Here is a 109,728-nt window from a genome sequence, read left to right on the forward strand (position 1 = left end):
TGTTGTAATTGATAAAGGGAAGTCAACATCTATGGGTCAGTCCAAACATTGGTCCAGACTGAAATATCTAAACAATTATTGGCTGAAATTTGTTGCAGATATCTATCTATTTATATATATATTTATATATATATATATATATATATATATACACTACTTTCATGGGATGATTTGCTGACTGAATCAGGGCCACATTATGTACCTGTGATATACTGATAATGTCCATATGATCCAAAAACTTTGAACTGAAAGACCACGTCTGCACAAGAACAGCCATTCAGTTTTGAGACAACTCAGCTAACTTCCTCTGTCTATACCAAAATCTCTTTCACAGATGCTTCGATTCCCAACACATAATCACTTAAATGCACATTCTAGTTTATTGTTAAACTGTTAATGTAAATAATGTAAATGTTGAGCAGGTGAGTGCATGCATATGATTCCTTTTCCATAGTTGTTTGGCACCTTTATAGCCTCACAAATATCAGTTGAATCTCAGCAGGCAGGAAAAATATACTAGCTGTCATCCATTAGCTCTGTGGTAACAGTAATGACTCAGTGGTTGTTGGAGATATCTGGCTCCCAACCAGCAGTTAGCATGAAAGACGGGTTACTTCTCCTTCAGCAGTGTTTCTATTTTTTTATCTGTGGTAGATAAAATCCACTGGCAGGTGGTTCGAGGTGTTTTGGGGCCTTTGTTATAGCGTGGCATCATCTGTAAAGAAATAAAAACTGAAAGAAAGAGGAATTAATTAATCAGATTTTGTATAGCTTCCCTTAGTGTGGTTGTTCATTTTCAGCAAAAACTAAATTTTCTTTGAATCAGCAAATGAAGACGTTTACAGTGGCTGCAATACACCATTGCATATTAAGAAAACACATACAAACACACAGAAGACAAGAAAATTCAGAAACCACCTTCATCCATTTTTGCTTATTGTTTTGTTCTTGTAGAGAGCAGAAGCACTTCATCAGGTTTAGTGTGAGAGCTCTGATCTGTCAGCGCACATGAAGCCTACCACAGCTGCTTCCTGCACACACTCAGACAATTTGAGTGTACACCATCCTCCCCAGCATGAAACGGCAGTGAGCCAAAGTGAACAAGTGACTGGTGCAGGAAGTCAAACATCAGGCCTTTTCTAACTGGTACATTAACCACATCCTGGTGTGTTTTAAAGGATGATTCTTTCACAATGGAGATATATTTCTCTTGGTGATATTACTTTTTATTTCACAAGTATTCATTTTAAGTGAGATACTTGTTTCTCATAACAGATTTAAGATTGGGTATAATTTTGAAAACCCACCAGAAAGTGAGCAGTCCAAACATACCCTCTATAATCTGCCTCATCTGAGAGGAACCAGAGATGACCCATTTTCAATTCAGGAACATATCTGTGGTCACGATTTTGGAAAAGATAAGTTTACACATAGATCTTGTCAGGCCGATTTCGCAAGACACTTAATAGATATTTTTTGTTTGTTGAGAATTTGGTGTAGACAAAAACAGGCAAATCATAGTTAATTTTTCCACGTTGACTGAAAACAGGGAAAACCACAGAGTCTGGCTCAGTCTGAAGGTTTTAAAAATCCTACCAGCTCCTCAAACTTTGTGATAACACATCTCTGTATCTCACTTGGCTGATGTCTCAGTGGGATTAGTGGGAGACTTGCCTTCCTTCCTTGTTAATTACTCTTACACCTCCATGGTGTCATTTTTACACTTCTGTTTGTGGATTAAATCAATGAGATGTATAATTTATTCAGTCGTGAATGTTGGAGTTGACGGTTGAAGACAATAAGATTGAAAATGAAAAAGTGTCATGTGTGGATTTAGAAAGTCTCTTTAGCCTTCAGCTTCCTCATATGAGGCTGGCAGCTGAGGACTACATTTAGCTGCTACAGGCATAACATCCTCGTATCTCTGACTGATTAATTGGTAGTTGGTTTATTTCGCATTGTCATGCATTCATGAGCGTGATCAAGAGCGATTTATATAGAAACTCAGATGTTAGAAGAGCATTGTTCCTCCTTTTTCCTTCCCTTATTACAGCTGGTCTGTCTGTTAACCAACACAGACTGTGTTACACAACCATAGCACATACACACACTATCAAAATGGATATGATGCAAGTCTTCCAAGCAGAATGTAAGAACTGCACTGTTCCCTCAGACTCAGAGTGGGATACACATATTGAGGAGAGAACAACAGAAGAGACTTAATGGATTTTGCAACACAAATGACACATTTCTGGTGGCAGTCAGTTGAAAATAAAAATAGAAAGTTTAATCCTTGTTTACCTGGGAAAACTAAAAACAGCATAGTCAATGTTCGTACAGTATAATAACTAACATGGACTAACATTACCTCCAAAACCAATAAGTGCATCGTTAACCATAAGCATTTGTGCTTGGTCTGACAGGTTATAGCCAGATTAAGACTTCAGCAAACCCAGCCACCGCTGCCCAAGATAGCCTGCAATTACAATTACAATCAAATATCCTTTTTCAGGATTCTGTATAAAGGAGTCAAGTGTAACCATTAAGAGTACTGCTGGAGACACTGGAGCTAACATCAGGTTAATCAGATTGTGAGACACAAAGTCTGTCAGTCTGGGTAGAGATGAAAAATCTGCTTGTGTCTATCTCCATATTGAATCAGTACTATTTAAAAAAGGAGGAGGTTTGTTTTTGTCTATTCCTTCATTATAAATGCCGTGTGAGAAAAGAGGGCTTTAATGAATGGCCAGTACTTTTAGTGAAGTAAATTGGAATACTGGAATTTTACCAAAAATCTCTGAACATTTTCTGATAAAAAAAAAAAATGCTGTACTGATCTTCTTTTTAAAGGGTAATAGCACACAGAGGCTGTGGACCAGTTTTGCCAGTGAACAGCAGAATGTGGGAAGAGGCCTCACTTGAGGTGTCAGGGTGTAATTTGCTTTAGAACATATGCAGTTCAAGATGTAAATCACTGGATTTAAAAAAGGACAGAGTGATGTAAAAAACTGACAGAGGAGGTGTGGAATGGAAAAAGGGGGAAATGACGTGGAGCCGTGAGGAGCAAAGAAGAGCTCTCACAGATTATATACATTAACTGCAGTACTGAGTAAATAAACTAGGCGACAAAAGGTGTATCTTCAAAGATGTATCGTCTGGATACATGGATATCAAAACCTCAAACCAAACACCGGAAAGCTGTAAAATATGAAAACGATAACTTCCACGCAGTATGCTATCACATGATGGTGGGCAGCCACAGTATAAAAAACCACCGTTATCAACAAGTTAAAAGTGAATTTCAAAACAATAACTAGCTTTCTTTCTTAGGCAATATCATATCGAGTTGCACATACATTGGTGCAGTTTCTTAAGTCTGTAGAATTTTAGGTGAAAACATTTGTGTCACCATGAACTGTTGCACAATTCCAGCTCGATAAAGTCTCAACACTGATGGGGTCGGAAGAGTGAAGACCTGAATGAATGAAATGCGATGTTGGTACTAGTTCACTGGAAGGCCTCAGGCAGCACGTCCTGATTAAAAAGGGAGTGGAGATGTGTTGCATCAGAGGATGGATGACAAGGCAACAGAGCGAGGAAGAGTTTGACTCTCCTTATTCATCCCTTCATTCATAAAGTCCAGTTGTCTGTACTTGTTTTGAGATTTTGGACCCTGGTGCTTCCAACTATCTGCCTGCTTTCCATCACCTGATCTGCCGATCGTGTCGGATCGCTCCACTCTCTATACTCTATATACTGTATACTGCTGTCTGCCAGATTGTCTGTGGGCCGTCTTTTTTATAGTCCAGCTCTGCTCTTTGTCTGCTCTGACAGTGATTTTGTTTTACATCTTCTTGTGTCTCTTTTTTGGGTATTGCCTTCAGATGACTTTTTCTTACTTGGCCTTACTTTCTTGCGTGGTATAAATGGACTTTGTTTTATTGTTGTTTCAAACTTTTAAGCATAGATTCACAGTAAAGTTTCAGATTCATGAAATGAGTAGCGAGGACAAATCCAGTTTGGTGGTCAACATATGTTTATACGTTTACATTTAAATATGATATTGAGATGATATTCAAATATCCGGGGTTTAGATCTTATTCTTTCTTCTTCTTCCTCTTCTCACACCTTTTTCATCTAAATTATTCCAGTCTACCTGATGTTCTGCAACAAATTTGGCTAGTGTCTGGGTATGTTCGTTGTGGTTAGTTTACTAATTGGACGCCAGCCTGTCTGTTCTGCTATCTGTCATTTAGTGTCACTAGGTTTTTATTCACATTTAAAACTGGGAAGTTTCAGAGGGCAGCTTCAGGCAGTACTGTGCCCAGAAAACAGGAACTTCATCAGTTTATGGATGGAAGGGTTGGTCTGTTCATCTGTCAGTCCACCACTTTGGTCCAGAATAATAAAAGTCTGTTTTGTTGAGGAAGTGGAGATCAATTATTGTTTATTTTATAATCATATTACAGTATTTTGGTCCCCTATTTCAAGTCTCACACATGTGGACTAAGAACAAAAGCTGACAGCTGTTTCAGGGTGTTTCTGGTGTTCAGAGTCTCAGCCATTACACCGGTAAACAATGAAACAAAGCCCTGACTGATCTGAGGGCACAGCACTGTGTGGGCCTTCAAAAACAACACACCTACACTCGCTTCCTGTGTGCAGCCTGGAGTGTTTGGAAAGTTGTGGGGCTATTACAAACATTTCTTTAAATAACACCAAATCTGTTGGGCATCAAGCTGCAATGCCTACCACAGAACAAGCAGCGCTATATAATGATTTTATTCAGGGTTACATAAGAAATACAATAAGGTTGGTTTTGCAATGTTTGATTCTTCTGCAGCTGTTAATGATGTGTATTATACCATGTTATTGTTCATTTTTGTGGGTAATTTGTTTGTGTGGGGGATATTTGTGCGTGGGTTTGGGAATTATTGTTTGCTTTATGTCTAATGTGTGATGTCAAAACATGCCTTGTCAAAACACCCTCTGAGGCACTGAACAAAGCAAGGCAGTTAAGCAGCAACTATTTCACACTGCACAGATTGCATAGACGACTTCAGGCGTAACCTAAAATCCTGCACTGAACCTTATTCTCACGCCAGGGCGGGTGACCTAAGAAGTGTAACCCTAACAGTGATCGTACATGGGCCATCTTTTAATGTGCTGTCTATTAAATGGTGCAGGACAAGATTGTGGCCAGTTAATTACCAAATTGTGTAAACCTTTATTTAACTGTTCATCATCGCTGCGTACTGACCTGCTGCTGGGCGTTTCTTCGATCAACTTAATGTGTAGCAGCTGTAATGTGGCAGCCAGGGAATAACTTAATTTGTGTGATTAGCTTGTGCTGCTGAGGAGTAGTAGGGAGATTTAAAGGAATCTCATCCTGGCTTACTATCTGAGTGATGTTCAAAATTTTGCCCTAAACAAGACAGAAAGGTCATCATATTTCCAGCACAGAGGAAGTACAGGCCAAATCTCTAGCAATCAGTTCCATCTCAGAGAGAGATGACAAACCCTGACCAATGAAGAACAACACTTTGGACTGCAGGGGCAGAGGGGGGAAAAAAAGGAATCAAACACAAAAAACTCTTAAGGTAAGCGAAGATGAAAAAACTGTACACCTGACAAGGACAGGCATGATCATAATAAAATGAGGAAAGCCTCTGTGCTGGCAGGAAACAGTGTATGAGTGAGCTTTGGTCCACACCAAAACCAAGCTTCCATAGTTGTCAACAAAAGCTACGACAAAAAGTTTTCTTTTATCAGTATCACTCAAAATAGACATTTACGTTTTGACCTAACACGGGGACTTGTTGCGCCCATACTGCACCATGTTGGAAATGCTGTGATCTCTGTGATCACATCTGTCAAAGGAAACTTTAAGTCACAAATATAAGTTACCCTGCTAACTTTGGCAATGCAGCAGTAAGAAAAAAAATATGAGTAGATATCATACAGGCATTGTCAGATAAAAGAGATGTGAGAAATGTAGAGGACTAAGCACGGATCCTTGTGGTGCCCCAATAAATGAAAGTGAGGCTTGACTTGTGATAGTTTGTTGATTCTTCCTGTCCAAGTTCTTGAAAACCAGGTGGATTAAACTGATCACTGGAAGCGCTCACATGCTGCTTCAGTTTCAGTGAAGCCCAATTATTCCTGAACTTCTCTTTTGGTTTAGGCTGCTTTGGCAACTCAGTGAGGCTTACTGACAGAATAAAAATTGAGACATCCAAACAATGATTACGTAAGCACAGTTGCTTAACTGTTGTGATCATGATGCCTGTCACATTACTAACAAACATGAAAGACATTTCTTCTGTTAGTAACCAAATGAAACTGCCGTTTGATCTGAGGTTACTGTTTGACAGTGACTGTACGCCTTTCACTGTGAAATTCACTGTGCACTGAAAAGACAAATCTAACAGTTGCTCTGTATGATGTTTGTGAGCAAATTTAAAACAGCCCTTATTCTGCGTCCCGTCCTGTGTCTCGTTTGACGTCAATAGCTGTTTCAGCGGCAGCCAACTTCCATCTCATGAGTACAACTATAAAAAGATATTTTACATGAAAAATGCAGCACAGTTTCAACCCTGATGGCCCAGTCACATCATCACAACCACCGCAAATGCAAAGGCTGACATTTTTTTTCCAGGAACATTCATAGTTTGTGTCTTTCATTTGCTCTCCCACCGGCTCTTCTGCACAGCTGCTGGGCAAAAATTTACAAGGAAAGAAAGGATTGTCGAGGTGTCACAGCAGCAACTTAGAGGAAATGAAACAAATAAGACAACCACCTAAGTGTGCAGACATTCACTTTAAAAATGCAAATGTGTTAGAAAAGGGGCCCCACCATCCTTCAGAAGCACTTTATCAACGTTCAATTTTCTGTACTGGATATTATATATTATATGTCTAAAAGAATGAACAGGGCTTCATTACTGAATCCACAAACATCTTCTCTAATCTTTTTTAATCTTTTACACATTAAAGCTGCTAGACTGTCCTTTGTCCCTGCTTTTTTAAGCGATGCAGGGATCTTTCTTTGTTTTTTTTCCCCAGCAGTGTAGCGTCTTCTCCTTGTTCAGTGTTGTAAGATGAGGTGCCTGCAGCTGAAGTGCTTCAGTTCAGTGCTGCTGGTAGTTATAAATAAAAAAACGTCTGGTTCTGTTGTAGTCTGGTCCTGCATCTGCCTGCATCTGCCTGCATCTGCATGCTTAAGTGATCTCTGAGGACCCTGGCTGGTATTTGGGGGAGGCAAATGTGACACGGTGATTGCAAAACATCCCTGCAGTTGCCTCAGTGTGCAGGAAAATGCCTGAATATGAGGCCTCTGAATTTATGGGTTTGATGGAGTGTGTTTTTGGCCTTATTCATGATTGCTTGTTTGTTTTTATCTTTATCTGATGCAGTCGGGGAGTGGTTAAACTCCAGAGCCATGTTCCATGGAGCGCGATGAGAGGAGAGGTATTCAGGGACAACACAAGCCATTCCAAATAGCACTAGGTCTGAATAATGCAGCAGCATGGAGGAGTGAGGGAGGGAGGATGAGGAGGAGGAGGCAGATAAAGACGAGGAAGGATTACAGGAGAGGCCGTAAGAGAGAGTGTGTCGCAAGTGGTGGGAAAAAATAGTTTCAGAGTGAAATCAGTGCAGTGATAGGTGGAGGAGATAAGACAGGAAATGAGGTGCAGGATGAAGGGAGAAGATGAGATGGAGGAAAAGTGTTGGAATGGAAAGGACAGCTGTGAGACGATGATACTATAGAAGCAGAGGTGGAGAATAAGCGTGAGACGGAGGAGGAGGAGGGTAGAGGGGACAAGAGAAGGAAAAGGGCACAGAAAGCAGCAGAGATGGACGTGGAGGCAAAGAGAATAACAAGAGCAGTCTGAGGGTGACGAGCTGAAGGCATCATATATTTATAATAACTACACTAAAGCAGAGTGTTGGGTGGTAAACACTATACTACACAATGATGACAGATTCCTATCAACATCATCATCGTTATTATTATATGCATGAGCACACGCAGCTCTCCTGCTGAACAGCTGTAAACTGCTGCTGAGCCTGAGTGTTTCCACAGAGTTGGATAATGGCCATCCATAATCAAATGTTTGTTTTCTGTTCATTTCTAAATATCAACACACACATGCAAGAGACAGCACATAAGAAAAGTATCCTTCCACCCGTTAAATTATTCAGTTAATATGATTAAATGACTAAACAGCACATTTAGCCCCCACATGTAATTATCATTGTCTTATTGTGTGTTCTGCAGTGCATAAATAAACAAAGTAGAGAAGCACATAGAGCAACAGAGGAAATTCCCTCAGAGTCAGTGATAATGAGCTGCTGCCGGAAAAAAAGAGGTCAGTAAATGCCAGCGATCGTGACAAAGGTGCTGAGGGAGCAGAGGATGCTGGGGCATCTGTAGATGTATTACATGGCAGCACAGAAACAAGAACAACTGGAAACCCGAGGAGAGAAAGTTGAGAATCAAAGATGAGAGAACATTTCTCTAAATGTTTATTCAAAAAGGAAAAGAAAATCTTGCTCTGACAGAGAAATAAGACCTCTCGAGGAATGGATACGATTGTGTCATTCCTATGATTCAGATTATACTGGTCATCAGAGGAAGGTCTTCCTTTTAAATTGATGCCAAGCTGTCCAACAGGTTTGAGCAGCTTCCAAAGCACTTCAGCGATAATTACGCTCAGAGCCAGGAAACACTGACAAATGCGTAAAAATCTTCCTAACCTTTCCATTCAGCAGGGGACCCTGAAGAATTTCAATTAATTGTAGATGAGATTATTCCCCTCACAGGCCGCAAGTCTCTCAAGAGGTAGAGTCTGTAAAAAAAAAACCTCAAACCCTGGAGACGGAGCGTATTGGTGACATCTGGATGGATGTGCAGGTTTGGGGTGTACTAAAGATCAGCTGGACACCGGAAAAAAAAAAATAAAAAATGTGCTGCATTTTGAACCATTTCACACATAACAGCTCCGCAACAACAAGGCATTTATAGCTGCAGCTCATTCAGAGTAAGCTTTCTGAAAGCATGACTGCCACACGCTGGTTTGACAGTCCAGAGATACACATGGCTTCTTCCTGTTTTGGTCGGCCCCCACCAGATTTGGCCCGGATGTGGAGTAAGAGAGGCAGGAAGTTGCTCAGTATCTCAAAGGTCATTCTCTGTGAACACACGGGAGGGGCAGATCTCATTGATCAGCCGCACTAACAAGCTGTAGGCTCCTGTGACACTGTCGCTGCTGAAGTGTGGAGGAGGGACTAAGGGACCCCTCAGGTCAGGGGTCACCATGGGACGCCCCTCATAAAAACATGAAATGCCAACAGATGGCATGATGCTGCACGCGCCCTCGGGGAGTCGGTGACACTGCAGAGACTCAGACTATAAGCCTTTTTTTCTCGTTGTTCAAGCAGTATAGGATTCACAGTTTATGTCATAACTTAAAAAAAAACGCAAGCCCTTCACGCTCTAGGACTAAAACTCACACAGGATGGCTCTGCTGTCGAGTTGCAAGAAATATGCTCCAAAACTCCCCTTTTCTGTACTGATAGTGACATCTTTCAAGTGTTTTAGAGGAGTATTTTGATTTCATGGATCGGACTAAACCGCCATCCAGGCTACACTTCTAAATTATTCGCAGCACTGCTGCTGAACGCAGTCGAACTCCAAGTGAAGTAGTTCAGTTTGAAATATTTAGGTGGTTGAAAAAAAAAAAAAAAAAAAAATACAAAAGTGGGAGCTATGGCTCTGCATCGTTTGAGGATTAATAATAGGCTGCTAAAAGTAGTAAACACAGACAGCAGAAATAATGACTACTAATGGAGATAACCCTGTGAAATGTTAATTTCACAGGAACATTAACAGCAGCAGAGACCGCAACAGAGAGATGAAAAACACTGAAAATATGACAAATGACAACCTCAAGTTTAAATTTAGACATTCATTGGCACATTTAAGAGTCATCCTGAGAAAATGAAAAAATGACATTTTTAAAGTCATATTCTTCACAACCTTGCTTTGGGAAACAGGTCTTGTCTCCCTGAGCAGAAACAATTTATCCAACATCGTTAGAGTAAGTTTTTTTTTTTATTATTTTGGATTTTCCAAGCAACACTGCTGTTATGGCTGGTTAAAAGGGAGGAAATCTAATTTGGAAGATTCACAGATGTAATATCGGCTACAACTGATGTGTAACTGGAGATGAGTGCAGCTCAACTAGCACGAGACAAGAAGAAGCCAAGTCGGAGAGATGCAAACGTTGGAAAGAGAGTTAATGAAATTTATACCAGCTCTGCTTCCCGTCTGTCTGTGCAGTTCTGAAGTGTGTTGGATTACAGACTGTACATAACAAAGTGAAGCCTACACTGAAGCTCTGTAAACCTGCTGTCTGTCTGATGGCCATCAGGGGGCGGATCCATCAGTTGTAGAATGAAGTCTTTGAGGAAACGGCTCCAATTCTCACTTTAATTTATTTTCCCTAGTTTATTTTTATGGCCTCCGTCTTCAGTTTCAAGCCTTCTTCATCATGATGTTCTTTTTTCCAAATGATGGACCATCAAGCAGGGTATGAATCAGGCTAGTGTACCACACACACAACAATCTGCTGAAGAAAAGCTCCATCCCTCACATATGGTAGTTACAATGCGCACTGCTAAGTGTGAGGAGAAGCCCAAAGATGAACAGAACACACTGAGCTGCTGTTGTCTGAGCCCTGCTCTAGTCTGTCATCAAATACATGCTCAGGAGTCACAGGCCGGGCTCTCCCCGTGTGGGACAACTTGTGGGTGCGATTTGGTCATCAAGTGATAAGAGATCTCTCTCCTGTGCTGCAGCTGCCGCGCTGTGACGTGCTACAGGTGGGCAGCAGACAGTGTCTAGGTAACTCAGGATAGCAGCATAAGTGTTGAAAGGTTGGGAATAGCATTCAGTGACAGCAAGAGAATAAAGTTCATCCAGATGCTACGTAAACGCCTCACTGTGACTCAGCAGCGCGACTTAGACCAGAAGGTGGTTAGTAGGTTGGATAAACAGCAAGAGAGAGATGACAGCAATGTGCACGCCACAGATCATCAGTGTTCAAAGAGAAATCAATATGTTGTGCTTTCTCCCACTTGTATTTATTTAACAACTGAAATATTTCGTACACAGGTGGAATACATGTTCAGTTTCTCTGACTCTGTGTAACAATACACTTTAGTCTTTGCTAAAACCCATTTAAAACAATTCACATGGTCAGCAGGTTGTGGCCCACTTTCAAAAGCATCTAAGCACTAAGATCATCTGTGTGTGCGCTTGGACTTTGCTGTAGAGCGCGAAAGAGTTTCAATGTTGAAGTTCACAGATTGTATATACTGAGATATAGTGTTGACTTTTCATAGTGCAGAGGTGCTTTTGGGAATGCCAGGCTTTGTAACAGCAGAGATCTTTTCACTCAATGAACAAAAATAATTCTTCATCTATATGCAATCTTGACAAGCATAAATGTCATTTGAACACACATCCATTTATTTCCAGTGCAAATGATTAAAATGGAAAAGATAATAAATTATGAACACAACTGAATGTGTGTATTTGTCACTCCTTGAAAAAAATAAAATAAAATCATTAACACTCATATTATCATGAGGAACAAGAATAAATGCTATCTCTAAAATGTACTGTATACTCGCAAATATCTTACAACTGTAATTTTAGTGCAATTTCACTTGTTAAACACCACAGCTTGCTTTTTGTCCCTTCTCCCCGAAGCATGCACACAGAAGGAGGGTCTGCCACCACAGCGTTCATCTGCAGGGGGCAATTTGCATCAACCTTTTAATATCATTATCATTTATTAATAATAATCAAGCTACTGTTGTATTCGTAATTGTATTATTGTCTTGACTTAACAGAGGTATTAAAAAGTCTATTGGAATGAAGTTTGCAGAATCATTGTGTTAAATTTAGATGTAAAGGTATTATTTATTTTTTTCCACTTGTTGGAGCTCACAGCAGATTTGATGGTTGGCTGGTTGGCCTTTTACCAAAAGCTAATGCAAATCACCCCGTGAACTTTAGCCCTGCTAGCAGCAGCTTCACAGCCCTGATGATGCTGTCGCTGCTCAGCTGCTCAGTCACACAGTTTTGATCGAACTTGACGTTAAAGAGCTGAGCTGTTGGTTTCACATAACTATTCAGGGCAAGTAATATTTCCTAATAGGTTTTACTTTGAGCATTTCCATTCCTTATAGTTTAGCATTAAGGGGGGGGTGGTGAACAGTAGCTTGGTCTTAGACTAGTTGAATAACAGTTTGAGGGCTTAGTGAAGCGCTAGCAGGGCTTTTAGGATAACATCATCCTTCTGCAGTGCATCTTAATACACTGTGTCCCAGTCCACCACTCACAGTCATTGTTTCCTACATTCCTATGGTCATCCATGTATTGCAATTTTGTGAGTTCTCACAGTTCTGTACAGTATTGCACAATTCAACTCATCTCCAGGAGGTTTCCCAGAAGGATACTTAGCACTAAGGTAATATTTAAACTGTTGCCTGCAACGAGTGCTGAGGAATAATATTTTACATCCACAACCATTTATAAATGTTAATCACCTTCAGTAATGTAGAGAGTTAAGATGCACTTCGTCAAACAGGTATTGATGGTTTTATAACAGTTTCAATTCTCAAATAACCAACCCACCATATATCGAATGAAACACTGGCTCCTGGACAATAAAGGTTTTTTGTTTTGTTTTTTGTTTTCTTACAGAGTATGAAAACCAGCATCCCATTGGTTCTATGTTCTATGCACACTCATTTCTCATGTCTTGGCTGAACAGGTGGTCTTTGTTTCCAGATGAAAACATTAGTAACATTCAAAGACTTCTGGATGAAGGACAAAATTTTGCCCATGAGTTTTGGTAAAGCCCGCCACTGACACCAGTATACGCACATGTGTAGAGCAACACTGAGTGTCCTTCGCCTACAAACAGAAAATAATTGACCCTGTCTCATAACTATATGTAACTAGTTATACGGATTGTGCAAAAATGCAGTGGTGTTCATGCTTTTGTCATATGAGAAGTCTTTTTAATAGACTAGTTGTAGTTGAAACCTCACATTTAAATGGACAGCAGAGGAGTAACTCTAAGTTTCTGGCTACATGTCAGTGTGCAAAGATACATTAGATGGGTCTTAAAGTGTGAAAAACCTGCATTCATGATATGCTTCAAATGATTACTGGATTTCAGAGCCACTTGACTCTAAAGAACCTTACATGTTATGAAGGTTGACGGACTTCTCATCTGTCCTTTCCTACGTCCTTACACAGACCGAAAAAAACCCCCACATAACTTACAGTATAATATATTGTACTGTGCCCCTCCCCCAGAATACAAATACAGTATTTTGTGTAATAAGGATAAAATAATAAAAATATTAATTTGTATACATCTCTAATAAATCACTTCCACAAGCAGGAACTCCCTCTCACACAAAGACTAAAGTGCTGGAACCAAGAATGCACTGTTCGCATTTAGCTGGCTTAATACTGGAGTCTAGATATAATCAAGTCATAGCACACCTTTTTTTGTTTCTTTTGTTTTTTTGTTTGTGTTGTTTTTGTTTTAATGATTTTTTAGGTAACTAAGACCAATATCCTTGCAATGGATGCAGCGTCACGCCCACTAAGCCAATAAGCTGATGCAGCCGATGGCATTGAGCTAACCAGCAAATGTAAGCTTTGATCAGTTCATTAAAAAAAATCCACATTGTCTCTACAGGACGTCTGATTTTGTAGGTATGTGGATGTGTAAAGAAGAAATATAAAGCTGTGTGTAGGAAAGAGCCTGGCAGGGCCGTGGGATCTAACTCATGTGGAGTAGAATAATGAAGGTAACAGCAGCTTCTGTGGCCTGAGGAGACAAATAAGGCAACAGATTTAGGAATAGTTCACTGAATAATCTGTAAGTCTGGGGTGAAAATTCTCTGGTGACTATTTCCATCACTAAAGATCAGCGTAGACACAGTGTTCTCTCTCACTGAACAGAAATCACCCATTCAAGGCCAACGACATAGTTAAGCATCCTTAATCTAAAGGAGAGACATGTTGTTCATTCATTTTCATAGTTATATATCATAGGTGGTTTTTGGTTATTGTAATCATCCTTTGTTATAGATCAAACATCGGTAACATTAGCCAGGAAACCGGGGCAAGAGCTTTAGATGTTGTCATTTCCTACCAGCCAGTGAAGAGCTAAAATAATGCTGAGTGGACAGTTAGGATCAATGGAATAATTATATGAGTTGCATCTTCAGTGTCATAACTCATATGCGCCTTAAAATTCACTTAATGCTCTAATTGCATTATTTTGACACACAAATGACAGATTTACAATAAAACTGCTAAAATTGCATCTGCATACATGATGACATGACTTGGCTAAAGAGCAGCTTCAGTTGGGCTGATCAAAAGCAAGTTGCTTATTTGTATGTACGATGTATAAAATATATTCTCTGGTGTTTTTGTCCCATAAAAAGATTAAAACCAACAATAAAACAGCCTAATATAGCGTATTCCCCTGTGCCGTGGATTGAAAACACATGAATAAGCCACACAGTTGCACTGGGTGACATTTTCCTTCATTATCATGAACATAGACGGCTCCTGCTGCCATGAATACTCACCAATGCATTAATCAGCATCCACCAACAGACCCCGGCAAGTCCAATATTTACATGTTTATGGCTAACATCAGCTGTGTTTATTGTATTATATATATTAGTTTATACTCTGTTTTTTTCTATTATCAGGAAACAATGGTCTTGTCTTTCAGGTGAGCTCACTGGATTTTTACCTTTTACTTCAAAAAGGGCAGATCAGTCACTGTTCTTCACAGCCGGCAGCTGGAAAAGCCTCCGCTTCCTGATTCTGGAACATGTACTATGAAGGACAAACACACAAACAAGCAAACAAACAATGATGTAACTTAATGAAAGTGTTTGGTCAGCCAATAAGATTCAGGTAGTTTTGTTTATAACAGTCTTTAATGTTGATACTTGGTCTAAAATCTATTTCTAAAATCACCACGATGTGTTCACTGAGTAGTCATCACTGATGAGAAACATGCCAAACGTTTATTGATCCCACCTTAAAGAGCAGAGACTTGGCAGTGTGAGCCAGCCTTACAGTGAGACAAAGTAAATAACTCCCTTACTTGAGTCCAAGTGTACTTCTGTACTTCTAATTTACTAATATAGAGTCCGTATGCGTGTGGTGGCCAGCAGCCATAATTCTAAAAGCTTTGCATGTTTGTTTAGCTAAATGAGCTGAATGCCAACATTTACTGTGCATTTCTCTGGGACATTCAGTTTGTACGTTAACTGTTGGTTGATTTCTGCAGTGCTACATGTGCATGCTCTGCAATCTCATACCACTGGCAATCCTCTACATATGAAGGGCATTGAGGTATGGGATGCAGACATCCCTGCTTTTATTTCTAGGCTCAAAAAGCAGGATGCAATTGTTGGCAACAACAAATCCGTTTTTGCTGAATAATGCATCCACCCATTAGGTTTCTCTCCTGCCACTTGGGATTCAAATGTAGTCATCAGTGCATATTTTTGACCATTTTGGCACAACAATGTGGGCTTCATGCATTAATGATCTAAGATGTGATAACAGGAAATGCATCACCCTGGAGCTACAATTAGTTTTAGCATCCAGCCCTTACAATCACTGAGTACACTTCAGATTCAGGGCACACTGTAATGAAATGGTCATCAAATGCTTTATTTGATTATCTTTTACTTGACTCACTCATCACTGAACAACATATTTACAACAACACTCAGTAATAACTATCTGAATTGCTATTCTTCAATAAAAAAAGAAGATTTAATATTACGTCTAAAATCCCATTAAAACGGCATTTTGCCTTTATTTATGACCACCATGAAGTGAAGCCTGCCCTTCAATGTCAGCTGATAATGGTTGGATGGACAAAAGGGAGTCGAAGTCATAAAGACGGCACAAAATGTGATAAATATGAGAATATGAGGCAACCAAGGCACAAAATAGACTGACTGGAAGTAGAAAAACCTGACGTGTTTTTTAATTAGTGGGAGTTGTATTGACTGTCAGCTGCACAAACAAAATCAAAAGGAGGGTAGAGGAGAAATGAGCTCTCTTTAAAATGTGATATTACACCAAGCATCAAGAAATCTGCCTCTTAGACGGAGGAATACAGCTCTGGATAATGGATGATAATGACTTTGTCTGGGTACATAAGAGCTGCTGACATGTTATGATCCATTTCTGCTGGAGCCCTGACAAAACATGAGGTATAGAAAGGACTTTGTCACTATCCTGGCTCAGCTGTTAAGATTATGACTTGAGTTTGACATGATCACACTATCTTTTCTATAAGTTCATCATCATCATCATCATCATCAATGTGTTATCCTTCCTTGTTTTTTTTTTGTGTTTGTTTGCTTGTTTTATTTGCTGATAAGATTTCTTAGACTCCTGCAGCGGACACCCCGGGATGGTTCTACATTTATTAAATAATTAATTCAATTTCTGAAAATGAAAAAATTATTAATCAATGACTGGCCATGATTAAATTATTCCTGCAGGTGAGTTCTTCACAACTCCAGACTTAATGGCAAATTAGAAACCAAGAAACTTGTAAGTGTTCAGTAATGACTTGACATTTAATGATCCATCAGCCAAAGAGTTTTTCCACAACCTGTCAGCCTTAAAGTTGCTCCAATGCCTAGCTATTAATAACTCAGTACTCAATGATTAATTCATTGCCATGTTAAAAATTATTAAGCAGAACTCACAAACATTTTTAAAAAGGGCTTCCTTTGAAAAAACGTCACTAGAAAATCTTTTGGGTGTTGATTTAACTTTGTAGTCCTTGAAGAAACAGTTTGACATTTTGGGGAAAGCACCGACTCACTTTCTGAGCAAAAGTTAGACTAAAAGATAAATGTCTGTGAACCACACAGAGTTAGGACACAATTAGACGAGCAGCTAATGTGGCAACTCATTATAAAACCTGCAACACATCATCTATGTGATAACAGATTGTGATCTGTGCTCTTTTACTTTCATGAAGTCACAGTCTGGGTGTACTGTTGCAACTTAAAGATCTCATCCACAGCCGAAGATCCCAGAATGCATTTTGGATGGAGACAATTTGAGCCAGACCCCAAATCTGTTATAACATCATCAGAAAACTGTTACTGTGTCAAAATATTTGAATTTTTATTTATTTATTTTTTTTTTTTCCAAGCTCAGGAAAAAACAATTCAAGCTCTACAAGATGTTGAGGCAGATTAAACTGCCTCACCATCGTGTCTCGGCCTGAAGATTGAAGTCGAGCATGTGGGAAAAACAGCCCAGAGCTCTCCTGAATGACCCCTGAAAGTGAAGATCTCCCAGCTAAGGTGTGGTGTTGGGATAGGTCCACAGTTACTTATTTGATATAAGCTCATGACTGAGTCACCTCTGCGGAAGAGCTGATGACGTGAGTCACCCCCTTTGGGGTTTCGGCCTGAATGGTAAAGCTTCTATAATTACTATCTTTATTTTAATGGTAGATGAGGTAACTATGTGTGACCATGAACCACAAAGATCACCTGATTCTAGTTTCTCAGCTTTACAAAGTGTTTCAGCATCTTTTAATTTATTGTTCTGGTTATATGATCAGCGATACAGATGTACACAAAGTTTTCTCCGAACTGATAAACATAGTGGAGCATTTAAAGAGTAAAGAACCAGGTCTTGAAGACCAAAAACTAAGATATATTGGAAATTCAAGATGGCCAAAAAGATGACCAAAGAAGAATGTCAATGTTGTTTAGCAACTGCTTTATGTATCAACCTCATGACCTGATAATAATAAATACTTAAGTTTTTGCAGTGGTGTTTTTCTAGAGAACAAAGAAAACAACGACCTGAAACTGCTCTTCCCCGTGCAGTTGCCATAAGAAGAACTTGTGAGGGTGCATCTACACCTTTGCTTGTCATCACGCAGACTGATTAAAGACTAAAGCTCTGTTCACTTGTCATCACAAGATGTGACTTACTGATTTGAGGTTGGACTCCATCTCTGTGAAGTTCCACTCAGTCAGAGGTAGGCTTAGACTGAAGGGCTACAGAGAGAGGGAAAAATACATTCATTCAGTATCAAATGATAGTTCATGTTCATCCGCAGAGCATTAACGTGATGTTCAGTGTTTGTTTAAAGGGCAGATCTACTGACGTCCATAACAGAACTGGTCCCAGTTTCCACAGTACTCTGCTGATGGCTCCTGAGCAGCAGCTGCTGCAGCTCCTCCAGGCTCATTTCTACATTCTCCACTGTGTCGGAAACCTCCACTCTGCACACACACACACACACACACACACACACTCAACCCTCACTTCGCTGTGCAGTTTGGTGTTTCTTCAGACATTTCGATTTAAATTTGTGTTCACCTGTCATCTCATCTCAGCACCTACCTGTCCAGGGTGGGTCTCTTGGTCCTCCTCTCCACCATGGAGGCAGCAGAGCTCCTCCCCTCCAGAACGGACTGGACCATTGCGACAGGCAGGACTGGCGGTTCGGAGGAGCACACCTCACAGGGGGAGGTCAAAGCTACGGCCTCTCCTCCCCCCACACTGCCTCCTTTTCCTCCCCCTCTCACTCCTGGACTCACAGGTTCTTCCTTGATAAGCATCATGCACTTATCCCTGTTAGTAGATTCAAATACTGTCAGTCTGAAATTGTGATGCTGGCCAAGAAAACATTAAATTAGGCCTGTTTTTGTCAGGTGAACTGTTAACATCACTAACCTGGTCTCATCGGGCTGCATCTGGAGGGCCATGCTGGCCTGAGTTATGTCAGTAACGTCTGATATGATTGGCCCCCCTGTCAGACCAGTCGTAGAGCAAGAGGCAGTGTCACTGGATGGCTGAGGATGAAGAGCAGATGCCAGAGATAATGTTTCCTGTCTTGGTTACACTGTGTTGCTCAATGTAACATAACGTCATTTACAGAAGGTTTCTATTCCACAGACTCTGTGTTTACTGACTGTGCTAAAAGTTATCTAGCATGGATCTTTATAAGGTTTCCTGGAAATGGCATCTGCAGCACTTTTGGGGCATAAGACCGTAAGAATCACAAAGCTTAAGTCTGGCTGTATGTTTATCTCAGTCAGGCTGGGGAGTATAACAACTCTGGCTTGCCGATATCTGATAAACTGTGAAATTATAAAACTTACCACTGACACAGAAAAAGCCAAACAATTAATGTAAGACAGCTAAATTGAAGACACAAGACAACCCTTAAAATTTCTCTGTACCAGTTTTAAGAAGATAATTCAGTAACTTAACTAACAGTTAAACCTCACCCGACATATTTAAATCTGGAAAGAGTTGAAAAAACAAAAAACCAAAAACCAGCGTAGGATTATTGGCTAACTAGCTCAGCTTCGTGTCAGCAGTGTAACATCTCATCTCAGCTTCAGACTGTGTGTGCAGTTAAATTATCTTTAATTTCATGTATTAAATTAAATATTGAAATTACATTTTGAATTAAATTAAATAATAAATTAAATAATATTATATTACATGTAAATAGCAGTAACAATTACTCCTTGTGAAATATCAACTAATAATAAATGGTAAGTTAAAAAAAATTGTTCTAATCAACCAAACCCTTTGATTCGTACATCTGTTGATGTGGGTGAAATTGTATAAAAACCTAAATCCAAAGCTTTACTTCGTATCAGGTGTGTAGTCACTCACAGCACTGTAGCCACAAATGTGTCACTACGCACTGCTTCCCTCTAGTGTTGATATAACATTACAGCTATAGAGTCTCAAGGCAGCCATGCATCCAGTGAGATGTATGTCCAGTATATAAGATCACTCTGATTTTGGGGATATGGTTTCTTTAGATGCTGAAAAATTTGACTTTTTCGGTGTTCGCAAAATAAAATGGGTTCAGAGTAAAATCCCAGCATGGCCAAGCACTTAGAAAGCCCGGGCAGTAACTACAAAGTTGGTGCTGTCTGCCTGTGGCTGCCAGGACAATTTGCACTCAGTGTGGAAGGTCAGGAGCGCAGTAGTTTACTAATTATAGTTCCTAACAAAAAACGTTAATGGATGAGGCACTAAAGCCATAATTACTATTCATGTGCTTAATGTTTTACAGCTCTTATAAGTAAAAGAAAGATATTTTCACAAATTTAATACATGCTCCCAAAAAACTTTGAAAGACAGATTTTTTTTTGTCAGTGGTGAATAAAAATAAATTTTTAGTCATTTTCTTACCGACTGGATGTAGAAGGACTCATGCATGGGCTCCATCGGATGACTATGGCTGAACTTGGAGGCAGGAGTGCTGGGAGAGCCATCATCCAACATCAGGGGCCTGGAGGGAAATTAAGTTTTCAATTAGTCATCCATGTCACACCATAACAATAATACAAAGTCATTACAGTGGCATCATCTCCAGGCTACTGACTAGTAAATACATAATAATGAATACAGGCAAGTTTTACTGAACAGTATGAATGTCAGATTTTAAAATAATCTATTATAATGTCTCTGTAGTCACCTTTCACTTCTTCACTGTTTGTCACCATTGTAAAGTAGCATTTGTGTTGAATATTATTTTATTATTATTATTATTATTATTTTATTATTATATATTATGCCTTTTGGAGTTTGCAGTTTGGCTGAATGAATGAAATAACCAGTCTGTTGGCCAGTTTACCACTTTGGTCCATACTGAAAATCAGCAACTATTGGATCCATTAGCCAGAAGATAAATCCCCTCGGCTTTCAACTTTGATTTATTACCAAATATTTGCAAGGCCAACGTTGTTTAGTATACTAACCCTTTTCTGCTGCTGGTGGGGCTGAAAATGTGCTGGGAGAGCGAGGTGAGAGATACTGAACAGATTATAGGCATTCAGTGAAGGCCATTGATAAATATCAGCAAAATGCTGGGCCAAATGACTCCTGACCCTGATTTCAATATAATTTTTGTGTTAGCAGCGTGCCTTTCCTTTCTCATTTCAGCCTTGTTCACACAGCAACAAAGCTGAACCAGCATTTTACACACACAGGCTGTTATCAGGGTCACGCACTCTGCTCTGCCTTCACTGTGTGCGTGTGTGTGTGTGTGTTTCTGACTGACTGATTCAGCACTTGTCTCCATTCACGGCGCTTGTTGAGTGAGATTATTCAGTTTGTCAGCTGAGCCAGCCTTTCCCTCTGCGGCCCTGTTTGTCTCACTTTTGTTGATTGCTCTACTGTTTGTGTGTGTAATTGTGTGCATGTACTCACAGTTTTCTCTTTAGGCCGACCGTGCTGGGTGTGTTGGACTGCATCTGGCTGAAGAGAAACTGAATCAGCTGGCAGAGAGAAAAAAGCACAACATGAATCAGCATCTTCACCTGGTCTCGTACAAACACACTAACATACACAGACTGACCTTGTTCATGACTTTCTGCTGCTGTGTGTGGTTCTGTCTCAGAGAGACCACCTCTCTCCACAGCATTTCATTCTGCCTGCAGACAGGAAGAGGAAGATGACAGAGACACCAAACTTAGTAGGACTCTAGACCACGCTGTCCATTTATTTTTCTTCTAAAATCTGTGGCGATTGGTGAAATTCAAGCCAGTGAGTTGGTCATACCCCACAAATATTTTTTTTCTTTCACAGTTCTGTCTGTCAAGTCTCTGTAATGTCTATGACATTTTTAATGCAGGTGTCACCCACTAACCTGGCACTGAGGATTGTGCTTGTTCAGCACTACATGCACCTCAGCACTTCCCTCGCCACCTCTGAAATATATGAACCTCGTTTACTTGTTCTCTGTGACAGATAGGTTCTTAACAAGAGAAGGTGTGATGCTATTACTCCTCTGCAGTCAGTCTGCGGAGGCAGACCTTTAATTTATCAGTCAGATAGCACCACACACCACCGACCACTGTGTGAGGAAGAGACGGTTCTCTTATAGTGACTATTGGGTTCACTCTTGGGTTTGTCTAATGAAGACTCGAGCTGTTAGCCACAGATGACTGCCATGACCATTTGTCTTTAATTCCACACCCCCAAATATTCTGAGTTTTAACTGATACTCTTTATACAAAAGCAATATAACAATATAACAATCACATGATGAAATTTATCATACTATACACAATTTCCTGTGGAGACACAAACAACTTCATACAACTTTTTACGCACTCCCAAACACCTGGGAACAGACATTGATGTGTAAAATGTGTGCAGTCATAGCCACTAGTTGGAAGGTGAATCCGATGTTAAACGCAGCATATATGTGTTATATGTGACATCTAACAAGCCCTTATAGTTGTTTACCAACAATAGCATGTAATCATCGCTGTCTGCTTTTCAAATTCATCAAACATTAAAAAGTTCAATCTGTCATTACATTCAGACTCTCATCCATTTTTAGTCACTATGACAAAATGCAAAAAGACAGAGTCTGTGGTGGAGCGTTGTGTGTGTGTGTGTGTGTGTGCGTGTGTGTGTGTGTGTTAGTCAGGTGAGCAGGTGAACATTCTCCCCTCTCATTAGCAAACAATACTGAGCACAAAGCAGCTCCATCACACAATGGACACACAGCAGCTATTTTCAGCAACAATGGCCTCTAGAGAAAAACTCAGTTCATCCACTAATATTCCTCGCTCTAATTGCCATTTAGAGAGGTTTAACAGCTCATCTGAAATTTTCCCCCTAAAATATGACTTGTTTGGGGAGCATTTAAACCGCATGATTTTTAAGGCAACACAATTTTCATCACTTTTCAAAACTAACTTGCTTTCTGGTGAGATCACAGGAGAGAAGATGTTAAAGATCTTTACTGTCCAAGATTAAATTTAACTTCAGCAGAGAGTTTTTCTTTTCATTACGTAACGTCTATACTATGTTTATATGGGACTGCAGGGGACCCAGGGGATCCTTCTGACAGGAAATAGCCCTGCATTTAAATAGCGAGGTGTTGTTGTTTCAGGTACTGCTGAGATACCACTGGAATGTCAGTCAATATTCTACGCTAACATCCAACTCAAAGCTAACATGGGTCTTTTACAGTCTCTGGGGATCTGAGCTCCAAGAAATTTCCTTTCTTGCTTGGCTGATCGGTCCAGGAAGTAAATGAACTCTTATTAACTCTGTTAAAATGGCTGCTGGGCCCTTGAACTTGAACAGCTATTAGTTGTGAGTACCATGCTCATGATGACTTGTTTCCCCAATAAACAATAAATTTGGACCAGCCATGCTTTCACTTCAATATCAAACAAGCATTCCTAATTGACTCACAGGGACAGTGTAGATTATTCTTGTTTAGAAAAGTAAAATATTACCGGTGATGAAACTGTATATTAAACGATCGGGATGTCAGTGTCATTCACAAAGAAAACTTGTTGAAGCATTGAATTCGACACTGAATGCACCGCGACACACATGTGGCTCTATTTTTGTGGCAGAGGAACAACCAGTGCAAACATTTCTCTGACTGTTTGGTATTTCCCTGACATTAAAATTTGCTTTGCCCATCTGTGTGGTATTTCGGTGCCCAGGACTGAGAGCATTGTGCACAGATGGGAGGAGAGATTCAAACAGGTGGAAGGGTCATTGAAATGAGGCAGCGCAAGGCGAGTTGGTGATATTTTGGCAACTATTGGGAAGTTGGATAGTTTTTATTTAGGTCAGTATAAACGGGGTGCTGACCTGCCACAGAGGGCTGAATTTGCATAGGTTTATGTGTAAAGTGCTGCAACGTCAAATCTAGCACTGGCCCCTTTTGTTGAGGTCTTTCAAGAAAAAGTCTGTTTGATTTTCTTTTGGCCTCCTGCAGAAAATAAATTGGCTCTAAAGGTCCGGTTCTTTACAACTTGCATTTTTAAAAACTTGTAAAAGCTTTAAAAGTGAAGTATCTACTGACATTTTTATGCTGTCGAATAAAACATGAAAACTTTGAAGTATCTAACCAGACAGTCTGGGGGACCTGAAGAGCAAAAATGTAAAGTTATTTCTGGACTTTCACAGCTCTGTGCTCTCAGCAGAAAGAGCACACAGCTACAGGATCTATTGGCCTGACACTACCTGCACATTTTAAAGCACATCTTAAATTGTGTCACACCGAACTCTGGTGAGTTTTTAATACGACTTTAGGATTGTGGTGCTTTCCTAAGATGGCTGATTTGGTATCTTTTGTCGGCATCAGATTTTAAGTACAGCCAATTGTCCTGGGTCAGCAATAATTTTGGTCTATTAAACCATTTCATTTTGTGTTTTGTCAATCTGCTGCCAACTGATTAGTTTTATCAGCAAGAAAATACAAAAATTAACCACACGGAATGCTGAACATGCAAATAAACTATTTCCAATAAACATTTCCTGGCAACATGAGCGCACAATGTCGTTATACACAAACTTTCCCTGAGTTTACTTTGAAAATAAGCAAAGCCAGTAATAACTAGGCATTCTTCTATTTAAAAGGGACAGTTTATAACAGTGATTCCTGTTTAATGGCAATGAGCCCAATGCGACCTGTGAATCGATAAATCACCAACAACATCTGATTTATATTCCCCCTCTTTTCTTTCCCCTTTAACACTGCTGCTCACACCTTAAATAAGGTGCTTTCTTTGAGACATCCACACAGCCCAAGTGATTAAAGCAGGACCCACTCTCTCTCTCTACTCACTGTTTCATGTCCTGCATCTGACACTCCATGTTGTCCTGCTGTGTTCGGAGGAGCTGGACTTCATACAGCAGTTTACTGAGGTCCTCCTGACGGACTTTGGTCTCCTCACTCTTCACTATGGATACCTGCAGACACAATGTGCAGTTTCCTTCAGTAACTCAGTCTGATTAGCACTTCAAAACATACTGTATATTACCCCTTTAGGGGGTTATGAACAGAGAATCTAGGTCTGCAGATGACTATTTATTTACTATTACAGACAGTAATGGTGCACAGAGGATGGAAACCCATTTATTTCTGACTATCTAAGAAGAGTTGAAGGAGGACTAATTGGACTTGGTGGCTGATTTTGAACATGTTGACCTGACCCCTCAGCCTCAGCTATTAGAGTCCAAGAGTCTAATGGATCACCATGAAGATCCCCTGAGTGTAATAACTGTGTTAACTTTGATAATCTCTTTATTTTTCTTCAGGTCAAAATCCCTTGGTGAAAAAGCAGACTATCACAATCTGTGTTTGGGGCCCATAGAAAGTGTTAGCACGCTAAGATGCTACTGTAAGCTAAGGTGATAAAAATGGGTTACCCATCACCTGCTAGCATGTTTGGATGAGAAGAGAAGCTGCAGCTTATGCAGAGGTGAAGACATGATGTTCCTGGTTCACTAGCTCCTGTTCTAAAGTGCAGCTTGTCCTACAACATTCATCATTTGTCCTTATTGATCCTTGTTATGGTCCCTATTGTCCTCTGTCCTGGCTTCTGTGGTTCACTGTGTCCATTCCTTGGCACATCAGGGACCCATTAAAACCTCCATTCAGTTTAACAACAATGGTCTGAAAAAGCTTCCCCTCCAATGAAAATTTTCAAACCTCTAACGTAATTTTTCCTTCCTCTGTCATTGATGTAGTTGGTAGAGAGTGGTTCTTGTAGGGCCTCTTTGACTGAAGGTATTTTTGAGCTATAAACATGTCTGTAGCAGAATACAATGTATTGTATAATGACAATAAAGCTACGTTCCTTTCCTGTATTTCCTGAGTTATTTTTTATACTTTTACTTAAATAATGTTTTAAACAACTACTTTTGTACTTTTACTTGAGTAATATTTGGCTGAAGCTACTTTTACTTGTATTGGAGTAACATTTGACAAGGAGTATCTGTACTTTTACTCAAGTAGTGAAGTTGTGTACTGTGTCCACCTCATTACTACAATTTTGCATCTGTCTGCACCATCTTAACAAACCATCTGGTCAGTTTCTCTCAGTTTTTCTGGTGATTATGTGTGTCTGTATGTGCCCATACTTTTCTCTTGATGTGTTCCAGCATGTGTTCATGACCCTGGAGGAAGTACAGATGTTGAAACTCTGTGTCGTCTCTTTCAGGCTTCACCAAACCGCTCTGCTCGATGTTCACCACCTTACGGAAACCGTCTTGACACACACATACACAATCACACACATGTATAGTAAATACTGCTGTTGAGGAGGAGAGATGAGAAGAGAAAAGAAGAGAAGTACTCACACATGTTGAGCTGTCGAACGAAGCTTGCCATGTTATTGTGTTTGAAGTACTTTGGCAGCACTTCCTTGGCGAAGCGCCCCTGGTCAAACACATGAAAACTTGTTCCAGTCTGAAATAGGAAACATGGTCAGGAGTGGCGGGTTAGCTGAAAGCATCTCTGATTATATTTTACACCAGTCTGCAAAGACTGAACATGATTATCTTTGTATCGGTGATACTTTTACTTGACTTTTACTTGTCTGCTCCCTTCTTTCTTAAAAGCTAAATAAATTCCAATCCTGACTCCATTAAATTAAAACTGTTGTACTGGTACTTTTCAAAAATAATCAGTCTGGACACAAACCAAACACACAAGAAACCATTGTCTGTTTTCATCACAGCAAACTAAAATGAGAAAGAACAAAGTTTTGTCTTATTTGGGATCTGAAACTGTTTTCATAGAAATGTCAAGATTCTCAGGATGTTTTAGCTCTAAACAGCAAAAGTTCAAAAAAGTCAGAAAGGCTGTAAAATAAATCAATTTGAAAGAGCAGAAGTGAAGAACCAATGACTCAATAACTCATGTCAATCACAATCACTTTCAGACACCTGATTATTTTGGTTTAAAACCCCCATCTGCTTCTGTACCTTAAGTTCATGATAACTTTTATTATTGATTAATTATCAAGGCAACAATCAAAGTCAAAATCTGATAAGTCATGTGGACATATTTACCATATGAACAGGGATATATATTAACCAGGTTACTTTTTCCCAAATATGTCGTATCTAATAAGGGGCAAAATAAGCATCAAAAAATGGGCTCTGGGTGTTGCTAATGCGAATTAACAATAGGTGTAATGTGCAATAATAGATATTTGATTTACTTTTTATGACTGGTGATTGCACACGAGCTGCTCAGAAACATGTGCTCATGCCTTTAAAACTGTGATAATGTGCTGCATCCCTAATATAATCTCACCACCGGTTACTAGATGGAGACCACAGTGGAAACACTATTACCTGAATGTTGACCTCATGTTATAAGAGGGTCATTCATTTTCCCACCAGTTCAACACTTACTCATCAGCAGTCATATTCAGCCTAGTAAGCCAATCAAACTCTCTCTCTTTCTCTTTTTCTCTTTCATGTTGAGTCATGCTCTCTCTCTCAGTCTTAGTCAACAACTGCAGTAACTCTGTTTTTCCCAGTTCTGTGTTGTTAACACTTGACACATTTATTTTATTTTAAAATTAACCACAAAGTACCATTTGCACTACAAATGTGAACTTTAGAAAGTTTGGACAGTTTGTAATAAGATGTGTTTGTACAATTCATGTGGTGATGCCCAATTGTCTACTAATAGTCTGACAATGTAACAGCTGATGCTGCACACTCTAGATGTCATAGCATTGGACAGCATCTGTTTTGTGTTTTTGTGTCCTTTGAAAGAAGAACAGAGTGACTGTCCTCTTACAGTTTATTACCAATGCCTCATTTTTTTGTGTCACACGGGACCACACCACCCCAGTCTCCATCTATTTTCTATTTAACTACATAAAATTCATTTAGATTTTCTATCTTTTGTTATTTCCAGTGTTAAATTTACCAATGAAATATACCAGAATTTAAGCTGTCAATCTATCCGGGGTAAAAACAAAAGCGCAATAGCACAATGTACACGAAGCAGGCACAAAGAATAACAAAGATGTCAGTTTACACGGGCCTGCACTTTCTGAGGCTGAGCATTTATTTGTAAAATTAGACTATAAAGTGGTTGAATTATGAAAACGTTTATAAGCTGCAGGTTTTCCATCAGTGCAGCAAAACCAATTTTCCTCTTGAGTTTTTATGCCACTAATTTATAATATAAAGAGGTTTTCTGATGTGGTACAATATGGTATGTTACATTTACATTAGTCTGTTATCAAAGGTTTTATTTCTCAGGTCATTCGTCATGTAGTGTGTCAAGATATAAGCATGAGGTTGATGAGGAGCAGAGAAACAGAGTCAAAGTGTTACATCCAGTATGTTCTGACTCACAGCGCTCCAGCAGATCAGGTGGTTGGTGTCTGGATCCTCCACCAGGGTCCACAGCTTGGTGAGGAAGGCCGGGACATTGCTGGCGTAGCTGCCGTCTACCCCCATGGCACCTGGAGACTCCTGCATACTGACACCTGTCCACCGCCAAGACCAACTGCAAAAGGAAACCTAGTGTATGGGTGTGTGTGTGTGTATGTCTGGACTCTCAGACTAGTCCATGTTTCAGAAACTCCACTGCTGATGACCTGTTACTGATAATCCCAAGTTTGTCTCAGTCTCTTCTCCATCTCAGTCAGTCAAGCTTTCTTTGTCCGTCCTTGAGAACAAAATCTCACCTTGTCTCTGATTTCTTGCTGATGTTTCTGTCTAATATGTCCTCCAGTAATCTACCTTTGTAGCTCCATTGGTTTCTTTCGCTCTCCTCTCTGTTCTCCCTGCCACACCAGTCATCCAGCTGACTGTCATCACAGAAGGTCCATGTCAGCACACACGCTCACACACACCATTCAAGTCCAACCCCGCTCCACCCTCCCCCTCCCCCACCTCCATCCCTTGCCCCCTGGCCTCCCACTGACAACCAAGAGGCTGCCTGGCTGAACAATATAGCATCAACACAAAAGCTTCAATAATAGACTACTGTCCAACCATCAAAAGGCCACTGGTTATATTGAACTGTGCAGAGTTCAATGTGCTTGTGTGTCAGGAACAAAAGGCAGGCCCTCTTTACTTAACAGTCATAAATGCCTTCACATGGAGACACCATACTATTCATCTATTATCATGAAACAGTTTACTACTTTATAGAGAGTGTAGTGTCACAAAGGTATTTAGGAAAATAATGCGGGGTTGTATCTCTAACTGAATCAAGGTGAATTCTCATTGGGAACACCTTACACATTCCATCCAATTGAACTTGTCAATTTCCCAAGAAATCAAATCTCAAATCAAAACACTATGATTTAGATTAGGTTGGGTTTAGAATGCGTTTAGGGATGATCATGGTTTGCTTTGGGTTAACATGAATACTTTGTTAAGGTTAATATTAATACAAATACAAACAATATTAATAAAAATATTAATATTAATAATAATGTTTAAGATTTGGAAAAATCCTGGAGAGGCTTAAAAGATAAACAACTACCATTGGATTACAACATAAAATAAGACTTGTACATTTTGTTGTTTTCTGTACTTGGTGAGCCAGCTGATGATGTTACAGACAGAAAAATATAAAGAGGTACTTTAACCGGTGTTCAGCCATCTTTGCATCCATTTGGGCCACTTCGCTCTGACTCAGTAGAAAGTCTGCTGACCTCTTCCTGCGATTTCCTTCGTTGGATTTTCATGCAATACGGTTTGGGGGTTAGAGTGGCCCCATAGATTGGAGTGAAGTCTGGCTCTCCTGCATCCTCAGGCCAGATAAACGTAAACCTCCTCAGCAGAGTCACCAAGGCAAAAAAGAGCTCCATATGAGCCAGGCTCTCTCTGAGACACATCTGAGGGCCTAATGGGACAACAGGGAAGTGAAGATATCAGAGTTATCGACAACAGGGTCTGTGTTAGCTACTGAAGGTGTAATATAATGACATCCATACTGCCCTAAGTTTTCTCTGGCTGCCTACCTGCAGCAACAAGCTCTCCCTGGTCATTGAGGAAGTTCATTGTCCTTCCTCATTCAACACTGAGGTAAAGTTGGGGAAATTAAGCAAAAAAAAAAAAAAAGGGCGAGGGGTTAAAGAAGACAACAGAAAAGAGTCAAGAGTTCCTTAACAAGGTCATGTTACGGTTAAGGTTAGGCCATTTCATAACTTCCAATTAACTTAAGACTCTAAGGCTGCTGGGTACAGTGAAGTGGCAGACTTATTTAACTTAACCACTTACCATTTACCTTGGGAATATTATATCCCATGAGCTCTGTGTCTTTAGTTGTTGCGTGGAAGATGCTCAGTGGGACAGCCTTCATGGATGACAGCCTGAATGAACAGAGAATTAAACAACATGTTTTCATCCTTGACTTGGAAAAACAGCCTTGCTCTACGAAGCTGAGCCGCTGAATAGCAGACCTAGACACATCTAATATGGATGAGAAGCAATATGGTTAAAAACAATTGAGAAATACGGTCGTAAATAATATAATATCTGGATGTCCAAAACAGATGATCATTTTATATGGAACAAGCTGCTCTGATAATTCACGAGTTCATCTAATGTAGTACAACAGGGCTGCAAGGATTCTCTCACTAAATGGAAATGAAAGCAAGTCATTCAACTGTTAGGAAAAGTTTTAATAATTTGTTTAGATCAAACATGCACACTCGTGTCTTTTCTTTTAGTAAGTTCACACTCAGACCAAAATGTTACTATTACTATGAAAATATTCATAGTTTGTCAAACAGTGTTTTTCTTATTCTGAGCTTTGCATTTTCCAATGAAGGCACGTGGAGCATTTGTTGGACGTGTATAAAACACGTGTCTTACTTTGGGTTTCACAGCAGTCTGTGATAGATGGCATGGTGCCTTTTTGTGGTCAGCAAAACATGCCTATTTTTAGGTGTATTGAGTTAGATATCAACAATACACCACCTTCAAAACTTCTGTAACCATTGGATCAGAAATTCCTTACAAGTGTGCACCGTCATCCTATTTTAGGCACAATTTAGCACATACATCAGCCCTGTAAATGAGCGCCCTGTTTTGAATTTATTCACTGACATAACTTTCTACCAAATCACCCTTTCCTTTTGAGCTATATTTTCTAATGCACTTAACTACAATATTCCTACATACATATTTGCTGTTTGGTTAAATAAGAAAGTTTGCACCAATGTAAGCATAAATACAAAGGTTTGTGTCATTTTTCTGAAGAGTCTATTTATGTTTTTGCGCAAATTTTAACCGAAGGATATGCTGATTTTCTCTGACCTGAAAGTTTCAGTCATCTTTGCTGTTAAAGGGCTACAGATTGAGCAGATATGTGCCATTGCTAAAACAGTCACATCACAGTAAAGGAGAGGCTTTAAATGTGAAGTACACACTGACTTTGGTGGATTGCAGTGCACGTAGACTCATCATAGCTCATGGTCCATTGGCCGTCTTGGCATTTTCAGTGAAGGCGTGAGCAATCACTTTGAGGAACTCTTCATTATACTTAACCAAACAGAACCTGGCGTATGATGTTGGAGGCCGTGTTATGAACCATAGAGGACTCACAGTTTTGTCTGTAAAAGACATAAAGTAAACTAAACCATTATTGTACAAGAATCCAAGAGAACTATATTCTAGCCTGGTGGCACCGACTTAAAAGAACAATGAGGTAAAAGTCAATCAAGTGCAGTCAGTTAACAATTACTTTTCAGTAATTTAATATCTGTGGTGTTCAGTCGTTAATGCAAAAGGTAATGCTGCCTATCAGAAGAGGATTATTACACAGATGACGCACCAGTGCTCTTTTCCAGCTCTCCATGAATTCTTTCCTCCACTGAATTCTTCCCCAAACCAAAATTCCTCAATGTCATCAGAGCAAAGCGACGGTGCTGCTTCCACTTGGAGTCATTGTCATTGAGAAGCACTCCTACAACAAAAATAGTGAGTTTAGGGCCATTGAATACAAGTTAACAATATCTCACTGTCACTTGAAATCATTGCTCTTCTATTGCAGAAGTCATTATCATCAAGTTTTAATTCTGAGACATTAGAGGGTGCTTCCAAATTTTATAGATTTTAATATTTTTACATAGTTTTATTATTTAAATGAAACTATGCAGCACTGAAATAAGAATCAAACCATCATGTTGGCACTTGATTTGATGGGAGAGCAAAGGAAATAAAGTGCTTCTGGATTATTATTGTGTGGATGTCACAGAGACTTATTTAAGACTATATTTGTTACAAGGACCTCACATAAAAGTCCAACAAATTAAATTTGTCACTTAATGGAGATTTTTCTATTTAGAGGTAACTTTATGAGCAAGGTAATAAACACAGCACATAAAATCTCTTTTAAGAGTTCTCATAGGAATGAAAAGTTGAAGCAGTCAAGGTTTACTAAAGCTCATTTATGTTTCTAAGGCGCCATCTGGTGATTATTTTTAGTAATGGCTGAAAAAGCTACAGATAAACACTCATTGATACCAACCATCAAAGACTGTGGATTGAGAAGTAGTGTAAACTGACAGACAGATGCTTCATTTATTGCTTCAATATCATGACACTAAAAGAAGAGGTGGTCATTTACATCCACAAGCCAAACAATACACCTATTATTGATTTGTTAAAGGGTTATCAGTGTTACTCTGATTCATTGTATTTAATAGGATATACATATTAAACCCATGATGTGTCTGATAACAATCCATTGCGTCACATTTTAGTTCCCTTTTCTGTTGTACCCATGCTGACGGCCGTTGACTTTTGTTGCCTCACAGGTTCTGGGTTCAAACCCAGGCCTGGGGCTTTGTGGAGTTTCTATCTTCCGATGACATTGAGGTCACTGTTAAGATCCATGTGAGGAAATAAAAGAAAAGTGATCATTAGGTAATTTGTTTTATACTGACATTATAGAGTTTCCCATTTTCTTCCCTTCTCAAAAAAAAAAAAAAAAAAAAAAAAAAATCAAGTGATGAATTGAGTAGCTAAAATATTTAGTATTTTAGTATTTTAGTATTTAGACATAGTCATTGCGGTTGTGACTATGTTGTGCACCTGGCTGTGTAGACAATGCTGTTGATGTGTCACACAGTGCATACTATGATTACAGGTCAAAACACACTCTCTTACACATAACTTTCTTAGTGTTATATCTCCATGTAAAGCCGTTTAAAATAATGCTTTTTCTTTTGTCATATCATTTACATTACGTGTGTGTGGTTTTTGGTATTGAGACCAATGAGGCATAATGCATTTTTAGTCCCTTCCCAAGAGTGTATCACTCTACTGACACGTCGGTGTGATCAGGAGGCTGAGGTCACTCAGAGACCTCGTTTTCCCGAAACATGACCATCCAGACGTTTCACAGTTCAGTAACACAAACAGAGTTTTCCAGTCAGACGGATTCACTCTCATAAAGTTGCCTATTTACCGTAAAATGTCAGCTCTTTTGTCAGGGGAACAGGAAGGGAAAATGCATTGACAAGACACAGAAGAAAATTATTCATCTGATTGTAACCAATAATTATTTGGAAAATCATAGTTTAAGACATGGAACTTAACACAAAAAAAAAAAAAAAACAGTATTGAGAACTGCTTTAAGGTCAATGAGGAATAAGTGATCCTGCAAAGCCTGACTTACACCACAAATACTACAAATCATTGTTGGGTCATTTTTTTACTTCTGTTTTAACTATGTTCAATAAGTCCCTCAATTATTCAAATTATTCATTAAAAAATGTAAAATATAAGATATAATACACTCTTGTAGGTTTGAAGATTATCCTGTTTAATATTTGTATCAAAGGAACTGAATGAGATATAGAGCACAACTGAATGTCGTTTTGTGTTCATGCGACATGAACACAAACTGTTCACAACCTTCATGATTATACTGAAGCTTGGACTCTTGCTGCTGCTGCCTACCTTAATGTTTCTTGCTGTTAGGTGTGATGCCTTTTGTGTGCTGGGTTATGTGCAATATGAATAGATGATGTGCATTACTGTACGGTGTCGACATGCGTTTTTATGTTTTTAATGCAATGGGCTATTGTGACTATTGTGAAACTGTGTGCTGTGTGTGCAGACGACAATAAAACATCCACGGTGTTTATGTGTGGATGACGCATCTGTGTTGTATATTGTGCTGGATTCATTGTGTGTGTGTGTGTCACAGACCTCCAGACCTTCCAGTTTCCCACTCTGAGTCAAACAATACAGCCACCCTCACAACTACCTGTGGCCACTGAGATACGTGACACAACAGATTCTGTTTCTCTCCGTCTGCATACAGTCCAGTTTGAACATCTGTTTCAACAGAGGATCTCTGCTCCAAAAAGCAGCACTACAAACCTGAGACAGTCTGAGTGCAGAACCAGTCACTGCTGCAACACTGTTTAAAAATGTTCAAATTCTTCACTTGCTATATATCAAACAGTTGTCTGTTTGGAGTTTAATCAATAATATGGAACTTTTCCACATTTAAGAATAATAATAAAAAAAGCAGTTGAACTTTTCAATTAAAATTTCAAACAAAAATAAATCTTTTAATCTGATTTTAATCATGGCAACTGGCCCTTTAGGTGTTGAAGTTGTGGGCCAATATACAGTTTCAAGCCAAGACTGTAACATGTTCTACATATTGGTAATTTTAACCATGCATTTTCATTAGATAAGGGGTTTTACTCATTTGAAGTTTCCAGAAAAACAGCCCAGCTTTTGCTGTTCCTACTGACATCCTCTATCTGCACTGTGCCACAGAAAGTGATATTTAGAACATGACGATCACAGCCACTCCAGCAAAGCTTGTGTTTGCTGAATGGCATCAATGAAAAACTGGTTTTTAATGTTGAGCTGTTTCAGTGTCTTTTTTTTTCCCCAACCAGAGTTAATCACATGGTCCGTTTAGATTAGAGAAGAGGAACCCTCTGAAGGTAATTTAACTGCCCATAAAAACTCCTGAATGTCAGAAAAACAGGCTGAGGTAACATCACTGATTCACTGACCGGTAAAGTAATGTTAATGTTGTAAAAGATTTGTGCCACCCTATTGCAATGCTAATGACTAAGAGCCTGACTCCACATCTTGGAGATTATCAAGAACTGGGAGGTGAAAGAGATTAAGAGATTAAAGGAGAGAAATGAATGTGCCAACAATAGCATCGTGGTACTTCCTCATGTTGTGTGTTGTCTCATCCTGAGTTACAATCCCACAACTGCTGCTCCTTTTGTGTAGTCATGGGGGGTGACTGTTATAATTCCACTGAAAATGATCTTTCAAGGTATTTTCAAGTGAAATCCACGTTGAATTGTGACACAATCGAGGTGTGACTGTAATCCTGATTTCTAGTCAGAGTTCGCAACAACTTGGGTCAAAAGTCAACTCGTCACTTCTGGCTGTAACATGACAAGAGTTCATTAAGAGTTTATGATGAACTCTTTATGGTTGTACTTTATTTTATTTTACTTTCACTTGGAGAAAAATAGAAATACTGTGTTTTTCAGTAAACATTCACACTCAATCAACCCACTTACATAATTCTAGAATGACAAATAGCATATCCGTTGTTATAAGACACTATTACGACGAATATCCTGATACACTGTTAAGACATTTCATATTTGATCATAGCCTAAATAGAAATCAAATTAATGCCATATCACATCTAAAATATGCTACAGCATGATATAAGTATGGTCCTGTATATCAGACATAGTCTTCATAAAAGAAGACTATGAACACAGACCTATACAAACAACAATTTCATATAAGTGATAAAATTTCTTCATTACTTCCTAATGGGGTCAATTGTTGCACATTAGAAGAAAATTGTGAAGTAAACTTAAATTTAACCACTTAAAGTCACGTTTGGTGCTTTATCTGTGTCTATCTTAGTTTCTTATGTTTTTGAACAGAGCTGAAATGAGTAGGGTGGTCTTTATTTAGAAACAATTACATTGCAATGTTGCAAGGTTTTCACTTTTTCATCACTCTGATGGAACAGCCTTTTCTCTACTAAACTTTTTCTACTTTTCCACTTTATTACTCTAGTTCTCCAAAAGTGTTGACATTACACAACAAAGACACTTTAAACTTACTCATCAGTTGCAAATACAAACATGCAACTACCAGACCTCTAGGTTGAAAGTGAAATCTAGGGTCACAGAGGGAAGTGTGGTGGAGTGAACTCGTATTTCAGGGTCAGTGTGTGTGTCATAGAAGTGGGACGGTCAGTCTTGTGCTGTATAAATAGAGAAGCATGATGGGCACTGAGCATGAAAAGGCGAAGGAAGGAGCAACATCTCAAAGACGATCGAAAGACGATTTGCAATGGCCAGCCACACCAGTAAGTGTCTATCTATCTGTCTGGGTTCATTGTTTCACTCTATGTTTCTCAAATTACAAAACTTTATGGGAGAATATGCTGTGTGTGAAAAATGTGCTTATGTCCTGATGTATGACTTAACACCTGGTTGTGATATGACCCATCATAATTCCTGCAGCAAATACAAGGGGAGCACTTCAGCCTAGCTAGGACATGGATAAGGCTAGTCAAACACACAAGTTAGAAATTTAACTATCTTCTCTAATGCTCACAACTCCTGTAAGATGATAAATGTTTCACTAATATGCTGAATCAATCCTGAAGAGAACTTTGATATTGAAACGACTGTCATCTTGTTTAGTCTGATTTCTGACTACAGTGCTGCTCCTCTGAGTGATGAATCTTTTTTGTAGGGGTGATTACTAATGTGGATCTCAGAAGTCATGAAAACAACTTGGCTCACCGCACCAGGGAGATTGATCGGGAGCGCTTGATTGTCCGTAGAGGTCAGCCCTTCTTCATAACCCTGCAGTGCTCTGACTCTCTGCCACCTGAACACAACCTGGACCTGGTCCTGCACCTTGGTGAGTACAGCAAGTTGGAAGATGGAAGATGGTCAATAAAGTGTTTGTGTTGTGATGAAATATTTCAAAGACAGCCTCATGCTTACACTGACAGGTGGGCAGACTGACTCCAGCATTGGTTTTTTAACTTCATAGTAAAAATCTATTGCAAAACATTCATTAACAATTTATATTGAGTTGTAAGTTACCTAGAACTTGACTAGATTTGACTAGTTTGCTTCTTGCTTGATGGTCAGTGTGGCATGAAAATATCTAGTGCTTTCAGAAAATATAAAAGGAGTTATTTTAATTTTGACCACGGTATCTGTTGTGTGTACAAATAAACTATGGAAAAGGTAAGCTGATATAAATGGTCAGGTTGGTTTGGTTTCTTTACTCTTTTAGACTGGTCTGCTGGTCTCTGTACCTCTAACACCCTCATTACATTAAAATACATTTCACAAATCAATTCATAACACTTCATAACATTTACTTTCATGGCACAAACCTTAAGGGTGCAACTTAGTACTGATTTTGAAAGAGCCAGTACATGGTTCAGATCCAGAAATTTCCCAGCATGCTCAGGGGCTGCATATTGACTGGGAGCTTTATGGGGTTCTTGGGAAAGACAATGTATCTTGTTTTCCTGTGCTGTACCTGATTTTGTGATACTGAGCCACATAGAGAACAAGAACATAAAGTATTGATTCAGCATTATGATAAAATATTTATAATTTATGTTTCTTTAGGTAAAAGAGACGAGGTTGTCATCAAGGTTCAGAAGGAGCGAGCGGCTGCAGACCAGTGGTGGTTTATCCAGCAGAGAGCGCAGGATGAATTACTGCTGACTCTGCACAGTCCTGCAGATGCCATCATTGGCCAGTACCATCTGGCTGCGGTGATAGTGTCACCAGATGGACGCATTTTAGAGGAGACTGACAAAATTGGATTTCACCTGCTCTTTAACCCCTGGTGCAAAGGTAAAAAATACATCAAAGTCTGCTTTCTCCAAGAGGCCAGATTACCTTTACATGGCTTTTACACAGCATTTAAACTTTTTAGGCAGTTTGTTTTTAATTGGTGACTCAGCAGGAGCAAAAACAAACTGGGTGTGTTTTGTCCATGATTTCCTTTTTCAAATTCCTCAAACAAGACTAAGGTGTTTTTTCCCTCGTCATCTCACCTGTTTTGCGAAATCATGACGAAGATATTAGCCGTACAACAGGTCTCCATCACTTCCTATCAACCCAAATGGGAGGATTAAACATTGTCAGTGTGACGCAATATTTTCCACCAGCATCATAACAACACCAGATGATGGAACTTCTCACAGAACGACAAAGAATTAATATTAACTGATTCTGAATCTTTGCTGCTGCCTCCACTTGTCGCCTGCTTCTATTGCTTTATCATGGCATCACATATTGAGATTTTCTTATGCATTCATTTGAGTCTTCGTCTGTGTTGGATGCTATGTGATTTAATTGTTTGTGCACATCTGTAGATGATGTTGTGTACCTCCCTGATGAACAGCAGCTCCAGGAGTATATCATGAATGAAGATGGGATGATTTTTATTGGATCCTGGAATGATATAAAATCCATGTCCTGGAATTATGGACAGGTATCCCTTTTTTCTCTCACTCTCACACGCCCACGCACACACACACACAAAAACGTCCATCATGTGATGTTGTTGTGTATATCTGTGTTTACAAGGCCTGTGCGAACTCTCACAACAGTGTGATAGCACTGTGGCTTTGGCTGGATCAGGAAATCTTTTTGTTGGATGGAAGAAACTTCTAGAAAGGAGGTGTTAGAATGTAGGTCAAACCACACAAGCAAGGGTTTGTCCCTTCACAGCTGACTGAGAAGTCAGAGATGAAGACAAACAGGGAGGCAACGTCTGCCAGACAACCAAACAGATAGATGGCAAAGAGGGAGTGGTCTGTGTGGCACAACAGCAACACAAAGGCAGATAACAACCAATGAGGGGAAAATGTGATTTGAAAAAAATTAACAAATGCCTTTTTTCTTCTGTGAAACTGTCTCTCTCAGTTCGAGGACAATGTGATGGAAATCTGTTTCCAAGTGCTGGACAACTCCAAGGAAGCCCTTAGGAATTCAAGGATGGATATTAAGAAGAGATCTGACCCCATCTATGTCGGCAGGATTATTGCTGCAATGGTGACAATCTTTGATGCTCACTTTAAAACAATGATGACAACATTGTCGCTGCAGTGATTTAAAGATGTCTCCTCTACATGTTGCCTTTTTTTAAATCAAGGTGAACTCAAACGATGACAGGGGTGTGGTGAGTGGCCGCTGGGAAGAACCATATACTGGTGGAGTTGCCCCATACCGATGGACTGGCAGTGTGCCAATCCTCCAGCAGTGGAGCAGGGCTGGAGTCAGGGCGGTCAAATATGGCCAGTGCTGGGTGTTTGCTGGTGTCGCCTGCACAGGTGACATTGTCAAAGATTTCACTACTGCATGTTTCAAAGATCCCAAAGTAAAACAGAATTGAAGATAAGAAGAAAAAAATGTGCTTCAAGGAACATTGTTTTAATGTCAACTACTGTAAAGTGTCGACAAAATGTTTGGTAGCAGAAAGAAAAGAAAGGAAAGGTCTAACGTGTTGCTGTTATCTTCACAGTGCTGCGCTGTTTGGGAATCCCTACACGCCTCATCAGTAACTTCGCCTCGGGCCATGACACAGATGAAAACCTCACCATAGAAATCGTGCTGAATGAACGGCTGGAGCCCGTTGGCGGGAGGGACAGTAGCTGGTGGGAACACTCATGAAATACACAGAAAAACATTCTAAAGTCACATTTAATAAATGATATTATCTTATTAGTTCCTTCTCTTTTTCCTGTGATTGTAGGAACTTCCACTGCTGGGTCGAGTCCTGGATGAGGAGAGATGATCTCCCCAAGGGCAATGATGGCTGGCAGGTTTTGGACTCCACACCGCAAGAGCGCAGTGATGGTACATTCATAATTTCTGACTAACTTATGTTTCCAGGACTGTCACAGATGGCTTCTTTTATGTTATATAAACAGCAGAATGTTAAAGATAAAGTGTCTGGTGTTGTTAGTTTGCTGAAAAACTAAATAAACAAAATTCTTGTCCTTCAGGTGAATTTCGCTGTGGCCCATGTCCAGTGAAAGCCATCAAGGAGGGAAATTTGGGAGTGAAGTATGACGCGCCCTTTGTCTTTGCTGAGGTGAACGCTGACATGGTCTTCTGGAAGATCACGCCAGATGGCGAACGGCAGAAGGTGAGATTTTTGTTTGGATTGATTTTAGAAATACTTTTTTTTTTTTTTTTTTAAGAGAAGGTTTAATGATGGATAGAGTGATGATAATGTTGATGTTCTGTATTGTTGTAGATCAAAGTGGACCAGCAAAGTGTGGGGAGGAACATCAGCACCAAAAGTATTTACGGCAACCACAGAGAAGATGTCACTCTTCAGTACAAATATCCTGAAGGTTAGAGGGTCACTGAGTGCACAAAAGTACAACAGCCATCACAATAAGCGAAACCCCTGAGGGACCATAATCACAATCCAGTTTTTAGTTTAGTTTACAAACAAAATTAAGACTGTTTCTGTTAAATCTTGAAGCTCCAGGGCCCTGGAGTATAATGTCTTACATCATAATGCTTTAAAACTAGTTAGGATTAGCTGTAATTTTCCAACATGTTCTCCACAGGCTCTGAGAAAGAGAGAGAGGTGTACAAGAAAGCTGGACGCCGGGTCACAGAGCCGAGCGACGAGGCCGCAGAACCAGAACTGCAGCTGTCTATCAAGCATGCTAAGCCTGTTTTTGGGACAGACTTTGATGTGATTGTTGAGGTATGGAGTCTGAATGGATGACATGATAAAGGAGCACATCAGGGCTGATGCTCTGTGGATTTAGATGTATTTGTCCCCCAAGTGATGAATCCTGTCTGCCCACAGTTGAAGAATGAAGGAAGAAAGGACACCAAAGCTCAGCTGACCATTCTGGCCACCAGTGTGACTTACAATTCGTTCAATCTGGGGGAGTGCCAGCACAAGATAACCAGTGTGACCGTACCAGCTCAGCAAAGTTAGTAGTTTAAATAAATCCACAAAGGCCTCTGGTGCAGACAAACTGTAAAATAACCATAATTCTTTGTCTTGTATTTTATCTTGGTCTTTGCATTTTTTACTGTCCAACGTTAAGTGTGCAATTGTGTGTGTGTGTGTGTGTTTAGCCCACAGGGAAGTGATGCGCCTGCACTATGATGACTATGTCAAATGTGTTGCTGAGAACCATCTAATCAGAGTGAAAGCATTATTAGAGATTTCAGGGAACCACGAACCCATCATGACCATGGCAAACATCCCACTGAGCACACCTGAGCTCTTCATACAGGTGGGTACATCAGTCAGACTATCAAGATACTGACATGGTGGAACGGATTTGGGGTTTTTCTGAATGAACTGTCTGAGTGCAGAGGGCTCGGCTAACCTCAGATATTCCAGAGCGGACTTGCAGAGACACCTACTGTCTCGAACCCCAGAACACTGAGCTGTCTGTGTCCACTTTCTCCAGGTGCCTGAGAAGGCTTTTGTCAGGGAAAGAGTGACAGCCCACATCTCCTTCATCAATCCTCTGCCTGTCCCACTGAAGGGTGGTGTGTTCACTGTGGAGGGGGCCGGTCTGTTGTCTTCCTCTAAGATCCATGTAAAGTAAGTGCTGGCGGGTTACATGCATTGACTTTACAAACAACGTACAGTGCAAACATATATCACCCATGTGAGAATAAAAGTGGGTGGTTTTGTAAAGTATGCCGTTACTTCACAAAATCGAAATTTCCACTTAATGCTACAACAAAAATTGAGCCATAAGAACTCTCTCTCTATCTCTGTCTCTTTCAGTGAAGATATTTCTCCAGGCCAGAAGGTTTTTGTCAAGATGTCCTTCAATCCTGTGAGGACTGGGGTGCGGAAGTTTCTGGTGGACTTCGACTCTGATAGGCTGAAGGGTGTGAAAGGAGACGCAATTTTGATCATCCGCAAGCGATTTTCTATCGCTGGATTTTAATGTTTCAGCTTATTGAAATGTCCTAAGTATAGTGTGAAAGGAGCAACCTGTTTGAATTTAAGGCCAGGATGTATTGCTTTGCTTTTTGTCCATGTTCCACCTCAGTGCCATTTTGTTCCTTTATTTCTTACTGGAGTGAGGTGTTAGATTTACCACATTGCCCAACACCTGTCCATCTTGATTTTTTAGTTCTTAACTATTAAATGAAATGAAAGCCCTCAGGGGCAGGTGCAGGGTTAAATTGAATTTTATATTTATTACTGTTGAAAAGCATTCACTCAAAGAAAATTATGTTTCATGTTTTGTGTCTGAATTGTGTTTTTGAACTATTTTAAACTGCTCATATATGATTGGAAGAGCTTGCAATACTTTACAATTCATTCATATTTTTAAATGTTTTTAATGATCGGGTGTGTTTATGCTGATATTGCTTTCAATAAAGATTTTTTTCACAGGAATTCCTTTTGTCTGACCTTTCATGAACTTAGGCCACAGGTTTAATACAGCAATATAATTTTTGCAATCAATGCAAGCATGTGTTCAGCCAATAACGTGGAAGCTATGCAGCAACAGTTTATGAGAGAAGAGACATTAATGAGATCTCAGATACTTGACTTAAATAACACAAATTTTCATTTAAAATCATTTAGTGCAAGAAACATTTTTTAACATGTAAGTTCAGAATGGTCACAAACATCCCCCTTTGATTAATTTTAATTTTCTTTACCTTTAAGTCCAGGTATTTATTAGGCTTAGTTGATCACAAAGTCCCAGTTCACAGGGTCAACGTCCTGGTGACATCTATTTTAGCGCCCCAGTGCGACATCTAGTGGAGAAAAAAATATCAATAAAATCTGTAAAGTTAGAAAACGGAAAATAGAGTCTGCATTAATGCATTAAATATACTGTATATGTCTATATATTTAAAGTATTGCTTTTCTGTTAAAAGTACATTTATCTCAGTACATTATTTATTTCTATTACTATTATTATTGGATGGTGAAAGTGGAGACTTAGAGGAAACATGGGAAACAGCTGCCACGTAGTGAACAATCCTTCCGGGAGTCAAACCTGTGACTCGCTGCTCGGCTCATCTGATGAGTAAAAAGAACACATTTCCTCTGAAACTCTGAGCTTTTAAAAGGTACTGTAACACTGATGTTTAACCATACAACAAATAAGGCAAACCTAAATGTTATGTAATAACAGTGTGAACTCGTGTCATTGTATCGAACTGCCGACTTTAAATCTGCCTGAATGTGTTTTTATTGAGTAATCGGTCGATTATATAATTTGCCTAATTTTCTCATTTGTGTGCATTTACAGTTAAGGCTGCGTGTTTCCTTGCATAGCCTTCATGTCGGCTGTAGGGAACAGGAGACCTGGTTCAGTTTGGTTCGGGTCTGAACCGCTTCACCCGATGAGATGAACCCGAAAAGGACAAACTGCAGCACTGTGATATTATATGGTGGATACATATAGATAGGTCCATCATTATGGTTTTCCATGTCAGGATGGCCGAGCGGTCTAAGGCGCTGCGTTCAGGTCGCAGTCTCCCCTGGAGGCGTGGGTTCGAATCCCACTTCTGACAATAACTTTTTTTTTTATGGATTATACATTTAGTAATTTACACTACATGTAAAATATAACACTTTATATTGATTAAAATAAATAAATAAACTTGACTCCTTTTTGAAGAGGGAAGAGTCTCTGCAACACTGGCTGCAGCAGGCTTTTGCTTTATGACAGACATGTTGTGAACTGATATATGTATGAGAGGTTGTGCTAGACTTTTTCATGGTCTGTCAGTGGTTTTAAAAAAAAAATCTATTTTTATCTGTCATTTTAATTTTCGTGTTTTAATTATGATAAAGACATAGTCAATAGCATTTAATTTTCCTTCATTCGTTTTTAATGCAAATTCAATTAGAAGAAACTAAATGATGCACTTATAAAGGCATGACAGAAAACATTCATCATGTCAACACCACATTTCCCCGCAGTGACATCGGTGGCTACTAGACTTTTTTTTAGGTTTCACATATTGACATGTATACACACTTTAAATACTGTAATAACCCTGTAAAAGAAACCCAGAGGTGGCATAAAGGTACCATCCAGGTGAAAACTCAGTGAATCAAAATGTGTAACCCGTTACACAACACAACACGTGTGTAAATACTCCACATTCACTGTATGCTCGGATAACCCGCCAGAAACCCACTTAAGAGCATTTGTGTTACTGATTTCATTCAATTTTGACGTGACTTCATGGAAATTCAAACCACGCGACGGAGCCGTTTTTATGGTCCAATTAGCAAACATGACAACATGGACATCAACGGGGAGAAATTAAACTAACACCTTAAGAGTTAGCACACGGCGCTGTCTTTTATGTGTAAATATGCTCACCATGTCGATGAATCAACGTAAAGTGCTCCCATCGTTTGAATGAGTGAATATCGGACGGTTAAATAAAATAATTATAATAAAAAAAAAAACTTACCTGTCTTGCGCCGACATTTCTCTGCCGTGATTGGTCACATGTTGGAAATGTTCACGCCGATTGGCTGACGAAGGTTGGACTCCGTGAACGTGATTGGCTGTCACCTCCAACATTTCCCCGGACGTTCAGGTCGCTGTCTCCCCCTGGAGGTGTGGGTTCGAATCCCACTTCTGACAGCCACCTTTTCTTTTTTCACGGATTATACATTTAGTCATTTACACTCCTAATTGTAATACCTGTAAAGTATAACGCTTTTAATTGATTAAAAATAAATAAATAAAAGTGAAAAGCCTCAGAGCCATATGGGAGCAGGAGGCCCGGTCCAGGGTGGTTCTGGTCTTAACCGCTCCACCCAACGACATGACTTGAAAAGGACAAACAACATTAGACTATGACATTATAATCATACGATATGACTACAAATATTATATGATATAATACATATATGTAGGTTCATAGCTTCAGTTTTCTATGTCAGGATGGCCGAGCGGTCTAAGGCGCTGCGTTCAGGTCGCAGTCTCCCCTGGAGGCGTGGGTTCGAATCCCACTTCTGACAATAACTTTTTTTTTTATGGATTATACATTTAGTCATTTGCACTCATAATTATAACACCTGTAAAAGGTAACACTTTAAATTGATTAAATAAATACACAAATAAATGAATAAACTCCTTTTTTCCTTCAACTTTTCAGACTTGTTAATGAGTCACTGAGATGAAAAGCCTCAGAGCCATATGGGAGGTGCCAGAGAAGGGAGATAGAGGTGGCAAGAGGGCAAGCAGATAGAGATAAGATGTCGAAACACTCATTCTCAGTGTGTGTGTGTGTGTGTGCGTGCGTGTTTGTGAGAGACAGCAGGCTGTAGGGAGGCTCTCACAGCACCACCATTAGACACCTGTCAGGCAGGTGGAGAATAACTGCTGCGAACCTGAACCTGGAGATTTCTCTGAATGCACCTCTTCAAGATCTTGACTGTTTTAGGATTTTTAACCACTCAGACTGTGTATGCTTATATGTTTTTGAAATTTTTCTTTGTAAAAAACTCTGCCGTTTGCTGCCCTGACCAGCTATCGTGGATGGTGACCTCATCCCAAAATTCAAGAATGCTCTAAGGAGTGAAAACTGGAAAAAAGGAGGAAACATTTGCATCAAAGACTTTCCTGCTGAGACTACAACACAGCTGGAAGGAGTTTGTTGTTTTCAGACACATCTAACTTCAGATTAGCACCAAGATCATGGCAGACTTTCCGTCCAAAGTGACCACAGAGACCAGCTCTCCAAACTCCCAGCAGGGAGGCAACAGTCTCCGCGGGTTGACTGCTAATGTCACCACCATGATCGACATATCTTTTATCAGGAGCATCCCAGCCATCCTCATGATTGCTGAAATAGTATGTAACAGATCCACAAAAGCTCTATTTTACTCTTCTCAGAGCAAATTTGTCTTCAGACTTCAACTTCAAACCTCTCCTCTGTTCTTTCTATTGTGTCTTTCGAGCTCCAGCACATTATGACATTAAGAATCACTGGCTTAATTTAAAGGTGAAATGGTGATATTCAACATCAGAAACATCAGAAATATGTTGATCTGTTTGACATGTCATGAACAAAACCAATGACTCTCTCTGTCTTCCATCACTCTTTCACTTCATTTGGCTCTTGACTATGGGTTATTTCCTCCTAACCGAAGACTTCAAAAGAAAAAGGTCAAAAATGAAAAACATTACAGCAGCATCCGGTAAAGATATTTGTGTGTGCACTCTAAATCACATGCCACAGGAATTTTAAATTGTGCCGTAAAGCTCCAGCCTGTGTATGATGAATGTCACTGGCTGTCAACAAAAACATGCCCATCACTCCTCAGTGCTTCTGCCCTTTTGCTTCGCTGCGTGCCAGCGGTCATGTCTGATCGGTTCAGTAACTGGCATGGGGCTGAGAGCTAAACTTTCTCATGTGACTGTGAGAATCAGCGGGCCTGGTTTGTCATGTTGGCTTTGATATTTGGTTATAGGAATGAATGGAGCACAGAGGACGCCAATGTGACAGGACTAAGCTTCAGCTCAGATCCAACTCCCCCTTCAGTGATGCATTTGTACTGAGAGCATGTGACTATCTGGATGACGGGCCCAGCGGACCTTTGTCCCCTGGAGGCCCAGTCCCTTCCTGACCGTCCCGTTATTGAACTGAACCTACATATTGTCCAAGGACACAGACTATGTGGGACTGTTAAACATTTGCCATCGCTCCATGCTTTATTCCTAACTTTATTGGCTTTTAGTGGTAGTGTAGTAGTAGTACCAACAAGAAGATGCGCACTAATCCACTGAGACTGAAATGGTTCATTAAACCCAGTAAAGCGTTTAGCAGTAAACCAAACCTTTGCCTGTTTTTTTTAAGAATCTACTTCTAAGATTTGCTAATGCTACACAGCTAACATTATAATTGGCGGCTGTTAACTTACCAGTCGTTGGGGGTTCAGCGTTAAACTTTACAGCTTTACTCCCACAGAGAGGAGATGAACGCAACTTCAGCAACTTTTCACAACACCCCCCCCAATGTCAGCATGCTAACCAGCTAGCCGCTTCAGTTAGCGCAGCCTTACATGTTTAAATATGTAAACATATATCTATTACATTATTCCACCATTTGGTGTCAAATGGTGTTTCACGTGTAGAGATAAAAATGTTTATTCCAACAGGAATAAACCTGTTATAAATAAATAAACCAGGAATAAATCCTGGTTTATTCCAACAGGAATAAACCAGGATTAGTTAGTTTCTAGTTAGTTCAGGAGACCATGTAGCTGTAGCCAATGTGAACTGACTTATTGTAAAGGTACAATGATGATTAAATGGCTAGAGATGAAGCTGGTGAACTATGAAGAAAATCGATTGTTTCCTAGCTTTGTGTGTGTGCGTGTGTGTGTGTGTGTGTGTGCGTGTGTGTGTGTGTGTGTGTGTCAGCTTAGCAGCTATAATTTAGAATGTTTTTCAGTGATGAAGTAATTCTAAGTGGGTGACCAGTTTCACTCCTCTCCTGCTTGTGATAAAGTGATAACCCTCAGTGACTCATCCCTGTTGTGACATCAGGAGCATGAAGTGGGTGTGAACTCAAGCTGTGGAGGATATTTCACTGTTTTAATGGGTAAACTGAGGTTATCTCTCAGTGCTCTAGTTCAGGTAGACAGGTGGAGCCAGGTGTGTAAAAAGGAAACATGATGTGTCTTTTTGTGTGAGTTCTGATGAGACAGAGAGGCACCATATAGACACTGTAGGCTTAACTTTACTCAAAAAACAAAAACAAACAAACAAGGTGTTCACTGAGAAGCTGTCAATTTCCTAATTTTACCTGGACCACAGCTTATGTGAGATGCTGTTTTGTTTACAGCTATACATTTTCTAGCCAAACAACTGATGTAGCTTAAATGGCAATGTTGGTTGATGTGTTTCTTGGTCAATCCACCTCAAACTAAAACATCTCAAAGGCAAAAATGGATTGGATAGACTGAATCTGTTTACGTGATTGTGAGTGTGTTCCTCATTTCATTTTTTGTTCATTGTTGGCATTTTCTATCCTCTCTCTCCTCTGTAGATTCTGGGACTGCTCCACTGGGCTCTGATAGCCGGCACCCTTTACACTGCAGTTCCGGCCTACGGCTGGGTGATGTTTGTGGCTGTCACACTCTGGATCCTCACCACCATCCTCTTCCTCATGATCCTATTCAGCGTCCAGCAAAAACTCACTGCAGTCCCGTGGTGTCTGACGGTATGGAAATGAAAGGGCAGGAAATATAAAGCAGTGTTTTGAGACAAATGCAATGTTTGTGTATAAAGGGAGTACATTAGCACTTTCTGGTCTCCAGGTCTCCGAAAACACATTTACCAATTAAGTCTTAAAGTATATGGCAACACTCAAAGCTTGAAAGGTGATTCTTGGCAGTCGTTGTTAATATTAGAGTTTAAAATGTTGACACTGTTAAAGCAGCATTAACAGAAATTTGTGTTGACGTAAGAGCTCATCATAGCAAAAGAAGATTAAGAAAAATGTTCTCAGGACCTGATGCCACAGGACATGATCTCCATCATGTCGTCCTGAGCATTTGATGGTAGATGTATCACGTTGATGAGACATACACTCTGCTGACAGTGTTAATTGTGAACATTCATTTCAGGTTTGATTAAATGAAGGTAAAAAAAAAAAAAGGACAGTGACACAATGCAGACAAACAGCTCATGTTTCTTCTCTTTTGCTAGGTGATGTTGTACAACGCCACAGCCACCGTCCTCTATCTGACTGCCTTCCTGACCAACGCAGCATCTGTCCACCCTTTCTCACACAACTATTACTACGGACATTTTGCAGCTGCTGCTGTAATTCCCCTAACACCTCTCACACCTCTCACACTGACTCACAAACAAAGAACTAGTGAAAGAGCTGAGAAACACTGTGGTGATAAAGTATATGTGTTGTCAGCAGACAAAAATTTAGGCGTGCGTTGTCATCCGCTTGTCATTTTACATGTTTTATTCTCCTCCTCCTCTTACCGCCATCACTGTTTGACTAGGGATATTACTTCATGTTTACTTATCAGGCTGTGGTGACTACTTGCACCTTGACATGGGTGTATATATTTGAAATGGGAAACACGGAGTATGATGGCAGAGGGTGAGGCTCGCTTATCATCTAATTTCTCACATGTCTGGAGAGCATGTCATGTGCTTTTCTTACCTTTGTACTTCGGTTGCAACTCACTCCTCCTCTCTGCTGTTTTAAAGGCATCAGTGTTCAAAACGATTTGAGGTATGAAGTGAATGCACGGCAGTAATGTGTGTCAGTGTGTGCTCAGGAGTTAAAAAGTAACACTCTAAAGATAGTCAGTATCAGGAATAGGCGGTTTAATAGTGTCTTCCTCAGGCTGGTTAGTAGTAACGGTAGCATATGGCACGTGACATCACACAAACACACCCATGTCCCATCCTATTTCACATTCTTATCACCTGCATTTTACTGCCTTCGACACATACAAATCAAAAATACATTTTCCACTGATAATGGCCCACTAGTGCATTGCTAAGGTCATTGCATCAAAAATACCTGCAATCAAAAAGTTATTGATGTGAATCGGGAAATATGCAAGTTTGTCTTTGATTCCTGTCAACTAGAGAAGATATCAGACTTTTTCTGTGCTTCATGAAGTCATTACAGGATTGTAATTGTCTCTCTTCTCCCCTTCTCACCTCCTGTCCTTATCTACGCCTGCCTGTCCAGTTCTTTGGTGCCTTGGTGACTGTAGCATACGGTGTGAGTGCTTTCTTCTCCTATTTGGACTGGAGGGGCGATGGGGGAAACGCTGCCACCAACACTGTGCCGACCTAAGAGTCAAACACGTGACAGTGCTCCTGGGAAAGGTTTGTTTTCCTTCGCTCAAGATGCTGCAGTTCTTTTGGATTATCTGGTCTCGACACATTGACTATCACTGCTGACTGTGGTAACCCAAACCCTGACCACAGCCTAACCCCACGATTAACAATAAGATGAAATCTGATCCAGGCAGAAGATATCCTCATTCAGTTAGCTCCAACAGACTTCCAGCCACGTATTTCCAAAACAAGGCCTTACATTCAGGCTGTCATAAAACTATGTATTTGATAACTAGTAATTGTTATGAATCCAGTTATGAATAGTAATTAATAATAATTAATAATCTGAGTGAATTAGTGTTAGTATTAGTAATACCTAAGACAAATGGGCTATTGGTTCAGATTCTAACACTTTCTAAGATACTTGTTATACCAGAGAATGTTAAATATATAAATGCTTTACACAACAGACACAATGTTGAAACGATACATGGCAAAACTATACAATGTCTACAAGAATAAAATTAACATGAATGCGGTGTTTAAAGTGAAAAGGTCCAACAAGAGCTTACTTAAGACTCAACAGGCTGAACTTGACTTGATTTGGAACTTTTCTAGCATAGAAATTATGTGAAGGGTTGGTTTTCCATCACGGTGAAACGTGAAGAGATATAATTATTGAATGTTTGTTTTTGTTTACAGTGTTACTCCCATAAGCTCACGTGGCAGAGGAGGGGGTGTGTAGAATGTTGATTTCCTCTACTTTATAGCCAGAATACAATCATGTGTTCAGGAGAATAATAGAATAATAATGATTGTTGATGTCAAATATATAGTAGAAATCAAACATCTGAAGACGATCTTTGTGTCTGCAGGACTTTTATTGACTCCTTTAATGTTTCAATTGTTATCCCACTAATGACTCATTAAGCTGTGGTAGAGTGTCAGCCACTCCTCAACTCCTGTTGTAATGCATGTACCTTCATGAAATATGTTGTGTTTTTGTACCAAGATTTTGAATACTAGTGAAATCCTGTTAGGGCGTAACCAAGCACTGACTACAATAAAGAAGCTGGTGATTTCACTGGATGGCTTTTATCTGTTTATTTGGAAATATCATGTTTATATCTAACAAGTGTATCATCAAGAGTATCTCATACTGCAGTGACATAAATATATTTTTACATTTAAAACTGTCAAGACGAGTAGAAAACATTTTGTACTGAAAACTATACAGTAAATCTTTCTGATCATAGACCTGTCCACACACACACATACACATTCACAATCACTATATACATTAAAAATCATTTTCACAGGCACAAAACTCAAACCAAGGAGTTTTCAAAGAAACAAAACTATTTGAACGTCATAAAACATCTTATGCTATATTCTGTCTGTATGAAAAAACTTAACATGCAAAGAGAGCGGAATAACAATCGCCTGGTACAAACACCAGAATTTTGGGTTCCTTCCCTCTAACCAGGCAGAACTCAAGAGGTTCATCTTCATGAAAATACATGTGAATAGGAATGCGATGGTAATGTTAGAATTCTGCCTCAATTGGTTTCAAATTCAGTTCAAGTGATGTGAATATTTCACTGAACATTTATGTCCAGTCATGGATTCATAAAAGAAGTCAAGAGCTTCCATCAGCATTCTTTAACCACAGAGGCTCTTAAGCACAAATATCATCCCACCCACCACCTGAAACACAAGAATGCATTTGACTTTTCTATTACGGGCTATTTTTGTACAGTAGATTTAGATTTTAACAAAAGGTTCAACCTGAAGCTTAACATCAGGGAAAAATCAAGTTACAAACACCCATGACCACAAGATAACTTTCTGAAGGCCCATGGAAAACCCTTTATATGAACACGAGAAAAAAGGGGCAATCCCAGTGTGCATCACTAAGACTCAGTGGAGCTGGTCAGCTTGGAGCCTGCAGGGATCAAAGATGTGACCACCAGTTCTTTACTCAGGTCAAGACCTTTGCCCTCCTTCTCCTTGAAACAAGCAAAAGCATAAGGCATAGATTTAGAATTAAAACATGGTACTTCACCCAAATACATACACAACAGGTACTGGTCTTAAATTTAAATTACAGATTACAATTAGGAATCCTGAAGCACCAGTTTGTTTGGTAAATCGCTTGTTGTTGAAATGCATCGCATTCTTGTTGACATTTTTTCAACAGTCAATGTATGACAAAAGGCACTTGCGTGCTCATGTGGTCCAAAAAACAAAACAAAACAAAAAAAAACAGCAACCCAGCAAAATTTTGTTGAAAGATTTTCTCAACTCACAGCTTTGTATTCCAGAAACATCTCCTTGAAAGCCATGAAGTCAGTGAACGTCAGCAGCATGTCAAAGATGTCACCTGGGACCTCCTCTTTGTGCTGCCTGCAAATGAAACAGAGCCACAGTGTCAACCTTGTAACTTTTCCAATGTACTGGTGTGCCACCTAGTGGTCTGTTGCAAAACAACATTTCTCAAGAACAAGAAGTGCAATAAACAAGTGTGAGCTGACTTGTTCCTATTAGTGACAACATTAATCCCACCAAATTCATTGAAGGGACTGAGTTACTGTAGGATGAAAACATAAAATATAAAACAGCTTCAGCGAACAGTTGTGATTTCACATCTTACATGAGCAGCTCTATGAAAGTGTTCATGTTAAAGCCAGGAATCCTCTCCTTCAGCTGCTGCTCCAGGTGTTTCTCCAACAGATCAACCTACACAAAATACAACAGTTAACATATATAATAAATATTTTATATTTTAGTTAACCATTCCTGCTATTACAGACATTGAGTACATATTCATGGTAAAATTGTGTTAAACAAGGTTAAATAAATCCTATAAACATATATTACAGACACAGGTGTGTTACATTAAACAACATAGATTTGCACGAGCACGCACATATTCATTGAAGATTGATGTGTAGCTGAGTTTGTTCTCATCAGAGTCATCAAACTCAAGGTAGTGTTTCTCCATGAAGCTCTGCTGAAACTGTTGAAACTCTTTCTCTAAATGTAGAAAAGTGGAAGACAGGTACAAAATCACACATTTACACTTCTGATTCATTTCTATGCATTTTTAAATATTCAGTGTAAACAGTTTTATTAATACATCATAATCTACTGCCTTGATATTGGGCAGTAACTATCCTCTTGCAGTGAGGTTGCTGAATAATTAATTTAACAAAGAGTATGACTGAAACTCGATGTGTGCGCAAAGATCATCAAAAACAGTGGTTTTCCCAGTCCTACCCATAATGATGTCTTCGATGCAGCCAATAACAGTATCAAAAGCAGCATCTGCAGCTGAGGAACTGCAGGGAGAAACAAAAGCATTAAAGACCATGTGCCTGAAAAGTAAAATCAATGCATCTGACTCACAGTAGCAGTAAGAACGATCGCACTGAGAGCCAAGATGTCACAAACCTGTCTACTAAAAGTGCATGTTGATGGTGTCTGTCAGCGTTTCTCAGAGATATTTCTGAATGTTGCTGTCAGATGGTTTTAAAGATGTTCAGTGTGTAGCACGTTACTAGTTCGAAGGACTTCGGGCTCAAGAGGAAGGGATTTGAGAATCGACTTGGACTTCAGTGCCTCGACATTTCTCTTGAGCCTGAAGTGTACGAACAAATAAAAGCTCTGGTCCAAAGCCCGAGTTAGTGCCGTACACCCGGACAGATGGACGTCCCACCTGGAAACAGCAAAGTTTTCTTCGTCCACGTCGACCATTTCCACGATGTTGTCTGCACAGCTCCGGACATCTGAAGGAAGAGAAGAGGCAGCATCTGAACACGGATGTTTCAGCAGCCTCGACCGAAACACAAACTCTTATCAGTCAATGTAAGAAAACAGACAGAATGACGGCTGAATGTGACGATAAACGCGATCCGGATCTTTAGCTACATCTTTAGCCGTTCAATCGCTGCTGAACGTTAACGTCAGTTAGCTGGCTGGCTAAGTGAAGGGTAGCTAACATTAGCTAATCAGATGTACGTTGAATTAATTCGGACTCTACTAGAAAAGGTGTATGTCGCATTTGTTTTTACTGTTTAAAACTATTAATTTAGACATTTTAGCAGAATCGTTATTAGTTAACTGAATTTAATTGAATTACTTCGTTCCTGGATGTCCATGTTGTTTAAATGAATCCTTAACGCTGGTGCTGAATCGTGGACGTAAAGTTGTCTCCTAGGAAACGGCGAACAGCGCGTGCTCCTTCCTATCCCGTCCGGTGGGACAAACATTTTTTTTCATTGGTTCCTACCTGACTGAGTCGTTTTATTTTGTTGACCGATTACCCTTTTTTATGATAAAAGTAATTTTTCAGTGTAAACATCGAATCATTTTAGGATTCACGATGATCATAAAAAAAGATATTTGAAATAAGCACAACCGAGTCATTAAAAAAAAAAATTACATGACCATCCATTTATTACAAATATCAGAATCCAAGAAACAACAATTCTTCAATAAATCACATCTTTGGGAACTCTGGGGAAAAATTCCTTTTAGATGTTTTAAATACAACTCACAACTTGTTCATTACAATTGTGAAGTTCCTCTCCAACTGTAGGGACGACCATAAAAGTTCTCTCACCTAAATGTATAAGGTGCTCCAAGAAATGCAAGGTAGCAAACGGGCAACAGAGCAGTCATAGGTCATACGGAGAATGCAAGTCATCTTTAATAAATTATTCCAGTATAGTCTGAATGATTAACAGATCATCTTCATGCAATTTGGTGGTTAAGAACTCTTTCATTAACAATTTGACCAAAATAAATTCTACATAATTCTGTGTTTTATTTTGAAATGTTGATTATTTTGTTTTGTTTTTTTCATTGTACATATAGAAATTCTCTTGAATTGCAATCTCTTGCACCTCAATTTTGCCATCTGTTTCCAAAAGACAAATATCATTCGGTCAACCCAAAGATGCTTCAAGTAAATGATGAACACAAAGAAAGGTAGAAAACACAAGGTTGAAGACGCAGGGAAAAAGATGGTGAAGTTGCAACATGAGAGCAGAGAGATGTGCCATTACATAGAGCACAGAGGGGAATCACATTTCTCAGTCTAAATCACCTCATCATCTGAAAGATACAACATCAATCTGATGATCTGATTTTACTGGAGCAATACTGAATACAATAAATATCATAAAGAATACTGTGATTTATTGCAAATTGAACATAAACCTTTCTCTGAATGAACACCCACAAAATTTAGGTCACTACACTGTGCTGTGTAGTTCCTTTGCTTATTTATGCCCAGCATTTCACTGCCAAATCAGACACAATAGTACAGAATTAAAAGAGCAAACTGAAATTGACAAATCACTTAAAGATTCCACATAATTTTTTTAAGAATTATTTTGATCAATAATGTTGTACTTCTTGGCCAGGTTTTTACATCAGGGTTCCCCCTCACTTAAAATGTAGTTAAATCACACTTTGTGGACTGAAGATAGACATCTTAATACAGACGCATATGCTCGTAATCACAAAAACAAATTAAGACTTCATTATAATATTTTGTCATGAAATCCAAAACAGACTAAAGGTGGTTGGGGGAATTTTTAATGTATACTTCCCCTTCATGTGATCATTAAAAATGAGGACTTTATGTAAATTTGAATCCCTATGTGTTTATTTGTGCCAGCTGGGACATACATGACAGAGTCTGAGGAAAGATCAACATCTGAGAAAAGACAATACAGCACAAAAAGCAGCAGGGTCAGCCATGCTGAAAATCAGTTAGTCCTAATACAGATTCAAGTACGTTGTCTTTCTTTTTCCACTGGTTGTAAAACAAGAATTGTCATCAACTTTCGCTCTTCTACAACTTCTGATTTCGTGTCAAGCATCTTTTGTAAATCAGATCAGAGAACTGAGTGCTGGGAATAATCCTGCAACTCTTAAGTTCACTGACTTTGAGCGCAAATTTCTTCTTATGGCAAACCTAAGACTGGGCCATCAAGTACAGACAATGAAGCCGATCAAAAGACAGGTTTTGTACAACTTTGAAAATAAAGAATAAAATGCTACCTCAAGAACAGCAATTCGCATATCTATACCCGAGAACACAACGATGTGATACATCTCAACTCTATCTGTACCTTGAGTTTAATACTGTTCTACAGGCTGTGTTCTTTTCAGCTATCCAGCCCTTTCCAATGTGCAGACATGTGCATAAATTTGATGGGAATAAATAGTAGAAGCCTCCGGGCCGAAAACACAGTTGGATCCTCATATCTGTAAAGATGTCTTATAACTCTATGCAGGGGCTTGCAGTTAAGAAGCTGGCTCTGTCTGTATTTTGGTGATATTTTTTTCCTCCTCATGTATGTTCTTTCTGTCTGAAAACATTGGTGGTATAGAGTTTCGATCCTTGGCCCAGCTTCTGCAGTGAGTTGTCAGAAGGATAGAAAAGAGGAGATATAAGTAAATGAGGGAATGCTCCTTGGGATCAAGCTGTGGTTTGATTCCCCTCCTTTAATTTCCTATCTTTCTTCGCACCAATCGCCATTGTCGCCTCAGACCAGAACTCACAGCTCTGGCAACATCACAGCATTGTGGCACAACCCTCACAGCCCTGCTGGGTGAGAGGGGGTTAGAGGAGGAGGAGGAAGAGGCTGTCGGGCTTGTGTGTCTCTCCTTCCTGGAGCAGGGGCAGGAAGTGTGTCAAGAGACATGTGCAATCAGTCTGACCCTGGTCTGGATGTCTTGGCGGCAAAGGGGGCACGTCTCTAACTGTAAGGCACACTCCATACACATACCACTGAAAGAAGATAGAGGAAAACACACCATAATTTGCATGCGTTACTGCGTAATACATTTAGTTATAAATAGACATAATAGACATCTTCTACCGCTTTTCCAATAAAATAAAATAAAAAAAAAACAACAACAATTTATTAATTTAGCCCTTCACGCGGTTATATGTAGAAGCCAGAAGCCCAGATTGCAGTTTTTGATTTGTGACCAATTTGGAAACATTTCTAAAAACAGAAATCAGCTGTACACGTACCCATGTCCACAGGGCCGCAGCTCCGTGTCAGCCATGACGTCACAACACAGCGTGCAGCAGTTGTCTCGGATGCTAACTTGCTTTAGTAGGGCCAGACGCCGGTGTCTGGGAAACACATATTTAAAAAAAAAAAACAAACAAACAACACACACACACACAAACACAAATAGTCAAGTACATTTGCATGTACAGACATGCATGTTTTACTCATAGGATGTATGCATTTCCAAGGTCTGTTGCAGTAGAACATTAGACTGCAAGTACATATCCCACTTCATCTAGTTTCCCTACATTTAATTGTTCTAAATTAAAACTTGAAGCTAGTCTTAACATTTGCAAAAAGTGCTGACTGAAGCAACCCCAATGAATCAACATAATGGATATTGTGAAAAAACAAATTATTGACTGAACTAAGGATGATTGTACAAGACACCACTGCACTAAAATGGCACAACCCTTAAAATCACTTCTCACCTGGGTAGAATGATCTTTTCACTGGGCAGCAGCGAAGCAAAGTCATTGAAGGTGCTGAACTTTACAGAAGGTGGGTGGCGGAAAGGCTTGGCCCCAAAGTTAAACTCACACTGCTGGTATGACATGAAGCTGGCTGCAGCAAAGAAACCCGATCTGCCAGGTTCAAAGGTAGAGGGGGGAAAAAATGGGGTTTAGTTGAAAGAAGACAAATGGATAGATAAAATAAGACTGAAAAGCAAAACAACAAAGTAAGGAGGGAAACATTTAAGGGAAAAGGAGAGGAAGGAAATGGTCTTGATACTGAAATCACTGCCATAAAACAAAAACTGTAGAAAAAGGGATTTTTGTGGTGACTTACGTGGCTGATGAAAAGACCTGTTTCTCTGGCGGCAGCTGATGTCCGTTGAGATAAAAGATCATCTGCTTCTTGCTGAGGTCCAACAGGAAGCCAATGGCATCTCCTAAACAAGAGACACACATGAAACAGAATGAAGAGACAACCATTGTAACTATTATCCCTCCCTGTAGGAGGTAAACCTAAATTCTGGCAATGACAGCAGCATGTGGGCATCAAAAAGCACAAAACACTTCAGACACTAAAAACAATACATCTATTTTTAAACAAATGGATTCGTGTGGTGTCCCCTCTCTTGGATTGTTGTGACATTTTTTTTAAACTTCTTCTAAGTATATTATTAATACATTTTTTACACACATTAACACATTTCAAGTAATAACAGTGTGTTCATATGTTTAGCACTTACCCTCTTTCCAGCAGGGGTGAGAGTGAGGTTTACTGCGAGCATTGTACCAGATGAGCTGCCTGCAGCCATCATAGGCACATGAGTATTCATCATCTCCGATTCCATAACCCTCCTGAAAAAGCACAGATGTCCATAATGCTTAAATACAGGTCTGCAGAGGACCACAATGTGCAAAGGTTGAGCAATAAACACAGGGAAGAGGATTACATGGTTGAGGAACTTGCTGTCCTTGGTGGCCCATCCGATTTGCATCACGCCTGATGTAATGACAGTCACCTCATAGTACCAAACGCCTGAATCCACACAGAATGTACAACGCACACTCTCAAAGGACGAGGCATCACATCGTGCCTGGTGACAAGAACAGGAGGAGGATGAAAACATTTATAAGTTATATTGGCCAGTGAGATTGAAGTATAACATCAGTTGTTTACGAAATTGGCGAAACTGCTACTAATCACATGTGTCCTTGAATTCTAAGAAATGCATTTATTCCCATAGACCACACACAGACTAACCTCCAGTCCAGTAGGGGAAATCTTGAGGTACTCGCTCACATCATTGCTGTTGAGCATGGCATTGATATTAATGAGGTTGACCTTCTCGTAGGTAAACTGACGGCCCTCCTGAAGAACTGGGCAGGAGAGGGGTGACAGCAAATGTTATCATGTTTCTTCAGACTTACACACATCTGTCAAATTAATCACACTGACCTCGTCCTTCTGTTTGTGATCCTACAAATACACATGTTGAAAATATAGTGCTACTCACACAGGTTGTCAAGGCTCCACTGTGAACAGAATCCAACCTGCCTCTTCAGGTAGTCAGAATGTTCTGCCCATGACTCCAGCACAGCAAGACGATTGCTGATACAGGATTCGGACACTGTCAGTTTGTTCTCACCTGTGGGCAAGACGTCAGTGTGAGAATGAACGTCTAAACAAACTATCACAACTAAACCGTTTTAAAATAATGCCAAGAAAAAGTTCCAACTAAGCTGACTGAAACCCTTAGCTAGTGGCCTTTCCAAGGATTCAGCTTATTAAATCAGAGGGGTAGTACATCCTGCCTCTATCTCACAGCAGAGTATTTCATGAACAAAACTAATCAGTGCCAGAGCCACCAGAATGGAGACAGACTATTAAAGCTGAGACACTGGACAGGCCTGGCGTCACAGATACACTCATCTCTGGCTAATGCTTTGATGAGGTTACTCCCAGTCCTAACTGCAAACTGCAAATTGTCTCACTATTGATCTTTATTTTGAAAAGAATTCATGACACAGTGAGTGAACCTACTGGTCTGGGAGAACTTCTCCAAAGCAATGAGAGCAAACAGCATGACCGTAGGGTGGGCTTCTGAACTCTGGAGGAAAGAAACGGTCATTAGCATATAACCATTTCATTCATCATCTCTATGCAACGAACACCTACTAAAACGAAAGCTGAGGTTTAGCACTTTGTTGTAGTAATTACAGTAAAAATTGGTTGTGCTGCAGAAAAAAAGACCTTGACTATTGACAGTGTTAAGTGCACATATGTGTTTCCTTACCAGACTCTCTAGAAGATACTCAAGGGTTCCAGGGCTCAATAGTCCAATACTGGCTGGTCCTGAGAGAGAAAGACAAAGGGTTAACAAAAAAGAAAAAGATATCAAAGAACTGAAAACTAAATGTTTTCCTTCCACTTTGAGTCTGTGTTTATGCCCAACCACAATAATGACTTAAGGGATTTTTTTAGCATCAATAAATATTAAAACCCTAACCCTGCCAGTGGAAACATTTTACCCAACTACTTGCTTCCTGGCAACATCAATTTATTAATGTTACCAGGAATGACAAGAACAAAAGAATTTAATCTGTATTGATTTTACATAGCTTTTTTAATGTAATGAAATATAAAAAAGTAGTTCATGAAGACAAAATACTTAAACCTCAATTAAAGTATAGACCAGTAATCCATGAAATATAAATATTTGTGATGTGGATGTTGAGGATGCCGTTGTGCCCAGAAGTCATGTTGCCAAACAATAAAACAGAAAATCAATATAAATACATTTTAAGTATCAAAGAAAAACTGCGTTAATAAAAAGGTCAAAAATAGTAACAACTAGTCTAAACAACATTCCCCTTCCTTCTAACACGGGGTCATAAATTCTGCAAAAAGTGACATTAATCATCTTGGTAAGTTGAACAACACATACTTGTGTTCCTGTAATGAGTTGTGTGTGTGCGCCTCATGCGCAAATCATATGCCAATATTAAGTAGTGGAGCTCAACACTATTTGCTGAGGGATTAAAAATGAGGACTGTACCTGCCAGTTTCTCTGCTAGGCATCCTAGGACAGCTGTGGTGTTTCTGTGTTTAGCAGGATTCAGAGCATCCTGTTGTGCTACAGCCGAACTTAGACTCAACATGTCAGAAAGTTTCTGAAGAGCGTCCTGAAGAGAGAGAGGATAGTGACCAGATACTCCAGTTTATTCACCAGTTAAGATGGAGAGATAACATGTTGATATAATCTATATGAAAAGCCACATGTTGGTAATGGATAAAGCTTAAGTGACTAGAGGACAAACAGCTGGCAAAAGCACATCAGGAGACTAAATTTTAACTGGGGCACCAGATGCACCACAAACTTGGATCAGCCAGCATCTTACTGGTGCCAGATGTTGACCAAACAAGTAAAACCAACAGCACTTTAGATGTGCAGATGTAAATAAACATGTCCATTTTAGCAAAGGCTGAGGAAATTAAGGAAAATGCACCATTTGGAGGAAAGGGGCATCACAAGAGTTTTATTTGTTATATAGCTGCTGTTTATATATGCATATATTTCAGATTTTAAATTTATTTATAACAAAGTTATGCAGCAAGTTTTCTTGCTGCATAACTTTGTTCTGAATACCAAGAAGAGCAGAGTTCATACTGTACAGACTGTCATGGTACGACCTTTGTCCTCAGGTTACTTTGGGCAGAGAAGCAGGGGGGGCAGATTTTATTTGTCCAAAGGCAAAAAACAAACAGAGTGAAATAAAGGGGACAGAAAGCAGATGCCAGAATTTCTATCAGTAGAGATGCACATACACAGACACACACATTTACACAAACACACAACTGCACCAAAATACGGAAACATAAAATTGCCGAAATCAATAATGATGCGTGAATGTTCAGCTTTTATTTCCCCACAGGATCTGGCATCTAGGCAGTTTATTACGTTGTCCAGTTGAAACCCTGATCTTTGTCTCACACACACACAGACAGATAGACAGACAGACAGACAGAGCTTATATTCAAAGGACACAAACCTTGGTGGGTAGGGGACACTCGTCCAATAGAAGGGTGATAACTGCAGGGCCAAGTGGATCGTCCAATGGAATCACTCGAATCAAGGACTGGACAACTTCCAGCCATCCATCATCTAAGAGAGAAAGAAAGATCTGTTTGATCCAAGTAACTGAATACATCCAACTATTCATACAAATCCTGTCATTGTATGAGTGGCCACTGTGGACGGCTGCATAATCAATTAAGAAAAATATACTCATCTGGTGTCTTAATATTCAACATGTTTTAATTAAAATTATACTTGCACAGGAAATACATCTTTCAATGACTTAACTATGTCATAGTTTATATCCTGTTGATGCCTATAAGAAGTACATTTTTTGAAATATTATAAATTTTGATGATATTGTAGTCCTGAGGTAAAAATCTGTTTCTCCATATTCTCCATACAGTTCATTTCTTAACAGTTACAATCCCGTCATCCAGCCATCATTTTTGGCTGCAGCCACTTCCACGCAATGACTTTCTTTCTAACAGCCTGGTATATTTTAAACATGTATATATCCTGAGCCATGTATTCATCTGGTATATTGTGAGAAAAAGCAGTCTCACCAGAGACAGACTGTGGTTACTTGTTATTGGAAAACTATCTCTGGCAGTTTTCAGCTTCCCCTGCTTGAGAAAATAGGATTTTCTACAGGAAGCAACAACCACCGAGCTAGCAACCTACACAACTGGCACATTTCAATGAGGATTTGAATCATGCAGTAGACATATGCCTTCGCTGTTTTTGAGACCTTTTCTTTGCACAGATGTTCGAACAAAACAAGTTCCCCTCAAACTACATTTTGAACTGTGCACCCCAATGTCTCTTTTCTCTCATGCAAAGTATGTTGTCACTGGTAAAATGAATGAAATGTCAGACTGTTTGTGAAAACCCTATTGATAATTTGGCCTTAGCTTTTAATTTTTCTTGCCACAGTTGTTATTGGACACTGAATAATACGTTAACATTAGACTTGTTATGCATCATATCTACATTGTTTTTCCACTTGATTCATTTTCAGACAGATGATTCTGTTATCTGGCAGTTTTGTTCATGATAAAAATTACTTCCTCAAATGGTCAATCTTAATGAAAAACAAATAAATATGATATTGAACTGTGTTAAATTTTCCTTTTGAGACAAACTCCTGGATGATGAATATTGCATGTTTGTACGAATGTGAAAAAAAAAAAAAAAAATCCTCTCAATTAGATGACTCAGTAGCAAACAGTCTGTCTTTAACCCTATCACTGATGAAAGCCAAGTGGCTTATGAATAATGTAACATGATAGCACATGTCAAACAGAAAGTGCCAGACTTGCGGCTTTGCTGCCTTCAGGGTTCAGTATCTGCAAGCTAATACCCAAATTGGCTGTCAAGCCACAAAACACCATGCCATGTGAGCACCAAACACCATATGTGCATGGTGCATGGTGCATGACACAAAGCCCAAACACAAGCTACCATATAAGCAACCACTGTTGCACGCACAGCATGAGACCATTCACCAAGCAAAAATCTTTTTTTTTTTTTTTCCTGTTGCATCATTTTATGCATATTCAAATCATTCATGACAGGGTCCCTTCCCCACGTGATGTTCCCCTGAGCTGGCCCAGTGGATGTGTTGGAAAACACTATTAAAGCAGAAAAATTACAGCATGATTGTAACTAACAGACAGGAGGTCGCAGCATTTCTTGAGGCAATACCAGTCACCTTGTCAAACAAGCGTTTCTGAGTAGAGCTAATGTTCCCTATTCCCTCTTTTAAAAGGCTGATCTTACAAATGTGATGTTTTATTTGCCAGATTGACAAAATGCTGTCTGTTAAGTGCACACTCAGTATGTCAATGTGCATTATTTTTTTTCCCTTACCCGTCTCTGCCATCTCATGCAAAGTGATCATGGAGTAAGGGGGGTCTTGGTCACTGAAAAACAAAACAGACCACGTCATACAGGAGTGTTTACATAAATAAAAGACATCACAAATGTGCATTTTGTGATATTTGTGTCGATTTGTGTATATACTTTACAGAAATTGACCAGTGTTTCTCAGTAAGAATATTCAAATAGAAATTAGATCTCAAGCATTTATAACCCTGTGATTGATGCATCTGAAAACAAACGACTCAGCCCTTCGGTTTCCGTTGTTCCAGTAATGACTATGGGCAGTAATGTTATCCCACAGAGAGGAATGCAAGCATATAATTGTGATAGATATACATCACTGGCTGACGTTGGTTATTATCCAGCTATTACTGTTGCTCGTCATGCTCCAGAGCTGAAAACTGCTTTCTCTTTGACATCCAAAACTTCAGCAAGCTTAATCTTCGGTTTTCCCAATTATATTTTTTTTTAACTGAGATATCAAACTTAACATAGGAAATACAAACTGCTATTGTGATATTTAACAGAATTAATTGGCATATTAGTTTATAAAGCAGTGCAGTTACTCTTAACATTTATAACGATAAACAAAACATATAATGTTCGCTTTCTTTACAGTTTAAAAAAATGCTTTAAAACTGTTTATAACTTTCTGTAAGTACACAATGATACTGGAGCACACGAATGGAGGTGCGAGTCTGACGTAAAGTGACAAATCTTTAAAATATTGTTGAAGAGGAGATTGAGTTTTACCAAAGCCCCATCCTAGGCCCCTGTTGTCACTAAGAGTCTGGCTATTAAACTGAGAAACATTACAGACTACACACCCTACAATTTATATATCTGCCACAATTTCTGTATTTAGTTCCCAAATTCAACCAAACCCTTACTGAAAACAAATAACACATTACAATAAATATGCTTAATCATGCAGAAAGTCAAGTGATGAGTTCCACCTTTCTGAAATCACCAGTACTAGAACAAATACCTGAAACAAATGTTCTTATTACCATCCATATTAAATTAGCTACATTTTCATTCGGCTGGATTAGGGTTAGGTTTATAGCTTTCAGTTTTCTGGTGTGAAAAACATCCAGATCATAAAATGTGAGACATTGCTTTTGAAAGACACTTACTTGTCTACAAGTGTCCTGATGACAGCCAGCGTGTCCAGCACAAGGCCATCCACATTTTGTTTCTTCCGTCGTGGCTCATGGGGCCCTCGCCCTCGGCGTGGAGGCCTGACAGGGTCCCTTGGCCGACTGCTCCGTGCCTCTGCAGTATCAGCACCTACACCTGCACCATGATCCACCCGCCTAGCTTGTCCTCGAGTCACCCTGATAGATCCGTGGTGATGGTCCTCCAGGTCACTATCCTCCCGGCACACACAGCTGTTACCCATTGTTCCAGTGCTGGAGACCACACTGGCAAGGGTCTCCCAGAATGAAGGAGGGGAGTTTGAGGAGGAAGGGAAGAGCAGAACCCTTGCAAGGCTCCTGCAGGCACAGAAAGTGATCCAGGTGGCTACTATCATATCATTGGGAGAGATTGGATTTGGGGGACTATTGCCCCATTGGGTTGGGTGGGGTCAGCGTAAGTGATCATACTGTTGCCACGCACTGATGTGAGATTGGTTTGGGGCTGATAATTTATGGCTTGTTAAATGAATCAAGAAGGATCAGGCGATGTAACGAGAGAAGCTCTGAGCATCGTAGACAGCACAAGATTCAGACCAAGCTGCACAGCTGCAGAAGAGACACAAACAAAGAAAAAGTCAAACTCTGTCCGCTTATCAAGCTCAAAACTGACATGTTAGATAAATACGACAAAATAGTGTGCTGTAGAAAGACAGTCAACTTTAGCTGCTCCGTCTCGGAAACAAATCAGTAACTTTTTGTTATGATCTTAAGTTGTGCTGTACACGTGATTAATAATCATGTCATACATTAGCTTTAGCCATTCAGTACTGTTGACAAACAACAGCTTTACGGTTAGCTAGCTAGGAGTCTAGCCACCCACCAAAGAAGCACTGTGACGTTAGTATACTCAAAAACCAAGTGCCACAAATTCACATGTATCTTTTCATTAGTAAACTACAGTGATTAAAGTTTGACTTAGACACGTACTTACGATGCAGCCACTTGAAAGAAAAAAAAAACAGCTTGCGAGCCAAAATAGATTAGCTGACACAACAGGCAGTTAACTAGCTATGCTGTACTTCGGCTTACGACCTAACGCTAGCTGTTAGCCGGCTAACTGGACACTCCTCTGTTTCTACTATTAACGGCTCTCGGGTTAGCTAACGTGACTAGCCATGTACTAAACGTGCGACCCAAACACGGTTAAGTATAGAGGCAAATTAGTAAATACTCCGACACACACCTTAATCGTTGGCTAAAATAATCGCACTCACGTGACGACTATCTGGGATCTCTTTGACATTTTAACGACGCGACATCGCTAGCTGACTGCTAAGATCCGTAGCGTTAGCCGCTAACGTTAAAAGACTGGCCATCATTAGTTATGGATGCGGAAGCGACTGACGGAGCAGGAAGGAGGGCAACGTCAACATCCAGTAAAAAAAAAAAAAACAAAAATAAACACGTTAATTAGGAAATAGATCAATTAACTTCAATTCTTTCACTCTTTTGTTATCAAAGATGTATTACGTGGGAAAGGAAATTGATCCCTCAAATCCGTAAGAAGAGAGTTGAAGATTAACTTGGCGTGGGACAATAAAAGCGAACAACACAAACAAACAACATTATAAGTGGTGAAAATCCAGCATGGAGCAGGAAGTAGCTTTATATGTCAGTGTCACAAACACGTACACACAAAAGGTGTGCTGCTAGGATTGATTTGTGTTGTGGGAATGACAGGTAGAAGGCAACTGGGTGCCCTGAAGCCGGATTTTCCCACGAGTAAGTGAACGCAATCCCAAGTCAAGAGAAAAAACCATATATATATGTATATACATACATATACACACATATATATATATATATATGTGTGTATATGTAAAAAACAAAAATAAACACGTTAATATATATATATATATATATATATATATGTGTGTGTGTGTGTGTGTGTGTGTGTGTGTGTGTATGTATAATTTTAAGTCTACGTAAGAATCACAGTTGTGACGATAAAATACGAACAAAAACTTTTATGTCATTCTGTAATGGGATGGCTTTTATTAACACTGAGGGATCCACGTTCATTCAAGGTCTTTCCAGTCATGGGACCAGAGAAACTGATGGTAGCAACCCCGGTGACAGGAGGATCCAGGTCCATGTTCACTGAAGTCAGTGCATAAGTTCTTCTTTATCTCATCATATTATCATTTCGAACAAAATTGGGTAACCAAATGCATCCACAGCACGCAATACAACATATGTGATGGATGAAAACAAAATACAATCTGGTTTTGTCAACTACCATTGTACATTTTAGTACTTTGGGAGAGACTTCAGGTGAATTAAAAAAAACACCAAAGAACCAAAGGTTAACTAAATCAACAGTGTATTTAGATGGTATGCTGTAAATTGGGGCAGTCATACACTCTGCTTCGGTCTATGGCTGTATTAAAGGAGTTGTCACGGTACATCCCACTCTTTCCCAGCTCCCCGGTGAATTTTTGTGATTTCGGGTGGAAACTAGATGGAGCAGTTTCAAAGGTTGGAGGGCGCCGGCCGTATTCACCGGAGGTTGTCCTGTACAGTGGATTCTGGGGTTTTGCCCACAGCGTTGCTTCTCCACCTTTAGCTGCTGGAGCCATCATGCAGGAGAAAACTGGATTTCCAGGGCTGGTACATGTCTTTGGCTTTTCAACCTGCTGCTGTTGAGAGGCTGACATCTCTGCTGCACTTAGAAAAGAAACTGATGTTAGAGTTGACCAACCTCAGCTTTTGATTTGCACGATTAAACACAATCAAGCTCATAGCTGTAACGACAAAATCGAAAGCCACTCGATGCTATCATGTTTTATGCTAACTGACGACGTGAACTACAACTAAACAACAACCAAACAAACTCGAATTATTATTATTTTAAAACATGCATTCACGAAAACTTTGCCAATTTATACTCAAATTATATATATTGGTTGAATTTCATATCGTTACCTTCAAATGAAATAAACCAAGGAAACAATCTACGTTTTGCCGTAACCAAGGGCAGCGTTGGTTACCATGGAAACCGTGAACCATAACGGAGGCTGTTCAATACACAGACTTTGCCTGATCATCGTGGGCTCACCGTGGTGTGGATTGGACGTGTGGCATACTTAAACAGCACAACTTCCACTGTTTAAAAGCAACATTTACCTTTTAAAAATCCCGACAGCGGCGGAGACCCTTGTTCGTCGGTTTTAACTCGAAGTGAACGAGAAAATTCAGTCGTGTTTATGCGTGAGCCAGAACGTTCCTATGGCAACTCCGTCGTACGTCATCACCAAGCGCCAGGTGCTTACGCGCACTTATCGCGTCTTCGCGTTTTAAACGGATAGTAAAGAAGGGTCAAACCCAAACTCCAGTCGTGTTCTTTTCAGACTTTTCGGGCCCTCTTGTTACAGTTTTTTTGGGTTATTTCTGTGGCTTCTCTACTGCGCACATTTTGAGCAGTTTGACGGAACATCCCCTCCTCCTCCTCAGTGTGCAGAGTGTTGCTGTTAGCTTGAGGCTAACTCGGGGAGCGGAGAAGACGTGAGAGCTGCACAGAGGATGGACAGTGAAATCCAGAGAGATGGGAGAGTCCTAGACCTCACGGATGATGCCTGGAGGGAAGATAAACTGCCTTATGAAGACGTCACCATCCCCCTGGTACGCGTTGTCATACTACACAGATTATTGTTAATTCTTGTCAGCTCCAGGAGGAACCACAGCTGTTTACAGACGAATGCAGGAATTTCTCATCGATATTTTGAGCATTGTTTTGTTACTCCGACGAGATGTTTCTTCAGAAAGTAGTAACAATAATCAGCTGCTTCAGTTTATCCGGAGGTTTATTGATGTTACCAAACCAATTACCAAATTGCTAATTGTTTTATGAATAACACACTTTAAATACAGAAATCTGGATATTGATTTCCAGCTTGTTGCACAGTTACTAGGCTTGAGATGTTGGCGAGGCATTCCCAAGTTTTGGGCTAAAAGGATTTAATAGGAGACAGCTCCGTTAAAAACGCAATTACAACTGCACAAAGAACGCCTTGTCATCTTAGCTTGAATTTGTACGTATTTTCATTGTGTCTTTCTTTCCCTGTTTGCTGATAGAGTGAGCTGCCTGAGGCGGAGCAGGACAATGGAGGATCCACAGAGTCTGTAAAAGAACAAGAGATGAAGTGGACTGACCTCGCCTTGCAAAGCCTTCATGAAAACACACCAAGCACTGGAAGCTGAAGGACTCAACACTTGCAACCCCTTTAAGAGATCTCTCCCATTGATCACATGACTGAAAGGCAAACTGCAAGGCAAACAGCCCAACAAAAGTGATGTCTCCCCCCTAACTCTAACCCCCGATACTTAAAGGTGGAAAATAACCCACCACCTCCAATCTTGTTTGTAATCTTGTCATGTCAGTGTCAAGCAGTGCATTTGGCCATATTATGGTTGTTTTTGGTTGAAAAATATTACATATTTTGTCTTCTTGTTATGGATTTCAAATTACACTCAGATCAAGCTTCTCTGAGAACCTCCCAGAGGGTGAAATGAGAAAGAAAGTGTGTCCTGTTTGCAGCTCCCATTATCACTGTGTCTTTGTGGTCTCTGCTATGAGCTTGCGGACATGGTCATGTGGCCCCTGTCCCAGAAGAACTGAGGGATGTCTGTAGGAGCCCCCCAGGCGATCCCAGAGCGTGAAATATTGTCCATAGTTGTAGTTGAAGTAGAGATGATGGTCTACGTGGTGAGCAGCACCATTGATTAGATAGATCAGAGGGCTGGGTATGCAGTAGTCTCCATCGTGTATGGAAATGGTCCAAATGTTGACAAAGAAAAAGAGTGAAAGGTAAACCACCTGTAATGTAAATATTTCAAATGTAATTATTATTATTTCTATTGGGTTTTTTTTTTTTGCATTGAACAGTTAAGTCAAAGTACTTTTAAGATGCAGTTTTCAAGCACAACTGTAATCAGCCAGATTACCACCTTGTGGAGGGGGAAGATAAAAGGGTAGATGTGGTAGGGTAAGCTCTGCAGGAAGCCATCAAGTGGGTGGAAGGCATGGCTGGCAAATGGTGTAGGAATCTTGAATATATGATGCTGCTTATGTAAGTGCTGAGTGGGAGAGACACATGGTTGGAAATCTGGTGAATAAAATAACGTGCATCCAAGGGACAATTAAGTACATTTAGAGCAAAGATTGAATTAAATTCAATAACCATGATGGAAGAAAGTGTCAAATTTGAAGGTCCTTAGTGATCCATCAAATAAATAAATGTTAAGTTAGAGTTTTTATATATTGATTTGGAAAGTGTATGTTGAGCCTTGACTTGGCAAAAAATACTTCAAAAATATTTTTTTTTCAGTGACTGAAAAGGTTTGATATACAGTAAAGTACATCACTGTTTTTCTTTGCTCTTAACTTATACCTTTCCTGAAAGATCTTTGGCTACTTTGTGAAAGCTGTAAACATAAAAATCCCATATCACTATATAAAAAATCGTATTTATACAGCACAAGAGATACAGAGCAGCATGATCATTAATTTGACATTCTGTAGTATTTTATGCTGAGGAGAGCAGTCATTAGGTTCGTCACAGCAGTTTTTCTTGATGCTCACCTTGTAAATGCTCTTGTGGTGCATGCAGCGGTGTATCCAGTAGATACACATGTCAGTAAAGAACAAGAAACTGACAATGCTCTGGAACAAACCAGGCCAGCCTGGAGGCACACCAACACACGAAAGACTTTCAAAAGAACTAATTATATTCCAAAATGTTTATCATATAAAAAGTGTTGGGTTCATGGTTGGATTCGCTTAGTCAAGTCAGATAATATTTTGTTTCTAGTGCTTGATTAATGTTTATGTAACTTTAACTTTGAGATTCATACAATAAATATTGCCCTGACTATTAGGATTTTAACAGTTTACTCACCCAGAGCAGATTCACTGATGTTGTCGTAAAGTTGGCTGTGTCCCCTGACCTCCCAGAAGAAAAGGGCAACTGTGGGGAAACTCATCCAGAAGATAGATACAGTTCCCAGTTGGATCTCTTTTCTCACCTGGTTCTGTCATTGAATCAAAATCAGTATTTAGGAAAGATTTGCACAGAATTGGCCGGAGGTTTAATGTTACATATCAGAGACAGAACAGTCAGTCACTGCTAGTACAAAACAGTGAGTTCACTGTTCACTGTAACCCTAACCCATTCACTTTTAGTCAGTGAGTACAACATTCATCCACAAACCAGCCTACCTTAATAAACTGTGGATGTATCATGAGCTTATGGTCAAACACATAGTAGAAGTTAAGAGCACCAAAGCCCAGGTAACTGAGCTCTGCTCCCAGAGTGGTCACCACCCACAGGCTGATGATCTGACGCAGAGGTTCATCCTCAGACCACGAAGCCGGATAAACATACGGAGTGAAGATGTAATGATCAGTGATGTTCAGCACATGATCCATGGCACAACCTGTCAGTTAAAGCAGTCAATCTTACTCCTCACCACTGTGACAAAATGTACCATGTGTGAGAGACAATCCCATTACTGTAGTGAAAAACAAACTGATAAGGTTCAGACGTGGTTCACTCTGAAATAATCAGATTTCACAGATTATTGTGCTGACATACCAATGGTTAAGGTCCATGCTGTACATTAGGCCTTTTAAAAATATAATCATGCATTTCATCATGCATATTTTAACATAAACATGGCATAAAGAGTGGTGGCTTCTGCAGAAATGGACAAAGCAGATAAAGAAAAACATTTTAAGTCGGGAATGACTTAAGTATTGGTAACTCCTGGTTAAGTTTTTTTCAGCTTCTATAAAATGAGCCCATTTCTAACTGGACAGGACAGAGGAACACCCTCAGGGAGAACTTCACATGAACCAAAGTCAGACAACTGCTTATGAATGAAACTAGTCTCACTGTAAGTACTATTTTAAAACAAATTGTTCAAAAATTTAACCAAATAGACTATAAATGCCATTTTACTCAGCACCACACTAGCAAGTACTAATTATGCTAACTGGTTTTTCAGTGCAATAATACTCCAACTCAAATTTCACTCTAATTTCACATCTATAAATATAATCCTATTAGTTAGAGTGGATCCTCTCTAAACTGTGGACTATAGGCCAGCTAAGTGATGATTAGCCCAAAGTCCTGACTCTGTTTTTCTGGTTATCCAAAACTACCTTTGATCGAATGTTTAATTTATCAGATTAAATGTCCTCAATCTCTTTCAGTTGATATTCTACCAAGAGTCCACACCTCTGTTTTAGAATCACCATACAAATTTAATCAATGTTAAAACAAAGAAGTAAATAATTTAATTGTTGGGCAGCAACATCTATGTCATAAATGTACAGCAGTTTCTGAAATGTCAAACATGTTTCCTATTTTTGTCCAAAAGAGCTGTTTTCAAAAGAGTCGCAGCTGAACTGACCTGCTTCAGGACCAGGGCCCGACGTCAGATTTGTGTGAACCTTCCTAGAAAGTGGATTAGTCGTGTTCCCTCCATACACAGCATTTCCTCCAATATGATTTATGACACCAAGCATGTGTACTTACGTTGCAAATTGTTTCGTGGTGGATAAAAGACACAGCAATATGAATTTACCATGCATTCCTGTAAATTATGCACAAATATAAATAACCTTTTTTTGCCTAGAGGGTGGAAGAGATTAAAATGGTGTCTCTAGTTTCCTTCATCTTGCTTTGAAGCAGTAAGTATGTTGACAGGAGTGAGCTGAACGCAAATGTGAGTCTGGGTGGAACAAGATACTTGCAGGCTCAGCAAATAACAAGGAGCTTGGGAGTTGCAAGATCACTTGATCTTCTGGTCAGACGTTTTTTTGCTATTTTCAGAGTACATCTAGTCTCACATAGTTAATTTGATATAAAGTAGTTGAATGATCGTCATCATAATGTGAGTTAATCTCAAATCTGAGTTCTTAATGTAAGTTATGGGCCAAGTTTTGAGTCATTTGAAGTGGTATTAAAACCATCGATTGCTAATTTTAATTACTCTTAGATTTTCTGATTTAATTCAAAATGATATCACTGGCAGGTTTAAGCATGTCATGTTTTGCAAAGCAATGCCTCGTCCCATTTTGAGCAGTGGGATCAAATTCCCCTTGAACTTCCTGCCCTTTACACTCTCACACACATGAAGCAAAAATACACAAGCAAAAGTAAAAGGTGTTTTGATCAGTAGGAAGAAATATCACGATAGTGAAACCTGTTACACCAAGCAGGGTCTGTGTATTTTTTTTTTGTACGTGTCACATACAAATATTTCACAGCCAACAGTGTGCACACTGTCACTCAGAAAGATATACAAGCGCCCAATGCTATCTTTTATTATCAGACTAAGGAGGATAACACCTGTACAGACAATCTGACAAGTTACCATTCATATCAGTGAGAAAATGATGATAAAATTGGAACCACACAATTAAAAATAATCTATTTTACAAAGAAAGCTGTCTCTACACATTTGTAACTGTCTCCCTCTAGAGGTCCCAAACACAAACAGCCCCAGTTTGTGTGGTGTGCAGTGGCCTCAAGTTTACCTTTTCATTCCTGTCTGATTGTGTGGCTGTAATGTCTGTATCCCCGAATAAGAGTAACTCATTGCTAAAGTTCACTGAAAAAAACTGAGGCTGAAATCTACCACCAAATCTGAATCTCATCTTTAAATGTATTCAAACCAGGGACACTGAATTACAGATTGATACGTTTGTGATCATGTTTCCCAGAAAGAACAAAAACTGAGTCTGAATAGATAAAGTAGGACAATATAAATCACAGAGCCTGGGCAACTCTCTCCAACATCACGTTTGAATAATTATGAATGAATAATATTTCTTTATTCAAAATGAAGGTCTAATAATGGGACCACACAACAAATAATGTGTTTGGGCCTTCTTCCTAAAAATATAAAGTTATTTGGCTCTAGAAAATGCAGCCTAAACTATTTTTCTTATTTTCCCAAATGCACTCGGTTCCAAGCCTGTTTCACGCGTTACACTGGTGGTCCAGAAAAGTCGCATCATCATCATCACACAGTGACTCAGCTCAAGTAGTCACTGGTGATCATTGTCTCTAAAACTTTTCCAAACAGTAGTGACGAGCGCAACATGAGGGACAATGCTGCCTTCAGACTCCCAACTCACTGCTCCGACATCCCATACAGCGAACACACGTTTTCACCCAAAAGTGTAAATGCGTGCAAGGCAAGATCAGGAAAGAAACATATAAACATAGATTTTGGTCTTTTCACCAAAAAACCGTTTCCACATAAGGATATAAAAGTGTTTTATTATCGAGCATGTTAACGAAATACCCATTCTGTGTTGTCAGCCGGGTGTCATTTGCTCTCCTCATGTGATGAAAGCAGTATTTCCTACTGCACACGGCCCGTGAAGGCAGCACCTTACAATACAGTATTGTGAAGCGGCCGAGTGCAGAGCTGTTTTTTTTTTTTTTTTTTTTTTTTGGGGGGGGGGGGGGGGGGCAATGAAAACACACCACAGACAGTTTGTACCGTGTGCACTCTGGGAAGCGTTCCAGAAGAGCAATTGGAGAGCATCTGATGGATTATTTACTTTTCTCACTGAAACAAAACTAAATAAATAGATGAATAAAACCAGAACGAAAGAAAAACGGAACAATATAGGTAAAATAATAAGAGTTTCCATTACAAATAAAAAAAATAAACAAACAATATAGCAAGTATTCCAGAAACGTTACAGACTTTCAGATAAAATAGGCGAACTTAAGTGAAAAATAGGAAAAATTATATTTTTATAATATAACTATGTAATGCAATATATCCATCGCAGCAGAAATTCAAATAACATTGTGTAATTTGTACATTAAACACATTTTTGTACATTTCACACTGATAGTAAGGTAAATATCGTAACCACAACGTATCTACATCTCAACATGAGCCATTAGGAAAAAAAATATCTTGAAAGTCATTCCATAGCAAAATATAAGTCTAAATCTGTATATGTTTCTTAAACTGTGGTTAAATGTTGCCCACAATCATTAGTTCTTTTTCCTAGTATTAATCTGTTTTTAACTGAATAAATTAAATACTGTTAAGAAATTAAATAAGATTAGCGGACAAAGGCGGCATTTTACATATCCCATGATAATAGAATAACACTCATCTCTCCCTCCACACCGATGTTACTCTCCGTGTAAACATCTTAATAATTTGGTGTGTCACCCTGGGGGAGACTAAAGGGGCTCTGGGGTCTTAGGTAATTTCCAGACGACACGACAGCTCGTCCTGATTTTGGGAATCTCTCTGTTGAGGCGGTTCATCCAGCTCGTGTGCACAAACCTCTTTGTAATCATTCACATGCCTGCTCGCAGCACGACGGGCGCATTTTGCACCCGGTCCTGATGTTCCGGGCTGCTATAAAAGAGCCGCCCATTCACCTCCAAATCACAACACTGACTCCACCGAGGCAGCAGACACAGCATCCCCTCTGAAGACTCAACACACACCAGCTCCGAAAATACGAAGATGGACCCTTGCGAGTGCGCCAAGAGTAAGTAGCTGTGTTTGTTTTTTTAAAAACTCTCTGGTCACGGAGTTTGGCGTGACGAACTGCTAAATTGGACCATCTGTTGGTATCCGACAAAACCAAGATAACTGACCTTTAAAATTTTCTGTTCAGCTGGAACCTGCAACTGCGGGGGATCCTGCACCTGCACCAACTGCTCCTGCACCAGCTGCAAGAAGAGTGAGTCAAAACTTCCAACTCTACTTAATAATTTCTCTTAAAAAAAAAAAAGTATTTCTTAATGACGACTGGATGCTGAGATTTTAATTTCTAAATAGGAGTTTTACAAAGATTCCTTGATGCTCTACACGTTATACATTGAACGTAGCTCATCTTCCCCGGGTGGTTCTGATTGGCTTAATTGGCAGCAGCGTGAAGGTGTAAATGCAAATCAACTGTCGGTGTTTTTCTCTGCCTAAACTCTGACCTCTGTTTGCAGGCTGCTGCCCATGCTGCCCATCCGGCTGCAGCAAGTGCGCTTCTGGCTGCGTGTGCAAAGGGAAGACATGCGACACCAGCTGCTGTCAGTGACCGACCTGCAGCATCGGCAGCGCTGCCGCCGTGATGGAGCCCGAATGAACCCTCTGAATCATTTACTGTCACAAATGTCTGTTTTTGTACTTGTGTTTGAATGTTGAAATAAATTCTTCTATCCAACTTATCTGGGTTTGACTTGCTTATGTGGCCTCTGTGGTCCAAGGTTATACTGTCTGGGTGCTGGTACGCATCCCAGGCTCCTAAAGATGCCAAGTTCAGCAACTCAAGAGCAGGCATAGACCGAAGAGTCCCTCAATTCATCGGGTATAATTTTACGGGGGGGGGGGGATACTAAACTCTAAGTCAGCAGTTGACTGGCTCTAGATTTAAACAAAGTCAAGCTACCATCAGTGTAATTTTATCCAAGCTGTTCAAAAACCTGCTGCCGCCGTGTGACATTTTCATAGTTGGTGTGTGTTTTTTTTTTTTTTGTTTTTTTTTTTTAACTGGCAAGATCAATAATTGACTAAGCTTTATCACAACTTAAGCGTCCCCCATATGCAGTATCGCTGCCAAATTATGCTTGACTTCATAACAGGAAGTACGCAGTGTCACAAGAGAGAAAACAGGCGGAACTACTTGTTTCTAGTCGGAACAGAATCGGCTGCGCACACAGGAAGTGTTGCGTCGTGTCTGTGTTCAGGACGAATTTTAAACTTTTCTCTCTATTCCGGCCATCATGGCGGCCCGGCAGTAGCGTTTCATCAAACCGTGTGTTACTAAAAGCGTCCGGAGATGCCGAAGGTGGTGTCCAGAAGCGTGGTGTGCTCGGACACCAGAGACCGGGAGGAGTACGACGACGGAGAGAAGCCGCTCCATGTCTACTACTGCCTGTGCGGACAGATGGTGCTGGTCCTGGACTGCCAGCTGGAGAAACTGCCCATGAGGCCCCGGGACCGGGCTCGGGTGATCGACGCCGCCAAACATGCCCACAAGTTCTGCAACGTGGAGGAGGACGAGACGGCGTACATCAAGAGAGCCGAGGGCATCGAGAGGCAGCACCGCAAGAAGTGCGGCAAGTGCGGCCTGCTGCTGTTCTACCAGCACCAGGACAAGAACAGCCCGGCCACCTTCATCGTGGACGGAGCCGTGGTCAAGTTCGGACAAGGCTTCGGCAACACCAGCGTGTACAGCCAAAGGCAGCCGGAGGCGCCCAAGAAGGTCCGTGTGATGATGACCAAGCGGACCAAAGACATGGGCAAGTTCAGCTCCGTCACCGTGTCCACCATCGACGAGGAGGAGGAGGAGATCGAGGCCAGGGAGGTGGCCGACTCGTACGCCCAAAACGCCAAAGTGATCGAGAAGCAGCTGGAGAGGAAAGGAATGAGCAAGAGGAGGCTGCAGGAGCTGGCTGAGCTGGAGGCCAAGAAGGCCAAGATGAAGGGCACACTCATCGACAACCAGTTCAAGTAGGAAAGATTCACTGATGACCCGAAGACCACAACTTTTATAGTTTATATATTTGGACTTACAAACACTGGACAATATTGTGTGTAGGTGGGCCAGGGGGATCACTGACTTAACATAGACATTTTCATTTGTTTATTATGCTATTTTGTACAAAATTAAAAGATGAATAAATCTGTTTTGTATTATTTCTCTTGATGTAAAATGTACTGGATTATCAGTAAAGGTCTTTGGCTTTTTGAATTTGTGTGAATTCAACCCCACTGACTATATTAAATACTGATAATTAGCATGTAGCATCTTGCAAGCTTGTTTTTAATATATGCTTATGCCTCAAAAGTTTTGACATCAAATGTGTAAAAGAAACTTACTATATTGTGCTTGAAAACCATTATATTCCAATATTTCATTTTTACTATAAATATTCAGTAAAGCTGAAATAATTAAGTAGATATTTGAGGCTTTTTGTGTCAGACAGTGATTCATGAGGAATGGGAATATGTAGGCCAGTGACTATCTGCCAGGCCAAAGCCTCAATGTGGGTCACAAAAATAGAGAACAGATTAAGAGTGTGTGTTTTGCAGACTGGATCACAATTTGGTCACAGTCAATACATTAAAAGTAGGGCTTTTCTGAATGTTGAAAAAGCTCAAACGAAATATGCAACTTAAAAACCTACCATTTACATCTAACATTTAGATGTACCTCAGAGGGAAACACCGACTAGGGATGTGAACAATCTAACAATTTGGTTGGTTAAGTTAAATTGTTAATAAATTGACCCTGCCACAAGACAGAAGATAAATATGCCTGTTCTAGTTCTACATTTGAGTACAACTATACATGTTTGTTTAGTTACCACCTAAATAACTCGCATTCAGCCGCACTGCAAGGAGGGAGTCCATCAGTTTACAACCTACAAGAGCTGGTGAACTTGACGAACAAAACTATTAACAATCACACCTACTGGCACACACCATGAAAACGCTGCACAGAAAGGCCCCAGGCCTTAGAATTTAACCCAGAACCTTTTTCTCTGTGGGACATTAAGATTTAGCCAGTTCAGGCTGTGTTTTGGAGCAATTCACTCCTGTGGTGTGCTTTCTGTGTTGTATAACCATTGCACTTATTTTGTTATATAATGAAGCAGCTCTTGGAGGGGGGTGGGGGGTGTATTCTGCATGACCAGATCTGTTTTCAAAGTAACAGACTGTTGTGTGTAAGCAGGAGTTCAACCATCTGGGCTTTGTGATCTAAGCTACAGGCAGTGGCTGTATCAATGAAAAGGGATAAAACACTAGATGTCAGTGTTTTCTAAATTCCCATCTGACATTGATATGATTAGCCCAGACAGCAGATCAGCGAAAACTAGCAAAAAATGAAAATCTTGTCCACATTAGGATTTTTGTTCAAATATTTATATATAATACATTTATAAACTCAATTTTGTCTATTTTCTATTTTCTTCAATGATAACTATTACAGATTGAGTGTGCAGGGCATCCATCTATCAAACATGCTGACACCAATTCTCAAGTGTCACTGAACAAGAAACAGGTCTGTTGCAGTGGTACGTCTTATCATTTATTATAAACAATGTTTTCATAGGAGATGCCAGGACAGTGATGCAAACATCAAGAGAGAGAAACAAACTTTTGAGTCTTCTGTTTGAATCTCCTTTTGCAAATAGTCTCTCACCAATGGAGATAAAGTCTGTCTATTTATTTACTAACCTAGATTTTCAAAGAAAGTCATTTTACATCACTGTGTTGGTGGTTTAGTCTGCACTTCACAAGGCAGCTTTATCATAGGGGTGCTTCAGTGTTGCCACGCATACTGGTCATGCATTAATGAAAAAATATAATACAAAAGATTAAAAGTGCCTACATTTTTTTTACGGCAACAAAAGATGAAAATAAAAATAAAAAACAAGATAACCTTTTTACAATCTGGGACAAAGTGGATAAGGCAGTCTCAGTGAGTTTCATTCTTTAGTCACATGCTTTTAGTCAAAAGTTGCAGGCATTTTAATTCTCCTGATAAGAAAAATATCAGTATTGTGCCACCTTTGCAACGCAACAGAAACCTACTTCCACTCAGTGAAATGAAAGTAAAGTCATAAGAGTAAACCAGATAAAAAGCGACTTTGGTGTTTTCTAATAACCTGGACTTGTTACTTAAATGTTAAGTTCTTGTTTCTGCTGGTTGACATATTTTTCCAGTTTTGGTTTTTGTTGCAGTCAGTTTCCAGTCCTCCCGTCCAGGAGGCAGAGCAGCGGAGTGTGTCTCCTGAAAACAAACGAAGAAGAACCAACTTCCGGTTCTTTCTGGGAACTGTCCAATCAGCGTCGACTCCAGAAGTGCCGGGGTAAATCATATACTTTGGTACATGTTGTGTGACTAAACAAAACCGAATAAGAGATAATAACTGCAAACACGAACACCTGGAGAATACAGACGGGATCTTATTTTCGTCCGTCCCATACAGCGGGTATGAGGTTTGTCTCTTTCCAACGGCGCGAAGCGCAAATGTTAGCAGTTTAATTTGACTCAACGGCCAGCATGCTTGTGAGCGTTAGCCACTTAGCCTACTAGCTAACTGAGCAGCGCCATTCATTTTAACAAGTGAAAATTATTAACAAAGCGGCGGTAGACAGGAAAACGAGTTTGTCGTCATGTCTGTCACTGTGGTGTTTGATTTGCCTGAAGCAACACGTGACACTGCCTTTTGCTGTTGTCGCTATGTGGAAGAGTTTCTGAACAAAACTAGCCAGCCAAGGTGTTAGCATTATGCTACGGCTAAGCTAATCTGACAACCATGGCTCTCCATGCGCGGGCTGCAGGTGTCAGTCTGTTTATATCAGCTGTCAGATGGGGCTTTGCCAACTGAATGTCCTTCATGCTCCAACCAACATGCATTTTATCTACAGTTTGTTTGGCGTGTACTCGATATTTGAGTTGATAATGTTATTGTGAAAGTTGATAAAATTGGGTGAAATGGTGAAACGTGAATTGAAAAAGACAATATGAGGAAGGGAGGTTGAAATATATTAAATGCTTGTGATAAGTAATCTTTAAATACAATTTGATTTAAAGAAAGATGTCATACTTTGGGTTAAGTAATAAGTTTTAGTCAGTGAAAGTGTGAAGGTTACAGCTCTCTTACACTACCTGATATTCTTCTGCGAAGCCTGTGCTGCAGATTTCTTAGCTTATGTCTTGGTTTGGGGGCTTTCTGACATCAATATTGTCCTCAGAACGCTAATTACTTTCAAGACAGATCACCAATTAACTAGGAACAGGGACTTTAGACTAATGGGCATTAAATATTTTGCTTTCTGTCCTGTGTTGTTTGTGATACAGCTTCTGTCTAAGCAGACAAAAAGTGAAGTTCCTTGTTGTGTTGCTTCAGCTGTTGGGCAGTTGCAAATGGGATTTTTTTTCTTAAGTATTTTCCTGAGGTGCTACTACTAATCAGGCTACAAATCACGATGCTTCATCAAATTAATCCAAAATCCAATGAGCAGAGAACTTGAACAAGGAAAAAACTGCATCAATGTCCAATTTGTTTGGTCTCAGTATTCATTGTATACTTTCACCAATATAAAGATGTAGTCCAACTATACTGTTGTTGTATTCAGTTATTCAAACTCTGTTCTCTCCTTGTGTAGAGGTATGGATGCAGAAGGTTTTGGAGAGCTGCTCCAGCAGGCAGAGCAGCTTGCTGCAGAGACGGAGGCAGTGTCAGAGCTGCCACATGTTGAGAGGAACCTCCAGGAGATCCAGCAGGCAGGAGAGAGGCTTCGGTCCCGAACCTTGACACGCACGTCACAAGATGCTGCAGACGTAAAAGCGTAAGAACAAGTTCACATACATGAATTGAGTCAAGTTTTTCAAGGGGTTTTTCACATATAGTGTTCATAAAACCTATATAGTAAAGTGCTACTTGATACTTGGATATCTAATCTCTCTTAGATTTCCTGGGGCTTGACATAACCACTCTTCTCATAATTCAGTAAAATTTTGAATCACAGTATAACAACAATTCATTTCGCTCCATTCTGTTACATCAGATGAATACCAATGCTGCTTGAAGTCTTTCTCAAAATTAATTTTGTGAACCTACATTTCTTGTGCATTCAACAAGGGAGCAACACTGTTGTTTGAAAGTAAATGTAGGATGTCAAAATTATACACACACACACACAAAAAAGAAATGCTTCCTTCCTTCGTCTGCCAGTATTAAATGCTCTAACAACAAGGAAAAGCTCAAAGTCTGATCACCAATTCATCTGTCCCTGTTGGTGTTGGTCACTTCAATTACATTTTTTATGGAGCTGGTGTGAAGGACTTTAATAGCCCACAACAGCTGCAAAGTCTTGTGTGCCCTCTAGTGGATGTCAAGTATAGCCACAATTTAGTTGTTTTTTTGTTTTTGTGTAATCTTTGCTCTCCGTTTAGCTGTTGGGTCACATTCATTCCCTCTCACTACCTCTCTATGTCATTCTCAGGTCAATCCTCCTTGGTTCCAGAGGCTTAGATGTCTTTCACATTTCTCAGAGGTTGGAAAGTCTGAGTGCTGCCACCACTTTTGAGCCCCTGGAGCCTGTCAAAGACACTGACATACAGGTATGAATGACATAACAGGCCACGAGTCCAGAAGTAATGAGTGTCAAATTCAAAGAAACACAATCCACTTTTAAATTGCCTCACTTCGAAATGGTAGAGTTATTGTTCTTTCTCTAACATCTTTGGCTGAGCATGAGTTATTCAAACACTGGCCAGCAGAGTGCACATTAAACAACCCAAATTTTAATTTTGTTTTTGGGCGAAGGCATAAACATAATATGAATTAGTTACGGCTGGGAAAGTCTAAGTACAACAATGACAAAATCTCTTTGTTTATGGAGGATGAAATCAAATGTTATTGTGAGAAAATCATTGCCAAAAGAAATGCAGTTTGGCCAGTCAGCATTGCTTTTGTTCACAGTGGAGAAAGGTCATTGCAGTTGTTTAAGATGTAGTGATGTACATGTCAAAGACATAGTACTGTATCTGTATCTAGAAGTCTTTATCCACCATGCAGCAATAATAAAATGATCAATACATTATTTCAGGTTATGGCATGATTATGTTAGGCCACTGTACATATTGCTCACCAAGAGAGAAAAGTGAAGTTTACAGTAAAATTTGGAGCATTTGTTATGACACTGTTTTTGCTCACATATTTTGTCATCCATATGAAGGCAGCAGAGTTGTATATTGAGAACTGGTTCTGAATGGAGATGTTACTGGATAATGGATGACTTTTGGAGAACTTTATTTGTGAAACAGAGAGAGGCACAAGTGTCAGGTTTATATTAAGAGACACTTAATTATCGTGACTTAATTACAGGAGATGCAAAAACAGTGAGTTTGCTTCCATTGAAAAATATTACGATTATGTGCAGAGATTGATGTGCACTCGGTGGAAACTGGGAACACAAATACAGCCGACGTGAGTTAGCTTTAAGTCAGAAAAAAGGTGGCACTTACTTTCAACTTATGCATTTGCTTTTTTTTTTTAAATTATTATTATTTTTTTTTTATTTCAATCAGTTTTCTAAGAAACTAAAGCAGGAACTCTATCATGATTTGAAAAATTTCTTCTGCTCCAGTCGATATTTCCAATTAACCCTGTTTTGTTCAAATCTCATGGATATTGAAATAAGTTGTTCGTTGTTCATGCACTCTATAGTTATTTTACTCATATCAGTTGTCTCTGGTATGAGCAATGTTGTCCTGGAGTCTAAATTTTTTATCAATATATGATTCTAGTAGCAGTTGCAGATATAATCAGCTGCAGTGTATTGGACCAGCCAATTTTTCTCTTTGTCATCACTGAATATTGTATGCGTCAGTTAAAGCCAATGTCATGCCTTTTCAACTTCTAGACTTATATTTCTTTTCCTTACATTTACACATCTATTTTCATTCTTCTTAGTCAACTCAATGTCTACTTGTCTGGGTGGGTTTGACTGAACCTACTGGAAGAGCACTTACACGCACACGCACGCACACGCACATGCACACAAGCACACACACTATGCAGTGCCCCTTATTGGTTTATAAGGAGACAGTGCAATACACAGCTTCATTTCAGTTGAAAAGTGCAATATCTTTTTCAGCGTTGCAGACAAAGCCACAGCTCCATTTGATCGACCAGATTCCTGGAAGGTGGTAAAAATAAAATAAGTCAGTGCAGACAGTGGAACTGTAGTAACATTGTTTTTAAAGCCCATATTTTCAGTAATATCACATGTATTATTATTGTTGTTGATTTTATTGCTACTGTTATTATTACAATTATTAACATTGCTTTAGTAGTAGTTTTAGTGGTTCATTCAGCCACAAAAACATCAACGCAGACGATCATGGTGACTCCAACAGTTCTATAGTGTATTCAGTTTAATGAGCCTTTTTTCCTCAGTACATTTTGAACCTTGGCTTTGAAATGGACTCCATTATCCTGAAAGGTGTTTCTTGTATTTATCTACCTCATCTATATTGACGTTCAGTATGAAATGCCAAAACAACAAGGAAAGCTTGTGGTTAAGGCCACTGAGTCTGCTACAGATAGGCCTTAATCATTGTGCTGGCATCATCTCAGTCACTTTACACCACTAAGTACACTGAGGAGGAAAGATAATAAGTGGTGCAGAGATATTAGAAGGCAGCAGCACAATACAGGACTGGCATACTAGGTATATGACTAAAGACAATGGCATCACTTTCAGTAAAAACAAGCTATGTTCCTGTAGACTGAACACACTTTCTTTGCTTTGGAAGACTCTGCAAAGGTATTGATAGATGGTGGATATCAAAGAAAATGGTCACACCCTGTCAGTCTGATTAGTTGGAAGGTACCCACAAAATTTGGGCCTTTGGGCTGTGAAACAGGCCTGTGTGAAATAATTAAATCTGCGAAAATAAGAGACCATCAGTTGACTTGGCTGGTATTAGTCTGTCATGTATGTCTTTATATCCATGTACACTATGTTCTGATATTAAAACATATAGTTTTTTTTTTTTCTTTTCAAAAAATTCTGAGAAGGATGAATACATTGCTGAAACACGAATGAACAACTATCTCTTAGTTTTGCTTTTGTCAATGTATTTTGAAAACATAAAGGGTGTATAGACCCAGAGTCATTCTCAGCATTTCTACCTCCTTCAATTAGATTGAGCGTTTAAGTGCAATATCGTGAAGCTGGGTCAGTGAAGTTTGACCTATAATTCAGGAAATATTGAATCACAAATGCCATACTTGGACGTACTGTGTGGCAGCGGTAGGATGTTCGTAAATGCTGAGGAAAATGTACAAGAAAGTGCAATCATGTCATCTGTGTATGTGTGTTTTTGCGCATGAGTGAGCTGATGAATGTCTCTGCGGCGCCTGTGTGTAATACACACACACAGACAGTACTGAGGGCATTGGTGTGTAAGTGATGTGTCTGTATGTATGGCTGAACACAAATTAGTCTGGATCTTACTATAGAAGCCTTTTAGACTTTCTGTCCAAGACTTGGGGTTTCAGAAACCACCTTTCTCATCTATACATTTCACATACATATATACATATACATATCCTTTTTTTTTTTTTTTTTTTTTGTTAGTTTGTTGTTGTTTTTCATTAGATTTTCATAACACTTCTTTGTGCGGATATATTTCCAACCCTTTTGTTTGATATTCAAGTCTTTTTTTTTTTTTTTTAAGTTTTCTGAAGAGACTGGCTCAAAAATGCAAATTGAAAAATATTTCATATCCCAAATGTTGCAGGAATAATACGGCCTATTTTTTGATAATTTGTTCTCATATACAAAGGTAAACAAAGGAGGATGACAAACAGAAAAAGGAAACTGTAGAAATGAAGGTGGAGAGCGATACTGATAGAAAAATGGCGACTGGCTGCAATTTCTTTCTCTTTTTTTTTCCCATCTCTGTGTCCTCGTCTCACTTTTCACTGTTCCATCTTTCTCTGCCAGGCTTCACTCCCCCCCCCCCCTCCTCCTCTTCTTTACCTTCTCTGCTCTCAGATTTTTCCTATTTCTCCCATTTACATCCTTTCTCTCCCTCCCTTTTCTCTCTTCTTCTGCCCTCACCATCCCTGTACATACACACATATCCCTCAGCAGTGATGGCATGCGTTCAGCGGATGCAGTTGGCTAAGCCCAGAGCATCTGCTGAGATAGACGAACAGCACTGACAGTGCTCTGTGTGTGTGTGTGTGTGTGATGTGCTGTGTTTGTGTGCCTGTATCTGTGTCAGTCTCGATCGATTGTGCCATATAGTGCATCTCCATGTGCTTATAAATGAGTGTGTGTGCGTGGAGCATCGATTTGGCTGCACGTGGGGGGATGCACATATGAATTCAGCGTTTTTTTTTTTTATTTATTTATTATTTTCACTCGTGAATGAATGTACGCCGTATGTTTAAGACGACAAGTGTGTATGAAAACGCCTGCTTGGTGTGTGACAGTCAGTCAACACATAGGAATGCCCTCCACCTCCAGGCACCCCACCCCCCACCCGCATGTGCCTCCCAAACCCTTCATTAACTAAACATGACCCTTAAGAGCATGATTAGCCTCATTTCAAGACAGGATGTTGGAAGCCATCAACCAAGGGGGAAGAAATCCATTACTATAATTGCATTGAGCTGGGGGAGGGAAGAAAGGAAGGATGCATAGATGGATAAAAAAAGGAAGAAAATTAGTAGGACTGAGGGAGGGAGGAGGTGGAGAGCTATCAGAGATGTTAGGATGAAGTGAAGGAGAGAGAAAGTGAGAGAGGGTGGGGGACTAGGGATGGGGGGGGGGGGGGGTCAGCTGATGGTAGCAACTGATATTGTATATAAATCCATACTTGCTTCTCATGGATCCCCCTGTGTCTAAGCACTCAGTTGGTACAGCCCTCCGACAATAAAACCACCTCCACTGAGCCTTGATGTGGCACTTCCACTTGGTTCTCCACCTCACGCGCAAGAGTCACTGGCCTGCTTTCGACCAGGGAAGGATGCAAGCGGACCGCTATGCCGGCTCGACAAGGCACAGAGAACACGCCCCAGCATGGTGGCCACTGGTACTCCCCTGGTTCAGGGACTCAGAGGGATGGACAGGCAGAGGGGTGATGCAGGTGTCCTGGGCTGTCACAGCCCAGGTACCTGAGCAGACAGAGAAATTTAAAAAATGATATAAAAAAAAAAAAAAACTCTTTCTCATCTCATCTGCCCCTCTCGTCTGTCTGTCTGCCAGGCAGGCAGGCGCTCAGCATGAGTGAGTATTGCCTATACACATGAACATGCACACACATGCATTCATCAGACAGGCAGGTGCTTTGTCTGTCAGACTTTCACTGTCCTTCTCGACCTCGTTTATGGTTATGATACATTGTTAATGGCTCTGTGGTGACCGTGGTGGTGATGACGACGATGGTAATATATTGTATAAATTGATAATATATTATTATAGGCAATTATCACAGCCTTATATACATGTGTATGCATTTGACAATGTGCCATAGTATTTAATGTATATATTTCTGCTACACAGGAAGCGGAGGCGTAAAGGGTGGGGTTTCTTTCTCTCTCATACACACACACCACACACACACACACACACACACACACACACACACACACACACACACACACACTCACACTCACTCTCTCACACTCTCACTCACTCACACGTTCACTCACACTTGGGCAGTGGACAGCTCATTGTGTCGTGGCACATGAGGACAGAAAGCCTCCCATTCTTACTTTCATGATGACTACATTTATTTCCTCTGTAGCGGGTCTTCGACTGTGTCCTTATGTAGCCTTTAAATTCCCCATGACCCTGTAGCTCTACAACCTACTGTAGTATATGTGATGAGCATAAAGCTCTTACGAATGAGTGTAAAAGCTGACTCCCTGAAGGAGGATCTGTGTGTGTCTGTGTGCCGGCACAGAGAATGAACACATGTGTGCGTGTAGTTGGAGGCGCACATGCACACATTCACCAAATTTACAAATTTAAAGGAGCACTGGTCAAAAAATGGCCACACATCTTCTTTGATCCACAATGGGTGTATATTTTTAGAGGCGCAGTCAGGCATCCACTGTGATTTTGTTAGAGACAAAGATTGAAACTTGCGTCAGTATTTCTGGCAGAGTAGTTCTTGATCTTACAGTTCTACCCACAACAATATCTGTTATTTGTATTGAACAGCGATGGAGTTTTTCTTGATTTTTTTTTTCATCAGTTATTAAATTATTTTTTTGTGGCTCTTCCTGTAGAAGCTTCTGGGCTGTCTGGCCAGCAGGCTGTGGGTGTTCACAGTGGGTTGCAGATCTCTGAGGATACATAATACTGGGGTGGGGCAACAGAAAATGTCCATCTTTAAATACACCTATTTCCCAGTAATGAATTGATCATTGAAAGTTATAAGGATGCATTAGTCTTCTGCTAAAATGTCTTCTTTTTGCCTTCACCATGGCTGTTAAATATTACACCTCATCTGTTTTTTATCATTATCAAGGAGAAATTTAAGTGTCAGTTTAATCAGAATAAACATTTCAAGGTCTTAAGGCTGAATAAATCTTCAAGGTATTTAGTGCATTAATGATTTTGTGGCAGCATGTGATAAAACTTTGAAATCTACTTGAAACTGGTTAGTTTCTCTACAGTCCTTAATCCTTAAGGGCAGGTACATGACCTAAAGTTAGTCACAGTAAAAACAAAAAACAAAGAAGGGGGACACATTTAAGATGCGCAAAGTAATAGCTAACATCAGTGACGGTTCTTTTTCTGTCTTTGATCATTTCCCAACACCAGCATGTTGAAGCAGAACAACACGAAGAGCATCTATTGTCGACAAATGTGACGTTTGGGCACTTCTGTTGGCCAAGTTGTCAGTTTACATTTGGCACAAAAAATGTTGTATAGGCAAAGTCACTGGCAGTGCGAGTGCGGCTGGCAACAGGCGCCAAAATGACAAAAATGAAAAATTGTTGCCTCCTGTTGTATCCCAGTTAAAACAGAAAATGCTGAGCCAACTGCCAAGCAGAGTCATCCAGAGTTACCGAATGTGACGCCATTTGTTAAGAGCAGACCCCCCCCACCCTGTCTGTTTCTCAAAAAAGATGTCCGTCTTATTTCTCCTCTTCCACTTAACAGGAATAACAGTCTCATCACCAGTATGTCACCTCTTGTATTAGATTAGACATATACCTCCGTAAATCGTGGTTACAACCATTCTAAGCTACTCTATTTTATTCCTTTTTCCACTGCAGCTCTCCAGTGAGCATTGACCTGAGCTCTTCTCCTGTTAGTGGTTAAATATAAACCCATCGTTAGCCTCTCCTTGGGAAAAAAGTGAGCAAGGGAGAGAAAGGTGGGAGTGGGATGGGCAGGGGGTATTAGGAATGGACTAGAGGGGTAAAACAGGCAGGTTGGAGGAGGAAAAAACTTATCTCCCGAATTTGTTGAAATAGACATTAATGAAACATCAAAACTGAAATCAGACTGTTCTTTATTAAAACTTTTGTCTGTCAAAATATTAGCAAGATATTCATATTCATAACGTGCAAGGGCGCCCTGTAGCTTTGTGCTGCCACACAAAAATACACATCTGACTTGACTTGTCCTTCTGAATCAGCTCAGACACAACTCTGGTTTTCAGGCTGACACGTACGGAAATTACCAAGTCCAGTCGACTTTTTGACCTGAATGACTGCAGTTTTGTAGATCTTAATACACTTAAAAATAGAAATCCATCTACTACTGATAACAGCTCTTCATGGTTTTCTTTCTGTGAAGGATTTTTAAAGAGAAATGCATAACCCGAAACAAACTGCAGTTGCATCTGGCTCAAAATGGACACAAGTGCACTGCGACATGAAGGGGGGGGGGGGCATTTTCCATGTAAATCCGCACACCTGCAGTAACTGTGCTACAACAGACTGAAGCAATGTCCTATTTTCACACAGCAGAATATCAGCTGTGCTGGACGTCCTTTTTTCTGTGACATCCCGATGACCACCCGTCTCGTCAGGTGATAGCAGCTCTTCTTTTGTGGTTCTGTAGTCATAACAGACAAGGTTAAAGTCATAGTTATAGATAGAAAGTAGCCTGCCGGGATCTGTCCAACGGCTTTGGAAGACATTGTTTGACAATCTGGACCTGGTTCATTTGTCTCGTCTGGTGAGCCCCCAAGTGTAGTAAAACGCTGTCGGTATTTATCCATATTTACTTTACATGCTATACATGTAAGCATATACATTATGATTATCATTCTGCTCAGACCTGATCATCAGTCCTGCTCTTGCAGCAGCAAAGTGTGTTGGACTAAATAGATCCTTTCCTGGACAACAATACAAGTTTCAGTGGGTGACTCTGAGAATATTTTTAATGCATTTTTATGGATACAGACAGATTAGTTGACCTAGTCAGATCATCCATGAGCCTCACTCTTATTATATATATATTATATATATATTTATAATGATCAATCACACTCTTATTTTGGTCGTCACATTTTTGCTTATGCATTTGGCCTGAATTTGGACAGGATCAATGGATGGAAATAGAAGGTGTGGAAGGCAATGGCAGACAGAGGTGAATGCTGAGAGTTTGGACAGAAAAGAAAAGGCAGAAATGGGTCTGACGCAAGAAAGGCAATGAGCTGGTCGGGGAAGAAAAGGTGCAAGTGAGAGGTGATGAAAGAGGAGAGGAGGAGAGCACCCACATTCCTGTGGAGTAGAATAATCTCTAGCCTGCTTTGACAAATGTTAGGTCTCTCACTAGGTGCTTATTCTACAAGCTAAAATGGCCCTATATCCTTGAGATGGAAAGACATATGGAGCAGAAATGTCACCAATAAATTAATATGCCATTATCTGACAGAGGGAACAACTTTCCACCAACTTAAGAGGCTAATATGTCAAGAACGGAAGCTTAATTTTCTTGTATAGTGAGTAGTGACACCACTTCACATAAATCTCCACACAGCTGCTCCTAGATGGTCTATTGGCCTTTAAGTCAGCAAAAGCATAAAATATAAAATCTACAGGCTAAATCTCATAAACCAAACAACGGCCTGAGCCTCTTAGACAGTGAAATGTTGTATGTAATAAGTAAAGGAAAACCAAATGAAATGTCAAATGATTTTGTTTCATTTATTGCAATAATTCATCCTCATACTTTTTTTTGTATGTTAAATAAAAAAAAAAAAACAAATTATCTTCACTGTGAGAGTTTACATATTATGTCATTATGTCAAAGATTACATAATATCTTGGTTATTCAGGCATAAAAAAGAGGTATAGGTCGTGTATATTGTAATAAATACTTGCCATTTATATCATTATTAATAGGAAAAAGATTACATTAATAGGTAAAATAGTAATTACTCAGTAAGCAGAAACGAAACGATTAAGCATGCTGACACACTCGTTCTGATAAATTGGTCCGTATTGGTGATCTTTGGAACATTGGCCTCTCGCTTATGATGGTAGATAATCAGTCAATGTCAAAATGACACACAACCCATTTTTATGTTTGATCCACTCAGTCTGGACAATGCCACACTGAATATTATGTTACTTGGCTTTTACCTCAATGCAGTTAAACCACATCAGGGCACGTTTTTATTCAGTGTGGCTTATCAAGTATGGTTTTACTTCCATCTGCCATTAGAACGAATAGCAACAAAGATGTAGTCAAAAGAATTTGCCCATCATCAATTTCCTGATTTGTACATTGTTTTAAGGTGAATGTAATTATGTAAAGTAGAGACAACATGAGTACAACTTACTGAATTACAGCTCATATCTCATCTGTAAAATGAGTAGTTTTATTATTCTAAATAATGACCATGTTACAGCATGACCAAAAAGATGGGGTGTATGTGTGCATGCAGCGGCAGCCATCTTGAGTTGACATCAAAATGGAGGCTGTGGTGTCTGCTGTCGCACAGCAGAACAGAGTGTGAAAGGAATCGTCATTTTTCTGACCGGCCTATACATCTGGATAAAGTGGCGACCGTGTGTCTGACTAATCCTGAGAGTACATGGGACTGCACATGTCTGAGAACAGCAAAGAAACTAGGAAGGAAAATTGAGAAGCTGCCTGTGCCTCCTGTAGAGCAAATGATGGTGCGCCTGCTAAATCTGTCCCCCTAGCAGTTGCTGCAGTTTATTGCTGTTTCATTTTGTCCTCACCAGCTGAACTAATATGTCCTGTTCTTTCTCTCAGTCCCTGTCTCTTCTCTTTGTTTGATACGGTGTTTCATCACCCCGTCTTGTCCGCCTCTGCCTCATCCACAGGGCTTCTTGAAGAATGAGAGGGACAACGCCCTCCTGTCAGCCATTGAGGAGTCTCGCCGCAGGGTCAGTATTTCCTCTTATGATTTACCCCCCCCCCCAGAAAAAAGATACAGATGGAAAATTATTAAAGTTCAGACACTATGTTTTATTACTATTCACACTAGTATTCACTCTACAAAGGTGATATTGTTTGAATTTTAAAAGAAAAGATTAATAAGACTATGTATCATAAACTAATCTCCAGTATTGTAGATTCACATTCAGATCACAGTTCAGTGAATGAATGTTAACACATCACAATATAGGTACACTTAAAAACCAAATTTGTAGTGATTTCTTTGCACTGTGATCTCAAAGTCCTTCTGGTGTGAATCTTTAGGGAATAGTTTTGAAATGGCTTCCCTGATGTGCAGAGCTAATAGGCCCAGTGTTTAATTAGCTGCTGTTCCCATTATCTCTCCTCGCTCGTTGGGAGAGGAAAGGGACTTGTGTGCATGAGTGGAAAAAACAAATGCACAGAATATTTCAAAGAAAGTGGATGTTAAATGGTCCATATTTCTGTCACGTTTACATTTCAGTAAATTACACAGTTAGGCTGATTTCCATTTGAATATGATCTTATTTAAATGTAAAACCTTTTTACCGAACTTGGATGTACATTTTACAGACTTTAAGGAAACCAATGATAGTATATTGGCCACTATTGATTTTTTTATATGTAGTGGAAACACTTTCTCTAAATCATCTCTAAAATTTAGATTTTTATTTTTACGAGGTTCAGTATTTTTTGACCTATTATTTTTTTTCTCAGAATTATTTAAAGCTTTGACATCCAGGCAGTGACCAAGTTAACCCAGTAAATGGTAATTCTAGTCTAGATCTGTGTCTCCCAGAGCTGGAGATTCAATTATCTCACGTTCCCATTATCTCACTTTAAGTCTCTGTGGAGAGTTAAAATAGGCTTCATTGTGTCCTGGCGGAGTAGTACAATCTTGACAGAGGTCTGCTGCTAAATCTGGTGTGTGAATACATGTGTGTATTATAGATAGGCCAAATTAACATCGATTGTTGCGATCTACTTTGCCCATCTGTATACCCACAGCATGTGTGGAGATTTTAAATTAACTTGGTAGCATTTATCAACTGCAGCAGTTCAGCAAGTTAAAGTCTGTAAGAAATTCAAGGCACATTAAATATTGGAAAATTGATGCACAAATTCTTATATAATATACATAGATCCTGATAAACTCTCTTGTCGTCTCATTTACAGTCAAACATGCTGTCTTGTGGCATGATCATTTTCATAGTTGGGTGTGATTTCCGAACACACAAAATGTAGGAATAACGGAATGTGTGGTTGCTGCCCACCTCTTTGTTTCAGACCTTCCTGGTGGCTGAGGAGTACCATCGTGAGTCCATGCTGGTCCAGTGGGAGCAGGTGAAACAGAGAGTTCTGCACACATTACTCGGAGCAGGAGAGGACGCACTGGACTTCAGTCAAGATGTGGAGGTACAGGATGTTTGATACAGATTTACTGAGATACTGCTTTAGGGTGAAGGACCTCTGGAGTTACTGAGGAGAAAATGAAAATAAAGATAAACTGTCTCAGTCTGTTAGACGCCTCAGATGAGAAGAGCTAATTTTGACTTTGGTGAATAATGATTACAGGGATTTTTGGAGTCTAAGCTCTTTGCTTGAGGCAACATAGCTTGTTTTGTCGAGAGGATGCTTCGATCAATAAGCTGGCTAATTTAAATTTGTAGAATCTGCTGCCTCATGGACTCAGTCCTGCACAAACCCACCACTGTTAAACAAGGTCTGCCATAAAAAATGAATATGCTTTCTAAAAGAAAATGGTAGGTCCCCCACTGTTGCTCTTTAATAATGAAGAAGCTAGAAGAAATGTTCTCCCTCAGTGAAGTAAAAACCTTCCATCATGTGCATCATCCTCTGGGACCATCTGCCAGCATGCACTGTTGCAATAAGCAAAGAAAGGCAGTGGATAAGTTAACTGACTGGGCTGGAGAGAGTCTCAAAATGCAGAATATATAGAAGATGAATTATTCATTTTAGTTATACACTTGATTATGTCACATTAGTCACAATTTATCATATTTATCCTGCTACTTGTCATCTGTGGCATCTCCCTGTTATAGCCCAGCTTTGTGAGTGAAGTGACAGCTCCAGGAAGGAGCGCGCTGGACAGTGTGGAGGTGGCCTATGGACGACAGGTGAGTCAGTCCAACCATTTAGAAGTTAATCAAAACTGCAAGAGAGGGACAGGAAATCTAATCAAGACACAATTAGATTAGGTATCGATGCTAAAAATGTATACTTTATGGAAGATGATACCACTATCACCAGGGGATATCATAAATTTATTGTATGCGTTTCATCTAAAGTTTGGTTTGAAGTGTTTAATTTCATACAAAAATAAACTTGCCAGTGCTCTCTGGTGGGCAAACTATGTAATGGCGTCTCTGTTCAAATTACCACATTTCTGTCCTATAACCTCTAATCACCTCACCCTGTGTACTTATTTACGGTGATAAAAATATATCACAGTATCTATATAAAGCTAATAATAATGATATTTATTTATTCATCTGCCAGTTCTGCTTATAATCATAATATTTTCACATTTTGAATTGTAGTTAAATTGAATAAAACACGCTATTTAATGATGTGATGTCCTGTCCTGCTTGATTGTTGAGTTAAAAAGAGGTCACAGAAAGCCAGGAAGTTGCAGATCAAAGATATTGATTGATTGATTTGGGCAGTAGAGGGGTAATTTTCTCTCACTCACTATGTCTGTCTCTCCACCATCCCTCCCTGCTCATCATGCCGTCTGACCTTCTGTTTTTTGTTCTGTCTCTTCTCTGCTTTATGAGGCCGCTCTTTCAATGTTGCTTCTCCTCCAACCATGTGTCGACACATTGCCTGCGGAGTCATTTGTCTGGTTTTTATCATCCTCTTCGATGATCTTTTTAATATTTTAATTCTTTTCTTCTTGTTCTTTGTTGTGAATCACTTCACTCGATGGTCATAGCCTTTTTGTATGTTTTTTATTTTGGGGAACTTCAGTCATCAGCAGGTTCTTCAAATCTCTAACATTAACGGGCAAATATTTAAACTCAGACCTATCGTCATCAACTTAGACCTTTTTTAATTTCTTGTCCTGTTTTTTATCATCTCCCTCAGATCTACATTTTCAATGAGAAGATAGTGAATGGTCACATTCAGCCTAATTTGGGAGACTTGTGTGCTTCTGTAGCTGAAAGTCTGGATGACAAGGTAAGAACATTGACCATCACATTTACTCTCAGTGCGAAATTAACTATTTATTTATATTTCTCAAAATTTTGCAGTAACTATAGGTTGATGTTACTTCATATGCCTTTGTGCATGTACTTGTGCCCTTGCAGAATGTGTCAGACATGTGGCTGATGGTAAAGCAGATGACGGACGTGTTGCTGGTTCCAGCAAAAGACGCACTGAAGAGTCGCACTTCCGTTGAAATGCAAATGGCCTTTGTACATCAGGCACTTAGCTTCCTTGAAAACAGGTAACTGCTTGTTTTTTGTTTCCCCAAGTTCCAAGTCTAATGCTTAGTTTTCTTCTAAGTGGATCGAAGTTTGCTCTGCATAAAAAGAAATCTAAAAATTAAGATAAACTGAACTGTAGTGATAAACTCAATTTGTGTGTGTCTCCTCTTTCCCAGTTACAAAAATTACACCATGGTTACAGTATTTGGGAACCTCCATCAGGCTCAGTTAGGAGGGGTGCCAGGAACATACCAACTAGTCCGCAGCTTCCTCAACATTAAACTACCAGGACCGTTGCCGGGCATGCAGGTAACACACAAACACAGAGAAATTATTACTTCTCGGTAAAGAAATCACCTGAGCCAGTCAGACTACTCATTCAAGCTGAGATGACACAAAAAACAGTCAAGCTCAGGCTCAGATGAAACAATTTTTAAAAGATGAACAGAAACAAGGAGCTGCAGAATTTGGCTCTCAGTCATGATCAATTTAAGAATATAACAATTTAAGGCTTTTATATAAGATCAGAGATATTTGAATTATTTTCTTGCATCAGTTCAAGTGCAAGTCTAGAGGTTTCAGTGCTGAATCCCTGTGGCATCACCGGACAAAAGAGACATGATCATCTTAGTCACACCAATTAAAAATTAAAATAAGGAGACAGGTTATTTGATATTTATGATGAGAAACTAACAGTGAGTGTCAGAGAAATAATCATAATTTCTCTAAATGACATGTCTCTGTGTGTAGGATGGGGAGATTGAGGGCCACCCAGTGTGGGCTGTAATCTATTACTGCCTGCGCTGTGGAGACCTAAATGCAGCCATGCAGGTCGTGAACAGAGTGCAGCATCAGCTAGGAGACTTCAAGACCTGGTTCCAGGAGTACATGAACAGCCCAGACAGACGGTGAGAGCACAGAGTTCTTATGTTGTGAGGTAAATGCAGTTTCAAGGACGTTTAATCTGTTTTTAAATCCCTTGCTTCTCCTTTCATCTGCTTTTCTCAGCCTTTCTCCAACTTCAGAGAACAAGCTCCGCCTTCACTACCGCAGAGTGCTGAGGAACAGTGCCGACCCCTACAAGAGAGCTGTCTACTGCCTGATTGGAAAATGTGACATCAGTGATAACCATGGAGAGGTTGCAGACAAGACTGAGGACTACCTCTGGCTTAAGGTGCATTGTGCCACTTTGGGTTACTTTAAAGCATCAATGCTGGCAACGTGCGGACACTCTCTGTATATTGTTTTTACACTGTGTGTACCACGTTTTGTCCCTGCAGTTGAACCAGGTGTGTTTTGATGATGATGGCAGCAGCTCTCCTCAGGACAGACTGACTCTGCCGCAGCTACAGAAACAGCTGCTGGAGGATTACGGTACATAAAACAACCACATCATGTTACCTCTAGTTGTTGTTCCTCCTGTCTTTCTTTACTTTCCCTGGGTACTGTTTGTCATTGATCCATGTGCTATTGATTTTCTCCTCAATGTCATATAAATCCTTAGCAAGTAGATATACAGAGCAAATAATTTGACATCCTTTCAAGGTTTTCACGAATGAACTGATTGACCCTTTTCTCTGCTGATATGGCGTCTGCTTCCTAACAGATCTGACGGTCGGTCTTTTTACTTCACTGTGTAGCATCATTAGAATAATTGCTATACTAAGCAAAGAAAGCAAGATTTTTTTTTTTTTTTTTTTCATATTTAACATATTAACAGCTTATGTTTCGTGATCTGAATTACTAGTTCATTAAATCAGTACATTTTTCTCCTGTGTTACTTATATGCATATAGACACATGAAAGGATACACAGAGTAACACAGGAGAACCGCTCTAATACTACACAACCCATAAACCCCAGCTGCTGTTGCTATGGACAACAAGCCAGAGAGAGACAGAGTGACTCAGAGATGTAGTACATCATTGCTTCATCATCATAGAAATCTGGAACAAAAGTTCACAAGTTTGTAAAAAATGGAGCTGAAATTCATTTGTGAATCTACTTTTTTGTCAAATATAGAAATAACTGTCACAGTTGCTTGTCTGTTCTATGTGCCAGTCACCTGATACCTCTCACTTTGTCTCTCCAAGGGGCTTGTGAAATGTCCTCATTAAAGTAAAAGGAAGCCGCAGTGGAACTAGGAGCAGAATTTGAGTTTCCAGAGATGCTGAATTGCCATCATTAACATTTTTATCCATTCTAAGTTTTTACCTCTGTTGACCTGGGCAAGCATTATGTGAATGAGCATGGCCTTCTGATTTTTTTTTTTTTTTTTTTCTCCAAAGACTGTTCAACTTGCTCCCACTTTTTTACATCTTCTAACAGCTGTTCAAATGTCAGACTTTGACTGTAATTCATTTATTTTCAAAATAAAACAACCCCTCCAACGTGCATAAGGGCATCCGGCCTTCGCTCCCATAGATTTAGACAGCACAGTGTTGTCCCCTGGGAGCTGAGTCTTCCACAGGCCGATCCTGCTCCATTCAGATAAGACTCCTCTCCTCTCCTCTCCTCTTACACTCTCCATAGCCCTCACCCTCTCCCATTCCCTTTGCTTGGTGGGAAATAGAGCCTGAAGCCTCATTCTGTTTCCTCCCTGCTGCGCAGCTCCCTCGGTTGTCTGGCACTGTCCTCCATCTTGCTTCACAGCAGGACATAAAGCCCAAAGCTTCCCACTTTCTCTTACACACTGCCAACGCTCCCCAGCCTCATCTGCCCTCTGCTTTTCCATACCTCATTCGTGGCATCTCCTCTATCCCTCTTTTTCCTCACACCTGACTTTCCCCCTTCGTCCCACTGATTTTTCATCCTCTTTCGTATGTCAACTCACATGCACGTTCAATCTCTAATTTCGTGTTTGTGAACTATGCTGCAAAGCCCCCCTCATACCCACATTCTTATCTCTCCTCCTTCGTCCTTTTTCCTCTCTTCAGTGCTCTCTCTCTCTCTCTCTCTCTCTCTCTCTCTCTCTCTCTCTCTCCTTATTCGTCTCTTATACGCTCTCTCTTTTTTTTTTTTTTTTTTTTTTTTTACTTAAGTGCTGTAAGTCTGAGATAAAGCTATAAAATGGCTGACACGGTCCACCCTGTTCTGCTACCCAAACTTTCAGCCAGCAAGGGGATTAAGAATAATAATTAAAAAGTAAACTTGATGACTAAGCACTGGCACCAGACAAAATAAGGCTTCCATGTTAGTTGCTGTGGAAACTCTGGATGGCTGTTAAACTTCATTGTTTTAAAATAAATGGAATAATGACATTTAGGTTAAGGTCACCGTGACCTCAATGTCCTTCTCTTTCTTGTGACTATGATATTTCAAGAATTGATGAAGGGAATTACATCTGGCACTTTACTGAAACTCCAGGAAGAGCTCATGGTCACAGTGACAAATCACCTCTGTAGCCAGAAGTAGATAAAAGAGCCATTATTAAACAGCACAGCTGAAGAAAAGGCCAAGGGATTGTGATAGTTTTCTAACATTGGGTTGGCTGCTGAATTGCTGACATTAATCTCAGTAAAAATGTATTTTATCTTTATATCCTTATACCCTTAATGCCTTTTATTAAGTTCCTTCAAAGTTTTCTCTATTATTATTAGTTTAGACATGGATGAAAATGGAAAACTGAAAGTACTTTTGTTAAATAGTTTTTAATTTTAAACCTTTACTGTTTAATAGATATTCAAGTGGAAAATATAAATTTGTGCTCTTGGACATCATCATCAAATGATTTAAAATTGCAATTTGTAGAAACTCATCTGGCATCAGATATCATCCTCTTCCTGAAATGACGTGCATTATGTAAATTCAAAAATTGCTCAAAATTCTATCGAAGTGTTTCCATTGACATGTTTTCCTGTCCCATTATCCAACAGGGGAGTCCCATTTCTCTGCAAGCCAGCAGCCCTTCCTGTACTTCCAGGTGTTGTTCCTGACTGCTCAGTTTGAGGCAGCACTGGCTTTCTTGTTTCGTGTTGAGAGACTGCGCAGTCACGCTGTACACATGGCGTTAGTCCTGTACGAGCTACGGCTGCTGCTGAAGTCATCTGGCCAAAGTGCTCAGCTGTGTGAGTGCCATTCCCCTCTGTTACGTAGGTTACTGCAGATGCTTGAGAAATTAGACACTGTGGCCAAATTTAAAATTGTGTTCACCTTTTCTGTGTGTAGTGAGTCAGGAGCCTGGGGACCCTCACATGGTACGCCGCCTCAACTTTATCCGTCTGCTCATGCTTTACACTCGCAAGTTTGAGTCCACTGATCCACGGGAGGCCCTGCAGTACTTCTACTTCTTACGGTAAACAGCACTTGCCCTCACAAGTACTGTGTGGGGATTTCCTTCCCCCTCGTCTATACAGAGAGTTGGTCAAGGGAGAGGCAGTAATGTGTTAAAAATAATCAGCTTGGTCCAACTGTTGTTTGTATTAAGTGATAACATCCTGTTTTGTAATTCATCCTGTACGTATCTTTCTGCAGCAATGAGAAGGACAGCCAGGGAGAAAACATGTTCATGCGGTGTGTCAGTGAGCTTGTTATTGAGAGTCGAGAGGTGAGTGACAAATGCTTACACGGAGGCCTTGCTCAGAGAATGCCTATGGAGTCTTTTAAACCCTGTGAGCACAGTTAACACAGCTGGAGCTAAGCTAGAGCGCCCCGTAGATGACAGTTATACCTAAGCACAGAGCAAGAGGAGATCCCCAGCCTCATCCTGTACATTAGACATGCAATTATTTAACTTGAAGACTTGTGTGAACAGTGAAATAGTCACTCTGGCCAACATCAGGACCGAGATGGATAAATTAAGGACAGACAAACACAGCGAGATGTTTTTTTTTTTTTTTTTTTTTCTATTTTGGCTGTTACACATGTGATTGTAAGTTTCACACAATTACACCTCAATATAATCCAAAATGACCTGTCAGTCATCTAAATGTCCTTTTGACACAGTATCAAAAGTAAGATGCTGATATACTTAATGAAACAGGATTTTATTTTATGGTTGAGCTGTTGTATTCTTCTCCCATCACAGTCTAAACTCATGTTTTGGATGTGGTTGTTTTGTCTTTGTTATAGTTCGACATGCTGTTGGGGAGATTAGAGAAGGACGGCAGCAGAAAGGTAGGATGGTTACCCTTCATTGACTTCTCACCTCCTCTCCAACCATGTCTTTTTCTCCTTGCTGTTTTGCTTCACATTTCCTCTCTTGATCTTAAATCTTCCATTGTTAGGTGTTTCTGACATGTTTTGACACTCCCTGTTCAGCAGTGCTCTGTTGCTCTTTCATGAATCAAAAAGTTCTTCACAGCTTTTGCTTTCAAAGCTTCTTGACATCTCACACTCTTTGCAGTGCTCTGTAAGATTTGATGTTTTTTCCACCCCACATACCACACACACAAATTCACAACACGTGGTCACGTGGCTGAGGAATATATAAAGTCCAATGTGGTTTTGTGTGTGTGTGTGTATATATATATATTATATTATATTATATATATATATATATATATATATATTATATTATATATATATATATATATATATATATATATATATATATATATATATATATATAAAGATAACAGGTTCCTGCTTTTGTCCGTTTTATATTTCCTATTGTTTTCACTTCTCTTATTTGCCAGGAACATGGAGCAGTTACTGTGCTGCCCCCTTTTAAAAGTAGAGCAGTATTCTCTGTAGTGCTCTGTTTCACTCTGATCTTCCTTCGTCCTCTCTTTTAGCCTGGAGTCATAGATAAGTTTGCCGGGGACACCAGAGCTATCATCAGCAAAGTGGCGTTAGAGGCAGAGAACAAGGGCCTGTTCGAGGAGGCAGTCAGACTCTATGAACTGGCCAAGGTGAGCACTCTCACACTCCCTCACAGTGTTTGTGGAGCTCTGCTGTCGTATTTGTTCACCTTTTCTGTCTCGTCATGTTCTCTTTGGTGTCTGTGTAGAACCCAGATAAAGTGTTGGAGCTGATGAACCGGCTGTTGAGTCCGGTCATTGCCCAGGTCAGTGCTCCTCAGTCCAACAAAGAGAGGCTAAAAAACACTGCAGTGGCCATCGCTGAGAGGTAAGAACACAGACGTGAGTCTAAAAACAGTCATGGGCATCATCGAAACGCATAAAACCGAATCATGTCCTTGTTTCCACTGCAGGTATCGTTCCCAAGGCGTAGCAGGAGAGAAATCCGTCGATAGTACCTTCTACCTGCTCTTAGACCTGATGACGTTCTTTGACGAGTATCACGCCGGTCATGTTGACAGAGCCTATGATGTGAGTACAACTGTGAAATTTAGGAAAGTCAAAGTCTCTCTCATTACTACTACTCATTTCACATATCACACATAAAAAATTTACTCCCCCTATTTATCAGCTGCCTCCCCTCAGGTCAAATCTAATGAGAGGCACGGCTCATTTTACTATTTATGGCTATAAAATCATTAAACTTCTCAGTGTGTTTTTGCTCATTTTTATTTTATCTGTTTGTGTATTTTTTGCCTTTTATCTTCATCCTAACTGTTTTTGCTCTGTAAAGCGGTTGTGATTTGTGTCTGTGAAAAATGCAACACAGATAAACTTGAGTGGCTTACATTGTTTTGTTGAATATGTCCCTGTCTGTTCGTCTGTTAGGTGATGGAGCGTTTAAAGCTTCTTCCTCTCAGTCAGGACAGCGTAGAGGAGAGAGTGGCTGCTTTCAGGAACTTCAGTGATGAGGTGAGATCTGTTTCTGAATGCCCAGGGGAGGAAGCTCAGACGTTCTCACTGCACATAGCATTTGTCTTTTTCACCATCTATAAACTTCCCCTGTGTTTCCAGGTGCGGCACAACCTGTCCGAGGTGCTGTTGGCCACCATGAACATCCTGTTCACCCAGTACAAGCGTCTGAAGGGGGCGCCAGCGGGCACGCCAGGACGACCACAGAGGACCATAGAAGACAGAGACGTGGTGAGAAGCCAGATCGCCTTGTGCTGTGAATTTAATTTTGTGTATGAATGGAGCTTTATGAAATGAGTCCAGACAAAGCCAGAATTTTGACTCAATAGTTGTATTATTTTAACATAAGCACATAAAGAAATATTACCTGAGATCAAAATGTTCAAAACTGTTGTCGCACACATTCAGCTGTACACAAGCTGTTTGCTCTTCCAGTGGCAGCATGTTAATGTTTTGCATGTCTTCCTCTTTAAACAGCAACTGCGCAGCCAGGCCAGAGCGCTGATCACCTTTGCTGGTATGATTCCTTACAACATGGCCGGAGACACCAATGCAAGACTGGTGCAGATGGAGCTACTGATGAACTGAGTCCACATCAAGACAAACACAACACAGACACTCACCTTTATACCAGCCATTTATCAGAATGATTACACACACACACACACACACACACACACACACACACACACACACACACACTTGTCTGCCATTTTATCTTGTACAGGCTGCCTTCATCAGCATGTTAACAGATATGTCTTTATATCACCTGTTTCCATTGTCAGTCTCCTGCTTTTGTTTTGTTCTGTTTCCCATTTTATTGTTTATTTGTATCTTTAATGATTTGGAATAAAAAAAAATATATGTACTTTTCAGTTTCCTTTTTATTTGAAAACATCTTAATTTTTTTACTGTCCTTCAGCCTTTTTCCTGCCATTGGCTCCATTTTTTTTTACCATAAATGATGAACACAGTCAAGTCAAGGCACAGTATCACTTCTCAGTTTTCAGGTTCTCAAATTGTTACCTGGTCCAAACAGCATTTATTTCCTCAGTTCAGGCCATTTCTGTGGTGGATTGATGCTACTTCATTAGAGGGCTGCTCTGCTCCATCATTACCATTCAAAAAAAACACAAGTTCAAGTACAGCAGCTTAAAAAAGGAGCAAAATGAAAACTATTAAAAATCATAAAATTTTAAGAGCAGCTTAATAAGTGGCAGTGACATTTGGATGAGTAATTTCTGCAGGAAACTTTTGAAACTGTCGCCTGATAACAGTTTACTCTCTGGTTTTCATGTTGTCCACAGGCTGTGGCTTGGTATCTGTGACATCCGCTCCCCTGGCAGATGGTTATCTGAAGTCCACTGCAGGACTGGAGGGTTATTTATGTTTGTATGAAATGGCTGATTTAAGAGGAGGCACGTTTTAACTCTAAATGCAGAAAATACCTACAGGATAGTCGTAGTAGGTTCCCTAGTGTTTTGCGTAATTCTTAATCACAGTCTCGTTTACCGAAATCTAACAGTTTTGATGCTACATATTTTTCCTAGTGAGGAAAAGTGAAAAAGGTTGAGAAAAAGTTTACTTTCTCAACTTTTGACTTTCTCTTTATTTGATATACAAATTAAATTTAAACCACTTTGAACTTTTTTTTTTCTTTTAACTTCTCAAGAGGGATTTTTTTTTTTTTTTTTTTTTTACTTTTAAGTCCTTAAACCACCCAGCCAAACAGTTTATCAAAGTCCTACACAATATCAGCAGCCAAAGATAAGACTTCCACTGAGGTTGAAGAGACACTAAACAGATTTAATCTTCAGAAACAATCACCCCGCTCTCAGTTAAATCTGTGGCCCACGCTCCCTGTCCTTCAGTCTGGCCTGAGAGAACACAGATGGAGGCACATTCTGTCTTGGCTGCTCCACATAACTACAGAGATGTGGAGTTCATCCACGGCCACAGACAGAGCTGAGCCAGTTACTGTGGGATCCACGCTGTTGTACTCCAGACATACGTACACATAGCAGAGCCCTTAAAATCTTGCTATTATGTTTAACAATGTGGTTTATAAATAACATCAGAGTAAATGCCTCTAAAACCTGAAGCTGATTAGCCACTGAAACACGACTCTTGACCAACCATGCTCAAGAAAATGGTATCATTCTTATTTCACTTCCTCTCATTATGTTTTTATATCCGACCTGTGTGTGTGTGTGTGTGTGTGTGTATATGTCTCTTCAAACAGCTGAAGACCTGCGTCTCAGGTGTGTGTGCTGCAGCTGGTGTTGTGAATCAGGCCGATGAAAAACACCTCCAAGAACCCGGCTATTTCACAACACCAGGGTGGCACCGCACCACTGCCGGCAAGACCAAGAATAAGACCACGATTCTGCTGAGAGGGATGATGGGGAAAACATGTTGTCACTAAGTACATGCACTTAAAACTGCAGCTTCTGGAAAGTGTTCACTCATACTGACGCCTTGCTTTTATTTCTCTGTGTAACGTGCATGTAGGTTTCAGTTGCTGTGCTGAAATTATTTCTCCTTCCGTTTATAATGTCAGTTTCAGTTTTTCCCTCATTTCATATGTTGGACTCAGAAACACGAACACACACATAATGAATTACATGATGACAAACATTTTCTAATGTTAAGCACAAACCTGTTAAATCCTTTTTATCTCTCGATTTTTAATAAATGATATAAACCAGTTCTTCTACTGTAGATCTGTTCCTTCTCATTGGTCCAGTTATTACGCAGAAAGGCATTTAAAAAGATTGGAGTCAATTTCAAATATTAAATCCACTCATTGAACATATAAGAGCTTTACTGTAAATGAGCTGGAACCTTTATTTGTTTTGGGATGCTTCCAAACCTGCTGCCATCATAAAAAAAAGAAAATGTTTGAAAATGTCGTGTACTCTCCCTCAGCTTCTGGCTGGGCTTGAACGCCACCCTGTAATCACCATCATGGTTTTAAAGGAAATGGTCACATTTGTGTTATTATTGTGTTATTCACCATAACCACAGCAGCTGTATATCTGGAAAACCAGACATAATATGTTTTGTGACTTTTCCATGGTTGGATACCAGTCATGTTTGGCCGAACTCAGAAAATCTGATTAATTGGGCCAATTCAAGGCTGCAGTTAAAAGTTGTGCATTAGTTGTGTTGCTGAAAAATAAGCAACACCGCAACTTTCTCTATCTAGAGCACAGGAGATAGTATGCTGCCTAATTTGTGGACTACATCCTTCATATTCAATATTAAGCTACAAATGTTTAGGAATCTGAATGTTAAACAGCAGGATAGTCTTTAAATTTGAAGCTTTAATGCCATTCTTTGTGAAGGAGTTGAGTCAATTCATGATAAAAACTAAAATAAAAGAGGCCTCACCTGTGAGCAATACATTTCTTCCTATAAGGTCTAATCAGCCGGTTCAAAGTGTTCCTCAGGCAAATTTCCCAGCTCATTATTTTTGTCATCCACAGGCTGACTTGCAGGTGAAGGCATCATCATCATCATCATCATTATTATTATTATGATCTCAGACTGTGTGATCTGCCTCCAGAGACGAACTGCAGAAAACGGTGCCTCACTTATCAACTTATTCTGGGTCTGACATGTCCAAACAAAAACAGATGGTGTGAACCCAAAGACGAGGGAGGTCTGAAAATATGGACTCAGGCCTCTGGGTGAGCTGGCACTGAAGGAAATACAGTGACCCACTTATCTTTTTCCCCTTAGGCCCCGTAGAGCCACAATAGATGATGGATTTGAGGGATTTTTCAGAAGTAATCACTCAGTATTGATTTGTTGGCATTTGAGCTTCACCTCTCTGATTATAGATTATCTAAGACACTGTGAGTGATGATGAGAGCAAAGCTTTTAAAACACTGATCCGTTTTGGGTTGACAGCAGTGACACCCTGTGGGGGAAAAACAACAAAAAAAAACAAAAACACAACTGACACAGACGAGTCAGTGAACTCGTCACCAGAAACACACAACAACTAAAAGACAGATTTAAAATTACATTTGTATAAAAGTAGCTTTATTCATGGCATCACTTATTTTCAATAAATGTCAATATATGATACAACACCAGACCTCAGATTATTTTGATAGAACCGGAAAGAAGTATATGCCAATTAACCAAATTATTTCAATAAATTCCAATGATAAAATATAAAGTTTTATCATTCCTATTTCTATTATTTAATCTTATTATTGAGTTAATTGAGCGAATATACCTGGCGGTCCACACATTGATGAATGAATCCAGCAAATGAAAAAGGACTTCCTGTCTGAATGTTAATGAGCTGGCAAACACAGCAGCTGGTGGATAATTGAAGAGCAGCAGGTGCAGAAAACGACACAAGAAAGCGTTCAGTTTGAGGCCACGGACTGAGTTTTATACCGGCAAATATATACAAAATAATTGCTGAAAAAAAAAAAAAAGTTTTATAGTAATGACCCTAACTGTCTTGAGGGTAAGACGACACTTAGAGGAGAAATGTTATTGTAAACATGAAAATTTAGCACAATGTTTGTGTAACTCGTATGTGTCCTTTTATATAAAATGGGCTAAATTGATATTGTAGTTCAGGTAGAAGGTAAGTCAATAAATAATTTAACACTTTACACAGTTAAGAAGAAATCTTCATTCTCCAAACCAGCTGAGCCTGATCTTCCTGCTCTTCCTCGGCCTCCTGGGTCAGACTGTTCAAGGTAAGGTTTTGTTTGTAGAAATCATTTTGTAGCTTGGTGAATTATGAAGTCACTTGTTTGCTGTTTTGTCCTCCAGGAATCTGCAGTGTGGAGCATTGTAATGACCCCAAAAGATGTGTTCTGTCCAAAGACCAGAGACGCTGCAAATGTGTCATGGGATATTATTCTGAGCAGTGTGACAAAAGTAGGCAAAGTTTTTTTGTTTTTTTTTGTTTTTGCTTGCAAATTTTATTTTCTTAGTAATTTCACACAAAGTTGAAGTTCCCATTTTGACACGGAAAAAGGAAATATCCTTTTTAATATAAATTCCACAACTTTTCCTAAACAGGCACTTCAGCGTTTCAGTAAACAGCTGAAAGATTAAATCAGAACTTAATTGAACATAATGAAACCAAGAGAGTCCATCTGGTAAATACCAACATCCTTCAAGCTGTTGGCTGCTAGATTGCAAAAGAGGCTTTCACTTCAACATTTTAGTCAAAAAGGCCAAAACAAAAAAATCCTGATGGCATCATAATTTTGAAAGCTGTCTCCAGAGTTGAACTGTTTGGGCTAAATAAAATAAATATGAAAATTCATTTAATGGACAAGTAGTTAAAAGCAGACAGTTGAAGTCTCATTTCATCATATCTGCTTAAATACATGCTGATGGAGTGCAGGCTGGTAGTTGAGTGGTTGCCATGAACTTGACATTAATTTACCTTTTTTTTTTTACCCCCCCCTGATGTGACTGAACAGTGGATGCATCCTTTCAGTAAAATAAAGCTGTTTAATTTGCCTTACTGTTTGACAGATGCACACGTTAAGGTTATGTGTGGCAGAGATTACATAGCAATCAGAGCAGAGGAAGATTTCTTCAAGTATCACAGTGTGCCGCTGGAGTCCCTGCACCTGCCCAACAAATCTTGTCGTGCTCAGAGAGAAGTCATTGATGGTGTCTCGTACTTCATGTCCAGGATATCCAAGGAGAAATACTTGACTTGTGGAGGCAAGCTGCTGGAGGTACAACTGCAACATTGTCCATTCTCACACATTTTATGAGACTTTCCGTGGTGAACTTAATGTTTGGTTGACTTTTGCAGACTATTTGGACCAATGTTACTTTTGTGTAGCAATAGAAAAACCATTTGCACACCTAAGTGACCAATAGCCAAAATGTTTGTTCTTCTCTCCCATCTTACAGAAAAACTTAACTCACATCTCATACACTTTGAGTCTACTATCAGACCCTCAAGTCATTGGAAACATCATCAGAAATCCAGTCATCAAGATGGACTACACATGCATCTACCCATACATCAGAAGAGTCAGTCTGCCGTTTCCCATCGTCCCATTTTCCAGGTAAGCAAGATGAATGGAGTATAATTTCAAAGATTGTAATGATGTTGATGGCCATTGCTTTTCTCAGCTGTTGAACCTAGATGAACCTGCTCTTTATTCAGGCGTCTCTTTATATGAAAGAGGCTGTGTATGCTGTGTTGTGATGGAGGGTTCCAGATGGCTGCGCCGCACACAGATTTGTAAACAACCTTGGGAACAACAGTTTAAAAGGAAATATTTTTTTATTTTTAAGCTTTCAGTTCGAGGCCTTCCTCCTTAAAACAAGTCAATAATCTCACCTTTTTAGACATGTTTATACCTGTTTAAATGTATGTTCTAACATTTTATATTTAATTTACTGATAGTTTTTTTTTTTTTTTTTTTTTTTAATGTTGTTAAATCTGAACAAATTGCAGTCTGTGTTCTCAAGTGTCTGTCTTTAAACATCAGATTAAAAACTGGTCTTAACATTAACTGGGAAAAGCTCTACTGGGGGTCAGTGGAGAGCTGGAGAACGATCAAGTAAACCATTTGACATTGATGGATTATAATTAGCGCCTTACTTCATGACCACCTTTTGTACAATGCCTGAAACGCATACTTGGGTTTTTAACCACTTTTTCTATAGCAACTGAGCATGTCCATCAGTTGAAAAGACTGTCCTCTGTATTTGGACAGTGAGACAGTGATGCGAGTAGACGAACTTGATGCCACCATCAGGATGATGCTGTACACAGACCACACTTACACGAAGGCTTTCAGCAGCGCCCCCACCATCGAGCTCAGAGACAAGGTAGGAAAGTATTCTCCCTCGTATCGTTCAGTTCAAATATCAGTCCTCGTCAAGCAGTTCATGCTGTGATCAGGTATTTGTGGAGGTGGCTGTGACAGAGCCTGCAGACTTCTTCCTGCTTCGCGTCAACGAGTGTTGGGCCACACAGTCTTCCCAGCCAAACGCATCAGAGGGATCAGCTCACACTCTGCTTCAGAACGGGTTCGATCACCGAGCAGTGTTAAAAGTTTGTCTGATGCTATGACCTCCCCAAGTGCCATCCCTTCTTCCTCCTGTCTCTTCATCCAGGTGTGTCAAAGACCAAACGGTTTCCTTTCTTCGTGCAAATGAGCAACAGGCTGGACGTAACGGAGAGACTCCTACCGTTCGCTACAGCTTCGACATGTTTCGCTTCACGGCAGGACCAGACCAGGTGTATCTGCACTGCACTGTCCAGCTGTGTGAGCCAGACGACCTCAAGTCCTGCAAGCCCGTGAGCGTTCCCACTGACTGTCATACTTAGCACACAGATACCAGTCCGACTTTAGGCCTTTTCCTTTTTATATGAACTGGTAGTCTCTCAGAAAACGTGTTGTTGTAGAATTTATTTCATCATTTTTCCACAGAACTGTAATTCTATAAGTAAGAGAGAAGCAGTGAGACCTGATCCAATCCAGAGCCTGCTGTCTTATGGACCGATCCAAATTGAAATGCCAGACAGACCTCCATCCAGTACGCTCATCTCACCGTTGTGAAATCAACAGCCCTCGCTGAATTAAGTATGACTAATTATCTCCATTATACATTTGTTTCAGGCCTCCTGACGGTGGTGCTGCCAGTCGCAGCTGTCTGGACCGTTGGCTTCTTCTTAATCATCCTCATCGCTGTGGCGAAGGCAGGCAGCAGGAGACTCACTCAAATGGACCCGCACTGACAACAATGCTGCTGCTTTTTGCAGCTTGAATAAAAACATTAAATGTGCGACTGCCTTATGTTCTAATAACTAAATTATTAATACTGCTTTTCCCTTAGCCAGTACAACACAGATTTTTGTGTCATTAACACCTGATACTGTTTATTAATTGAACTTAACTTCCTGAATCAGCACAAAGTTTTTCCATTTTCTTCTGATATGAAAATAAATCAACTCCTCTGAAGATCCTGGATGTGAGGTTTAAAAGTCTGAAAGTCCAGAGCTTTCTCACAAAGGCATTTACAAAGAGGAATAAAATGCTAGCAAACAAGAATGAAAGCAACAGCTGATGAAACTTTTTTTTTTTTCCCCTCTAATTTCCAAAGCTGCAGTAACAACACAGAGTGGTCAGTCGGTTTACTT

The 109,728-nt window shown here is 39.8% G+C and overlaps 12 protein-coding genes and 2 non-coding genes across 20 annotated transcripts; 9 read left to right on the forward strand and 5 right to left on the reverse strand.

Annotated features, from left to right (window-relative positions):
- Positions 1 to 14,847: 14,847 nt before the first annotated feature.
- Positions 14,848 to 28,753, reverse strand: hsf4 (heat shock transcription factor 4). The gene is made up of 12 exons (XM_029523625.1): positions 28,289 to 28,753; positions 26,267 to 26,375; positions 26,048 to 26,175; positions 24,750 to 24,874; positions 21,504 to 21,579; positions 21,356 to 21,423; positions 20,336 to 20,435; positions 18,854 to 18,972; positions 18,521 to 18,751; positions 18,282 to 18,399; positions 18,106 to 18,171; positions 14,848 to 14,950 (listed from the first exon to the last, which is right to left on the reverse strand). Exons 1-12 carry the CDS (start codon positions 28,412 to 28,414, stop codon positions 14,891 to 14,893), a joined length of 1,326 nt encoding a protein of 441 aa, XP_029379485.1. The 5' UTR covers positions 28,415 to 28,753; the 3' UTR covers positions 14,848 to 14,890.
- A 788-nt stretch (positions 28,754 to 29,541) lies between these two features.
- On the reverse strand, positions 29,542 to 30,254 carry LOC115056133 (cytochrome P450 2U1-like). Its single transcript, XM_029522397.1, has 2 exons — positions 30,170 to 30,254; positions 29,542 to 29,792 (listed from the first exon to the last, which is right to left on the reverse strand). The coding sequence occupies exons 1-2, from the start codon at positions 30,249 to 30,251 to the stop codon at positions 29,542 to 29,544; spliced, it is 333 nt and encodes a 110-aa protein (XP_029378257.1). The 5' UTR covers positions 30,252 to 30,254.
- A 5,977-nt stretch (positions 30,255 to 36,231) lies between these two features.
- On the forward strand, positions 36,232 to 42,252 carry tgm2l (transglutaminase 2, like). The gene is made up of 15 exons (XM_029523028.1): positions 36,232 to 36,278; positions 36,671 to 36,841; positions 37,570 to 37,800; positions 38,325 to 38,443; positions 38,878 to 39,006; positions 39,107 to 39,284; positions 39,476 to 39,608; positions 39,707 to 39,810; positions 39,960 to 40,102; positions 40,214 to 40,313; positions 40,536 to 40,678; positions 40,784 to 40,913; positions 41,062 to 41,222; positions 41,403 to 41,539; positions 41,729 to 42,252. Exons 1-15 carry the CDS (start codon positions 36,263 to 36,265, stop codon positions 41,892 to 41,894), a joined length of 2,061 nt encoding a protein of 686 aa, XP_029378888.1. The 5' UTR covers positions 36,232 to 36,262; the 3' UTR covers positions 41,895 to 42,252.
- Positions 42,253 to 43,402: 1,150 nt separating this feature from the next.
- Positions 43,403 to 43,485, forward strand: trnal-cag (transfer RNA leucine (anticodon CAG)). The gene has a single exon. It is a non-coding gene; the product is annotated as a tRNA-Leu (tRNA).
- Positions 43,486 to 44,873: 1,388 nt separating this feature from the next.
- On the forward strand, positions 44,874 to 44,956 carry trnal-cag (transfer RNA leucine (anticodon CAG)). The gene has a single exon. It is a non-coding gene; the product is annotated as a tRNA-Leu (tRNA).
- A 679-nt stretch (positions 44,957 to 45,635) lies between these two features.
- Positions 45,636 to 49,776, forward strand: pllp (plasmolipin). The gene is made up of 4 exons (XM_029523745.1): positions 45,636 to 45,791; positions 47,992 to 48,165; positions 48,654 to 48,770; positions 49,669 to 49,776. The coding sequence occupies exons 1-4, from the start codon at positions 45,636 to 45,638 to the stop codon at positions 49,774 to 49,776; spliced, it is 555 nt and encodes a 184-aa protein (XP_029379605.1).
- A 1,080-nt stretch (positions 49,777 to 50,856) lies between these two features.
- Positions 50,857 to 53,970, reverse strand: arl2bp (ADP-ribosylation factor-like 2 binding protein). 2 transcript variants are annotated; one of them, XM_029523492.1, is made up of 7 exons: positions 53,902 to 53,970; positions 53,479 to 53,548; positions 53,040 to 53,101; positions 52,690 to 52,796; positions 52,414 to 52,499; positions 52,070 to 52,166; positions 50,857 to 51,769 (listed from the first exon to the last, which is right to left on the reverse strand). In XM_029523492.1, exons 1-7 carry the CDS (start codon positions 53,918 to 53,920, stop codon positions 51,674 to 51,676), a joined length of 537 nt encoding a protein of 178 aa, XP_029379352.1. In that variant the 5' UTR covers positions 53,921 to 53,970; the 3' UTR covers positions 50,857 to 51,673. The 2 variants fall into 2 exon arrangements, with proteins under 2 accessions (XP_029379352.1, XP_029379353.1); XM_029523493.1 differs by having other exon boundaries at positions 53,479 to 53,595; positions 53,902 to 53,962.
- A 230-nt stretch (positions 53,971 to 54,200) lies between these two features.
- rspry1 (ring finger and SPRY domain containing 1) lies at positions 54,201 to 65,795 on the reverse strand. Of its 4 annotated transcripts, none has more exons than XM_029522922.1 (15): positions 65,683 to 65,795; positions 64,406 to 65,014; positions 63,258 to 63,310; positions 61,360 to 61,472; positions 60,366 to 60,492; positions 59,604 to 59,662; positions 59,351 to 59,417; positions 58,824 to 58,955; positions 58,571 to 58,686; positions 58,260 to 58,403; positions 58,053 to 58,164; positions 57,647 to 57,749; positions 57,289 to 57,441; positions 56,815 to 56,919; positions 54,201 to 56,565 (listed from the first exon to the last, which is right to left on the reverse strand). In XM_029522922.1, exons 2-15 carry the CDS (start codon positions 64,801 to 64,803, stop codon positions 56,469 to 56,471), a joined length of 1,779 nt encoding a protein of 592 aa, XP_029378782.1. In that variant the 5' UTR covers positions 64,804 to 65,014; positions 65,683 to 65,795; the 3' UTR covers positions 54,201 to 56,468. The 4 variants fall into 4 exon arrangements, with proteins under 4 accessions (XP_029378782.1, XP_029378781.1, XP_029378780.1 ...); XM_029522921.1 differs by having other exon boundaries at positions 65,652 to 65,781; XM_029522920.1 differs by having other exon boundaries at positions 65,400 to 65,781.
- Positions 65,796 to 67,742: 1,947 nt separating this feature from the next.
- On the forward strand, positions 67,743 to 69,945 carry anapc13 (anaphase promoting complex subunit 13). The gene is made up of 2 exons (XM_029523212.1): positions 67,743 to 68,089; positions 68,543 to 69,945. The coding sequence occupies exons 1-2, from the start codon at positions 67,991 to 67,993 to the stop codon at positions 68,666 to 68,668; spliced, it is 225 nt and encodes a 74-aa protein (XP_029379072.1). The 5' UTR covers positions 67,743 to 67,990; the 3' UTR covers positions 68,669 to 69,945.
- LOC115056631 (lathosterol oxidase-like) lies at positions 68,989 to 70,895 on the reverse strand. The gene is made up of 5 exons (XM_029523211.1): positions 70,686 to 70,895; positions 70,366 to 70,498; positions 70,050 to 70,150; positions 69,416 to 69,544; positions 68,989 to 69,284 (listed from the first exon to the last, which is right to left on the reverse strand). Exons 1-5 carry the CDS (start codon positions 70,893 to 70,895, stop codon positions 69,015 to 69,017), a joined length of 843 nt encoding a protein of 280 aa, XP_029379071.1. The 3' UTR covers positions 68,989 to 69,014.
- A 3,961-nt stretch (positions 70,896 to 74,856) lies between these two features.
- On the forward strand, positions 74,857 to 75,681 carry mt2 (metallothionein 2). Its single transcript, XM_029523665.1, has 3 exons — positions 74,857 to 75,005; positions 75,135 to 75,200; positions 75,460 to 75,681. Exons 1-3 carry the CDS (start codon positions 74,981 to 74,983, stop codon positions 75,549 to 75,551), a joined length of 183 nt encoding a protein of 60 aa, XP_029379525.1. The 5' UTR covers positions 74,857 to 74,980; the 3' UTR covers positions 75,552 to 75,681.
- A 477-nt stretch (positions 75,682 to 76,158) lies between these two features.
- Positions 76,159 to 77,260, forward strand: steep1 (STING1 ER exit protein 1). 2 transcript variants are annotated; one of them, XM_029523478.1, is made up of 2 exons: positions 76,159 to 76,535; positions 76,578 to 77,260. In XM_029523478.1, exons 1-2 carry the CDS (start codon positions 76,293 to 76,295, stop codon positions 76,968 to 76,970), a joined length of 636 nt encoding a protein of 211 aa, XP_029379338.1. In that variant the 5' UTR covers positions 76,159 to 76,292; the 3' UTR covers positions 76,971 to 77,260. The 2 variants fall into 2 exon arrangements, with proteins under 2 accessions (XP_029379338.1, XP_029379337.1); XM_029523477.1 differs by having other exon boundaries at positions 76,159 to 77,260.
- Positions 77,261 to 79,318: 2,058 nt separating this feature from the next.
- On the forward strand, positions 79,319 to 102,424 carry nup93 (nucleoporin 93). Of its 2 annotated transcripts, none has more exons than XM_029522954.1 (22): positions 79,319 to 79,455; positions 80,636 to 80,818; positions 81,476 to 81,593; positions 91,315 to 91,377; positions 92,696 to 92,824; positions 93,472 to 93,546; positions 94,517 to 94,609; positions 94,741 to 94,880; positions 95,037 to 95,169; positions 95,611 to 95,768; positions 95,869 to 96,034; positions 96,141 to 96,234; positions 98,736 to 98,927; positions 99,028 to 99,154; positions 99,334 to 99,406; positions 99,931 to 99,975; positions 100,596 to 100,712; positions 100,811 to 100,929; positions 101,015 to 101,132; positions 101,490 to 101,573; positions 101,676 to 101,804; positions 102,051 to 102,424. In XM_029522954.1, exons 2-22 carry the CDS (start codon positions 80,640 to 80,642, stop codon positions 102,159 to 102,161), a joined length of 2,463 nt encoding a protein of 820 aa, XP_029378814.1. In that variant the 5' UTR covers positions 79,319 to 79,455; positions 80,636 to 80,639; the 3' UTR covers positions 102,162 to 102,424. The 2 variants fall into 2 exon arrangements, with proteins under 2 accessions (XP_029378814.1, XP_029378813.1); XM_029522953.1 differs by having other exon boundaries at positions 79,326 to 79,462.
- A 3,617-nt stretch (positions 102,425 to 106,041) lies between these two features.
- zpd (zona pellucida glycoprotein d) lies at positions 106,042 to 109,326 on the forward strand. The gene is made up of 10 exons (XM_029522398.1): positions 106,042 to 106,062; positions 106,249 to 106,300; positions 106,377 to 106,484; positions 107,094 to 107,302; positions 107,484 to 107,641; positions 108,299 to 108,413; positions 108,487 to 108,614; positions 108,702 to 108,885; positions 109,019 to 109,124; positions 109,208 to 109,326. The coding sequence occupies exons 1-10, from the start codon at positions 106,042 to 106,044 to the stop codon at positions 109,324 to 109,326; spliced, it is 1,200 nt and encodes a 399-aa protein (XP_029378258.1).
- Positions 109,327 to 109,728: the final 402 nt, after the last annotated feature.

Source organism: Echeneis naucrates, chromosome 16, assembly GCF_900963305.1.
Source record: "Echeneis naucrates chromosome 16, fEcheNa1.1, whole genome shotgun sequence".
Classification (NCBI taxonomy): domain Eukaryota; kingdom Metazoa; phylum Chordata; class Actinopteri; order Carangiformes; family Echeneidae; genus Echeneis; species Echeneis naucrates.

Bases quoted from the DNA above. Each gene is read 5' to 3' on its own strand.
- hsf4 (XM_029523625.1), bottom strand. From the start codon at position 28,414: ATGCAGGAGTCTCCAGGTGCCATGGGGGTAGACGGCAGCTACGCCAGC. The intron at 26,176-26,266 runs GTGAGTACTTCT...GTGTGTGTCAAG, and splicing joins CGTTCGACAGCTCAACATGT to ACGGTTTCCGTAAGGTGGTG. The intron at 18,973-20,335 runs GTAAGAAAATGA...CTTCATCCTCAG, and splicing joins AGTCCTTCTACATCCAGTCG to CCATCCAGTGACACTGCCTC.
- LOC115056133 (XM_029522397.1), bottom strand. From the start codon at position 30,251: ATGAAGGCTGTCCCACTGAGCATCTTCCACGCAACAACTAAAGACACA. The intron at 29,793-30,169 runs GTAAGTGGTTAA...TTGTCCCATTAG, and splicing joins TAATATTCCCAAGGTAAATG to GCCCTCAGATGTGTCTCAGA.
- tgm2l (XM_029523028.1), top strand. The intron at 39,285-39,475 runs GTGACATTGTCA...TTATCTTCACAG, and splicing joins TGCTGGTGTCGCCTGCACAG to TGCTGCGCTGTTTGGGAATC. The intron at 40,679-40,783 runs GTATGGAGTCTG...GTCTGCCCACAG, and splicing joins ACTTTGATGTGATTGTTGAG to TTGAAGAATGAAGGAAGAAA.
- pllp (XM_029523745.1), top strand. From the start codon at position 45,636: ATGGCAGACTTTCCGTCCAAAGTGACCACAGAGACCAGCTCTCCAAAC. The intron at 45,792-47,991 runs GTATGTAACAGA...TCTCCTCTGTAG, and splicing joins TCCTCATGATTGCTGAAATA to ATTCTGGGACTGCTCCACTG. The intron at 48,771-49,668 runs GTAATTCCCCTA...CTGCCTGTCCAG, and splicing joins GACATTTTGCAGCTGCTGCT to TTCTTTGGTGCCTTGGTGAC.
- arl2bp (XM_029523492.1), bottom strand. The intron at 52,167-52,413 runs GTAAGATGTGAA...TTTCATTTGCAG, and splicing joins ACTTTCATAGAGCTGCTCAT to GCAGCACAAAGAGGAGGTCC. The intron at 51,770-52,069 runs GTGAGTTGAGAA...GCTTGTTTCAAG, and splicing joins TGTTTCTGGAATACAAAGCT to GAGAAGGAGGGCAAAGGTCT.
- rspry1 (XM_029522922.1), bottom strand. From the start codon at position 64,803: ATGATAGTAGCCACCTGGATCACTTTCTGTGCCTGCAGGAGCCTTGCA. The intron at 58,687-58,823 runs GTGAGTAGCACT...TCTCCTGCCCAG, and splicing joins GTGGAGCCTTGACAACCTGT to TTCTTCAGGAGGGCCGTCAG. The intron at 58,165-58,259 runs GTAATCCTCTTC...GTGCTTTTTCAG, and splicing joins ACAGCAAGTTCCTCAACCAT to GAGGGTTATGGAATCGGAGA.
- anapc13 (XM_029523212.1), top strand. From the start codon at position 67,991: ATGGACAGTGAAATCCAGAGAGATGGGAGAGTCCTAGACCTCACGGAT. The intron at 68,090-68,542 runs GTACGCGTTGTC...GTTTGCTGATAG, and splicing joins AAGACGTCACCATCCCCCTG to AGTGAGCTGCCTGAGGCGGA.
- LOC115056631 (XM_029523211.1), bottom strand. From the start codon at position 70,895: ATGGATCATGTGCTGAACATCACTGATCATTACATCTTCACTCCGTAT. The intron at 70,151-70,365 runs GTGAGTAAACTG...GTGTGCCTCCAG, and splicing joins CATCAGTGAATCTGCTCTGG to GCTGGCCTGGTTTGTTCCAG. The intron at 69,285-69,415 runs GTGGTAATCTGG...TTTACATTACAG, and splicing joins TTATCTTCCCCCTCCACAAG to GTGGTTTACCTTTCACTCTT.
- mt2 (XM_029523665.1), top strand. From the start codon at position 74,981: ATGGACCCTTGCGAGTGCGCCAAGA. The intron at 75,006-75,134 runs GTAAGTAGCTGT...TTTTCTGTTCAG, and splicing joins CCCTTGCGAGTGCGCCAAGA to CTGGAACCTGCAACTGCGGG. The intron at 75,201-75,459 runs GTGAGTCAAAAC...CTCTGTTTGCAG, and splicing joins CTGCACCAGCTGCAAGAAGA to GCTGCTGCCCATGCTGCCCA.
- steep1 (XM_029523477.1), top strand. From the start codon at position 76,293: ATGCCGAAGGTGGTGTCCAGAAGCGTGGTGTGCTCGGACACCAGAGAC.
- nup93 (XM_029522953.1), top strand. The intron at 93,547-94,516 runs GTGAGTCAGTCC...CATCTCCCTCAG, and splicing joins AGGTGGCCTATGGACGACAG to ATCTACATTTTCAATGAGAA. The intron at 101,574-101,675 runs GTGAGATCTGTT...CTGTGTTTCCAG, and splicing joins TCAGGAACTTCAGTGATGAG to GTGCGGCACAACCTGTCCGA.
- zpd (XM_029522398.1), top strand. From the start codon at position 106,042: ATGACCCTAACTGTCTTGAGG. The intron at 106,063-106,248 runs GTAAGACGACAC...TCTCCAAACCAG, and splicing joins TGACCCTAACTGTCTTGAGG to CTGAGCCTGATCTTCCTGCT. The intron at 106,485-107,093 runs GTAGGCAAAGTT...ACTGTTTGACAG, and splicing joins TTCTGAGCAGTGTGACAAAA to ATGCACACGTTAAGGTTATG.